Below are 137,039 nucleotides of genomic sequence, written 5' to 3'. Positions count from 1 at the left end.
ATTTGCCTCGACAAAAGAAGAAAGCAGGGTTTTTTCAATAGAGCTAAGGGTCTTGGGAGGAGGAGTTTCAGAGAAACAAAGGGGAAGTCCGTGTTTCTTTCACTCCAGATAAGCCCCTGGGCAACCAGACTTCTGGGTGTCAGTGGCAGCTGGGGGCTGGTTATCTGGTGGTCGTGACTTCCTTAACGACATTCTTTTCTTCTGCAAAACAAGCTCATCAATCGTTGTGACCTTTGAGTCACCCCTCTGGTTAATTAAGAAAATAGCAAATAACAAGCTTATAATGATGCATGAGTTAACTTCTTTTCATCTGTGTGTTGGGAACAAAGTTGAAGGGAAACCATGTTCTTATTGAATATTTATAGTAACTCTCACGTACCCGGTTCAGCATGCTTATGGAGGCTGGGAAGTTCCAAGATCGGCAGTCAGCCAGTTGGTGGCCCAGGAGAGTCAATGGTATACAGTTCCAGTCCAAAGTCTTGAAAAGCAGAACTGATGGCATGAATTCCAGTCTGAGCCAAAATCTGAAGGCAGAAGAAGACCCATGTCCCAGTGAAGACAGTCAGGCAGAAAGAGAATGAGTTCGCCCTTCTTCAGCCTTTCTGTTCTATTCAGGCCTTCAATGGTTGGAAAAGGCCCACTCACATTGGGGATGGCAATCAGCCTTACTGAGTCTACCAATTCAATTGTTAATCTCATCCAGAAATACCCTGATGGCCATACCTGGAATAGTGTTTAAGCAAGCATCTGGGGACCCTGTGGCCTGGCCAAGTGAACACATAAAATTAACCAAACTCATGTAAAATAAATTTGAAGTTCTTTTTAAAGTACACTGAGCTATTTTTTCTCCTCTCTCTCCCAAACATCCTTCAAAATGATAGGAAAAGTATGAGAAAGGTATAAAGCTATAACGACATAGAGAAAGGGAAATAGCGCATCACATTCTGAGTGGTTTCAATCTCCTTATGAAAGGTGAAAGGAGTAGTCAGGAGTGGTAACTAAAGAAGCAAGCTAACACCCCAAAGAGCTATCTATCTGCCTTGCAGGATGCTGCAGGAGTTCAGACTCCAAAATGCTAGTTACTACAGGGGGCAGGAATGAGCTATGGAGCTGGAAGTAGTGGAAGCAATGGAAAGTTTTCATCAGATGAAAGGGTCCCCTGCTCACATAGCTCTCTCCACACTCTCTGACCCCCTACAACTGCTCTGATTCATTTCTTTCTTTCTTTTTTTTTTTAAATTGGCCCTGAGCTAACATCTACCGCTATTTTTTTTTCTTCTTCTTCTTCTCTCCACAGCCCCCCAGTACATAGTTGTATATTCTAGTTGTAAGTCCTTCTAGTTCTGTTATGTGGGATGCCGCCTCAGCATGGCCTGACCAGTGGCGCTAGGTCTGTGCCCAGGATCTGAACCAGTGAAACCCTGGGCTGCTGAAGCAGTGCATATGAACTTAACCACTCAGCCACGGGGGCCGGCCCTTCTCTGATTCATTTCCAATACATTTTCTTAACTAAACCATGTATCAACTTTTTAAACTATTATTAACACCACATTTATTGAGATGCATTTTACAACCAGTGACAGCGCACCATGGGGAGAACCTCCGATCTGGGGACCTCTGGGACTGTGTGGTTCATGGCAAACAGACATCCACCTACTGTTTAATCTCCCTTACTGCTAAAGATTTCCACCCGAAGGCCAGCTAGGAGCACTCAGAATAAACAAGGACATGCCTTCACCTTACATGTTGCTTCATTTCTTTCTTTCTGATAATTTTTTAAAGTTATGTACAAGTTCAATTTATAATTCCACCATCCGGAAGCATAAACTGTCAACAAGTTGTGATATTTGCTTCAAGGCTTTATTTTCTTTAAATAAAGAGGGAATAGACAGAACTAAAATCTTTTAAAATGACCGTTTTCATTTCTATTCTTTTCGCATTTTCAGCACATACAATCCCTATTCAGATTTTGGTATGTGGTTTATTTCCAGATCTTTTTTTAATAGATTCGCATACACTGGATTCATAAAAAGTATATAGTAATTATTCATATATGTTTTGATTTATATATATGGTAATATAATCTCCATCTTACTTTTTTATTCAAAATTAGGAATTTTTTGTTTTTGATTTTAGATTACAGTAACAGCCAGTACTAATAGAATGTTTTCTATGTACTAGGAACTTTTAAAAATACGTTTCATACATTTTCATATTTAATTCTCACAATAAATCTATAAGTGGCATAATTATCAGCATTTTAAAAATGAGGGAACACTCAGATCTTTTAAATGGAGATGAAATTGTTGAGGGTTGAAAAATATCGATACTAACACAGCAAGTGTGGAGCCTACACTCTACTTCTAGCTTATGTTTTTTAATTGCTGGAGAGAATTTATCATAGGCACAGAAAAGTGCATTTCTCTATAGACCAACTGTTCACTATTTAGGTCACTTTCATTTTTTTGCTTCTGGAGCAGTTTCTCTATAATGTGTTTTACAAAGTGAAATTACTAGATCTTGAGATATAATACTACAAAATTATAAAGTGGTCAGACCAATTTAGATCGCTAGCTGAAATGTATGAAAGCGTCATTTTCCTCTCATTTTTCCCAATACATAATGTTTGCCAAGCTTTAATTTTTGCCACTACCAGGCAACAAATATCATGCCACTTAAATTAATTAACTAATTTATTTAGTATCTTTCTGATTACTAGTGAATTTGAGCTTCTATTCACATTTGTGTTGGCGATCACATTTTTTTTCTTCCATTAGTTGTGTATTTTTTTCTTTTAGAGGAAGATTAGCCCTGAGCTAACATCCATGCTCATTTTCCTCTATTGTATATGTGGGACGCCTGTCACAGCATGGCTTGATAAGCGGTGCATGGGTTCACACCTGGGATCTGAACTGGTGAACCCCGGGCCACCAGAGCAAAAGGTACACACTTCACCGCTGTGCCACCGGCCTGACCTCTAGTTGTGTATTTTTAGTTTTTAAACAATCTTACTATTTTGCTGATTGTTTTTTCAATATTGATGTGAGAGAAATATTTATATAAATAAACTGAAAATGAGAGAAGGGAGAAGAAAGAGAAAAGTAGAATTAGATCATTGATTGTTGTATAGGCAATGGGTTACAGTTAAAAGATACCAATAAAATCTGATAAACCAGATATTAACAGGTTAAATAAGAAAGAAGGAGATGAGAAGCACTAAGAACAGTATACATACAAAGGTAACCATTAGGGCAAAACTACAAGCCCTCCTAAATACTAAAATTAAAGAAAAATTATAGATTAAAGAGTGAAAAATACACATTTCGTGGAGAACAAAATACAGGAAATATCACAAAATATACATAATTATACAATATTGTGACAGAGTTGAGACCAAATCTATAAGTCATATCAAAAATTGAATAAGTGTAGGGGCTGGCTCTGTGGTGCAGTGGTCAAGTGCATACTTTCTGCTTCAGCAGCCCAGGGTTCGCTGGTTTGGATCCTGGGTGCAGACCTACACACTGCTTATCAAGCCATACTGTGGCAGGCTTCCCAGGTGTAAAATAGAGGAAGATGAGCACAGATGTTAGCTCAGGGCCAATCTTCCTCAGCAAAAAGAGGAAGATTGGTGGCAGATGTTAGCTCAGGCCTAATCTTCCTCCAAAATAAAAACCTGAATGAGTATAAATCACCTATTAAACGTAAAGTTTTCACTAAGCTCACAAAGTAAGACTCAACTGTATTCATTATACAAGGAATACACCTAAAATGAAGTTATTTAGAAAGGTTAAAAATAAAGAGATGGACTAGGGTACAGTGGACATACAAAAAGAACAAGAAAGTAAGAGAAGTAATTCTTATATAAGACAAAGAATTCAAGCCAGAAAGTATTAAATATGACTTAATGCTTAAAATCCACAATAATTCACAAAGAAAATATTAAGATTATAAATATTTTTCCACCAAATAACACAGCAACTACCTTTCTGACAGATAGAAATGCACTAGTAAGCAGAGACTAACACCCCACTCTTAGTACAAGAGATAGGACAAAAAATAAATGTGGAGATAGAAGTCCAAGAACACAAAAACAAAAATGTAGTTCTTATGGATATCTATCAAACTCCACACACTGATGACAGAGAATATATCTTCTTCTCGAATGCCTACATAATATACTCCAAAGAATACATTATCATCTCAAAAATAGTTTACGAAGAAAATTAGTACATTCTATTAAATAGAAATATTACAATACTCTGTGATTACAATGAAATAAAATTAGAAGTGATTAACAAAACACAAAGGCCCTTCCACCTGGAAATTCAAAAATCTTTAATTAAGACACTTCTGAATGAAAAGAAGAAATACAAATTGAAATTATGGAATGTCTGAAAAGTAATGATTATGATAACACTACATTATTCTAAGAACTATGAGATACATTTAAAGTAGTGGTCAGAAAAAAACCCACAGAACCAAATATTTTCAATGGTTAAAATGAAAATAAATTAATTAAATACCCAGCCCAGAAAACTACCAAAAGGAACAATGAAAGAAACAAAAAGCTCAGAAAAGAAATAATAAAGATAAAGGCAGAAGTTAATGAGGTGGTGAGAGAAAAATAGGACATGATTTACAAACAAATTCCTGCTTTTAAAAAAAATGAACAAAAAAGCCACTAGCAAACTTAATCAAGAAACAGGGAGAAATCCCACACAAATTAAGAACTGACAGGGAGGAAAGAACCGATTAAAGAGGAGAAATTTTTTAATGAGTTTTTTTTCAGACCTCTGTACAAATAACTTAAAAATCCTAGACGAAACGGATAATTTTCAATGGAAACATTATTAAAACGGACCCCATTTAAGGCAGAAATCTTAAACAGCCTAATCTCCATAGGAAAAAGTGGCAAAAGTGGGCACAAGGCCCAGATTATTTCACAGGGGAATTCAAACAAACTTTCAGAAAATCAGATACCCCCAATGCTGGCTATAAATTGTTCCAGCACATTGAAAATGAAGGAAAACTTTCTAATTCCTTTTATGAAGTACGTTTAATATTAATATCTAAATATAACAAAGACAGTGCAAAAAAGGAAATTGCAGACAAGTATCACTCATAACTATAAATACAAAATACTAGATAAAATACTAGCAGAATCAACATTAAGAAAATCATACACTATATCAAAGTGAATTTATTCCAGGAATGCAAGGTTGGTTCCATATTAGTAATCCATTAATATCATATACCATATTAATAAATCTAAATGGCAAAATTCATATGATTACCTCTATGGATGCTGAAAACAACTTTGACAAAATTTAACATTCTTTTTTTCTTTCTTTAATTTTTTTTTGCTTGAGGAAGATTGGCTCTGTGCTAACATCTATGGCAATCTTCCTTGATTTTGTATGCGTAATGCCAGAGGCTAAACCCCAGGCTATTGAAGTTAAGCACACAAACTTAACCAGTATGCCACCAGGCTGGCCCCCAAAATCCAACATTCTTCATAAAAATTAAGAGTTAACTGACATTTCCTTAACAAAGATATATATGTACATTTTTACATATTTTTATACATTTATATAAATTTATACATATATGTATTTGAAAAAGACATACTAAAAAAGGAAATTAGAGATCAAATCTAACTACAGCTCTAGTGTTTCCAATGCGGAAAATAAGGAATAAGGCAAAAGGATGCCCTTTTCAATATTGTACTTGAAGTATTTGATAATGTAATCAAGAGAAATCAATTAGAGGCATAAGAATTGATAAAGAAAAAGAAAAATCATCTCTGTTTGTGGAAGACATGATAGTAGACCTCAAATACACTAGAGAATCAATGATAAAACAAACTCAAGCAATAAAAAATTCAGTAAGTTCTCATAATATACAATTAACAAGAAGTTGATCAGAGGATATAATGGTATAGAGAGAATCCACTTACAATAGGAGCAAAGAAGATTAAATAGTTAGGAACAAACTTAACAAGAAATGTATAAAACCAATACAAGGAAAATTTTACAATGTTCCTGGCAGACCCAAAAGTTGATTCAAACAAGTGGAAAGACATCCCTCTTCTTGAATAGGATGACTCAACACTATAAAGATGTCAGTTCTCCTTAAGTTAAATTCTAAATTTAACACAATCCTCATAAAAATTCCAAAACACTTTTTTAAATGGAGTTAGACAACTTGATACCAATGTTCAGTTTGACAAGAGTAAACATGCATGAATAACAAGACATTAAACGTACTACAGAGCCTATATAATTAACGCAGTTGAGTACTGCCATATGAATAGACAAGTATACTGGCAAAATAGAACAGCTCAGAAAAAGGCTCAAGTACATATGAAATTTCAGCGCATAATAAAGATTTCTCAAAACACTGAAACCAAAATAGACTTATAATAAAAGGCACGGGGACAATTGGCTTGCTATTTGGAAAAAGGTAAAATTAGATCCATACCCGGTATTTAAGAATACACTTAAAAAGGATTAAGGATCTAATAGTACAAAAGGAAACCTGGAATACTAGAAGAAAACATGGGTGGATTTCTCTTTAACCTCATTGTAGGGAAAGGCTTTCCAACTATGGCTCAAAATCAGAAGACAATAAAGGAAAAGATTGGTAAATTTGACTACACACAAAAAAAGTCATGACAAAAATCCCTAAACTTAAATCAAAAGAAAACTGACAAACTGGGAGAAAACTTTAGCACATATCACTGTCATAGGGCTAATAGCCCTAATTTCTAACGATCTTTAAAAATTGAGGTCAAAAGGACCAACATCCAATAGAAGAAATTGGGAAATGACATACTGACCAATGGTTTTCAAAAGGATCAAAGTCATGAAATACAAAGAAAATTGAGATACAGTCATAGATTGGAGGAGGCTAAAGACACGTGACGACTAAAGGCAATGTGGAATTCTGGATTGGATCCTGGATTAGAAAAAGGACATCAGTGGAACAACTGGAAAAATTCAAATAAGATCCATAGATTAGTTAATAGTGTATTACTGATGTTAAATTCCTAGTTTTGATCATTGTACTTTGGTTAGGTAAGTTTAACGTTAAGGGAAGTTGGGTGAAGGGTATATAGGAACTCTACAATTTTGCAACTTTTTCGTAAGTCTGAAAGAATTTCAAAATTAAAATTTTTAAAAAATAATTATTTATATATTCTGATGCTAATCCATTGTTTTACAAATATATTCTCCCATTTCGTAGCTTATCATTTTACCTTCATGGGATGTTTTCATATGGTATACTTTGTTGGTCTTATATAAAAAGCTTTCACTATAACAAACTCATAAAGATATTCTCCTAAATTTTTGTTTAATAATTTGATTTTTGCTGTTTACAATTAGGTCTTTAATCCGCTTGAAGTCAATTTTTCTTTCTAGAATAAGACAGACAAATGATAGTCTATTTTTTCCATATGGAGAATTATTTTCCCAGCCCCATTTATGTTAGACTATTTTTAACCCATTTGATCTGTAATACCAGCTTTATCACAAATCATGTTTCTATATAAACTTGGTCTATTCTTGTCTATTGCACCAATTTAGTTGCTCCTATTCCTATACCAATACCACACAATTTTATTTATTACATATTTGTAATATCTTGAAAATAGTAGGGTAAGTATATCTTTGGATCTTTCTAGGAATTATCCTGACTACTCTTGTACATAATTTACCTTTCATTTTACAAATTTAAGGATCAGCTTTTGAAGTTCTCCTAACAATCTTGTTGAGATTTTGATTAAAATCATATTGACTTAGTAGATTACCTTGTGGAGGATTGATAGTAATAAGTTAAATTGATATATCAAGGTATGTCAATTTCTACGCTGCCAACTCCCAACAGTAAAGTTACAATAACTCTCCGTTATTTCAATCTTCTTTTTGCCCTTCAGTAAAATTCAATAAATTCTCCCTTATAGTCACACGTCCATAATTTTGGTGAGGTTTGTCCCTTGATACAACACATTTTTTTTATTGCTATTTTAAGTAGATCAAAGAAAAAAAACTCTGATGGAAATAAGAAAATATTTTTAAGGGATAAAGTAAGGAGGAACTTTTCCTCTCTTTCTATTCCCTAGTATAGTTTATATAAACGAGAGATTACCTGTTCTGTAAAATTTTAGTAAATAAAACTTGAAAAACTAATTGGGTCTGGTGTTTTTGGAAATAGTATATTTTATACCACCACTTTAGTTCCACTAACAGATACAAATTTAATTTAGTCTTAGACTTCGTCTTGGGCCAATTTGCATTTTTCTGGAAAATTGTCAATTTCTTCTAGGTGTACAAGTTTATTTGTATATCTCTTGAATTTTTAAAAAAATTCTACTTTGTATTTTTATGCCTCTTTACTCCTAGTATTGTTTATTTCTTTTAAATTCTTTTCATCTTGATCAGTCTTTTCGGAAGTTTATTCTACCTTGCTAGCCTTTTCAAAGAACTAATATTTGTTAGTGGTGACCATCTCTTTTGTTTTGTTTTCTACTTTTTACTTTGTGTTTGTATGTTTCTTGTTTCCTACCTTCTATGTTCTTAGTGTTTGTCCTATTGTGATATTTTTTAAATTAGCTTGTAATTTAAACACTTGGATAATTTCTATTCAGTTTTTCTTTGATTTGAAGCCATAAATTGTCCTCTAAATATTATTTTATCTGCTTTATATGTGTTGACATATTACTGTGTAAATATTTTATAATTTTCATTGGAGTATCATTTTAATCTATGATTACTAAGAAATGTGGGTTTTTAGCTTTTTTTTATGGTTGACTTGTAATTTAATTGCATTGTAGTTGAGATAATGTGTTCTGTAGATTTTAAACTCTGTTGAAATTTGTTGTCTACTAGTCAATTTTTGGTAAATAATCCTCAATGCTTGGGAAAATGTATGTTTTCTTTTTGATGGGTACAGGCAAGTTTCTATACATCTCTATTACTGTAATTATTCATTTTATTCAAACCTCCCCATGCTTATTTATTTTGTCTATTTATCTAGCAGTTCTTGATGGAGATATTTTAATACTTCCCAAGATGACACAGATTTTTCAACTTCTTCTAGTAACTGAGACAGCATTTGCTTTGTACATTATGAAGCTAAATTGTTAGATGCCTACAGGGTCGTGATCATTATACCTTTTAATTGAGCAGGGTTTTTTTTTGAAATCTGTAGATAATATCTGTCATTGTCTCCTTCAAAGAAATTCCTCATGATTTTTAATTTCTGCCTGAGATTTCATCTTTGGTGGAATTACCTCCTGTGGGAGTTTTCTCCCAAGACTGTCCTGGGTTTTATAGACTACAAAATGGTCAGAGATCTACATTGTCTGCCAGGCTCCACTGGATGCACTGGTTTTAAACCAGGTCCTGTGTTGGTGTGTTGGCTGGAACCTGGAGGATGGGGTGTGGGAATGAGTAGTTTAAATCTGGATGGTGCATATGGAAGACCCACACTAAACGCACTAGGATTCCTGAATTGAGCCAGGAGGGTATACTTTGTTTCAAGTTTTATCCCAGTTAGTTGACTGGGAGAATAAGTTGAGGATCACAATTTCAGAGAAGTTGTGGGTGTGGTACTCCAATTTTAAGAAATTTGCTTGTGAAGGGGTATTGAGGAAGTTGAAGCAATGAGTAAAGGCTATTCTTTCAAGAAGTTTGGGGGTGACTGGAAGAAGAGACATGATATGATAACTTGAGCAGCAATAAGGTTAAGAATTATTTTTAAAAGGATGAATGAGATGTGAACATGTCTACAGGGTGAATAGAATGGATAAGCTAAGATTTGGAAAGGGGGTAAGTCTATTTTGACACCAAGTGGAAGGAAAATGAAAAGATGATATTTCAAAGAAAATTTATGGTGAAGGGAACAGAAGATGAGGAGGCTGCTTTGGTGGCCTCAGTCCTCTCAACTGAGGAGGTGAAGGCTTAGAAGCCTTGGAAAGATTCTCACGGACTCTTTCCATTCTGTTCATGGAAGAAATGTAACCAGAAACCCCATATTTTATTAAACTATTAAGTATTTTGATAGATGGAATTCTCTTTTAAGGATGGCCTCACTGTATGTAACTCAGCTGCAGAACAAGATGGTTCCCCTGGAAATTCCAGGAGTCTTTCACTACGTATGTTAAATCAGAAGTAGGATGGAGTTGCATCTACACTCCATGTTTTTTGCCTCTAGAAGATGCTGAAAACAAGGAGTCCTACCCTACCTCTAAAGGGAACAGACAGCCAACATAGTTCTGTGAGAGCTGTTTTTCTGGTATAATTACCCTAACGTCGTATTTATCCTCAAGGTCAGTAGTGGCTGTTAAAAGGCTGTCCCTTTCCCTGGAGAACAGCATCCTCCCCTCACAAATAATTTCTGCTGGAAGAACATTCTGTAAGTCCTGTTCTCACTACAAATATTATCCAAGTTAGCACTGGAGGACATTTTAAAAGCAAAGCTTTTCTTGATCTTTCTGAGCCAAAATGCCTTGGACTTCATTCCCTTTCCACGAAATAAGCAGAATCATTTGGATGGAGGATTTGTCTTTCAATGCTTAATCTCCATCTTCTTCACAAGTGTTTTAGTTTTGGTTCTCACATATGAAGGATGGATTTGGATAGACGACCTCCAAGTTCCCTTCTATTTCTAATGTGCTGGGGCTCTTTGAACCTGGGAGATCACAGCAATTTGTGTCTTATGTCCATAGTATAGTCTATGCTTCTTGAGGCTAAATAGGGAACACGCTCCATCCCTGGCTCCCCCGAAGCGTGTAGGATGGCGTGATTGTATCAGTAAATCTCTGTTAGTGAAAATATAAATGAGTTAATTAAATAAATGGCAATACCTCCAAATATCATAGCATTGCCCACGGATACCACCTTCATGAGAATTAGAAAAGACAGGCCATTCCAGGTGGATGAAACATCTAATTGCATGGCTTAATTGGTGGAGCACTGGCTGAGTTTCACCCCCAGCCTCCTCTCTTGGTCACATGCTCTTGTGCAGTGTACAACCTCTACAGCTGTACTGAGCAGCCCTGCTGCTGCCATACATCACCTTACCTCCTGTGAAGCCTGAAGAGCAGACTCCCTCATAGCTCCCCAATAGGTCTACATGTAACCTGAGGGGACTGCTGTCCTGGGAAGCACCATGCCACTAACCCAAGCATCTAGACCACAGCCACAAATAATACACACCCTCCTCTGAGATACTATTAGGGATCAACATCATCATGCCGCATGTCCCTGTTTACCTTAGGCACCTGCAGAAGTAAAGCCTTGCTGTTCATCAACTCTTAACCTCATACTATTCTGACCCAATCCCTTTTCCTCTCACAACCATCACTAGCCCTTCTCTTGCTCTGTCTTTACAAACTAACTTACTTTCCTTATCTTTAGCTTCTTCTCTTATCATTCCCACTGTTTCATGGTCTTAACTGAAATTAAGCTGCTCCTCAAAATTGCAATTTTTTTTTTTTTTTTGCCAATTTTCTTTTGTTTTGTTTCCTTATCTCCGGTGGATTTCAGGATCAAGAGGCAATTTAGTTTTCTTCCCTGCTATACATTGTGACTTCAGGATTCATCAGCCTCCTTGCTCTCACAAAATCAACTTGTCCTCTAGCACTCACATCCCCTGGATATGGACACGGTAGATACGACTAGTTGCCTATGCATTACTCATTCTCTTTTTCTTTTCAAAATAGAAACTTGATTCTGCATGGAGCAGCAATATGCCCAGCATTTTTTTAAAAAATTAAAAATTAAATTTCCCTTGCGGCTAAAATTACCCAATTACATAGTTTTATCTAATGTGGTAGAAGCAGACATCACTGAATGGAATTTGCAGGAACCCATTTGAAAGGGAGGCTGACTCAGCTGACTCAGCTTTGGTCCCTCTCCTTTCCCTTCTCCTGACTATAACGACAACTTGATGATGTATGTAGCATTAGGTTGGCATTATGTCTTGGTAACCACGAGGCAGCGGGCATGAGGGCAAAAGACACAAGCTAAAGATGCTTTAGAGGAAAGAACAAAGGATCTTGTTGGTATAAGCCTGAAAAGCCTACATCCAGACTTCTGGTTATGCCAGAAAAATAGAACTTCTCACTTTTTGTTTTTAATAGTTTTTTTTTTTTTTTTTTTTGAGGAAGATTAGCCCTGAGCTAACATCTGCTGCCAATCTTCCTCTTTTTGCTGAGGAAGACTGGCCCTGAGCTAACATCCGTGCCCATCTTCCTTTACTTTTTCATGTGGGACGTCTACCACAGCATGGCTTGTCAAGCATTGCCATGTCCACACCCGGGATCGGAACTGGTGAACCCTGGGCCGCCAAAGTGGACCGTGTGCCCTTAACCACTGCACCACCGGGCCGGCCCCTGAAGAACTTCTCATTTATTTAAGCCACATTTGAAGCTGCATAAAACATCTAACTTCTCCTTATTCTCCAAGGACTTTGGCTGTGACCTCACAATCTTCCTCCAGCACTCTGTACCTTGATTCCTGTCATCATTCATTGTGATATCAGGATGTGGGCGGTAACCCAATCAACATTTGCACCTATGGATTCTTTTTGAAACTCTTTTCTAACTAGCTTTGTCTCACTCTACCAAGGACTCACTCAGGATTTCATCATAACCAGAAACTGCACCAGCTCCAAAATCTCAAATCCAAACTTTCCATTTTCAGACACCATCTCCTGTTCCTCAAGATTGTTGATCAAGTAACCCCATTAAAATAATCTTTTGACCTTATCAGATGATCAGTCTAGTGAACTCTCCACTTTATGTATAAATACACATCTATATATCTACATCTATACGTATATATGTATAAGCAATCTAAATCTAGTTTTGTACATTTATATATTTAAAACATATATAAAATGGAATGATTTGGAAACTTTCTTTTTTCCTCAACTTTAGACTTTTGAGATCTCTCCATGATGATTCATATTTACCTACGTCATTCATTGTAAATTTTGTATTGTATTCCATAGTGTGTATTCAAAATCATTAATCTGAGAGGCTGCATTGTACGCTGATTAGAAGCAGGGGCTCCGGAGCTAGGCTGCTCGGGTTTAATCCAAGCCCCTGTCATTTACTAGCTGTGTGAATTTAGGCAAGTTATTGAAACTCTCCAACGTCAGTCACTTCATCTATAAAATGTAGTTCATAAATGTAGCTCCATTTTTGGATTAAACGAATTAACCTATGTAAAGCACCCAGAACCTTCCTGGCCTACTGTAAGCACACAGTACTAGTGTGTCAGTAGGAAAACAGATGGCACACTCAAATTAGGATAATTGGAAGAGGGCTTACTTATAAAAGGACTAATTACAAAAGTGTAGGCAGAGAGTAGGGAAACCTCAAAGAATAGTACAGTAACCCATGGCAGCAGGAGAGAAAGGGGGCTCTTAACACTTCCAGGCAAGAACAAAAACAAATATATGATTAGGAAACAATAAGTCATTGCAAATAAATTCACATCTGCTCTGTTTCCCTTCCCAATCTCCTTCCCCTCCTTTTCCCAAGAAAACCATTATTAGGCATTTGGTTTGTATCCAAACTATATTTTAAAACTTTTATACATACACATATGCAGACTCTTAAACCTCTTCAAAGAAACAGGTTACTGGAACCCAGAGTAGAGTCATGCAAGGGAGGCCTCCTCTAAGAGGAGCAGTGTCCTTCCATCGAAGGACACAGCCAGCTTGAGGTGCCTTCAAAGAAAGGGAGCCAGGAGACTATATACTCCCATCTCTTTCTTTTCTCTTCCATCAATCTCCTTCCAGGGCTCTCTATTCGGCAAACCCAACCAGAAGCCAGAGGGCAAGGAACCTCTTCTTACTGGCCAATCTCCCTGGACAGACAGTGTTTGGAAAGAGAGCAGAATAATTGAACAGCTTACTACATTTGTCCTCCCTTCCCTTCTCCCTGCTTATAATGTCCATCTGATGCTGGAAGTAGAGCAGCATTGAGCAACCTTGAAGCAACCAACATGAGTACAAAAGCCACAAGCTAAAGATGGCTTAGTGGAAAGGAAAAGAGTCCCTGTTGCTGTTGGTGTCACACTGCCATTGAAACGGTCCAGAGAGCTTACGTTCAAAACTTCTTGTTATGTAAGAAAGACAAAACTCCTAATTTATCTAAGCCACATTTTGAAATTAAATGGAATAACTTCCTTCACCCTCACCCTCCTGGTTTCTCCTCCTCAATCTCAAAAGTCTTTGTAGGGAAGGAAGGCATATTCCTCTGCCATCTAGGTTCTTCTGATTGGTCTAAGAATTAAGTTGACGTGAGAAAGAATAACAGGAGACAAATCAAACAAATTTAATAATACGTATATACATGGGAGAAACCCAGGAAAACTGAGTAACTTGCCAAAATGGCGAAAGCCTCACCTTAAATACCAACTTCAGTTAAAGACAAAGGAGGATGTTAGGGGTAGTAGTTTTGGAATTCAAAGGGGAGGAAGGCAATTCAGATGGAGAAGAAAAAGCAAGTTTTTGGCAAGTGAATGGTTGCCATAACTTGCAAAGACAGTGAGACCTAGGGAGGACTTTGATTAAAAGGGCCTTGCTAGCTTCCTCCCTGTCTATCATTATACTTATTTATGATGATAGCTCCTTCCTGAAATAGGCTTTTTGTCTTAAATTTTTTTAGGCAGTTAGGGGAAAGGTCAATGTTTCTTTCTGAGTCTTTTCTTCTTAAGAATAATAAAGCCAAAGAGAGACATTTGGGGTGGCAAATTCTGATCCTTCTCACCTTTAACTCCTGGCTCACAATCTTCTGCAAGAATTCTGTAATTGGTTCTTGTCATCATTCACTGTGGCCTCAATATTCATGTGGAGTTCCCAGCCAGCATTCAGACCTATGAATGTTTTTTGAGAAGAGTGGAAAGTGAATCTGGAGGGGAAAATATAAGACATCAAATGCAGTCTGTCCCTCTTACTCTTCTGTGTTCACTCTTGTCCTTTGTCTAGGGGAAAATTTGCAAGCTGAACACAAAGTACAAAGTCCCAGCAGCTAGCGTATTGTGGGGACTGGATTTGGCCACCCCAAGATATGTCTCTTTGGCATGAGGATTATTTGAGGCTGATTGCTTTTGATAAACTGGGACAGGGAAGGAGGCTCTGAGGAGTGGAACTTGCTTGCCCTTTGTTAGGAGACATTTACATTGTAAAGGAAATCTCTATCTGTAAATGTGCCTCCCTCTCTGTACCAGGAAGAAGAAAGGGAATGACCTTCTCTCTAGAAACTCTTAATCAATGCCAAAGGCAAGGACTTAAATCTGTATTTTGTTTACTGTACTTGTGTGGTAATCTCCTATGATCGACTCCCCCTCCCAACGTTTGCATTTCTTCAAGGATTAAGCATCTTTCCTTAGGCTAGGAACTGATTGCTGCACTCACCTGTGACCACCCAGCTCAAGACAATAGACTTGCCTCCTGCTATGTCCATCAATCGCTGTGCTGACAGGGAAATCTTGTGACTGTTGTGGGAGGGACATTTCAATCATATGTGAAATACCCTGTTTGGGGGTATATAACCACTCTGTACACCCCACTTCTTCGGTGCCCTTTCTTCCTTCAGGAAGAAAGGCCCCAGGCCATGGTCCTCATAAAGCTTTGTTTAATTTTCTCTTGCTATTCTGTCTCATGTGAATTTAATTTGTTCTCCAGCCAGACAAACCCACATTATGTAGAGGAAAAGTCTTCCTCCCCACAGTATCATCATGGGGAGAGATCAATTCATTCGTATGGTGACCTAAAACAAAAAATGTTATTTGACACTGATATATTTCAAATGAGGAACCAGAGAGAAAAGGAAGAGAAAAAAATTGTTTAACATAAAACATAGCTGCTACGAACTCTGATCTAAGTTTGCATCATAGCTGCCTTCTACAACATGTTGTATCTCGGGCAAGAGAGTAATAAAGCATGTCCTAATGGATGCCCTGGGTTCCAATTATAGTCCTTTCTGCCACCTTTGTAGCAACTGAATTTTTTGCTGGTTATTAAGATCAATCACTCAGGCCAGTAAAGTAACTCCCTCTCTGCCTATTGGCTTAGCAGCATGAAAACCCCAAATGACCAGAAGGCAGTCTCCACTTCCAATTTCTTGGAGACTTGGAGATATTTCCCAGTGAAACTATTCTTTGGCACTAGGATTTCCAAACCCACTAAGCCTAAGGTCAAAGGGCAGAAAACAAAAATTGATTAACTGAGACGGTAAGTGTAACGGTGAGTGGAGTCATTTCTGCCTTCAATTCTTGGTTCCTGAACCCATGCATTATATTTATGGTGGGGCTGGCCCTATGGATAGTCTGCTGGCTAAGAGATACACTGCATCTACCAGCACAGTATTCCAGCATTCAATGAATCAAGTTCCAGCTGATGCTGTAACTATGCCCTCACCATCCCATTTAGCTGCTCTATCAAGCCAGCTGCTTCTGCGCCTTGTGACCTATAGTAAAAACCAGTGAATTTCATGGGTGTGAGCCATTATCACACTCCTCTTTTGTCATACAATGTAATCTTTGATTGGAGGCAATGCTGAATGGGATGTTATGGTGATAAATAAGGTATTTTGTAAGATTGAAAATGGTAGTGCTGGCAGAAGTTCTGCAGGCAGTGAAAGTAAACTCATATCTGGAATACAGATCTATCTCTGTGAGTCAAAGTGCCCCCCTCTCTCTCACTTTCGCCAGTTGTGGTAATGACCATAACAGGATCTCAGCATTGGCCTCTGCTGTGGGCAGGTTGAATATTTTCACCCTATGTCTGGAGAAGGTAGTATACTTCAAAATGCACACTGAGAAATATCATTTCACCTTCTACATTCCTGTGAACTGTAAACTCTTCATAGACAAATTTTTAAAAAGAAAGAATTGATGGATTATACCATTTGGATCTTCTGACTAGAGTAAGCACATGATCTTTTTAAAAGTCATACGATCCCTTCTCTCTATATGTAGGCCCATCTTTTTCTTCTTTTCTTTAGCTTATCCATCAGTGGAGGGGAAGATACTAATCTGATTGGCAAAATCCCAAGGAATGGATCAGCATGGGTACTAGTGGTCAGGGGACCTCACGTGTGGCCTGCCTTCATGTGGTGACCTGACTTAAGCAAGACATGATCGTTCAGTGTATGCTGGCCTTCATCTCTCATCTCTTCCGCCTCAGGCCTGCATGCAGGGTGTATTGAATCAGGGCCTCTCTTAGGCCTGAGGTTTCTTCCCTTGCCTTCCCTTCCTTTTCCTCTCTTCTCTTTTCTTCTCATCTCTTCTTTCTGCTCTCTCTTCTCTTCTCTCTTCTTTTCTCCTCTTCTCCTCTTATTCCTTCTCGTATCTCCCTCTCTTGATGGGATTCAGTACATACTACCCCCAAATGTGGAACCTTAGCATATTGAGTATTTTCAGCCAAAGAATTTGAGGAAATGACAGAAGCAGGAAGCTCTCTCTGAACTTCCCCCACCCTTCACCCATGAAGCAGATCATAAGATGCTCATGTGAGAGGTGTCCTTCCTACACCTGGAGGAAGGGAACACCCTTATGTCCAAGATGGAGGGACACCAAGAAGAACTCAAAGGAACAGGTCTTGCAAATTTTCCCTCACTTTACTACACTTAGCTTATACTCTTTGTCCTCCCATATTTCTCCACAACTTTCCACTCTTCATCAAACCTAAGGTAAAAACACTCAGGTTTAACCATCTCTTCAGATCTTCATTTCCTTATGAGGGCTCCCATGTCACATAAAACTTATATTAAATAAATTTCTATGCTGCCATCCTGTTAATCTGTTTTTGTCGGTTTAATTTTCAGACCCAGCCAGGGACTGTAAGAGAGTTGAGGAAAACTTTTTCCTCCTCTACACACTTTATTCTCATCCATCTCTTCCTCTCTCCTTCTCCTCTGACCTCAGGATAGATGGTGTCACCTACAATACGTCAAGTCCTCAGGACACCCTGCCGACAGCTCCTCTTCCTGTTCATTCCCCTCCACTATATATCTGTGTGGATAAGATTTTTAAAAATCCAATTCTTTCTTCTTAACTTACTTTCTCTGTATGGCCAGCCAAAGAATGGTAAGATCCCAATATTTAAAATGTTCTTAACCAGACCTTTAACAAAGTTTTCGTTGGGGGACCAAGAGCTAGCAGAGTTATCAACAAAATAATACTCCTGGTTTCCTTTCTGCTGGTGATTCTTCAAAACCTGGCCAGAGTAGGAATATTCACTAGAGTATTTTTCTGGCCATCCTGGGTCTTCTGACTATGATAGTCCTAACTTTCCATTCTAACCCCACATAATTTTCAACAAGCACCAATAGTATAAAATACACTATATCTTTTTTTTTTTAAAGATCTTACTTTTTTCCTTTTACTCCCGAAAGCCCCCCCCCCCCCCGCCCCAGTACATAGTTGTATATTCTTCGTTGTGGGTCCTTCTAGTTGTGGCATGTGGGACGCAGCCTCAGCGTGGTTTGATGAGCAGTCCCATGTCCACTGCCCAGGATTCGGACCAACGAAACACTGGGCCGCCTGCAGCAGAGCGCGCGGACTTAACCACTCGGCCACGGGGCCAGCCCCCGCTATATCTTAATTTAGGTGTAAGTACAGGTTTCCTTTTTCACTGTGTTTCTATTTTAAACCCACTCTCTAATTATTTTGTGAGAGATTTATCTTTCTGATAAATAATTCATACATTAGCAAACACACAAGAAGATTTCTGATAATGACATAATAAATAAATGAGGTAGGGCCACCCATTTCATCCTCGATGGATGTCAGGTATATTCTTCACTGACACTACCTGGAAAATATTTCTCTAACAAAGGCCACTGAATTTTATCTTGATCCTACCTGCAACTCTTCAGCGATACCACCGTCTCCTACCCAATCCACTGGGCTCGGAACATATAACTGTTTTGAGGAAACAACTTAGTTTTACTATAATGCAGGCGCATTTCAAAGTCCAAACTATATATGAGTGAGGGAAATCATAAATTTTACCCGGTTTAGTTCTCTTAAGTCAGTTGGGAACATTGTGCTCTCATCAGATGTCCCAGAAATCATGCCAGGCAGATCTCTGTCCCGTGGCCTGTCGGCCACGCAGCTAATCAATTCTTTAAAAGGCCATACAGAATTCAAGTAAGGAATTAACAGATAATTCAAGCCATTAAGAAAGCTTCATTCTCAGAAAGGCAGGCGGCTTGGATCGAATCCAAGGCAGTTCCTGAAACTACTGTTCTTCCCAGCAGGCCAGGTAGCATGGTGGTTAAGGAACGCAAGATCCACTCCTGGCTCCAGAACTATAAAATTAGAATAATAATACTTCCTACCTCACAGGGTTCTTGTGAGGCTTAAATACAATAATGCATGTTAAATATAACATAATGCCTGGCACATAATAACGGCTCATTAAATGTTCATAATTGTTATTCACAGCTTTGTACAAAATCAGAACCAATTACCTTAGTCTCCAATAAAACTTAAGTATCATAGAAACCCTTCATTTTAATACTTTAGAGGCCTCCATACACACTTACATATACATTCAAAATAACTTGAAACTTTACATGGAGTTTTGAACCCTAACAAGAATTTGGCTCTTGATCGACCTCTGTCTCACTCAGCAGACAAAGTTAAGAAAATCAAAGCGTCATTAAAACAGAAATGCCAGGATGTTTATACCTTTTCTGTTTAGCATTTCAATCCTTTATTTATTTATTTTAACCTGCTTTTTCCACTCCCAAATCTCTTACTCCAGATTTCCACAGAGAGAATTTAGTCCTCTCAATCTTCTGGGAAAATTTCAAAAAAAGTTATCAATATAACTTAAATCTTTTAGAGAAAAAACAGAGTCATGAACAACTAATGATCCAATAAATGCCAGGATTGTCATGGGGGTGAAAGGAAATGAGCATTTATAGTAGTACCGACTCACAGTAAAGGGGACATTGGCCCCTTTTCTCTTCCTGAAAAGATCAAGAATATGGAGGTCAGGTGATCTTTCCTTGTCCTTAGATTCAGTAAAGATTTAATAAGTCCTCAATGCATGCCAAACCTTTCCTCCAAATTGTTTAAAGTTTTTTTTAAAAAACAAGACAATTTAGGTGATACAAACAAACTTTATTTAACACTTCATGAAGCGGGCAGTTTGCATTCTCAAGAGCCCAGAGAACCGTGAGGCAGGGGAGAAAATGATTAAGGCATAAAAAAATAAAAAATGAACAAAGAACAAGGAAAACATTCAAGTTACTCGGCTGTCAGGAATTGGTAGCTTGGATGGCGCGACTTCTGAGCAGATGGAATCCTTACAAAAACATGAAGCTTTAAATGTCGCGTTCTGGTTTGCTGACACAATCTCCCAGAATCAGTTAACACTCAGCTTACGGAGGAAAGGTCATTGTTAGGTTAATTAGAGATTTCAACACAAGGCAGAAAAGACTTGCCCAGCGAGCTGAAGGCAGAGTTTAATATCTGTTTCCACCAGCGTTTCCAAAAGTGTGTTCAGTGGAGCATTGGTTCTGTAGCATGTTAGTGGGTTTCTTGTCAAAGAAGTTTAGGAACAGCATTTAAAACTAAGTTAAGCAACTCTTTTCACCAGGACTTCTTAGAGTTTTAACTGTGCTAACGTGGGAGTCAGGGAAGGGTCCACAAACTCACATGGGGATGGGCTGGTTATATCAAGTGTCAGGGCTAGAGACAACATCTTCAGATTGAAACATTATTCAATGCTCGCATGCCATTTCTTGTAACTGCTTTGACCACTGCACCTATTACCAACCACCTTGACATTACTTGCATGACCAACAGGTGTCTGAGTTCCACATCAAAGACAAGGTCCTTACAGATAAAACCAGGACAGACAGAAATGGGGCTCATCATGTCTGGCTTTATTTTTTTTAATCTCAAAAACCTATGCAAATAAAAACCTCTTAAAACAACAGTAAGAAAACAAACATTGCATTTTAAAAATGGGCAAAAGATGGTGAACAGGCACCTCACCAAAGATTATATATAGATGAGAAATAAGCATATGAAAAGATGATCTACATCGTACAAAAAAATGAGATACCAACACGTCCTTCAGTAGGTAAATGGATAAATACATAAACTGTGGTACACCCAGACAATGGAATATTATTTGGTGCTGAAAAGAAATAAGCTATTGTCGACGAAAATAATCCATAACCAATCTATCAATGAAAATTTGGGTGAGTTTATTCTGAGCTTAAATCTGAGGATTATAACCCGGGCCTTTCTTCCCGAAGGAAGAAAGGGCACCAAAGAAGTGGGGTGCACAGAGTGGTTATATACCCCCAGAGAGGATGTTTCACATAGGATTGAAATGTCCCTTTTACAACAGTCATGAGACTGCTCTCTTGGCACAGCGATTGATGGAAACAGCAGGTAGGTCTTCTGTCTCAGTGAACACAGCAGGGTGGCAGTCTGTTGTCTCCAGCTGAGTGGTCACAGGTGAGCTGGGTGGTCAAAGGTGAGTGCAGCAATCAGTTCCTAGCCTAAGGAAAGATGCTTATCCCTAAGGAAATGCTAACGTGGGGGGAAGTTGCACCTTTATCTCAAGGGCCTTTGTTCTGGCCGTAGGAAATGTCTAAGCAGATATATAATGCGTGCTCAATAGCCACAGTCAGGCCCTTTTGGAAAAAACAAAGTCAGGCCAAATTAGGTTTATACCAAATGGCTTCCTCATATATTCCAATATATCCTATTGCGTACCATTTTTATTTGTCACTATCAAGCCACACAATAGACATGGAAACTTTAAATGTATATTACTAAGTGAAAGAAGCCAATCTGAAAAGGCGACATACTATACCATTCCAACTATATGACATTTGGGAAAAGGCAAACTACAGAGACAGTAAAAGGATCAGCATTTGCCAGAGGGCTGGGGAGAGAAAGAGACAAATAGGCAGAGCACACAGGACTTTTAGGACAGTGAAACTCTTCGCTATGATACTATAATGATGAATACTTGTCTTTATACATTTGGTCAAGACCTATAGAAAGTACAACATGAGAAATAAACCCTAATGTAAACTATGAACTTGAATTGTTAATGTTTCTGTGTAGGTTCATTGATGTAACTAATGTACCACACAGGGGAGAAGTATGTGGGACCTCTCTCTACTTTCCACTCAAATTCTCTAAAAAATAAAGTCTATTAATTAAAAACATTATACACAGCTTTTTAAAAAATGACATTGATCTAGTCAGTCATGTTTGCTGTCATAAAGAAGTCTATGCAATTACAAAATATTTCACATATTGTGTGAACATTATTATAGACCAACATCATCATTAAATATGCATCTGTGTAAGGCTCCCTGCTAAGTACAATGCAAAGGATTTTAATTAAAACAAGTATAATCCCTACACTTTGGGAATCAAGTTCACTCAAATAATACTCTCTTAAAAAGAAAATTCCCTGATACTTTGTTTTAAATATAGAGAATACATTGAACAGCTGGATCCCATTCAATTGACATTTTCATTAACCCTCACGAATTATCAAGTGTACAAGGTGAATCCTAAAGAAAATTGAGTTAATCATCTTATATTTGTCATCTGTTAATTTAAACCAGGTCTGAGTTTTTTGTTTTTTTTCCCCCCCGAGGAAGATTAGCCCTGAGCTAACATCTGCCAATCCTCCTTTTTTTTCCTGAGGAAGACTGGCCCTGAGCTAATATCTGTGCCCATCTTCCTTTACTTATATGTGGGACGCCTACAACAGCATGGCTTGCCATTCGGTGCCATGTCCGCACCCGGGATCTGGTTATTTTTGTTGATAATGATTCTTTTTTTTAAGGATTGGCACCTGAGCTAAGATCTGTTGCCAATCTTTTTTTTCCTTCTTCTTCTCCTCCCCAGCCCCCACCCCACCCCGGTCGCCCGTACAGAGTTGTACATTCTGGTTGTAAATGCCTCTGGTTGTGTTCTAATGATTTTTAGATATTGTTTATATATGATGACTGAACACATTGTCATGGATTTCAATTGTATTTCTACATTTATCATTTGATTTTTAACCTTGTTTATGGGGTCTTTTTCTTCAAATAATTTCGTGAGTCACAGTTTTTTGTCTTTTTATTATAGTTTCTGTCTTGGTGTAATGCTGTATTTTCTTTTAGTTCCTTATATGGTTTACTATTTGAAATTTCTATCTTCAGTTCATCTGGAATTTATTTATTTTTGGATGGTATTTAAAAAGTGTTTTGCCAATTATCTTCACTACACAGCTTTTTTTTGTAAAAAATCTATACATAGTTTTTTTTCTGCAACATTGACAAGGTGCTGCCTCTGTCAGATGATAAGACTCAACTATTCAATACACCTTTCCTGTGGAACAGAAGAAAAAACACTCATGCCTTTACTGTGGGTCTTTTGGCTGAAGGAACGAACACTGGTTGCCATAGAATGTCTCCTGGAAGACATCATCACTTGGCACTTATTTCACTTGAAAGAGGAGAAATTTGGGGCATAAAACAGAGAGCACTATTGGTGTCCTTCCGTATGTTCTTTCCTACTTTGAAATTTTAGTAGACCCACTGCTAGATATTGAATTAATTTTGAGTATTTTAAATATTAATTTTCACAAATTAATAAACATCTATAATATCAGAATTATGTTTTTAATATTTTCACAACTGTATTTCAATCTAATTTTTCCTTCAACCCTATGCATTTTATTTTATGCACTTAAAAACATTATTCTGTGTCTACAAGCTTCACCGAAGTTCCAAGGGGGTTTGTGGCATAAAAAAGATTAAGAACGTTTGTTTATTTCCAGTAAAGTTAGTGAGAGAGGAGATGGGGAGACAGGAGATTTAGGAACGGGATTGTGATAAAAGAGAAACATTGCCTCAGGCCAATCCCTAATAAGTGTTTTCCACCCTACAAAAGGGACAAAGGTTTTTCTTGTGAAGATGCATCTGGGAAACAGCTGGGGACCAACAAGTAGATTATGATGGTGCCTCCGCACTCAGAACTATTGTTTAAAATCGCCTCAAACTGAGGTCATTAATGTGAGGGCCAGAGAGGGATGGGCTGAAGTCAGAAAGCTTGTTGCTGGAAGCCTGGAATTCTCAGACTCAAAGACTATTTCTGGACAGAATTTGTGGCTCTGAGTAGAAATATATAGATTAGCAGCTCACTAAGTTTTTAGAATATTTTTATTTGTTTTACTCTTTATTGAAGTGTAATACGTATACAGAAAAGTATTATAAGACTACAGATCTGTAAGTTTCCACAAACAGAACACACCTTAGAACCAGCACCCAGATTAAGAAACGGAGCATTAAGAGCTCCCCAAAGGATCCCCTTGTGCTCCCTTCCAGTCATACTCTTCTATTCTGACTCCTAACAGCATAGTTTGGTTTTGCCTGTTCCTGGACTTTTTATATAAACGATATCATACGGTGTGTACTCTTTTGCATCAGGCTTCATTAAGTTTTGGAAATTAATCCATTTTTTTGCATCTTTGTTCAATTGCATCATTGTATAAGTAGAAGTTCTCAAAGTAGGACTGAGGGACTCCTGGGGTTCCTGGGATCTTTTCAGTGTCCACAAGGTTTGGACCTTTTTCATAGTAACACTAAGAGGTCGTTTGCCTTTTCACCCTGATTCTGTCATGAGCGTCCAGTGGAGTTTTCTAGAGGCTACATGATATGTGATGATGGATGTATTCCTGTTTTAAAAAATTTCTCAGTTTTAATTTCCAGTAAATGTTAATAGGTATAACCCACATAAACAAAAGCTCCTCGGATTCTGCAATAATTTTTAGAATGTAAAGAGGTCCCGAGACCAAAAAGGTTGAGAATCAGGACTGTAATTGCGGGACTATACCACAACTTATTTTTCCATTCCATTGTTGATGAGCATTTGGGTTGTTTCCAGTTTTTGGCTGTTATGAATACTGCTTCTACAAACATGTCTTTTGGTAAACACATGGACTCATTTCTGTAGGGTATATATACCTAGGAGTGGGGTTGCCGGAACAGAGTATATATTTAGTTTCTAGTAGATACCACCAAATAGTTTTCTAGAATGTCTGTAGCAATTTACACTCCCACCAACAATTTATGAGTTTCAGTTGGTCTACATTCTCACTAACATAAGGTATTGTTTATCTTTATCATTTTAGCTATCCTGGTGGTTGTGTGGTGGTATTATATCAAAGTTTTATTTTACATTTCTCTAGTGACAAATGAAGTTGAGAACCTTTATACATATATATATATATATATATACACACACATACACACACCATTTAAATATTCTTTTGTGAATTATTCAGCTATGCTACATAGTTTTCTACTGGGTTGTGTATCTTTCTTTTTGATTTCTAGGAGTTCTTTTCCCTTTTAAATATTTTTATTGCATCTATTGAAATGATGATGTTTTCTCCCTTTTTTTTTTTGTCAATGTGTATTACATTGATTGATTTTTAAAAATTAAATCACCTTTGGGGCTGGCCCCGTGGCCGAGTGGTTAAGTTCACATGCTCTGCTGCAGGCGGCCCAGTGTTTCGTTGGTTCGAATCCTGGGCGTGGACATGGCACTGCTCATCAAACCACACTGAGGCAGCGTCCCACATGCCACAACTAGAAGGACCCACAACGAAGAATATACAATTATGTACCGGGGGGCTTTGGGGAGAAAAAGGAAAAAAATTTTTAAAAATCAAAAAAATCAAAAATCAAAAAAAAAAATAGCAACCTAAATTTCTCTTTAAAAAACAAAATTAAATCGGGGCTGGCCCTGTGGCCGAGTGGTTAAGTTTGCGCGCTCCACTGCAGGCGGCCCAGTGTTTCGTCGGTTCGAATCCTGGGCGTGGACATGGCACTGCTCCTCAGACCACACTGAGGCAGCGTCCCACATGCCACAACTAGAAGGACCCACAAGGAAGAATATACAACTATGTACTGGGGGGCTTTGGGGAGAAAAAGGAAAAAATAAAAAAATCTTAAAAAAAAAAACAAAATTAAATCACCTTTGAAAATCTGGATTAACCCTACTTGGTCATGATGTGTATCCATTCTTTGTATAGTGCTGAATTTGATTTGCTAATTCTTCAAAGGGCTTTTGCATCTATGTTCATGAGAGAAATTAGTCTATAATTTTCCTTTTCTTGCAAATGTCCTTTGCAACAAGGTTATGCTGGCTTCTTAAAATGAGCTGTAAAATGTTCCTCCTTTTCCTATTCTCAGGAAAATGTTGTGCAACATTGGTATTATATCTTCCTTAAACATCAGAAAGAATTTACCCATTACGTCATCCAGGTTTGGGATTCTCCTTTTTACCCCTAGCTTTACTGAGATACAACTGATGTGTAACATTGTATAAGTTTCAGGAGTACAAGATAGTTATTTGATATATGTACGTATTGTGAAATGATCATGACAAGTTTAGTTAACATTCATCACCTCACATAGTTACAATTTTTTTCTCGCCATGAGAACTTTTAAGATGTACTGTCTTAGCAAGTTTAAAATATACAGTTATCATGCTGTACATTACATCCCTAGAACTTATTTATCTTAGAACCAGAAGTTTTTCCCTTTTATCCATCTTCTTCCATTTTTCCCACCCCTCCCCACCCATTCCCACCTGTGGCAACCATCAGTGTGCTCTCTGTTTTACAAGTTCAGTTTTTTAGATTCCACATATCAGTGAGCTCATACAGTATTTTTCTTTCTCTTACTTAATTCACTTAGCATAATGCCCTCAAGGTCCATCCATATTGTTGCAAAGGACAAGATTTCTTTCTTTTTTATGGCTGAATAATATTCCATTGTATATGTATATCACATTTTCTTTATCTATTCATCTGTCAATGAATACTCAGGTTGTTTCTATGTCTTGGCTATCGTAAATAATGCTGCTATCAACATGGGGGTGCAAATATCCCTTGGAGATAGTGATTTCATTTCCTTTGGATAAATACCCAGAAGTAGAATTGCTAGATCATATGGTAGATCTGTTTTTAATTCTTTAAGGAACATCCATAGTGTTTTTCATAGTGGCTGCACCCATTTACGTTTGTACCAGCTGTGCACAGTGTTTCCTTTTCTCCACATCCTCACCAACACTTGTTTTTTTGATGATAACCATTCTAACAGGTGTGAGATGATATCTCATTGTGGTTTCGATTTGCATTTCCCTGATGATTAGTGATACCGAGCACCTTTTCCTGTATCAGTTGGCTTTCTGTACACCTTCTTTGGAAAAATGTCTATTCAGAGTCTCTGCCTATTTTTTAAATTGGATTGTTTGTTCTTTTTTTGTGTTGCATTGTATGAGTTCTTTATATATTTTGGATATTAACCCCTTATCAGATATATGATTTGCAAATATTTTCTCCCATTCTGTGGTTTTCTTTATAGGAAGATTTTAAATAACAGATTCAACGTGTTGGCAGATGTGAGACTATTATGATTCTACTTCATCTGTCTGTTTTAATCAATTGTCTTTTTGAGGAAATTATGTTATCAAAATTATCAACTGTATAAAGTTCTTATAATATCCTCTTTTAATCTTTTTGCTGTTCATAGGATCTATATGGATGTCTTTTTTAAATTACTGATACTGATAATTTGTATTTTTTTACCTTAATATATTTTTATTTCATAAGTTTCAAGCCTACAAAAAATTACTATAATAATTAAAGAATTTCCATATCTTCTTTACTCAGATTCCCTAATTGTTATTTTTCCACATTTGCTCTCTGCTTCCCTACACACACACACACACACACACACACACACACACACACAATTTCTGAAACGATGCCTCATCAATGTAAATACTTCAGGATGAGACTACACAAAATGAGGACGGTTTCCTACTTTACCACCGTACCATCCTCCCAATCAGGAAGTCAATATTAATATAACACTATTACTCAATCCACAAACCCCTTCAAATTTTACCTACTATCCAAACAACGTCTTTTTTTCTTTCTATTCCAGAATCCTGTGTGTGTGTGTTGCACTTAGTTATCATGTTTATCAACCTCCTTCAATCTTCAACAGTTCCTCTTTCCTCTCTTCATGTCTTTGACAATCTTAAAGAGTTCAGCTCTTTCATTCTGTACGGTGGCTTTCAAACTTAGCCTATCTCACATTTTCACATGGCCAATTCAATGGAAAACCATAGAATTAATGCTGTGGTCTTGTGGTAGTCTGAATAATGCACCCCAAAGACATCTATATCCCAATCCTCAGAATGTGTGAACATGTAACTTGACGTGGGTCTTTGCAGATGTGGAGACACTTGATACCCTGAGGCACTTGCTTCAGTAGGCACATCAATGCAATCAATCACAGGTAATAATTTGATTCAGTGTGACACTACTGCACTCCATAAATTACTAGTATGCCATTGACCACGGTCAGAAGCTTGGCACTGAGTTCAAGCCCAAGGATGCAACCAAACCAATCTCAAATTCCATCTTAGAGGGCTTGTTTCTTGCGATGATCTTGGTTTCAATTTCTGATTCAATCAGGGTCCAGTTAGGAGGTAAATATCACAAGTAATTTTAAAAGTAAAAATATAATATGAATAACTGTTAATTAAGTATAAAAATTGTTCACTAGGTATAGGGCAAAAAATGGGTACAGGAAATTATTACTGAGGTAGAAACTACAGGAAGCAGCTACCACCTCTAGGGATGGGAGAAGTGATAAGGTTGAATGATTAAACTTAAAAGCTTGGATAAGCTGCCCCATGGAGCTGTAACCCACACTTCTGAGGAGCAAACACTGTTCAATTGGTGCTAGCATCTCTGGGTTCCATGGAGGGGCACTTAGGGCTGGGAACAAGACCTCTGAGGAGCAAGGCTGTCCTCACGAATCTATCGCAGTTTCTGAGATGTACCTCCACCCTACTAAATATGCTCAATATGCTGGCCACAGAATGTTCTGTGACTTGAATTTGCCCGTGAAACAAATGCCAATCATGTGTACAAAGAACAGCTAAACTGGGGAATTACTGTCTTCTAGTCAAGAATAGAAAAATGATGACAGATGGGGCTGAGTTTTACGAGATCTGTGAGTCTTTTAAGTGATTGCTGCCACATCTAGCTGAAAATAGGGTTTCAAGCAATTAGGATTTTATTGTTATCTGTGCTTAATTTTCCCAAGAGAGAAACTAAATAAGCTGTTTGCTTACTCCATAACTGCCCTTCAAGGCCAAAAGTTGTTTTGCTTTCTTGTCTACTTTAGTTTTTTTTTAAAGAATCATCTTTATAAACATCGGGCATTTATCTAAGTGATGTGAGTGACAAGACAGCAGGAGTGACAGTCCTAAGGCTTAACCAGAATATACCACTTGCACTCCCTCCACTGCTAGAAGCCTGGTCCAAGCTACCAGCATCTCTGACTCGAATTAATGATTTAGCATCCTAAATGTTCTCCATTTCTACACACTTTGAGTGTACTTAATTTGTTCTTAATATGGTCACCAGAGTGATCACATCATGTTAAAAGCTATGGTCACATCTCTGCTCAAAGCATCCTGATGACTTCCCATCTTACTGAATAAAAGGCAAAGCTGCGGTGATAGTCTTCAAGGCCTCAGAAGACTTACGTATATCCCCTCCATCCTCAGGCCCAATGACTGCTATCTTTCTGACCTCACTTTCAACTTTTTTCCCCTCACTCACCCAGTCACAGCCACACTAAACTTGCTGTACGTCCACCAAGCCAGGCACGCTTGCACCTAGAATAACCGACCACACAGTTCCCTCTTCTGGAATGCTCTCCCTAGATATCTGCATGGCTTCCCCCACCCCCAACCTCCTTCAGAGTGTTACTCAAATATCTTTTCAGTGAGACTTCCTCTGTGATTCTAATTAAAATTTCAACACGTATACAGACACCCTGTCCTTAGCCCCTTGCTGCTTTATTGTCTGATTCCTCCCACTAACATCTGAGTTCCAGAAGGGCGGGGATTTCCATCTCTTTTGTTCATTGCTGACTTCCCAGTATCTTCCAGATACCTGACTCATAGTAGGTCATTAACAAACATTTATCAAATTAATAATTAGATGAATGGATGATATATAATAAACCCGGGCATTTTAGCTACTCATTGGTGGATTGGAAGCAAGCCTCTTCATGTCTTTGGACCTGAATTCATTCCTCTGTAAAATAAAGGTCATGATATTCCCATCTAACTCACTGCCTTTTCACCATTGACAGTGAATTCATGTTTAAAAGGCCTTTGACTTTCTGAATAAAAAGCACTGAAATATGAGATGCTCATATTTATAGGTAAAATTGAAAACAGATTTGGTCTCGGAGTCAGAAGACCTGGTTTAAGGCATGGATGAGTCATCTTGAAAATCGCTCCCTACTTCAGATTAATAGAACAATGACCTCCCTTCCTACCTCACAGGATTGCTGTGAATTTTGACAGTGAACATGAAACATAATAGGTATACAAACATGTTTCCTTTCTCTTTATTTCCCTGTCAGGCCAAAACAAAAGTTACAATAGTTAACTTTTTGTAACTTTAGTTAATGCTAAGAACATCAATAGGAGCTACTATTGCTTTGTCTCTGAGTGGTTAACTTAATTCTAAAATACCAAAGTTTTAGTTCCACATGGGTTAATTAGTTTAACTCAGTTTTGTCACTACTGACTCCAACCACACCTTGGCCATACATGGCTATCAATAAAGGCTGTCTCAACCCAGACCTTTGTTACACTACTTTAAAAGGAGTTTAAAGGTTCAGGTTTTGATGATAATTGGTTCAATGACACTATACTGCCACTAAATTACTTTTGCTATTAATTATCTCTGTAAGTGTTAAAAGACTTATTCGACTTATAAGACCTTATCATTGACTTTCAGGAGCTCATGGTATATTAGACTTATATAAAAAGAAGCGCACAGTACATAGACTAGTTAGAACAAAGTTCTTTTAAAGCAGTTTGTCTGATTATTTGATTCTTTCTAGACGGGGTTCCCTGTGTCACATAGCAGTCTATATGGCATCTATCTGTTCATCAGGAGTCCTCTGGAGAAATCCATACAGACTCACACATCACAAGAAATTCAACCCCATTTATAATCATTTTTCCCATTATTGATTATGAGATGGCACTCTGCACTTTATATAGACTTTATACAAGTTATCGACATTTTTTTCACTGGCAGATCAAGTCAGGAAACATTTTCTGGCAATATAGCAGGGTGGAGGGGTGAGAGAAACTGCATGCATGTCAGGAGCTGCGAATGACCAGAGGGATAGGCCAAAAGTATAAAGATGTCATTTAGAGAAATCTTTCCAATATCTTTCTCTCTCTCTCTCTTTAATATTAAATCATAACAGGTGGTATTGAAGAAATCTAGCTCTTAGGGGGCTCTGATAACCATAATGATCTTATCCATTTGTTCAGTATTTAAAATTTATAAAATGCCTTTACATATATTTATGTAATTAGAGCTGCACAAGACTTGTGCAATAACTAGAGCGGTTATTGTTACTCTTCCCATTTTACAGGTGAGAAGACAGAGGCATGGGGGCGAGAGGTGGCTTGCTGAAGATAGTGTATGGCTAAACGACAGGGCCTATGTTCAGATTATGAGGGGCTGGGAGGGAAGGGTGTGTTGCAGGAGTAAGTCCAGGAAAACCTGAGCTTTTGTGAGCCCCAAATGTGATCTCTTGGGAAAAACGACTTTGCCCAGAGAATTTAACAATAGTAAAGCAAACAATGTTCCAGGAATAAACACTGGGTCTATTTTTAGTCCAGTGGTATGCACAAGGCTACAGTAAGTCTGAAGGAATGTGTTTTGTATGATGAAGAATAAACTGAACTTATTTGGTACTGTTTCCTTTTAGCAGCTCCCTCTCCCTAGAGTCCCTAGGACCATTTGTATGTATTAGGGCTCTGTTACCTTGCGCACCGGGAAGAAACAAATGGTAAAACCAAAGGGTAAACGGGAAATGTCTTCTCTTTGGGGTTAAAATTGGTGCCTTAAAGCTCTTGGAGAATATCAGCCCTTCCACCTTTCCTTGCAGTTGCCACATGTGCAGAAGTAGAACGCTTCCACAGCCACAGTAGCTGCTATAACCTAACAGATGTAGTTTTCACACTGAAGGGCGAAATCTGAGAGGTTGAAATGCAGCGAAAATTTTAAAAAATAAGTTATGAGACCTAGATTCTCGACCCATCTTTCCCGCTAATTGTGTATGCTTGAGTGATTAATTTATTCTCACTATTCCTCCACGTGTTTTGTTTTGTTTTGTTTTCCTACAAAATGAGGTGGAGGACCAGGGGTTGAGGGAGGGAGGACAGTGAACCAAGCAGTTGCTTGATTCGGTTTAAAATGTACCACTATAATTCTGTGATAGGTTGTTTTGTGGAAAAACTATGGGATGGAGACTGGTCCGTTTGTCTAAAATTTAAAGTAGCAACAATTTTCTGAGTTGCCTGTTTGCGATGAGCAGAGATACAGTCTTGATATCTCTTCATTCACTGTTCATACTCAATGAAACTGCCTGTGCCTTCTGAGGAAAAGAATATATGTCTGATATATTTCTGGTATGGTCTTCCCAGATTGTTAAAGATGAGTACAAACTGGTTATGGGAGCCCTAGTTTTATACTTAGTAAGTCTGGGAACAATAATGACTGGCTTGAAATTTGCCATGTATGTTAGTATAGAAATATACTACACTTCTTGAGAGACTGGGGATCAGCTGGCAAAGTCTATCTGAACAAAGAGGAGCATCAGGTAAAAGAGAAAGTCATTAAACAGAAGATGTGCCCAGGCACGGCATCCTGCCTCTTCAGTCTGCTGAGACGCTGTGACCTCTATTTGATCAACTAATCAATCAATACAATAGTGTGTTGCACACCATAAATACACCGGAGTTCTGAGGAAGAGGACATGATTATGGACAGGCATCATTAGAAAAGATTTCAGAGAAGAGGTGGAATTTAAGAAGGAACTTGAAGAATAGGAGAAAATGCATAGATGGAGAAAATGAGAATGCTTCCAAGGTGAAGGACGGCATGAGCCCAGATGTGAAGAACAGAATGTCTCTGTGAGCACTGGGGCAGAGCAGGTTAGCCAGCATCAAAAACTGAGTGGAGAGCAGTGGAAGGCATGTCTGGAAAGACAAATTAGGTTGAGACTGAGGATGGTTGAGGAAAGAAATTTGAACTTGAGATTATACAGTTCAGGAGGTTGCAACCTGGTGACCCATGAGTTGGAAGTGACCTGCTGGTCTTTTTTTTTGGTCCAGAGGATTTTTTTAAAACTGGATTTGAATGCAGTAGGCTGGGCATCTGTTATTCTGTTTATCACAGTTTCCATCACTTTTTTTTAAATTTTATTTTTTTAAGATTGGCACCTGAGCTAACAACTGTTGCCAATCTTCTTTTTTTTTCTTCTTCTTCTCCCCAAAGCCCCCTAGTACACAGCTGTATAACCTAGCTGTAGGTCCCCCTGCTTGTGCTATGTAGGGCACCGCCTCAGCACAGCTTGATGAGTGGTGCCATGTCAGCGCCCTGGATCCTAACCAGAGAAACCCTGGGCTGCCAAAGTGGAGCACACAAACTCAACCACTCTGCCACGGGGCTGGCCCCACCATCACTTTTTAAAAACTTTTTATTTTGAAATTATTTGAAAAGAGTTGCAGGGTCAATAAAGTACTCCTTCATATCCTTCATCTAGACACACATACAGAGACATCTATTTTTTTTATAAATCATTTGAGAGTACATTGCAAATATAATGGCCCTTTACTTCCTAATAATTCAATATATATTTCCTAAAAACAAGGACATCCTCCTACAAAACCATTATACATTGATCAAATTCAGAAAATTTAGCATCAATATAATAATATTTACTATACTGCCTATATTCAAATTTTATGTCCTCTATATCATTTTTTCCTCTACTTCAGGATCCAGTACCAGATCTCTCATTCATTTAGTTGTCTTGACTCTAATTCTTCAGATTTTTATGACCTTGACATTTTTAGGGAGTAAAGGTCAGTTTTTAGAATGTCCCTGACTTTGGATTTTTAAAATAGTTCTTCATGGTTAGATTCAGGCGATGCATCTTGGGCAGGAATACAACATGGGTGATGTTTTGTCTTTTTCAGTGCATCATATCAAGAGGCACATGATTGGTGACATTAACTTTGTCCCATTATTGGTGACATTAACTTTGATCACTTGATTAAAATGCTGTCTGTGAGGTTTTTCCATAGTAAATAACTATTTTTTCTCTTTGTAGTGAATAAGTGATATGTGGAGAGATGTTTTGAAATTCTATAAGGATCCTATTCCTCACTCAAGTTTTGCCAAATAGCTTTACCATCTATTGATAATTCACGAGCAGGCTATTTCTTTGCTTTAAAAATTCCCAATGGCAGCAGGATTCTTTGGAAATCTCTATGTGAATAATCCTACTACTTGAAAATAAATATTTAAATCAATCAATCAATATTTATTTCCAGTCTCTAAATCTTTTATTTATGTTTCTTGACCTACTGCTGGCTAGGACTCAAGTACAATGTTGAATAGAAGGAATAAAAGCAAATATCCTTGCCTTATTTTGGATCTTAGGGAGAAAGCATTCTGTCTGTTCACTGTAGGATTTTAATAGATGTTCTTTGTCAGAGGAAATTTCTTTCTATTCCTACTTTTCAGAGTATTTCATAATCATAAATGGGCATTAAAATTTCAAAATTTTATGCCTCTACTGAGATGACCATATTTTCTCCTTTATTCTATTAAGATAGCAAATTAATGGTTGATTATTAGTAGACCAAACTTGCATTACTGGGATAAAACTCACTTGGCATTGATATGTTTTGCATTTTATATATTGCGTGATTCAATTTTCCAATATTATCTTAGGGATATTTACACCTATGTTCATGAGGAATATTGATCTAACACTTTCTTTCCTTGTAATAAATATACTTGGTTATTTACATCACAGTTTTGCCGACCTCAAAAAACTAGATATGAAATATTACTTCTTCCTTTATTTTAGGAAGTGTTTGTGCAGAATGGCTTTATTTCTTCCAAAAATATTATAGAATTCACTTATGAAGCCATCTGAGTCAGAGGTTTTCTTTGGGAGAAGATTTTTGATAACAAAGTCAATTTCTGCTTCAGTTATCTATTGCTGTGTAATAAAGTACACAAAAATTTAGAGGTTTAAAACAGTAACAATTTATTATTTCTCACATCTCTGTGAATTGGCTGGCTTGGTATGGGCTCACTGATAGGGTTGCGTTTACCAAGAGGGTTCGCTGAGCTGGGAGTCCCAAGATGGCCTCACTCCCAAGTCTGTCAGTTGGTGCTGGTTGATGGATTAGTCTTGCCTTCCATGTTTTCTTTCATCCTGGGAAGTCTCAGAAGAGTGTTGCAAAAGATTAAAGGTGGAAGCTGCAAGGTATCATAATGTCAGGCCTCAGAAGCTGCGCACCATCATTTCTGCCACATTTTATTGATCAAAGCAAGTCACAGGGCCATTCCAGATTCAGGAGAAGGGCAAGAGACTCTGTTTCTAAATGGGAAGAGTAAAGGGACATGCAGAATGTAATGAATTGCTGCAGCCAGCTTTGCAAACAATCTACTGCAGTCAATTCAGGACAGAACAATTCATATCCCTTCCACATGCAAAATATACTCACTCCTCTTTCAGACCCCCAAATTCTCATCCAATCAGAGCATCAGGCTTAAAGTCCATGATCTCCTAATATAAATCTGGTCCAGATATTGGTGAAGTATCTTGGATGTAGTTCTCTTAGCACAGAGAACTGTGACCTAAAATGACATTATCTCTGCCCAAACACACAAGACAAATGTTGAAAATGGGTAGGATATTTGCTATAGGAATTCCTATTCAAAGGCAAAGGACAAGAAACTCATAGAAACACTGGTGTGTAGCAGTTCTCACCTCCAACCATGCGCCTGTTGTTAATTCCATCTTCTACAGGTGTACAGAATGTTCCTTGATTAGGGCCCAGTACTAATCCCTGAGAGGAGTTCCCTAACCTATGGTTCTTCTTATCTCTTGGTCTTTCCCTCTGAGTGTTGATCTTGCCCTCTGAGATACCTTTCTTTATTCATAAGAAATGATGACTGTGTTTGCAGCTGAGTAAGTTTTTCAGTGTACTTTCAGCCTGTAGAAAGTTAGGGGTTCAGAGAGCTCTTGCATTTTGTGTTGTCTTTGACCCTTCTTAATTTAATCTGTGTAGCTCGAATCAGCTCGTTAAGCTGTTGATCAAATTGATGGACACAGCAGGTAGGTCTGCTGTCTCGGTGAACACAGCAGGGTGGTCACAGGTGAGCTTAAAAACTTTGTGGGCTTTCTATGTATCAGGTTATATCAGGACAACGCCTTTACGATTCTTAGAAGGTCTTTTGCCTAGTTAAGAGAGTCTAGCTAGTATCACCTTAAATACTTCAAAGGATTCAAACAAAGAGTTTTACAGTCTTGACCTTAATTTTATCTATAACATGAGGCCATTTCTTACTTTGAGAATCTTATGCTAGTTTGAGACTAGACATGTGAAAAAGTTTCATTTTCCAATCTAATACATCCTGGGTCCTTCATATTTCCTTTAAATTCTGTTTGGAAACTGTTACTGCTTTAGATTGTCTCTCTTCTCACATCTTATGCAGCTTAAAACAAACAAACAAACAAAAAAATCAATTGATACTTTCAAGCTTCTACTTAGAAAACTTCTTACCCTTGCTTTGTTACAGTCAATTCTTCACACAAAAGACAGAACGATCCTCGTAAAAGTTCATGGCGGTGGTCCACCACTAACTCAAACGGTGTTTTGAGAGAGTTAAAAAAAGCTGTCTCTTCCTTAAGACATTTGCTGACATCTAATGGAGAATTATAACAAATATACCTATCTATGATGGCTACAAATGTGAATGGCAGTTCCTAAAGTTGTGCACTGCAAAATTTGCATAACTATACTACTGGCTTTGCGTTATTCCATGCTCAAAATCTTCTGATGGCTTCCCTTCACAGTTAGACAACAATAATATTAGAAGTCCTTACCTTCCTGTATGCAGAATATATAAATAGTTCCTACAAACTAATAATATAATGGGCAAAACACTTGAATAGACCCTCTAAAAAGAAGGATATAAAAATGGACAAGAAGCATGTGAAAAAGTATTCAACATCATCATATGTCAGAAAAATGCACATTAAAACTACAATGAGATCTATGAACCCACTAGAATGGCTAAAATGAAAAAAGACTGGGTTACATGGGTGAATGTATTTATCAAAATTTATCTAATTCTCTACATAAAATCTGTGTATTTCGCTGTATATAAATTTTGCCTCAATTAAAAAAGAATCTGCCTGGGTCCAACATGATCTTTCTCCTGACTGCCTCTCTGATCTCATCTCCTAGCTCACAGTGCCCCAAGCAACATGCCCTTCTTCTTCCTCAAACCCACCATATATACTCGCCCATTCTTTGCATCCGCTCTTTGCCTGAAACACTCTTCCCAAGATAGTTTCATGGCTTGCATCCTAGCTTTTTTCAGGTTTCTGCTCACCCGTCATCAGGTGAGAGATCTCTGACCACTCTCTCAGAAATTATATCTATTCCTCCACTTATCCTTGGATGCTATATGACTTTAACTTCTTTTTCTTCTATAATGTCTGAATTATGTGTTATTTGTTTATTTTCTTCTCAAACTAGATTGTATGTTTAATGATGGCAGGGATTTTTGTTGTTGTTCATCACTGTATCCTCAGTTCTTAAAACAATGTCTGGCATAGAATAGGCCCTCAGTAAATACTTGTTGAATGAATATCTCTAATGTACTTCGAAGTACATTATCTCCTGGTCTAAACATTGCCAGCAGACTCTCTCCCATTGCTTTAAAATCTTTTCCTTGACAAACTGAAATGGCAAGCAATAGGATATATTGGAGTATATGAGGAAGCCATTTGGTGTAAACCTAATTTGGCCTGACTTTGTTTTTTCCAAAAGGGCCTGACTGTGGCCATTGAGCAGGCATTGCATATCTGCTTTAAAACATTTCCTATGGCAAGAACAAATGGCCTTAAGATAAAGGTGCAACTTCCCCCGACACTGGCATTTCCTTAAGGATAAGCATCTTTCCTTAGGCTAGGAACTGACTGCTGCATTCACCTTTGACCACTCAGCTCACCTGTGACCACCCAGCTTGAGACAACAGACCTGCCACCCTGCTGTGTCCACCAACACATCAGACCTACCTGCTGTGTCCATCAATCGCTGTGCCGACAGAGCAGTCTCACGACTATTGTAAAAGGGACATTTCAATCATACGTGAAACATCTTGTTTGGGGGTATATAACCACTTTGTGCACCCCACTTCTTCAGTGCCCTTTCTTCCTTCAGGAAGAAAGGCCCTGGGCCATGATCCTCAGATTTTAGCTCAGAATAAACTCTCCCAAATTTTCATTTATAGATTGGTTATGGATTATTTTCATCGACACCTATAAGACTGCATCTTATCTCTCTCTACAAGTGCCTCCCTTACCTGCAGCACCTAGGAGGAAATTGTTTTCCTGTGATAAAGCTGTTCCTCTAACCCATGTTTCAGACTATAGTTTTGCTGGTTAACTGTGTCCTTCCAGGCAGGTATGGGTCACGCATATGCAACTCAAGACCCGTAGATCATGTCCACTCTCAGTATCTGAATTCCAATTCAGCTGTGTAGCTCGAATCAGCTCGTTAAGCTGTTGATCAAATTCACTTGTTAAATTAAAATGACTGAAATTATCAGGTTGACCAGGCTTTGGTATGGCCACTCAATTCTTATCTGTTCAGTTTAAGATAGAAAAGACGGACAGAAACAGACATTCACATATAAAAATAAGTTAAAATATTTGAAATAGAAAAGGACCCAATATTTTCACTGGAGATGGAGAATTGGCCAGTGGCTATAATTGATGGAGAACTTTGGTTGGCATTCTAGGGGTATGATTAGTCATTATTAGGAAAATGAATGGCTGCATAAGTACAGTACTTGTATTAAGTATTTTATGCTCAAGATTAAACAAGAGGAATTGTCCATAGAGTATTTATCTCAAGCACCTCAGGCTACTTCTCATTTCATAACTGGCCCTGGGATCAAGGAAGTGGGACATCAAATTGAATCTCTTTGTTTTGACCTAAACACCTAAGTTAGTGGCTCCATAAAGACAGATAATGGATCAAACATGGCACATTGTTTAAATAAATCAGAAAAATATTTACATTTGTTCATTTCATGGCATAAGTACATTCTGTGCAGTGCTGAAACGAAGTAGTTATAGTAATGGATAACAGTAGTGAATATTTGATTCAACTTACCAACATTTTCTGAGCATGTGTTAAGCATTAGGCAAGACATTGTAGATACAAAATGAACCAGATGTTGTTCCCAAGCTTGACAGGAACACAGGTGGAAGAGAGCTGTGACGTAAGACAGATACGTACACAAATGAGTATTACACTTGAAGTCAAACTTTGAAATACACCATAATCAAATTTAGTGTACAATTAGAAAATGCAAAGGCAGATTCCGTCTTAAATGTTTTCAGGTGGGAATTTCAGGCAGAAGGGATATCATCATGCAAAAGGGTGTACAGACAGGAACTTGCATGTATATTGGTGGGATGCTGGTGTCCTACTTCAAGAAAAACTTAGAATTGGAAGAAAGATATAACGAGAAGTAAGTTTGGAAAATTAAGCAGAGGGAAAGTTGATGGAGGGCTGAGGAGTTTAGACTTTATCACATTTTCCACAGAGAACTCCAAAAGTTTTCTGAGGGCAGTAATGACATGGTCAAATCTGTATAATAAAAAGTTACCTCCATAAATGCGTGTTGGTTGGACTATGGGTAGGAGAGAATAAAGGCAGTGTCTATAATTAGCTGCAGATCACCTAGAATGGTGATAGATCTATTACGTGTTAGCAAATATTCTATACTCAAAAGAGCAGAGATACGTTTATATGGGTGTCTTTATACACAGGAGGAGGCATTTACACACACACACACACACACACACACGCACACACGTGCACGTGCACGCACACACACACACATACATTGGTTTGGCAGAGAATCAGCGAATCTGAGAGGTAGAATATTACAATGCTTAAGGATATGGGCTTTAGAATCAGATGAAAGAAAAGCCTGGCTCCTTCAATAGCTGTATAAATTTGCCTAAGGTATTTAAACTCTCTAATATAAAATTTAAAAATACTGACTTTACAGTTTTGTTAAGCAATAAATGTAATAACTTACATGAAGGATTGAATATAGTTCTGGCCTATTGTAAGAATAGCTGAGAGCTAACATTACCACTGTTGCCATTTTCACTGTTGTTGCCAGTTTGAGACCTATCCCAAGTCAATGAGTAATTTGGTAAAAGCATTTACCAGAAGCAGCGTGGGGTCTACAGAGTCAGGAAGATAAAGCCCGACTCTCCATGACAATAGTTTTGCCGACACAGAACACAGAATCCTCCAAAGACTGTTCCAAGTTTCATTCCCAGAAATTACTTCGATGAGTAAACACTTGCTGTCTCTCTTGCAGCTTCTCTATGTATCTACTAATTCATTAGGCTGCTCTTGCTCAGGAACGATCCTCAAAGCGCTGAACACACCAAAGTTTATCAAACAGATTGTTCCCAAGTTTATACCGTAACAGCTTCTATGACTCAGAGACAGCAGGCTACAGGGATTACAAGGGATTTTTTTACTTTTTTAAAACAAAATTTTAAAAACAACTTTAGCAGAAACAATAATATTTACAACAAATGAAAAACAAAATAAAGAACTCAGAAAAGATGATGTGGGGACTTTGTCGTCAGCTCTGGTTGTTGACTCACTGCATGCTTGGTTCCAAAGAGAGAGTAAACGAACCAACATATTCCCTGAAAACAGGGATCCATGAGAGCAAGACTGAAGACTGAAGAATCACACACTCAGCACAACACAGCATCATCCGAGGGTTTAATGAGTCAGAAAGCTTTCATTAGAACAGCCAATCTCTCACAAATCCAATGACATGGATATTGAAGAGAGCATTGTCCCGGGCTCCACTGTCACTGGAAAGGCCTGGTTCCATAATGGACATCTAGAGGTCTGCCTCCCAACTATCTCCCTCTTTACATGCCCCATAAAGGTACACAGATCTTGGATTCATTTCCTTCTCCCTGACTCCCATATTATCTAGGTAGACAGAGGTGAGGGGGTACTAGAGAGAGAGGACCTGAGAAATAAAGCCTTAGATTACATTATTGAATGTACTCTGCTGAATAAATTTCCTCAGAATAGCAACAGTGAAATATAGACTTTTATCCACTGATAAATCGTGAAATAAGTGAGAACTTTTGTAGCTTTAAAACTCTTCCAATTATTTTTCTTGGGAAATAGGCTGTGGCCTTGCTCCTTTCACCCGTCTCCACTTTTCGAGCCTCCTGCTCTTCAACAGTCCCTCACGCGTCGGGGAACTCCATTCAGCCATCTATCCACTGACTTCCAAGCATACCCAATATACTTGTTCAAGCACCCTTGCCCGGAATTCTCTTTTTCCTCATGATAACCTGTAGAAATAATTCTTTTGACGTTTCACCAAGTTCCCTTCTCCTCCAAGAAGCCTTCCCAGTTGCCTCTTTTGCCTTTTAAACATTGCTATAAGACTTTGCTTCTAACATATTAGCTTGACATCACTTTGCTTTCCTAAATATCTAATTCCCCAAGCATATTGTAAGACCCCAGGAATCAGAACCATGACTTTTATATTGCTGCATCTTCTGAAATGCCTGGCATAATGGTTATTGCATCAGAGTTGAGAATGCAAAAGCAAATCCTAGCTTTACTATGTACCACCTGTGTAAATTTAGGTATATTATTTTTTATTATTTTACCTCTGATTCCTCGTTCGTAAAAATGGATGTAATATCAATTTCAAAGCGTTGTTATGAGGATCAACTATGACAATATACGTAAAATACTTAAAATGACACTTGACCCATTGTGTGTGTTCAACAAATGGCAGCTTAAACAACTTCTGTGTTCTATACAGTTGAGGTGTAATAATTATCTTCTCCAGATAACTCACTCAGATTATGCCCTCGATTTGGCCTGCAATTAAAAGCAGAATAGCCATTTGAGAGAAAGCACACCTAAGCACTTAATGACAACTCTAATCTACAGGAAGAATAGCTCTTAATGTGACATATTGTTATCAAACCCACTTGTCTCTGTGAGCAATTTATGCTATGCGGCTAGTATTACCTGCTGATTCCTATGGAATTTATTGCGATGAAAAACGTTCCAAAAACTGGAAAGTCTTTCCAAGACACATTAAATAGTCATCTGAATAACTTAAAGAAAATTTTTAAGAGGAATGTGAGTTTTGTTTCAGTCAGGTGAATTAGTGAGCTTTCAGGGTTCTTCCCAGCCTTGCGATATTGGCACCATTCTTAGGTCATGTCTTCCTAACCATATTATCTGTGACCTGGGTGAACTTCTATTTTAGATCACTTTGGTATGTAATCAGTAACTATTAAGATTGACCATCGGGCAAACAAATCCAATTAAAGTGCATTTAACTCCACCAAAACATTTTCAAATTATCCATATACCCCTTTAGTTACAGAAATTATATTGCATATTGCAATTGCATTGACTAAAAGTTGATTATTTTATATATATATATATATACATAAAAAGGATATATATCTTCTTTTCTGAAAAAATGGTCACTCCTTCCTGAGTGATCCCATTGTATATTACACAAAGTTCTTTTACAGCGCCATCAATAGTTTATTGCTCCTGGGGGGCAGGCAACAATTAGTATTTATTCATCTTTTAATCCTACTCTTAGAGCCCAGCACAATGCTGGCCTATGGTAGATGGTCAATGTCTGTTCTTTCAATCAATTAATACATTTTCTTAGTTGTTCCTACTCCATCACTTCCTTGCTCTACGACTTTGAGCAAATCATCAGTCTCTCTGGGCTGCACTTCTGTTTCTTCCATGCAAAAGGAAGGATTTGAATCTCTGAAATTCTATAATTTTATGAAAATAATGAAACAGCATGAAAAGAGACATTAGATACAATGGGTTTGTCCTTAGGGGCACTCCTAGATATGTGTACAGGACAATGCTGGTGCTCAGCTTTCCAGATCTCACTTTCTTCTTGCCCAGATTATCTCCCTCAGTACAGAGAGTGACAGTGTTAGTAAGAGCAGAGATAAAACCACCTTCTTTATTAGATCTGGGTGAGGGCAACAGGCCCCCGAAACATGCAGAAAGTCAGATCTGCCTTGGCTTTAATATGGTTAGAGAGCGTTACTGGACCTCACCCTCTATTTTTTTAATGGACTGATTACCAGGCCCAAGGATCAAAGACAACATCCTGTTGTTTATCTTTACTCTTTTACTTTAATGACTTCTGACACTCCATCAGGGTGTCTTGGAGATCCAGATGGAGTTTTGATTGCCATAAAAGATGAAATGATAGAAAACTCATCAGGCTCTATAATGTCCTACACTATGAATCTAACGGGGGATGGAGAATCGCATTACCCTGGTTTAAAATGAACTCTCCCTAATGCTTATTTTTTCAGATAAGGAACCTAAGACTTAGACAGACAAACTGATTTCCTTGTCCTGGGGACTGGTCAAGCAGAAAAGCAGAGTTTCCTCAAAATATCAGGAATGAGCGTTTCCTCGGAAAAACACTGCTTGGTGAACATGAACCTTTGAATTCCATCCCCAGTGGTGCTCCTCGTGCAATCTCAGGTACTAATAACCCTTCCTTTCCTTAGAATCCTAACAGGTATAGAGGGATAAAAGGTAGAAAGAATCAGCTTTACTAATGGCTGTTCAGTAAAACACGAAATACAGAGCTTCTTGGTAAAGCTAGATTTGAGATTGCAGCCAGGATCTTGGGCCAACCTGGGACCATCTTAACACTTTGCCCTAAATGTGGACATCAGCATCAGTGGGAAGAGTAGGGTCCAATTTATTCGTTCACATGACAAAGAAGAAGCTGGAAAATGGTCCACCTTCACCAAATGGAGGAACATTTGCCTCGGTTCGTCTGCTTCATGCTGGATGCGAGATGTGAGAAAGCCCTGTGCCCTCCTATAAGACAAGGAGCAGAAAGTACAAAAGGGAAGGAGAATAAGAAAAGCACTCATAATGTCATTCAATTTAATAAACACATTGCCAAGTGAAGTTACCCCACAGGGCATGAAGCTCTCAACTTTCAAATCCTCCACTCCTGTTCCCTGAGTTGGAACAAACATGGGTGGAAAGAGACAGGAAGTGTCCACTCCAATACTCTGCTTTAAGGGGAGTAGAGTAAAAATGTCTCTCCCATGATATTGTAAAGAAGGAAGAATCAGCTCCTCCTTCTATAAGCTTTTAGTTTAGGTTTTCATTTCTCACCTGCACTATGGCAACAGGCCTCTTAATTAGTATGTTCATCATCATTCTTCTCATTTGTGTTTTTCACAACGTCAAGGAAGATTTTCCTTTTAGAAGATTAAATCATGCTACCAACATTCTACCAAACCTTCAATATTTCCTTGAAAAAGTCACTAGTTCTTTCTGTGCCTCAGTTTCCTCTTTTATAAAATGGGGAATGATGGTAATTGCTGTGTAAGGTTTTTAAGGAGGTTAAATGAATTTATATCATAAAGCACTAATAGGTGCTAGCTATTATTCTCCTCATTAGATTTATCTTCTTCTGCCTTGGCTCAGCTACTCCTGGTTCAGTACATGGCATTCCTGTCAGTTGGTACTATACTGCCACAGTTCCTAGAGTAATATGGGTTTGAGGCTGGAAGTACTTAGCCCATTCATTTACTTTAACACCACCTAATAGATCTTGTTGACCCAGGACACAAGGGCCCAGAGATGACCATTGGGTTTTCCAGTTGAGCCCTGTCTTTCTGCAAATGTGGCTTAGGCTACAGTGCTGCAGAGCGAACTCCTGATCATCTAAAACTGAGGTGCTAGAGAGAGAGCGTGACTAGAGACACAAGTTGCAGCTTTAACCTTTTAGAAACAATCACAGCAGCCATGAAATTATCATAAATGAGTGCAAAGAAAAAAAGAAAGCCAAAGACAAATATGTAAAGAATATATTACGGGCAGTGGCCTTTAACCACCTATATGTCTTGAACCAATCATGAATATTGTCTTACGTGTTCCCACAGTAAACTGAAGAGGCAGTGAAAGTGAGGTAGTGGTATAGCATTATAATTGAGTCATTGCAGCTTCGAGATTAAAAGACTTGTCCAAGGTCACACAGCTAGTTAGCTGCATAGCTACAAATAGAACCCAGGTTCCCTACACCTTTGCTAAAGAAAACCTGTTGAAGTGAGCTGTGATGGGACTAGAGAAAGCCTTACTGTGGCTGATGCAAGGGTGAAATTTCAAGCTTTGGTCTTTGGGAAGGCAATGCCTTTTTCTGCTCATCTCACCTCACAACTTTTAAGCTCTTGGCAGAGAGACCCTGAAAAAATAGAAAATATTATTAGTGTTAGAAAAGTGCCAATTCCAGCTAAGCTCTGTTGAGCCAGTAATTCAATGTCAGAGGATCGGTAGAAAGGGTAAGAATAAATAGCTTCTAAGGTTCTCTGAGCATTTGAATTTATGATCTATAAAACTCCATCCATAAAAGGGAAAAAAATTTGGCCATGTAAAAATTACAGACAAGTTCTGCCCAGGACTTAGTCATTAGCAAAGGAGTTTCTCATAAATGTAAAGTTAAGGGTATTTCTGGGTTTTTAACAGACCTAAATGTTTTAGGTATTATGGAGCCTTACTAAGTGGAAGTGACCATGTAAAAAAACTAGATTGTTACTATCCCTCACCTTATGAAGCTTAGAATCTAGAGGAAGGGAAATGTAAGTCTGGAAGTCGTCTAGTAATACAATTTAGATTTTTCTTCCCTGAGTTACCTTTATGGAAGACAATAAAATGTATACCAGATGAACTTAATCTTCTATCATGCCTATCAAACACCTTAGCTAATGTGTTCCTTGAATTAACAAAATCTTTCTCTGTGAGGTATGTGGGTTTCTCAGTGGAGCTGGAGTACGTAAAGAGATCCCAGAGCAAGCAATAGAAAATTTGCTTTGTCTTCAAGGAGTTTGCAATCATATCAAAAAAGGTTTGAGCTGGGTTTTTTTTTTCCTTTTTAAAGTAATAAAATTTCAATGGGGAAAATATGAAAAGAAAAACCATCATCCCAAATCCCACCACTCTTACACTCTCTGGCCAAATCTTAGTTTCTTTTGCTTATCCCTCCTTCTCTTGTGGATTCTTAAATATATCCGACCCAGGGCTGGCACTTGGACTTTTCGTCTTTTCTGTCTTCACTTTCTCCAAAGTGCATCTAATCTCCTGGCTTTAAGTGCCATCTGTATGGTGATGGCTCCCAAATTTATAACTCCAGCCTGGATAACTAGCTACCCCTTCAGTGTGACTCATCGCCCTCCTCAGCCTCCAGCAACCACTAATATGTTCTCCAACTCCATAATTGGTCATTTTGAGAATTTTTTGTAAATGGAACCATACACAATATAATCTTTTGAGATTAGCTTTTTTTCATTCAGCATAATTCCCTTGAGATCCGTCCAAGTTGCCGCATGTATCAATTGTCGTTTCCATGCTATGTATATAGCACTATTTATTTAAACATTCACCCATAGAAAGGTATTTGAATTGTTTTCCATTTTTGGCTGTTACAAATAAAGTTTCTATGAACATTCACATATACGTTTTTGTGTGGACATATATTTCCACTTCTCTGGGATAAATGACCAGAAATGTGATTGTTGGGCTGTATGTTAAGTTTCCTAGGAAACTGCCTAATTATTTTCCAGAGTAGCTATACCATTTGACATTCCCATCAGCAATATGTGAGAGACCTAGTTTCTTCCAGTATTTTTCAATTGATTTAACCAAGGTTACTTTTTTGGCCCATATTTAGCATCTTACATCTGTAAGATGAGTTTTCTACAAAACATTGAGTTTTCTACAAAACACAGACTTAGAAATGTCATTCCAGCCATTTCCTTTCTTCCACTCCCAACAGCCAAGTGTGCCTGTCTGATGCACCCAAATCCCTCAGGGTCCTACTTTCTACCAGGGGTCAGGAGCTAATCTGAAAACCAAATTTATAGCAGGAAGTGCTATGAGAATGCACCATGCTCCCCAGTAACATACTGGTATTTTGTCCGGGGATTTCTGGAGACAAACTTAAATAAGAAGAGATTTGAAAGGTGGGAATTTTAGTCTCCAAGGAAGCTAATTGGAAAAAGACTTTCTCTTGCTAAAAGAGAAGCACTAGACATGGACTCTAATTCTAGGTTTGCCACTAATTGTGTGAGTTTGGATAAGCCGCTCCATTCTGTGCCTGAGTTTCCTCACCCGTAAAAATGAAAGAGGCAGAGCAAATTTAATGTTCTATAATTCTAAACCACACCAATGCACCATCTGATTGAAAAATGTGAATCTCATCTATGATGAAATTCTTGCATGACTCTGATTGGAAGCGCTCAAAGATAGGGATAATTTGAGCATTGAGCGTATTTAAATGATGCCTAAGAGCCCTCTGGGGTGAGCCAATTTTCTGAGCACCTTTCTAATAAAGACATAAGGTGTTTTCACTGCTTCTTCCGAGAGCACAGTGTTGAAGAAATCCTCCACTTCTACAGGTTTCCTGTATCAGGATACTCTAAAATCTACACTCTGATTCTCTGATTGTTTTATTTCTAATCTAAATCAACATTGAAAATCAGTGATCAGGAATAAATCAGGACAGAATGAGACCACCTTTTCTAAGGTTAAATGGAGCTTGGGGGTAGGGAGGGAGCAGGAATGAGAGAGGAGGAGGAGGAAGCTGGTGAATAGGCCTGAGATGATTAATTAGCCAGTAGGCAGATACACATCCATCCAATAAGAACAGTATCATTAAGATTGGTTTATAACTAATTGCAAAAGCATCCTTGCTTAAAAGGAACTTCACACAAAAAAGTACATCACCTAAGCAATTTGGAAATCTGTTTCAAAAGATGTTTTTCTCCCAACCTGTCATCCCAAGACAAAGGAGCAAAGAATACTGTGTATACATGGAGGAAAGAGAAGGATGAAAGTAATATTCAGCCTAAGAATGCTGACATTCTGGTGCTGGAGGAGAGACAGGCAGAAATGTAGGTCCAAGAAATAGGTAAGTAGAAGTCTAAGAAAACAAATAGTGAGGAGTGATAAGGAAGAGCATTGTCAGAAAATCATGTTGACATTCAGAAAACTACTTGGTTAATTGGATCAATAAAAGTTTTACAATCTTGGATTTGAAAGGATTTGAAAGGTCATATTGCCAGCCACCTTCCTCTTTTTCCTTTGCTCAAATTTCTTTTTCAAGGCAATCGTTTATTTATTCTCCCATTTACTCAGCACATACTTTTTTGAGGTCTTACTATGGACCAAGTACTGCCATAGATCCTAACACCAAAGTGATTAAGACAGTGCTTTTCATCAAGGAGTTGTCACTCTGGTCCGGTCTAGTCTAGGATGGACATCCAAAGAAATATTTACAAAATAACGAGATGTGTTTTTTTTGAGATACGTACTGGGGGCTATTGAAAACAAAAAGGAAGAACACTTATTTTTGCCTGGGTGAGTGGGAAACCCACAGGAAGGGGATTTATGGTCTGGGTGGGTAAGACTAGAAAAGGCTTCTTAGTTAGAGGATTATTTAAATCCAGCATTCCCCTTGAGAGTCTAACAGCACCAGTTTTGTTGTCTGAGGCACAGAGCTGGGGTGGGGGTTAGGGTGTGTGGATCCTCAAGCTCTTAGACTGTCATCAAATGGCAAAACGTCCCCCTCTTTCTTTTTGTGTTCTTACTTTCCACACATTCAAAATTACTGTTGTTTTATGTTCTGTTTCATGTCTATTTTGCTTTTTAGCCAGGGGATTTACTTGATAGCAGCACCATAGAATTTCAGCGCTAGCAAGTATCTCACAGAATGTAACTGGAAGTGACATTTCCACTGAGGAAACTGAGGCCCAGAAAAAGATGGCAACACACACACTGGAATATTCTAACACGGTTGGGACTAAACTTCTAATTGAGTTTTCTTTCCATTACCCCTCTCTCCCCACCTCACTCCCTTTTTTTTCTTTTTCAGGCTCTGCTTATAACCTCCCAAGGGTGCTACATAATACTTGTACATTCAGGCTATTTTCATTCTCGCATAATTTTCCCATGAAGATTTTGTTGTTTCCTCTTTCAGACGTGACCCGAGGACCCCGGGCTGGCCTCTTTAACTGATCCCTATGGCACCTTAAAAGTCAGTCCTCCCCAGGGAGACACATGGCTCAGGATTGCTTGTCCCAGTTACTGCATTCCCACCAGCCCTGGCCCTCTCAGCAGAGTGAAAATGCAAATGACTTGCAATCCATGTTGAGGAAAATGTTTAACGCATGCAGCTAGTTTGGCTTCCTTCAATGCCATTTACAAACTTTGCGGTTTGAATCTTTTCATTGAAGAATTAATTGATGGTTTTGAATGTTATTGGAGAAGAAACCCAACTAGTTTCTCAGGATATCCTTCTGGGAAATTTTCAGCTTCCGGAAGATTGTACTTCAGACGGTGTCAAAAAAATATAAATTCATGCCCTTGAAAGAATTCAGCTGTGGGTGGGCGGGAGATGGATATAAATTCCAAGTAAACAGAGATGGCTTAATAATGGAAAAGCGGGGCTGGCCCGGTGGCGCAGCGGGTAGGTTCACACGTTCCACATCTCAGCGGCCTGGGGTTCACCGGTTCGGATCCCAGGTGTGGACATGGCACCGCTTGGCACGCCATGCTGTGGTAGGCGTCTCACATATAAAGTAGAGGAAGATGGGCACGGATGTTAGCTCAGGGCCAGGCTTCCTCAGCAAAAAGAGGAGGACGGGCAGTAGTTAGCTCAGGGCTAATCTTCCTCGAAAAAAAAAAAAAAATAATAATGGAAAAGCCCTTTCCCCTTCTGTATCCTTGTCTTTCTCCAGTGACTTATTCAGAATTCTAAAGCCACAGCTGGTATTACACAGAGGCAGGAAAGTGTGGCTACGTTTACATGTGATCTGGGAAAGCCAAAAGTCCTCATCTGCTAAAAGTTTCTCTCTCCGTTGAACTTCCATCTGGTTTGGCCTGGTAAGTGTCTCTTTCAGATGTACATACCCTGAATTATGTAACCAGAACTCACAGGAGGAGAATACTAAAATGTACATTTGAGTACAGGTAAAATCACTAGCACAATGCTAGGCACAGAGCCAAGGTGTTTTGTGTATTTGATGATGATGCTTTATTCATTCATTTGCTGAATTAAATATCTGAACTCCCAGTTTACATCCAGCACTGCAGTTAAAAGATAAAGTAAGACACGGTCTCAGCCTTAAAGAGCTCACAGCCCCAGCGGAGGGAGAGCTTTAAAAACAGATGGTTTCAATACAGTGCAGCGAGCGATTATAATGGAGGGAACCACAAGTATGATGGGAAAACACTGGCACAGCTGGGACAGGAAGGAGCCTGTGATATCTGACTCCTAAATGCCAGTGGGAGTTATTATCATACAATTCCTGGGAGCTGCAGAAGTTCTTCATCACTCAGAGTTATATAATTTTCTAGGAATCTATGGAGAAGCCACACATACCTGATTAGAAAGAGGAATATTTTGGAAAGGAAAGTTCCAGGAGCTGGAAAGGAGGAGAGAACATGGCATCAGCAAATCCAGAGTGGCTAGCAGGGGGCACAGAGGATTGCTTGGGAGGAGTGCAGGTGCTGCAGGAGCTCTGAGCACTGGTACTCAGGTAACAAACTGACTATATCCTCTGCAGTAAGGGAAGACACCTAGACAGATGCTGGGGAATGGAGGTCAAGTGCAAATTCCAAAAGAGAACACTGAAGGCACCCTCTAATTGCTTTAAAATGTCCCATGTTCCATTCTGCTCATAAAGCAGTGATATATTATCACTATACATTATTTCCATTTCCACTCCTGCATGTAATCCATGCATACCTGTGAGGGGTTACGTGGAAGGGAGCTAACATTTTTTAATAATTGCCATTTATTGAGCACTTACATTATCATAATATTTTTATCATAACATTATCATATTTTAAAATTATCACTTGTTAAATATATCTTCTCAACAGCAAACCAGTGAGATTGGAATTACTAATCTCCTTTTATGTATGAGAAGACTGAAGCTCAAAAAAGTTAAGAAAAGTTAAGCAACTTGCCCAAGGTAATATAACTAGAAAGATCTGAAAGAGGAATTCAGATCCAAAGCCTACGGTTTTTTTGTGTGTGTGATGCCATAACACTTTGCAAGTTTTGGAATCAGACATATTTGGATTTAAATTAATAAAAATAAATTTTTTTCTTGTCCTGTGTGATTTCTGTTTTTATCTCTCTTTCTTTACAGTCTATATGAGGTCTTTGGCTCGTTTGTTTTATTTATGAATCCTATATAAATACTTGCGTCTCTCATTTGCTATTTTCGCTTTCTTGAGAAAATGTTAGTGAAATTATTGCCAGTGCTTCAAAGAGCATGAGTTCCAGTCAATTCAGTTCAATGGTTTCACCGAGCAAATATCACGTATTCAAAATTAGTGCACACTCTCAAAATAAGCCAGACAGAGAAAGACGAATTCTGTATGACTCCACTCATAGGTGGTAGTTAACATATAGACAAAGAGAACTGATCGGTGGTTACCAGGGGAATGGGGGGCTGGGGGGAGGGCACAAAGGGTGAAGTGGTACACCTACAACATGACTAATGTACAACTGTAATTTCACAAGGCTGTTAACTATCATAATCTTAATAAAAAAAAATTAGTGCACACTCTTGATAACCCTTAGGCCCTGAGTCATAATTTTCACTGGGCTTGTCACCATCTAACGTGGCATGTATCTGTTCATTGAATATTGTCCATCTCCTGCACTAGACTGTGAGCTCCATGAAACCAGGAAGATCCTCAGTTTTGTTCCAAGACGTATCCTCAGAAACTAAGTAGTCCTGGAGACTCAGAGATGCTCTCCAAGTATCTGTTAAATGACTGAGTGACCATTAAATACTGAAGGAACGTAGGACAAGCTCTGGGGGAGATGCTGTCTGGACTTCATTCGTCTATCCACACTGGTCATCATTGTGATGACCTTTGGTCCCCTCTCTGTGGTTCCTCCAGGACTGACAGTTCTTTCTGCCCCTTCTTTCTTATGCATAAAGGCATGGGAATTCTCGCGCTGCTTTTCAGCCATCACTTAAAGACTGCTTTTGGATCTCTCTGCCTAGATACTGTAAGCATCACACCCTCTCTGAGGTCTTGTCACCTTTCCTAAACTCTGTCTACAAATCTGGGTCTATTTTCTGCCCTTGAGAGCACCACAGACCTTATACCGCCCTCCCAGGACTATATTAGAGAAGAAAGGTACAAGGCCTTTCTCTCTGTCAGGTTCACAGAACTCTGCTCTCATCAACTTCCCTCTATTGCTCTCTCCCTTCCCAAACCTGGAGGAGTATTTTTCTAGTGTGGGATTCGAGACATCTCACTCTTCTCAATCCATATGTCTCCCAAACATTTTGGCTCTCCTCTAATCCTTTCCTGCAAGGCTCTCGGAAAACAAAGCCAGGATTAAGAGACTCACGAGCTTTGTGCCTTTCCCTGGAATGAGGAACACAGCTAATATCTTGTGTAGAAAGAAAGGAAATGGGGAAATATCAGGGAAAAAGGTTAATACTTCAAAAATGTTATTCTACTATATTCTTTTCCTAGTAAATCGTTGCATTTCTATGAAGACAATGTATTTCTCATCCAGTTTTACCTCTACTCCCTCCCTAAAAGGGTCGGACCTAAGTCTATCCTAAATTGGGCTCTCCAGGGCAATAATATCATTGATCAAAGCAATCCACACAAAAAGTAAATGACCTAGTCTGTATAATGGAGCTAACAATCTACAGGTCATGAATCAGTAGCCAAACTGGCTTACATGATTAATACTGGAATAGAGACGCCAGTTCATGTTCTGGGGAAAGAGCTGAGCACTCTGTGATTAATTAGATTTTACTCAAGTCCACTGGCTCCTTCTCACAAGGCATTTACTCAGCACATGCGTGTAATGTCAATATTTCTGTAGTTATTTTAGTAATAGGACACGAGTTCTTGAAGGTCAGCCTGCCTGTCAGTGTCCATTCTTGATCTTACATGGCACATTGCCAGAAAGTCTAAGATGATATCTGTTGAAATGGCTCCACACAGCATCAGTATTCTCGGATTCTTTCTTTGTTATCAAGCAGTTTTCTCTGCTGCAGACACCATGGAGATGGCTTGGTAAGAAATGGACCTCTGATGGTTACCACACTACTCTATGCTGCCATCACCATCATTTTCTACATCCTCTGCTGTGTGGGAGGTATCCCTACTCCACGCCTCATCGTTTAGAGTGTCCCCTGCCTCTTCATTCAGTCCTCCAGCGATTGCTCCCCCTGCAGCTAGAAGCCCTCTCTCTGAGTCACACAGATTGAGACTTTTTCTATCACTGCCACTGACATCACATTCTTTCTCACTGTAAGTATCTCCACGGGCTGACTCCTGTGTCTCTGAGTAGTGGTAAATTCCCTACTGGGCAGGGAGAACTTGATCCCACAAACTGATCTAGGTGGCATCTAACTGCAGCTCGCCTCTCTCAACTCGTCCCCACCCCAACCCAAACCGACACTTGATGTAATAAACAACCTCAGGAACTTCACTACCTGAATTTTACATCCTAAGCCCTTGTCATAAAGTCTCAACAGGAAAGAGCTTGCTTAGCATTTTTGCATCTTACTATTTTCAGTAATTCTAATTTGCTTCTGTCTTGCCATCTGTAGGCTCACTCCATTCAAATTCATGGCAATCTGCCCATTCAGTATTTCCCTAAAAGAGGGCCCTTTCTCCAATATTCACCTGTATCTGTATTCAGGAAGGAGATTGCTTCCTCAGATTCTTGAAGTCACTTCTTTTCCCTTTTTAACCTCTCTAAAAATGGTTTTGGGTACCTGCATCTCCCACTGTCAGGCTGTTACCGTTTCTTGACGGCCTGCCATATTCCAGGCACTACTGTTGGGTAGGGAAGGAGCCCAAGACTCACAAAGACCTCATTCCTTTGTGGGTAAACTCTGCAAAAATTAGAGGAAAGTGGGAAAGAAGAATTAATTCTCCTTTTCTTTTTTAGTTTCCTGCCTTAATAGTTACAGTGAGTCAAATAGAAGAAATAAATGACTATAAAGTCTAATAGTAGGGATTGTGCTACTCAGGTTAGCGTTTCAGAAACATTTTGTTTAAATAATTATCAGTCCTCTTATCTTTAAAAGGAAATGAGAGTCCTTAGAAAGAGGTGAACAATAAGAGCTGAAGCATCCAGTTCTTTATAGGTTGTTGCTTTTAAGTAGAAATACTTGAAGTAGCATACTAAATCTTCCATCCCTTAGTTCCTGACTCCTTCACCTGACATTTTATCCAGGTGTAACAGAGTTAAACTGAAAGTCAAGAAGCATCGATGGTGTGGTGGAGGGTCAGTTCTGCTCTTTATTTTGAGGCAGCTGAGGAGGGGTTATTATTGAGGCATTGTACATAAGCCTTTCATTTTCTTTGGCACAAACTCGGAGAAACACTTTTTCTTCAACCAGCGGCTTCTGGGAAAGCACCGCTTACCTACTAATGGGTCTTAATTTTATATTTTTATTTTCTTTTGTTTGGAATAAGACATTACATGTTTAGAGAACCTCTGTGAAAAGTGCGACCTAAGGGGTAAAATTTTATCTCCACAACAACGGCGTGTTATCCTGGAAAGAAGAAGAGAGCTACAGTCAGAAAATGTGGGCTTGAATTCCAGCTTTGTCACTTACTGGCTGAGTGATTTTTGTTTGGCAAATCCCAACTTAACTGTTTCTTTATCTGTAAAATGAGACTAATAGTCATGTCTACGTCATAGGTTGTGAAGATTAAGTAAATTAATATCTGTGAATAACACTTTGTAAGCTCTGAGTTGAATAAAAGCTCATCTGTTCATTATTTACCCGATAATGCATCCCACACTTCTTATTATTAAGCATTCTGGTATGACTCAGTTTTCATATTTGCCCCAACTCCTGCCAAGATCACCTATGATTGCATCATGCATATGGATGCCCATTCAACAACCTGATCTTAAGCTCCTTGACCCCAGAGTACTTCTATTTCAATAACCCAATCACACGGCTGAACCCTGACCTTGGAATATCCTCATATCTGGAATGTTAAATTCCAACATTTCAAACTCTGACTATCATCTCCTATCCTATAGCCATTATATTCCCCTATGTCCACCTATTCCTCCACCTCCTTGAGACTTTGTTCCTTTTTTCCCTTTTATCTCAATTTATCACTTTCCTGATGGTTTGCCTTCTTTTCCTATTCAATCTAAATCTATAGTGAATCTCTCAAATTACTCTCACCAGCAATTCAACGTCTACAGATCCTTACCCCTCTGTATGCACCCTGTCAATTACAACCATTGATAAACAAGGACATGTGCCTTTTCTGCTCATACATATGGAATGCTGAGCATCGCAAAAGGATATTACATACCTGTGTGTATTGTTGCCACTAGAAATTTGTGGACTCTAACTCAGTGGTACCCCCTGTACTGTCTGACAAACCTTCTACCTGTCCCTGCACAGCTCTCTTTTCTGTCCCTCACAGGGGCTAGTTCATTCTTTCTCCGTACTTCACAGATCCTTATTCCATCTCTCCAGCAATTTTAGCAGATGATCATATCCCTTAAGTTTATAGGAAAAAAAATTTAAGTTATCAGACATGAACTCCCTTACCATCTTATCTCTGACGCTACAACTTACGACTTCTTTAAATGTATATTCATCCTCACTATTTCTGCTTCTATATCAAAGGAAGAGGTTTCTTTTCTCAAGTTTAATGCTAATTTCTTCACGTGCTTTCTCCATCAGATCTCCTATTCCTACAAGGGAGCTTATGTCTTCACTATCCTCTTCTAACCTGTATTTACTGTCTTTTCCTTTTCTAACTCCTTTCAAGTAGGCTAAAAATATGGTTAAGACCCTTTAATAATAATTTTAAAACATCTTCTCCTTCAAACTTGCACCCTATATTTCTCCTTCCTTTTACAATTAAACTTATGGCAAGGCTCAGTCATCAAAATCAGAAAACTGGGAGTCATTCTAGTCTTCTCCCTTTCACTTATCCCCTCACATTTATTCATCCATTGAATCATCTACATATTCCCTAGTTAATATTTCTCGTATTCATCTCCACATCCATCTCGCTGCTATCTACTTAGTTTGGGCTTTCATCTTCTCTTTTTTCATTGCTGTAGCTTTCACCTAACTTGCCTCTATTACGCTGGACTCACATCTCTCAAATCACCACCAGAATTATGTTTCTAAAGCATAGTATTTTTCTTTAATGGCTCTCTACTTTTTATAGGCTAAAGTTCAAATCCTTTAGAAGGTCATAGAGAGCTTCCAATGACCTATTTGCATGCCTGCCTCAATGTTTTAATGTCCATACCCCTCAAATCTGCGTACCAAATGCTTATTCATTCTTCAAGATTCAATTCAAAACTTACTTTTCTCTGTGAATTCTTACTCTACTCCCTCCACCTCAAAACCTCTCTCAGCTCCTTCTGGTAGAACGATTCATTTTCTTTTTTGTACTACTAATTTCCTCATTTGTACTTATACCACTGCATCTTTTATACTTTATTACATTTAGCATTTATCTCCTCCTCTGGATTGCAGGGAAAGAGAAAGCAGGGGCATATCTTACTCATTCTCCCAATACCTACATCAATGCCTGGAAAATACCTAGTTCTTAATAAATATTTTTAAAGAAATAAGTAGATGAGTTGGAACCCTAAGTGGGCCTTAGAAGAGAGTGGAATAAAATGATATAGTAAAAAACAAAGTTGAAGGATGCTCCAGAAAGAAAGAGACAATAGCTGTGAAAATTGTGTGCTTTATATTTCTAGGAAGTGCCATTCACATGGTATTATGGAATGAAGTTTTGTGTTCCCACAAAATGCGTATGTTGAAGTCCTATCCTCCAGTGTCGTGGTATTGGAAAGTGAGGGCTTTGGGAGACACTTACGGTTAAATGAGGTCATAGGGTGGAGCTCTCATGATGGGAATAGTGTCCTTATAGGAAGAGACACCAGAAAGAGCTTCTTCTCACTCTCCCTTTCTCTCTCCTATGTGAGAACATAGACAGAAGTCAGCCATCTGAAAGCCAGGGAGGAAACTCTCAATAGGAACTGAATCAGCCAGCACCTTGATGTTAGACTTCTCAGCCTCCAGAACCGTGAGAAAATAAATTTCTGTTGTTTAGGCCATCCAGTCTAGGATATTTTGTTATGGCAGCTTGAGCAGACTAAGACACACGGTGCTTATTGTTAGAACCTAGAGCTTCTTTGGTTATCCTAACCAGAAGGTATTTATCTATTCTACGCAACCCAGAATGCCTCTCCCTTGACACTATTCTTACATTTACATATTGCAGGGTGTATGTCTTATCTAAATTGAAAGCATCTGGAGGACCGGGATTGAGTCTGATTATGAATCACGCCCCCTAGGGTTGTACAGTCTATCTGCATGAGCACACATGGCACTCCTATTCTAAATCTGTTTAAAAGTTATAATATATGCAGCCAGGTTAGCATCATTGGGAGGTCATTTGAGTTACATAAGGGTTAGAGAGGGAGAATGAAGATTTAAGAGCATGATCTCTTTTTCTATGAGTTCAGTTTTTTTTTAGATTCCACTTATAAGTGAGATCATATAACATTTGTCTTTCTCTGTCTGACATTTCACTTAGCATTAACACCCTCAAGGTCCATCCATTTTGTCATTTTGTCCCAAATGGCAGGATTTCCTTCTTTTTTAAGGCTAAATAGTATTCCACATTTTCTTTATCCATTCATCTATCAACAGACACTTATTTTCTCTATTTTTGATACTCTGGAAAATGAGGCCTTGATCCTGGAGAGACTGCCCCTCCTAGGGTTAGCTAATTCCTAGAGACAGCAAATGACTCCCCTGTGCATCCACCTTTGATATGCAAACCTACCAATCTAGAGCCCCCAAACCCCAATTGTCTCTTCTATGAAACTCTCACACACCAAGACAAAATACCCCTTGCCCTAAATCATCCCATGGCACTGGACAACTAGGAACCACTCCTATAGCCTGAAGCTCTCTGAAATTATTCAAACTACCCAATCCTAAATTTACCTAATGTACCTATGCTGCCACACTAACTCTTTCCCACAAGAACCCCAATAAAGGCTCTGAGCCGTGCTCTCCCCTCTCTCTCTTCTGCCTCCTGACCAACCTGGCTGTTTCCCCACATGGCCCTGCATAGCATGCTGTGCCTCCTGTTTCTAGGAATCTGTGAGTATAAACTTCTTCCTTCATAACAATCCTTTCCATATCTCCTGTTTTATCATACCTGAGTAAAACAAATCCCAGTACATTTCTAGGAAAAGGTCACATAGATTAGTAGTAAAAGATTTGTGACTAAGACCTGAGTCTCCAGACTGTCAGACCTCTGGGTTTTGCTCTAACCTGCTAGAGCATCTTCTCTTGGAGTTCTGAAAGGGATGAAGACCAGAGATGTATCTCTGGAGAGGATCAAAAGAGATCACAAAGATAATGTCCTTCTAGAAAATAAAAAAATTTTAAAAAGTTTTACACAAATGCACTGTATTACTAGTTTCTGGGAATAACCAAAGAAATCTAGGAACTACTTATGTCCACGCATATCTTCGCTTACATGTGGAAAGGGTTACTATGAAATTGGGCTGGTGCTAGAGAAGTGTACCTAAGTTTGCAGATCTGTGTTTATTCCTTAGCTAATGGGTATCTGTGCAAGGCACAGTGCTAAGCATGGTGGCAGCTTAGAGGATCAATGGGCCAAATCCTTGCCTCCAGTTGCTTTTAGTCTGGATAATACATATACATCCCTTCAACTCATCAGGGCTGGAGGGATGCAAGAGAAAAGGCATGCCAGGATTGCACAGGAAGGAGAAATCAATTCTGGTTGGGATAATCAAAGGTCTAAACAATAAATTCACCTATTTCATATAAACATTTTGTTTATCATGTGACAGGATCACATCTGAACTAGAAATCACTTTGGTTGTTTTATATACATATGGGAATGAAGATACCCAAGTATCCAACTGCATGTGGAGATATGCAGGGGGTAAGAGAACCTTGAAGCGAAGTTTCTGCTCACCACATCTGAGGAAATTAAGAGATGGTGTCTATTTCATAACCAGGTCCAGGAAGATCTGACACCCTTTAGAGATAAAGGACTAGGAAAAGCACCAACAAGCCATCTTCATGAGAAACACTGTGGAATTCGAGGCCCATAAAGTGCTGCTCTAGGGCCCAGATAGCCATGTGATGCAGAGATGGGAAAAGAAGTTCTCCTCATCGCTCTGAAAAAGTCAGCATGTTTCTAGGAAGACCAAGAAAACTAAAGAGAACAGAGCTTTCAAGCACTTGAAGGATTTGCATTGTTGAAACCAGTAGTCAAGGAAATAATGAGGGTCCCTCTCAAGTGACAGACAAGAAGGAGGTGAGAACAGAAAAAGGTGAATAAATTTATTCCTGAGCATTCATGAGACCAAGATTCCTTGACAGGGGTTGGAAGATTATGGTCCTGAATTATTTTAGGACTTTAAGGCAGGGAAATTTGGGTCATTAATATTAATATCACTTCATTTGTACATATCCTAGGGTTATATAGGACCTGGAAACATGTTGGTTAAGATTACCAATTAATCTTAAAATTATAACCAAAATAACCAAAAAATTAGTTTTCTCATTTTATCATCACAGCAGCACCATGCACCTAATGTTATTAACAACTCCATTTAATATATGGAGAAAAAAGAGAATTGAGGATTGTAAATGTCTATAATTGTAGTTATTAGTAACAAAACAGAAAGTAACCTCAGTTTTCTGACTTCTGCTCTACCACTGCCCCTGTTTTGTGTTGTTTCTGCACCACTGTTTGGAAGATGAAAATGCTATTTAATCACTAATCTGCATGTGTACAAAACTGACTTGACTGTCTTACTTCCCTAGAATGATCTTTTTCCCTTAATTGAATCATTTATTTTGACATTATATGGACTCTGTCAAATCCACTTGGAAAAGGAGACACAAACTCAAATATAGCAATTAAATAGGAGATCTATATTATTAAACTCTAAAGAGTAAATATTTACCAGTATTTAACTACTTACAATTCTGTGAATGCATAAAGTCCGCACATATATCCTGGGGGTCACTCCCTTTAATTATTCAGAGATCTCTGAATTCTTGACACAGTTCTTTTTCTTCATCTCAAGAGCTCACAAGGATATTATACCCTGCTATGGACTGAATGTTTGTGTCCACCTCAAATTCATATGCTGACTTCTTAAGCCCTGATGTGATGGTATTTGGAGATGTGGCCTTTGGGAGTTAAGTAGGTCATGAAGGAGCCCTCATGAATGGGATTAGTGTCCTTATCAGAAGAGATACCAGAAAGCTGATCTCTCTCTTCCCTGTGATGATACAGCAAGAAGATGGCCATCTGCAAACCAGGAAGGAGACTCTCACCAGGAACCAAATCGGCCAGCACCCCGACCTTGGACTCAGCCTCCAGAACAGTGAGAAACAAATGTTTGTTGTTTAAGTCCCCCAGTCTATGGTGTTTCCTATAGCAGCCCAGATCAGCTAAGACAGAGCCCTATAGTTGATTTAGTCTGTGGGGGCTTCACAAAGTGAATTTACCTGTTGAGAAGAGAGATTATTGGGCAAATAAACAGGACTACTGGCAATCTGTCTTGAAAAAACATTTAAAAAAAATCTTAGAGTCCTTATCATTAATGAAATTCAAGCATCTGTTATTTGGATGTTTCTCCTCTGAGGACAAGAGAAAAGTCAAAAGTCCTCTAGGGAATCAAGCATTTAACGTTCCCATAAACTTTTACTACTGAAAGCACAGTTAATCAAGTCAAACAATGCGAAAGAGAAACAATCACTGCTCAACTTAGTCTTTGTCTAAATACACAAGCCATACTTGACCAGAAACCTTGGTCTTTTCCATTCCTTGTGGCTTTTTAAGCCTCATTAAAAAAGGATTTATTGAGGTTTAATTTAAATACTATAAAATTCACTGACTGTATGTATACAATTCAATGATCTTTAGTAAATTTATAAAGTTTTGCAACCATCACCACTAATCAGCTTTTGGACTTTTTTAATCACCCCCCAAATTTTCCCTCAAGCCCATTTGCAGTCAATCTACTCTCTCATTACCATTCTCACTAGCCCCAGATAACCACTGCTTTCTCTCTCTGTAAATTTGCCTTTTCTGGCCACTTCATATAAAAAGAACCATAAAATATGTAGTTTTTTGTCTGTGGCTTCTTTTAAATTTAATCCATGTGGTAGCATGTATTATTATCAGTCTAAGGCTTGTCTTCATGTTGTCTTAATGGTGTCTTTTGAAGCACAAAACCGTTTAATTTTAATGAAATCAAACATCATTTTTTTAATTTTATGACTAGGCCTTTATTACCTTATCTAAGAACTTTTTGGCTAACTCAAAGGCACAAAGATGTTCTCCTATGTTTTCGTCTAGAATGTTATAGATTTAGCTTCCATATTTAGGTCTATGATCGATTTTGAGGTAATTTTTGCGTAGGCTCTGAAGTCTGAGTCTATGCCTTTTTTTTGCACATGGATATCCAATTATTCCATTACCATTTGTTGAAAAGACTGTCTTTTTCCTTTGAGTTGTCTTGGCACTATTGTTGAAAATCAACTGACCATAGATATGTAGGTTTATTTCTGGGTTCTCAATTCTGTTCACTCATCTCAATTCTTTTCCATCAATCTACATACCTATCCTCATGCCAGCACCACATTATCTGGATTACTGTAGCTTTTTGATAAATTTTGGAATTGGGTAGTTTAGTTCCCAGCTTTTTTAGTTTTTAAAATGGTTGTGGCTTTTCTAGGTGTTTTGTATTTCCATATAAATTTTAGAATCAGCCAGAAATTTACTACAAAATGTCTTCTGGTATTTTCTAAGGGATTGTGTTAAATCTGTAGATCAGTCTAGGGAGAATGGCCATTTTAACAATATTGAGTTTTCAATCCTTAAGGCAGAATGTCTCTCCACTTATATAGATCTCCTTTAATTTCTCTCACTAATGTTTTGTAGCTTTTAGTGCACAAATATTGCACTTTTTTTGTTAAATTTGTTCCTAAGTATTTTATTGTTTCTGATGCAATTGTAAATAGATTTGTTTTTTTAAAATTAATTTGCAGATTTATTTTGCTAGTACATAGAAATGCAACTGATTTTTCAAATAAACCTTGTATCCCGCAACCTTGCTAAACTTGTTAATTAGTTCTAGTAGTTTGTGTGTGTGTGTGTGTGTGTGTGTATTCCTTAGGACTTTGTACATGCGGTATCATGTCATCATTGAGGACAGCAGTTTCTACCTCTTCCTTTCCATTCTGATGTTCTGGACACCCCTCCTTGCCTCTCTTTTTGGCACCTTATTGCACTGGCTAGAACCTACAGTACACCTGTGAAAAGAAGTGGTGATGCTTGACACCTTATCTTGTTCTCTATCTTGGGGGAAAGCACTAAGTTCAAACTAACACAGAACAGTACAGATAAGATAGCAAAAAATCATCCCGTATCCCACAACCTAGAAATCATCAAAGTTAACATTAGTCGAACATCATTCCATAAATAGCTTCAGTGAAAACAGACCAATAGTTACACAGAAAGATAGATCATTCAGCTGATCAACTGCTATATAGCAAATAAATTGATAGACCAAGGGACCCTAGTATTCGTGTTATTTTAAAATAAAAAAAAATTAAAGTGCATTTCATTTGAATAAAAAAATAGAAAAGAGACAAGTAAACCAAGAAATTGTTAAACCTATGATAAATATTTCTTTAACAAACAAGTTATTAATTCTTAAAAATCCCCATCAGTTTAAGAAAAAAGATCATGATCAATATTAAGAAGGTGAGTTCAATTTTTGTTTAACAATCTCATGTATCAATTTTAGATTATTATATATTATATATTACTGCTATAAAGAAACGTTATTTTATTGAAAAGCATCTCCAGCAAAATTATGATTGATTGTGATAACAGAGTACATCCTTGTCTTGCTCCTTACTTTGTTGGGAATCCTTCGAAGTTTTATTATAAAGTGAGTCATATATTTGTGGTACAAGAAAGTTTCTTTATATTCCTAGTAGCTAGAGATATTATCATAAAGAGGATATGAATTTTATGAAAAGCATTCTCTGGATCTAATGGGATAATAATGTGAGTTTTCTCTTTTAACCTTTTTAATATGATTGACTATATAAAAAGATTTTCTGACGTTGAAGTATCTATGCATTCCTAGAATACCAATTTTTAGTAAGCTCTTGAATTTCATTTACTATTTTTTTTGTATGATTGAATAGTGTGTTTGAATTTCTGCTTTAAGAGAGTCTGAATTACAATTCTCTTGTTTTGTTGCTGCTACATATTGGATAAAATCCTTGGTCCAATCTTTCACTTACTAGTTTGCTCTTCAACTGAGTCCATTAGATTATTTAGTCCACTATTAAGTTTATTATTCAACAATTGTATACTCATTCACAAGATCTCTTTGATTCTTTCATAACCATCTATTAATGCCTCATGACTGCAATATCTCCTATCCTAACTCTTAAACCACTGTTCAATCACTACTGTTTACGGAGATGTACATTTTCAATGTTTGTTGTTTCTGTTTCATGGTGCTGACACTACACAAATATCTTTTGCGGGCCAGCCCCAGTGGCCTAGTAGTTAAGTTCAGCATGCTCCGCTTTGGCAGCCTGGGTTCAGTTCCTGGGTGTGGACCTATACCACTCGTCTGTCAGTGGCCATGCTGTGACGGCAGCTCATATAGAAAACAGAGGAAGATTGGAAACAGATGTTAGCTCAGGGTGAGTCTTCCTTAGCAAAAAAAAAAAAAAAAAAAAGTGTTTTGATTTTCATTCTACGTATATGTTTGCCATTGAGAGTACCTGGACACAAAATTCTAGTCATAGTTTCTTGCTCTCAGACCTTTACAGACTGCTATATTAAGTTCTGGTAATGACTGTAGTTTAGAGAAGCCTGGGGCCAACACCATTTTTCTGCTTTGCAGGTAACTTTTGCTTTCCTGCTTAGATGCAAATAGGATTCATCATCCCTACATCCTGAAGAAGAACTACACCATGTCAACACAGACAATGAAGACACCAAAATTCTTAAAGATTGTGTTTACCTTGGTTCAGTCATCACATTAAATGAAGCCTGAAGCCAAGAAATCAAGAGAAGATGAGACTTGGAACAGCAGCAAGGAAAGAATTAGGAAAGATCATCAAGTGTAAGAAAGTGTCCTTAGAGACTAAGGCCAAGATTCTCCACAAACTCATTTTTCCAATTATTATGCACAGGTGTTAAAGCTGGACAGTAAAGGCGGCTGACAGGAAAAATAATTGATTTATTTGAAATATGGTGCTGGAGGAGAGCTCTACGGATGTCCTGGACTGTCAGAAAGATGGACAAATGGGTCCTAGAGCAAATTAAACCTGAACTATCAAGGGAGGCAAAAATGTTAAAACTGAGGCTGTCCTACTTTGGGCACATCATGAGAAGGCAGGATTCTTTGGAAAAGACAATAATGCTGGGAAAAGTAGAAGGCTGCAGGAAAAGAGGAAGACCAAACACGAGATGGATAGAATCCACAAAGGAAGCCACAGACGTGAGTCTACAGAAGCTGAGTAGGGCTGTTGTGGACAGGACGTTGTGCACAGCACCCATTCATAGGGCTGCCAGAGTCAGTCGACTTGATGGCACATAACAACCTTCCTTCCCTCTCTCTTCCTCTTCCCATCCCTCTATCTCCGTTCCCCTCTCTTCCCCTCTTTGTTTCTCTTTCCTCTCTTTCGTTCTTTCCTTCAAGTTCAGTTATTTCACTAGGCTATGTCCCATTGTTGAATATTCTGTATTAGCTTCTCTTTGGACATTGTACACCCTTTTAAACTATTTATTTCTCTCTATATAAATTCTCCCACTATATTTTTCCTTGTTTTCTCTTTTCGTCTTATTATTTGTATTGGATATCATTTATCTGTTCTCCAAAATTATCATCTCCCTGATCACACTTCCCTTTTATTCTTTCCTATTTTATGGTATTTTATCAAGGATGCCCTCTCTATCACTTATCGTATTTTCAAAAATGACTCCAATACATTTTGATGCTTCTTATTTGACTTTCTTTTCAGTAGTGTTTTATTTTTATCCTTCATTTTTTCTCTAATCTCTGCAAGCTCAACTTTTATTGTCTTTAATCTCTTGTTTTTATTTTTAGCTCATATTCAGAGTTATACGAAAATTTCTTTGAACAATTGGAAAAGATTTCTTGTGAAGTTTCTGTTTCTTTGAGCAGGGAGTTTCTTACTCTACCTTTTACTTTCATTCCTCTTGGTAGTAAATATAAGTATCCCCTGCACTGTTTATAACTTATCTTTGAAGAGGAAATCCAATATGCGTGGAAGCAGAGTGTGGGGAGTGAGGTTAATCTGGGGAAGGTAAAAATTTAACTTTAGGTATTATCTCAGAACACTTTTTCACAAAATCTTTGTTTTTCCTCTACTCTTGGGATAGATCTCTCAGTTTTCATTTTTTTTTGTCTGAGATAAGTAAAAAATTGACGTGGTTCATAGTGAAACCATGTATGCCACAGGTTCCCTGGGGAGAGATTTACTGATTTTGGTCAACCACCACAAAGTTGTTTGCTGTTTCTCTTCTCACCTTTTCTCTGCCTCACCTCCAGGCAGTTTCTCTGTGTAGAAGGCTATGTCAAAGAAAATATAAGGATGGTAGCCCTTTCAGCCTTATTCTCCCTATAGTCTTTATCTGGACCCTGATCTTTATAGAGACATTCCCAACCTCCACCTATCTCTCCATCCCCACTTTCATAGCACCCATACTTCTGGATCTCATTAGTTCAATTAAAGAATCAGGATGAGCTTTCAGGACCATGCCATTTACTTTTTAAGTAGATTTATACTCCAGCAGATATCTACAATAAGGTTATCCACTCCTGGCCTCTGAAATGGACCTGTTTGGTCCATGCCATTGAATTACGTGTTATATCTGGTGGCTACAAGCATGAGGTTTTTGAGAAGTCCTTACGGACCAAAGATCCACCCATGAAATTCCTTCCATATTGCCTTCTGGAAGGCAAGACATCATGTGTTTCTTTAATAGGCCTCTCCAATATATTCTCAAGTTTGTGAACCTCTTTACATTCCACCATAGCTTTCTCATTAATTTGTCCAAATGTTAGCCCAAAAGCAGATTGCCTTCATATTTTAACGCTTCCTTATATGCTTTTCTTCAGTTTATTGAAAGTGGAGTTTTATTCTAAATTTTTGGTTGTTTGCTACATTCACTGCATTTCCTGAAGGGAAACCTTCAGTGTGTCACTGTAACTGAAAGTCCCAAAACTGATTTTTAATTCTTCCTGATCATTCTGATAATTGAGAATATTGTAAATCACAAAGCCAGAAAATAGATTAAAATTTTTCTTTAAAAATTAGACACATTTAAAGGCACAGATAGTTTCTATAAGCCCTTCTCTGGCCCTAATACTTTTCAGTTTCTTTTCAAGTAATAGACACATTAGAACCTATGCGTTTAGATCCAAGAAAGGACTAACTGAACCCACAGCTCTGAAGTTACATTCAACAGTTCTCTACTACTTAGACAAACAAAAAAATAATAATCTGCAAATGGACGTTGAATACTGGGGAGAGAGTAGAGATGAGAGAGAGTTTAAAGTTTTATGACAGTGTGGTACAGTGAGAAGAGCTCCAGACTGGGAGTCACCTCAGCCATTTATCGTTCCACTGTGCAGTATGATTTCCAGCATGTGGTTTTGCCAAAGATTACCAAACATGACCCTATGACCAAATCCAGTGAAGCTTTTCAAAGCTTGTCTTTCTAGACCTCAATGTAGCATTTGAGATTGTTGAACTCACTTCCTGAGATGGAACTCTCCTTAGCATCTCTAACAATTGATTCTCCTTGTTTCTTCTCTGATTATTTCTTGATAGTTGTGTTGTGTGTGTCTTAACAGGTTTTTAATCAGCGTCCAAAAGTCTTCATTATTTATGCAGTCTCTTTAGTTGTCTCATTCCTTCTCATCATTTAAACTAAGACCTATATGTTGATGACTTTTCCATATATCACCCTAATCTGACTCCATCCTGAACTGGAGATTCACATATCCTTTTGGACATATCCACTTGGATGTCCCACAGTCATCTCAAACTCACTGTGTTCAAAACTGAATTCACTTATTATTCCAAACTCAAATTTCTTAGTACTTAGGCACCAGTACAGAGGCACCATCATCTCTACAGCCACTCAAATAAACAACCTGAAAGCTACTCCTCACCCACGACAATCCCACCTCCTCATATTTCTTGAACCTGTAGCTCCTTGGCATTCCTATGTTGGCATATTCCAGTTTGATCCCTGTTCTAGATCACAGCCTCCTTACTTCTTGCTTGGGTTGCTCTAACCACTTCTGAACTGGTCACTTTTCCTCCACATCACAACAAGAACTGCAAGTAAATTCATGTTCAGAATATTCTTAGGCTTAAAGCTCTTTGAATACCCCGTAATTATTGTTCTAAAGGATGAACTCCACGTGTCTGCCATTGTCGCCCTACAAGACGTTGCCCCTATGCAGCAAAGCTCTCGCCACCTGCTGCCTGCACACTTTTCTGTTCATCAGTTCCTACACGTACAATCCTCTTATGCTTGTCCTCCTGCAGTCACCTTTCCCTGAAATGTCCTTCCTACCTTTCTTAGCTTGGCTAACTCATGTGTCATGTTCTCCAGAAAGGCTTTCAGAAACTCTAAGTCAGGCACTTTGTACACCTCTGTGATAGTACTTACGATACTATACTCAATCTTTAAATTTAGGGAACGCGTGGCTCTTCAAGCAGATATTAAGTAATTAGATCAAAGGTAGGCTTTGGGTTTTTTTAAATCTTTGTTCCCTGAGCTTCTAAGTACTTGACACACAGTAAGTACTTAATATAATTCTGCTGTATTAAACTTAATTGTGATATTGACTCTGACCTTGGAAAAGTCCACCTTTCTGAACCATATTTTTCATACTTTAAAATGCTAGGGCTGGGTTCATTGATCTTTTAGGTCCCTTCCTGATCCAAAATTATGATGATATAATTCCATTACCTTCTGGCTTAGTATAACTATAGCCCATCTCACATTTAATCTCACAAACAACATCTAACCATTATCTAATTCTGTATAACACTTGTGAGAACAACTGCATAAAATTTCTTCATTGTTTACTAAGCCATCCCAATGTATTTACAGAGATGTCTCTTTAGAATAATCTAATTATGCCTTTATTTTTCACCAGCAGAGGTTTTTTTATTCTCTTGTAATAAATACCATATTAATTTTATATTCTTCTTTCTCATGGCAATAAATCCATATTCACATATCTTGTCTAGAAGACACCTGCAGCTCATATAGTGAAAAATAAATGAAGCTTTCAAAGATCTCAGAATTCAGGGCTTCCATAGTTGGAAGAGAAAAAGATAGGCTTTCAAATATCAGAAAAGGTGCTTCTCTTGATTCTTCTTTCATATCTTCACTAAATAAAGGGGACATTTGACATTCTGTGAGATCAACCCAATCTAAAACCTTCAATTTACAATTAAATACACTCCTAAAAACGGCTGTTATAATAAGAAGTATCACCTGAATAGAATTCTTTAGGTTTAGGATTAGGGAAGAAACAGGTCACAGTTATGCTGGTAAGTGGCAATCACAGGAATTTAACAATTTAAAATAAAAGAAGAATTCAGTCAAATTGTTCACCCACCCCACAGATTTTCCTGGCTTAGCCAACTGAATCACAAGATTCTTTCAATACCATATTGATCCCCAGTGCTGCAGAGAGTTTCAGGGCATCCATTCTGAGAAAGAAACCAGGCCATTTAAAAAAATAGGGTCCTCTGTTGAATCAAAAAACTGTCTGCTACCTCATGTCGAATTTCTAGTGTATCTTCATTATTTTATGTGCTATGAATTCCAAGGATAAAAGGCATAGATGTACCAATAAAATTATTTTTCAAACCCAAACAGAAATTATTTTCATGTTATATGACATTTCAGATTGGACTCATTTCTACTTCCTCCTCCCTCATTATTCTGAAAAATCTGGAATTTTCAGTAGGCCCAGTGTGAAATAACCATCTTATTTGTAGGACTGATATATAGATTCTTTGTGATGTGGACTAAATGGTATTATGGAAAGAGAAAATACTATGTATTCAGGTTCCATTGGCCAGGTTATTCTGACAAAGCAACATTCGAAATATATTGGTATCATCTATTTTTACTATTTAATCCAAGGTTGGCAGTAAAATCATTGGCATTAGTAATCTGGAGAATATATTCTGAGGGAAATTAGGCACTTCTTTTTAGTTTCATTTCTCCGTTTATAATTTACTCTGGATAATTTTCCTCTGTTTCAAATAACATTTTGAAGGGAACACAAACATTTTAAATAATGTTTTAACTATTTGTCAAAGTAATCTAAGCATATTAAGGTAATTTACAAAATATACAAGAGTGTAAAGTATACAAATATTGCCCATAATATTATGTCTGGAGGCATCCACAATAAACAACTGGGGTTAACCTGTGCATATAGTGCTATGTTCTGCCTTTTAAAAAATTTAATAGTATATTGTTAGCATTTGCTTTAATGGCACTTTGAATAAAAAATGAAACATAAATTCATGTAAAAAATGACTAAATACTAAAAACAGGAAAATAACCTGTTCCACTAGTGAATCTATTTCAAGAAATAAACAAATTACACAGGTTTGAAAAAAAGGGGAGAGCTTGAGCCATTTCCTTAAAAAGAACCATAGAATCAACAGAGACGGTGATAATCTCCTGGTAGTGGAAAAACCAAAGGCATTACTGTGCTATGTAGGGAATTTGGAAACCAAATGAAAAGGATTGTCACTTAGGACCATTATAACTGAAATTTTTGTTAGTTGACCCAATATACACATGTAGTCCAGGAGAGGGGTCAAAATATTTGCACACTTTGCCCATCAAAACACCCACCAATTCTACAGACTGACTCAGAAAATAATGGCTAACATTTATAATTACTACTTCTCAGACACTGTTTTAAGCAATTTATATGGATCGACTCATTTTATGCTTAAAATAATTCTTTAAAGTCAGAATTGTTACCCTCCTCACTACCAAGGTTACAGACTGAACCTTGGCCATCCGGTTCCAGAGAATCTGACATTAACCGCCATACTAGACTGCTTCCCAGATCGGGATACACAAGTTGCTCCCTCTCTCCCTCTGGTCTTCCTCCCCATTTTTCTCTTTCTTTTCTGTCCATCCCCATCTCCATCCAGGTACTCAAATCCATTCTGGAGGAGCACCTTCTAGGCATCAAGGTCTTAAGCAAATATCCGGGCTCTATCCTTGATGGATGACATCAGATTGATACTATAAATCTTCAGAGGAGGTTTTTGGTCCTTAAATTCTTCAAAGCATGACACTTACAAGACAAAAAAATTCTTTCTCTTGATAATGTTGACTGCCACTTGTTATTATGCTAGCCAAGTCTTAATTTTTTTTTTTTTTAAGCAGATCTCCCTTTTCACAAAAATGGGCAGAGTAGAGAACAAGGAATAAGAGAGAAAGAGAACTCTATCCTGCTACAAGTGTAATTGAGAACAAGGAGCAATATGAAATATATTTCGAATAGTTTCATAAAAACACAATTCAATCATAACTGAATTTATGATGAACAAATTACTCTGAAGACAAATGTAACAACAAAAGTAATGTTTGTTTTATCTTATTTTACTTTTTGAGCTGGGAATTGTTGATCGTCAAGTCATTACGGAACATCTCCAAGATTGCTTTTGCTTGGGAACTGTTGATTTGTTTCTCTGAGAGAAAAATACTGCCACTACTGTTTACTATTGATAGGTTTGTAGATAGGCCTTTTATTTCTTTCATTTCATTTCATTTCTGATTTACTTGACAAATATTTTATTGAGCACTAACAATATACAAGGCCCAATGCAAGGGATGAAGGAAAAACAGGACATAGAAACATGAAATATATATTATATATATCTGTATATCACTTCATTTGCAGTGACAGAACATTTATCTGCATATATGTTTTATATATATATATATATATGCATATATGTGTACATATACATATAACAATTAGTCAAATTCCAAATTACCTGTCCTTTCCAAACTTGGAGGGCTCTGCAATACCCTGACAGAGTGACACTGAAGAACTCGGAGAGGCCACTGAATGTACATGGAGGAGGTCTGTGGCAGGGATTTTTGGTTTTGCCTCATTCTGCCAGTACAAGGTAAGTATGTTATGGAGGTCCCTTAACCTCTCTGTGTCTCAGTTGCCTCATTTGTAGCATGAGGACAGTAATACTGGCACAGGGTTATTACTGTAATACACAATTAAGGAGCACGTGTGAAAATGCTGAGAAAAGCTAGAAGCACATTATATGCACAAGGTACTGTTCCTTCTTGATGGAGACTCTAAAACACACACTGGGGTATCTTCTCATGGACGGAAACTACATGGATCATGGGGATGAAAATATTGAGAAATAACAGTTTGGACTGTGTTTTCTAGTGGACAGTACCATGACTTCTGAGTAAACATCATTACACTATCATTTTGATCTACTGGTGTTATTCTTTCCTAACTGAAAGACAAGAAAAGAGTTTTCTTCCATCAATCGTGTCTTTAGTGCTTTAAGTTACAATTTTACTATGTCATTGTTCTTGGAATATTTTGGAGAGGTGGCAGAAATTTACCTTTCTAAGATGACTCATGTGTTTTCTTTTAAAAAAGAGCACATATTACTCTAGAGTATTAGGTCCCACTTTCAACTACATAACATCCAATGCTGGCTTCACCTACCATTTATATCTATTATGTTTAACTTTCATGTTTCCCAAGGCAAGCAATAAAACTGTCCCTTTTCTAGAGAGGCAGGAAGACAAGTAGAAAGGAGGGGATCACAAGGATATCTCATTTCCAAAGTGTGACTGACATTAGAGAATCCTACAGGGATTAAGGCTTGGTGAATAGACGAGATGGAGGGCAGTGGTTTTGTAATCTCACCTCAGCCTTAGCTGGATGGGAGAGTGTTCTCTTGTATGTGGAGAGCACCCAGACAAATGAGACCCAAGTTCTAAAGCAGTCTAATCTGCTCAGTGTTCCCAGACACTGAGCCCAAGATGCGTCAATCCCGAATCTGACTGATCCGAATTCCATGCTCAGTGATTTCGCTTCCTTCAGGTTCTCCAACTGACGTTAAATTCAAAATGTCTCTCAATGCTCCAGCAGTAACCAGGTTTTCAAGTCCTAAACCAAATAACTTAATACAAATGTTGTGTGTGCTTGACCATTCTGTTCTTCCTTCCTGTTGCAGTCTTATTTTTATGTCAGCTATTTTAAGACTGAAGGTGCTCTAATAGTTAATGAATGACAGCTGTGAAAGGCCTCAAGTGGGTTCACGAGTCTCAACGGAGATTCAGCTTGGACTAGGGGAAGGTCACCTTTATCTAATTGGAAATAAATTTGAATGTCTCACAAACACGACCCCAGAACATTATTAAAAACAAAGGAAGATGCACTGCCAAAAACATTACCCAAGCAAACTACTCAGGGGCTAGTCTTCTGGGACTGCTAAAATCACGTACATTTGCTTGAAGTCTGTAGGAATCCTACTGTGTCACAGCTGCATACTTACCAAGTTTATCAACCCCGAATACAAAGTATGAGAATAAACCTAAGACACAGCTCACATTGTGCTGTGCATAGGAATAAACTTGAAAGCAAACTGTAGGCCTGGCGGACAAAGACAAGGGAATGGGCAGTTGTTCTTCAGCTGCAAATCTATTTTAGATACTCAGCGATGGGGACAGGAATGAGGTTGAGGAGAAAAGATATAAATAAAGGTAGCTACTGGTGATAACTCATTTTTGAAAGAAAAATGCCAAAATGGGAAGGCATTATCCGTAAACACACAATTTCCGCAGTGGTGGCTATTTCAGACTTTGACGGGGCACTTGGGATAACTGTTCCTCTAGGTGCTATTCTCAGAGAACAAATCATCAATCTTTGGGGCCCATTTTACATAAACAACTAAGATAGACTTCAGGGGAAAAAAACAGACACCAGAGGAATTATCCAGGCTGAGTCTTTACAAGGAACAAACTATCCTGTTACTGCTCAAGTCTCCCCTTCACTCTGGCTTTCATGGGCCACGAGCACAAGTGCTCTGTTATTCCATCAAGCACAGAGCATCCGTGAGACTCCCTGGTTCACCAGCTGAGCTGTAACTCCCACATTGTTTGGTCAGGCCATAGATAATTAAGTAGAAATGCCTGCATTCACTTAATAATTACCCAAAGACACTCAAGATCTTCCCAGGATACTGTTCTAACCATGTGATATTTCAGTTTAGAAGGAAATCTAGCTTTACTTTGATATTGAGGGAATCAATTTAAAACAAGTATCTCACCCAAATATTCCAAATATTGGCTTCTTGGTTCTTCCTGTTTTTTTCAGTTCAGATAGATAAGGCTGTTTATTTAAAAAGATTTATTTCTTTATAAAGGGGAAAAAAATGAATATTTTGAAAGTTTTCTATCTGTTGATAGCACCTTCATCTGTTACAATGAAATAAAATACTCTGGAGGCTAGAGGGGAATAAATAATAAGTAAAATAATAACTTACTGAGTAATTAGCATCTAGTGAGCTCCTACTGTGTTCCAGGTATATGTTGGTACTTACTCATAACCTCCAAGCATAACAAGAGCATTGTTTGTCCCTTTTATAGATAAGGAAACCATGCTTCAGAGATAGGAAACAACTTAAGATCATACAGAGGGAGAATGTGGATTTGAATTCAGAATGTTTTCACACCAAAGCTTGTGATTTTCCCACTTTACCATGTTTCTTCTCCACTTAATACATTTGTTAAGATATGAGTTTTCCTTTGTGAATAAAGACAACATTAATGGGCACATTTTCTTGAAGGTGATTGGTTTGGGATGATCCTTCACTCTGTCCTTTGTCTCTTTGGTATGCAGAGTCCCCTGGATCAAAAACCTTCAACCATCAACTCAAACTTCTTAACCTATTCAGACTTCTAGCCTCCATCCCTCACATCTCCAGCCAGGTTCCCATAGGATAGCCTGAGCTTACCTCTCCAACCTTTTCTGCCATTATTTCCCTTCACACACCCAGGGCATAGTCCAACTGCATGACTGGCTATCCTCTCTTACTCCGTGCTCTCCCACCTCCAAAACTTTACTCAGGCCATTAATGCCCTTAACGCCCAGGAATGCCCTTCTCCCCCTCCCCTACCACATTCACGTGCCTTAGTCCTACTATCTCGCTCAGTCTAGCTCAGATCCTTCCCTTGCTTCTCATGACTGGAAGTAATTTCTTCCTCTTGTGAACTTTTATGGTATTCTCTCGGTATATTTCTTATAAATACCATTTTCCACCTTGTAACACGGTTATTTATATTTGACTCTCCTTTGACTCGAGGGCAGGATCTATACTTGATTCACTGTTTACCTTCCACAGAGCCTAGCTTCCAATAGTAAGGATGCCAGAGTTAGAAAAAAAACTTTTAAAGGCCATTTAATTAAATTTGAATTTCAAATAAAGAATAATTTTTAAGTATAATATTTGAGTATTTTGCATATTCAAATATTACATGGAACATACTTACATTTTAAAAAGTCTTCCTTCCTTATCTGAAATTCAAATTTAACTAGGTGTCCTGCATTTTAAGTGTCAAACTTACTAATAGATACTCACCAAATAGTTTTTAAATGAGTTTCATCTAAGTGCTGCAAATTTGACTATGGTATCACTAGCGCTGATTGAAATATCCTCAAATAGTCATATACTATCGACAGCTTCAGAAAGGATCATAGTGGTAATTTAGTCCAACCTTCTAGTTTTAGGATTATTTTAAAAAGTGGGATCTCTCCAAGACTTGCTCCAAATCACACATTTAGCTGGTGTTCTAGAATACACTTCACCGAAACTGGAACTGGTAAAAATATAAAGTAGATCATTAGAGCTTTACAGGGCTTTAAGGCTGAAGGGAATGCGAACTGCACTTCTGTACGTGCTCATTCACTCATTTGAGGCTGGCATTTGCAGCTATTTCAGCCTTTGTTTTATTGCTCTCTCTATCTCTCTCCACATTGCCCACACTGTTTCAAACTATAAAGTCTTGGAGTCAGCAACTGTCCTATTTGGTCACTGATCATTCCTGCATGCTAAATTAAATATAATTATAGAAAGAACACCCGAAATACATCTATCAATAGACTCAGGACAGACCTAAGTAAAATGACCTAGGCCACAATGTTTTTTCCCCCCAGTTCTGGGAGCGCTTTTCTTCCCTATGGCCCTGCTACTGCCGTTAGAAGACAGAGTGAACCCTGCCCACCAGGCTTCTTGCCTTGCAGAGCCTTCTCTCTCTGGCCCTTCTCTTTCCTCGCATGAGAGCTTTCCTGCCCTGCTTGCATCTAACTGCCAGGTGGGAAAACAACCTGATAACTATCTGAGCAAGGCGATAAAGGCTGACATGTTTAATAGGCTTAATGTGCACCTCCTCCAAGAGCCAGCTGCAATGTCCTACTTTTTGTAAAGACTCTATTGATTTCCCCAGGAGGTTAACTGCTTCCTCCTGGGAGCTACCACCACACTTCTATCAACTCTCTAGTACAGCACTTCTCTGGCTGAGGTGTAATTAGCTGTTTATAAACATACACAGACACACACAACAACCTCTTCAAGGACAGGGACTATACCTTCTTCATATTTATACTGCCAACACCTAATATAGTTTCTGCCTAATACTAGGCAATCAATATATATTTGTTAAATAAATGATTTTGTTAAAAGTATTTACACAGGGGATTCCTAGATATATAACAGCCAATACAGTGACTTCTTAATGATTAGAGGGTCAAACACTGAGAATAGCCAAAAAAGAAAGATTTTTTTTTTAAGTCTTGCGGTCTAACAAGTAGTCTTTAAACATGTCAGCCCTGAAGATCCCTTCTTAAGAATAGGATTATTACTGATTCAGAAGTGTTTACAATGCAGAGCATCATAAACTTTAAACCATTTTGTCTCCTCTAATTGTTACCTCTAATTATAACTATGCTATCTTGAATCTTTCTTTCGTTTCTTTAATAGTATCTTTGATAGATTCCCTAACTCTCTGGTCACTTTTAATTATTAAAACATAGACTTGCCAGTTGAAAACAGGAGGAGAGAGGGTGAAGCCTAGCCTGCTCTTCCACTGCTCCCTCTCCTCTTTCTATGTCTGTGTTCCCAAAAGTTGGGGGCAGAGGAAAGGGTCAGGAGAATCAGGGCTCATCTTATAAAAGCATTAATATACCAGACCAAGGTGTAAGGCATTTCTGGAATCTCTCTGACTTGGAAGGGCTCTGTCCTTTGCTGGTGGCTTCAGCTGATGTGGTGGTCTCTGTAGGATGGAGTGTGTATTTTCTTGGAGGTGTTCAGTTGTCCTAAGGTGAGTCTCCCTCCAGCCCTGCTGCAGTATTTCTTGCAGGTGGAGGCTCCCTTCCTTGGCTCTGCAGCGGCCAAAGCTCCTCTAGAGCCTGGCCTCCCCCTACCAACCATTGTATCCTTTCACATGGAGCCTCGGAAACATGGGTTGCCTTCCCAAGCACTCTTGCCTTTGGTACCCTAAGCCCTACAGGCTACACTAGTATTCTTTCTGCTTTCAGGAAATCTAAGTAAGAGATAGGCACTTTCCTCTACGTTTACAAACATGCTCTTCCTTTGAATTCTTTGTCAAGCTTTCCCTACCTTACTACCTTTTCCTTACCACACTCCACACCGCGTTCCAACGGGAGCTCTAAAGCAGGCTCACAGGTTCTACAGATCAGCAAGGAAGAGGAGTTCTCCCCTTTGTTGGCATCTCTGTCTCTACCCGTAACTCTCTTGCAGCATGTCCCCCTGACTTAACTCTCCTGTCAGCTGGCTTTTCTTCAGTAGGGTCACTGCTCCTCAGCTGGACAGCTGTAAGTAACACTACAACACTGTTGCACCGGGGTGCCCCCCTTGATGCTGGTATATAACTACCTTCGGAACCGATAGGGACTCTGTAACATGGGTCACTGAAAGCTGACTAGTCATCTTAAGACAAACTTTTTTACTGTTAGCAAACTAGTATGTTATTAGCAGTTACGGGCTTGGGCACATTTTTAAAGTTGTTTCTAAAGTGATATTCTGTCATGCTCCTTTCAATTTTATCTTGGTGTATTCACTAAGTGGACAGCTTTAGAATTCAGACACTCTCAGTCCTGGGTAAATCAGGATAATCCTCTATGCTCTGTTGAATAAAATGTTACTTTTCTCTATGACATAGACTCAAAGTGTCACCAATTCAATTAACTTTCCATTTGTTCCCTCAGAAAATATCCAGGCAGGGCTTTTTAAGAGTTCTGTTTCTAAGAAAAAGAAAATATACTGAGCATGTTGCCCTCAAAGTGCATTAGTAATATAAAAATAATAAGTAATTAGTACTCAATCTAAAAAGGAGGTACAAATTCAGGGATTGTATTCTACTCTGAGTGGAGCTGGCAAATTTATCCTGGCTTGAGCCTTCAGGCTATTTATAGATCCTGTTTAGTGAGGCTTTTAGTCCAGGATATTGTACACCATGTTTTATAGGTTGAATTGTGTCCTCTGAAAGAGATATGTTGAAGTCCTAATCTCTAAAACCTGAGAATGTGACTTTATTTGGAAACAGGGTCTTTATAGAGGTCATTAAGTTAAAATGAGGTCATTACGGGGGACTTGAATCCAGTATGACTTGTGTCCTTTTAAGAATGAGAAATTTGGACCCAGACACACACACAGGGAGAATGTCACGTGAAGATGAAGGCACAGATCGGGGCGGTACATGGACAAGCCAAAGAACACCAAAGATTGCCAGCAAACCACCAGAAGCTAGGGGAAGGGCACGGAACAGATTCTTCTTCACAGTCCTTAGAAGGAACCAGCCCTGCTGACACCTTGCTCTTGTACTTCTAGCCTCCAGAACCATGAGACAATGAATTTCTATTGTTGAAACCAGCCAGTCTGTGGAACTTGTTATGGCAGCCTCGGCAGACTAATACAATGCCTTTTTTCTAATCTCTTCATTTCTGAATTCCTATACAAAAGCCTCATCTCACACTTGGGAGCAACTCCTCTACGGGATGAGACTAAAACAGAGGGAAGAGCAACTGGGATTCTGATATGACCAGGCTACTCAACGTGTGGTTTTCTCTCTCTTACCTCTCCAGCCCCTGCGAGCTCTCTTTACTTCATCCCCTTCCTGAGCCAGAGATGTCACCATCCAGGAAAAATCAATTCTACTATATCCTTTACTTGCACTTTTCTCTAAAATGAAATAGTTTTCTCCAATGTAAGATTCTACATTAGCAAAGTGGTAAATAGTTGGAGAACTTAAGTCTTCTCAATTTTTATTTGTGAAATAAAAATGAGAACCTTTTTGTCCTTTTTCTTTTTTTTTTTAAACAGGAAGGACCTATCAAACCATCTAGAAAAAGCCTCTATTTTACTAAGCAGGACACTGAAATAACAGAAACAATATATTGGTCTCTGCCTTTGGTTCCTGGAACAGAACTCGTAAAACACTTGTAATTTAAGGGTTTCCCAAGTGACAGAAGCACTACGAGCATCTTTTGTTCTAACACTCAGTCTTTGACCCTGGTTCCTGACACAGAGCTCCTAAATCCCTTGGAACTTCCTGAGTGATAGGAGTGTCTTTTGTTCCAATGAGGTGACTCCGACTGGGCTCCTGGAAAGCTTCAGGATGGAGGCTGGATGGCAGAGAGACCAAGGCATGACTAGAAGCTTGGAATTTTCAGTCCCGACCCCCCTCCTCTGGAGAGAGGAGAGGTGTTGGAAATTGTCTTAATAAGCAATCATGCTGTGGGGGCCTGGAATTGGCCACCCCAAGATATGTCTCTTTGGCATGATGATTATTTGAGGCTGGTTCCTTTGCAGACAGGAAAGCAATTGAAAAGGAGAATTTACTTACCCTTTGTAAGAGACATTTACATTGTAAAGGAACTCTCCATCTGTAAAGATATCTCCCTCAACCAGGAAGAAAGGGGGATGACCTTATCTCTAGAAACTCTTAATCAATGGGGAAGGCAAGGACTTAAATCTGCATTTGTTTATTGTGGTTGTGTGGTAACCTCCTGTAACCGACTCCCCCCACCTCCAACATCCTCCTTTGTCTTCAGCTGGATATGGTATTTCAGCTGTGGTGGTTTCGGCCATTTTGGCGAGTTGCTCGGCTTGCCTGAGCCAATGTATAGATATACATTGACAGATAGAAATGGCAATCAATGGGATGTGTTGGAGTACATGAAGAAGCCATTTGGTGTAAACCTAATTTGGCCTGACCTTGTCTTTCCAAAACGGCCTGACTGAGGCCGTTGAGCATGCGTTGTATATCTGCTTTAGATATTCCCTATGGCAAGAACAAAGGCCCTTGAGATAAAGGTGCAAGTTCCCTCCCCCTCCCAACGTTGGCATTTCTTAAGGATTAAGCATCTTTCCTTAGGCTAGGTACTGATTGCTGTGCTGACCTGTGACCATCCAGCTTGAGACAATAGACTTGCCTCCGGCTACGCCCTCTGAGACAGCAGACCACCACCTGCTGTGTCCATCAAGCGCTGTGCCGACAGGGTAATCTTGTGACTATTGTGGGAGGGACATTTCAATCATATGTGAAACATCCTGTTTGGGGGTATATAACCACTCTGAGCACCCCACTTCTTCGGTGCCCTTTCTTCCTTCAGGAAGAAAGGCCCCGGGCCATGGTCCTCATAAAGCTTTGTTTAATTTTCTCCTGCTATTCTGTCTCATGTGAATTTAATTTGTTCTCCGGCCAGATGAACCCAGAGAGGGTAGAGGAAATGTCTTCCTCCCCTACAACGCCTACCTGACAAAATTTCCATAAAAATCTCTGAAGTACCCGTTTTGAAGGTTTCTGGGGTGGTCAACACATCCATGTGCCAGGAGAGTGAGGCATCCCAACTCCACGGGGACAGAAGCTCCTATGCTAGGGACCCTTCCAGATCTTACCCTATGTATCTCACATCTAGCTGTTCACTGGTATCTTCTACTATATAATAAACTGGTACATACAAGGGATTCCCTGAGTTCTGTCCGCCATTCTGGCAAATTACTGAACCCAAGGGGGAGGGGTGGGAACTCCAATTTACAGGTGGTCAGTCAGAAGTACAGGTGACAACTTGAGACTTATAATTGGCCTCTGAAGTGGGGGCAGTCTTGTGGAACTGAGACCTTAACTTGTGGGATCTGACACTAACTTCGGGCAGTGTCAGAAATGAATTGAATTGTAGGACACCCAGCTGGTGTTGGAGAATTGTTCACTGTGGGAAAAACCCCACACATTTGGTGACCAGAGGTGAAATAAAGTTTTGAGAGGAGAAACAGAGTTTTTCCTTTTCACTCCTCTAGAGAAGAATACAAAGTTAAAACATTATTTTGCACTGATAGGTAATCTGTCCTAATTTTAAGTATTGAAAATATAGTGTCTGACACATACAAGTATTCAATGAGTTGCTGTTGACAGCATGATGGCCATTATGTTTGTAACCTATACAAAATCTCTGCAATTTTGTCAAGTCTGATTTATCTTAGAATCTTAGCTCAAATTTCTATCCCCCAGTTTGTCACCCCCCTGCATGGTTTGCCACTCTGCTTTCTATCTTCAAGGCTAAAAGGAAAACATAACAGGAGTGAAATAAAATGTCCTCACCCCCCCCCCCCCACCCCAACAAAACTACAGCTCTGCTGTGGTTAGAGGAGAAATAAAGTGATTTTGAGATAAATAATTCACTGTCGTGCAGGGTAGGAATGATCTCTTAGCATAATTATAGTCTGGTTCATTCCTAAGAAATAAGGTCAAAATTATGTTAATACTATGATTATGAATTTCTCATTTAGAGCAAATAGTGGTTTTCTTAAAGAAATTAATCCTCGGGGTGGAGTAAATGTGTTTTGTTTTAGTTAATATTAACTCCAGGAAAAACCCTTTAGAGGAGCCTGAGTCACTGAGCAGAACCAGAAGCAACTGACAATCAACAGATGGCCAAAGCTGTGAAATTTCTCTTTAAGACAAAGGAAGAAATGGAAAGAGCCTAGGACTTTATTCTTTCTCTTTGGAGTGATGGTAGGCCTTAGCGAAACAGGAGCTGGGAGGAACCCTGGAAGCTGCCAAATTGTGGGAAAAGAGGGTTACAACTGAGAGAATACCTACATAAGATATCCCAGAAGGCCTAGAACATCCTTGTGAGACTGTCAGCCCACCCAAAGCCTGCAGAGGGACACACTTCCTTGAATAACACAGAGAGCAAAGCAGTTACGACAAAGAATCCAATCAACTAAATCCTTCCCAAAAGAACTGCTTAATGCTCCAGAGGTCTCTTTTCATGGGTATTCTGTGTGTGCGTGTTGTAGGGAGGCGGTAGAAGTGGAGAGATCCAATCCTTCTTAGAAGAAGCCAGGGATACAACCTGCGGAACTTAAAGAGAAGGCGTCTACTGCACAGGTTACAAAAATCAACACTGCCCCCACCAGTATGCCATAAGGGTTCAAGATTAGGTAGCACAGTAGAGTAGCTAAGGATAGGGTTTCTCCTCGTAGATTACTTGGGTTCAAATTTTGGCTCCCTGGTTTTCTAGATGCATGACTATGAGCAAATCATTAAAGTTTTCTCATGTGATTTATGTTTTGATTTTTCATCTGAAAAATGGAAATAGAAACTATTCATGCAGTTGTGGTGAGACTTAACGAGGCAATACATGGAGAGGACCTAGAACCTAGTATATCTTCCATGAATGTGAGTAGTTATTAAGTATCACATGCAAAAAGTACAGGAATGGAAATTACCTTAACGGGTTATCCTAGGAACAATAGTCATGTATCAATTTTGAATTTATATAATCAACCTGTTTACCAGGTTTAATCTATTTAATAGATACTGGGTGAAAATTGACAGGTGATTGTTTTTCAAATACTAAGGATGAAATTAGATACTATTACTTGATACTTCTACAGAAATATTTTGATAAAACACTCAGATACAGTCTCCTTTTTGAGAGAGAACAGGATTAGGGACTACAAGAAGAAGACACTGAGAACCTAGAAGTGATTTCCTTCTAAGGGATCACTAAATAGAGTCCATACTAGATATACTCCAGATAACAGAAATCATTAGCATAAAAGAATCCATAGGAATGATGACACTAGAACTGTGACAAAAAAAGCTAGTTATCCTGCGTTTTCTGATTTGTGATACTCTGTCATTACTGGTTTCCTTTTTTTAAACTTCCTTTTCCAAAATTTACATTACAAATAATTAATTTTAACATTAGTGTTCATTAATATTAATATTTTTTCCTGAGAATCTCGTTAACTCCCTTGAAATAATTGGAAACACCACAGGATAATACCAACATTGGAAATATTTAGTGTATAAAAATGTATTTAAAATGTCATATGGGACAAATAATTTTTATCAATATCCAATTTGTTTGGGCTATCAATTCCTAAGGTTTTCTATACTAACTATGTTAAAACAAAAAGAGGCTGGTATGAAAGTTGGGGAGAGGATAATAAGGGAGTAGAGTATAACATATCAAATTTTGCTTCTGTGGATCTGGTTCAGAGTTCATCACAAATTAGCAAAGGACATGTATTTTACAGTTTCAAACTAAAAATTCCATTTGAGTCCATAAGAAAGATACTGTTTAAAATATTGCAAATGTATAGCTCAGTTTCCAAATTCACTAATAAAGAGGCACACAGCTGAAGAATGAAGTAGAATAACAGGTCTGGAATGATTAAAAGGTAATAAAAAGCAGATACCTACTTTGAATTCAATGCTTTTCTCTTAAGCCTGAACTCTAAACATGTATTTGAAAGCCAATAAATTTAGAATCTAATTTTTTCCATCTAGAACATTGTGTTTGATGTCTATCACTGTAATTCTGTTTACTTATGTAAAAGAAAATGAAATCAAACTTTCAAAGTGTGTAAGATTAACATTAATACAACAGCGCCACCCAGTGAACATGCTGTGAATATAAAAATTTTACTAGAATTTACCATTTTCTTTAAATAGGAGTGCATTTTCAGTACATTTATAGGCCCAACCTTTTATATGAAATTATACACTAAAATACTAATTCAAAAATATACAAAAGCATTATACATTTTTACCTATTCATTCATAATTAACCACAGTTAAGATGTGCGAAGGGTATTCCAAAATTTGTGAAGAAAGGGGTTTGCATATTAGATGTTACCTGTAAGGTCAGCAAGCAATAAACGTTAGCTGATATGTGAAAGAGACAGTTTTCCTCATATGAAAAGTCAGGCAAGTATAAAACTATGACACTCCTTTGCTTTGAGAGGTTTTACCCATACCTCACAATACACAGTTTCAAAGATTTTCTGTCTGATGTCCTCAGTATAAGTACGTGTTCATAACTTCACTTCAGCCTGCTATTCGTGGCTGTCATTTCTAAGACATGAATAAATTATTCACGATTTGTATAAGTGAAATGAATAATGGCATCAATCATACAACTATAGAATTTGTAAGTCAATCAAAAATATGATGTGGTCAAAAATGCTAGTATGAGCTCAGATAGCATTAATAGCCTAGTGTATACCAAACAGACAACAGTTGGAGTGTTGTTTTCAGTTTTAAGTTCATACAAATTGAATCAAACACTTTTTGCCATCTTTTTATTTTTCATAGGAACAATAAGCACATGGGGGGGAAGCATAAAGAATCAAAGTACATACAATAAAAAGTAAATTTTCTTTTCTCTCTGACACTCAATTTCCCTCCTCAGAGCCTACTATTATTACTAATTTCTCCTGTTAGATGCACCATGTTTAAAAAGGAGTGTTTCAGTTCAACAACAAACACTGACTGGGTGCCCAGTTTGTGCCACATCAGTGTTAGGTGCTAGGGAATCAAGTCACTAAGAATCAGCCCTGTGTAGCAATGGAGACAGTCACAGAACAGATCATTTCAATATAAGATAAACTTTTATTTCATTTTTTTTGGTGAGGAAGATTGGCCCTGAGTGAACAACTATTGCCAGGGCCCTGAGCTAACATCTATTGCCAATCTTCCTCTTTTTGCTTACTCTGGGCTGCCAAAGCAGAGGGTACGAACTTCACTACTACACCACTGGGCCAGCCCCTAAACTTTTATTTTTTTTAAGTACACAAAGAATCCACTTCAGACCTCTCTTCCCACTGCCATGTATCCGTACATTTTCACATGTATGTCTCACAGGCATTTTGAGCTAGAGATGTCCAAAACTCAATAACCAGTCACCTCCCAAAAGGAGTTTGCCTCTATGTTACCTAAATCAGAGAATGACACCCCATTTATCTAGATGCTCAAGCCAGAAAACTCTCATTCATTCAACAGATGTTTACCAAGCATCTACAATGTCTAAGGACTTGTGTTGGGCTGTAGATATACGATAGCAAATTGAGTAGTCCCTGTCTTCACCAAAACTTGTTTATGGAACTCCATTTCCTTGATTTCTCTCACTTCTGCCCTCCCAGTTCCATCAGCCATCAAGTCCTGCCACTTCTACCTCCTAAAATCCTTGGGGATGTATTTCTATCCACACTGGCAATACCCTAGTATAGGCTGCCATCTTCTTCTCCCTGGATTACCACAGTGATGTCCTAACTGGTCCCCTCCCTCTAGTCTTGCGGCTCTTCAATTCCATTTTCTCACGTAGCCACATTCATCATCTAAAATATAAACTCAAGGGTTAGCCCAGTGGTGTAGTGGCTAAGTTCTTGCACTCTGCTTCGGTGGCCTGGGGTTCGCAGGTTCAGATCCTGGCCGCCGGCTTAGCACAGCTCATCAAGCCATGCTGTGGAGGCATCCCACATAAAACAGAGGAAGACTGGCACAGACGTTAGCTCAGCGACAATCTTCCTCACAAAAATAAAAATAATATAAAATAAAATACAAACCTAAATATGTTGAAACCCTTCAAACTTACAATTACCTTTAGGAGGAAGTCCCAACTCCTTAACACGACTAGTAATGCTCTTCATGATCTGGTCCCTATTTACCTCTCTCGCCCTCTGTCCAGAATCTCTCTTCCTAGACTGTGCTCTCCTCTCATGTCTGAGCCTTCTAAGAGTCATTACCTCTCTCTGGAACACATGCCTGTCACCCTTTAACCTAGCCAATTCCTAGCTGTTCTCACACATCAAGACAATCAGACTGAACTAATTTTTTTTTTTAAGGAAGATTAGCCCTGAGCTAACATCTGCTGCCAATACTCCTCTTTTGCTGAGGAAGACTGTCCCTGAGCTAACATCCGTGCCCATCTTCCTCTACTTTATATGTGAGACACCTGCCACAGCATGGCTTGACAAGTGGTGTGTAGGTCTGCACCTGGGATCCGAACCAGTGAACCCCAGGCCGGTGAAGCTGCCGCACCACCAGGCCGGTCCCTGACCCAGTTTTTTAAAACATTACTTGTTTCCCTTCCCTATGAGAATATAAGCTCTGTCAGGTCAATTATCAGATTGGTTATTACCACATCTGCTTGTTCACAATTGTATTTCCAGTATCTAGCTCAGTGTCTGGCAGAAAATGAGGGGCTCAATAAATATTTTTTGAATGAATGCCAAGAAAGCCAGGAGGAAAGTCAGCTAATTTAGATTATGGCACAGGGAAAGACTTCTTGGAAGACCTCTGAATAAGAATAAGACCTCTGAAGAATAAGGAAAATCAAAACAGTCTAGAGAAAAGGTCATGAGAAAAGGTCTCAAAGTATAAAACAGCCTCATAAATGGGAAGTGGGTGTGATGGGAAACGAGATTGTTAGCATAAACTATGGCAAGATCATGGAGGTCCCAGCATGCCAGGCTATGGAGGTGGACTTCATCTTAAGAGATGCTGGGAGGAGGGGTTGTAGAAATTTAAGCAGACAAGTGAAATGGTCAGATTTACATTTGAGATTGATCATTCTGGCTGCTACTTCTTACAAGATGAATTTAGGGGTGTAGGTGGGAGTGGTAATGCTGGACAGCAGCAGTGAGATAGACTGGTAGCTGAAATGAAAGGAAGAGACAAATCAGAGCTGGAAGGGCTCATGAGTCCTCCCACACGGATCTATCCTGAAGGCAAGAAAATAAGTCTGAATCTCAAGGGAGAAGTCAGATACAGCAGTAGTTTTAGGATCCACGTAAAACAAGTGGAGGATATTCCCAAGGGGAAGATACAGACAAAAAAACAAGGTTGGAAGTTACACTATTTAAAGGGCGGGCAGAGAAAAAGCCCCCTAAGAAGTGTGAGGCAGGTAGAAGAAAAAGGAGAGAAGCGAAGGGAGTTAGGCTGCCAGGAGGGTCTAATCAATGGTATCAAATGCAGCTGAGAGGTCTAGAAAGAGAAGCACTCATCGATAGCATATGTGGAAGAGTCATATTTCATCTTCTGAGACAGCTAAGAGAGAGGTAGATAAATGTGGCAGTGAGGGAAATGGGGAGGCGGGAAGTTAAGGTATATGTTGCATGATGGCTTGAATTTTCTCAATTAACTGGGAACAAGGTTACTGGAAATGTCTGTGGCCCCTAGAGAATCTGTACTCAAATGAGTGGGTGCTTGATGGCAAGTCAGGAGTAGGACTCTGTCTTGGTATTTCACACCACACCAGACCAAGTGAATCAACTTTTTGCCCTAATTTATCTGCTAGAAACAAAGCGGAAACAACAATTTGGAACCCCTATCACTTAAAAAAAGACATTTGTTTTTTTTAACCAAAAGTACTAGCTACGGCAGGAAAACCACTTGCATTAAAGATAAAGTCCCAGTTGCATGCTGGCATGGTCTCACTGAGCACCCCCATCTTGTCACTCAAAGGTCTGCTCAGTCCTTACAGCTCTGTCATCCAGCCTCTAAAGTGCAATCTAGAAAGGGAACATGGAATGAAAATTAGAAAAGGAACAGGCATAAAAATTGCAGATGTGTGTGAATGTCTTAAGTGCTTGAAAAATAATTTTTAGACTACTCTGGCCACCTTCTAATAAAGACAGGAGTTGAGGCTAGAAAGGGGGTTGAGCAAAGTGGTAGTTGGTGAGAAATTACTGAAAATTATTTGACTGGGAATTGATGAATGATAAAGGATTGTCAAGAATCAGGGGGTGAGCTGAAGCTGAAGAGCAAGAATCTGTTGTATGTCACTTTGTGTTATTTTCTCCAGGGTAACCAGTTGGGGACTTATGGGATGGGTTCAGGGTTAAGGTTTTGACAGGCCCCTAGGTCAGAGGCGTCAGACACAGGGACTTCAGATGCCGATAAACTGCACAGTCTAGGTTGGAAAGGGAGGTAACGGCAGGAGGGCTGACAAGGAAGATGAAATAGAAGAGTATATGGAGCAGGTGAGGGTATATAGGTGTAGGAAAAAAAAACACTAAAGTCATAAAGAATACTGGAGTCTCATTTTCTGCTGTAGTTAGTGTCTTTATGGATGAGGACAAAGCTCTAGAAAGTCTAGATAGAGATTTCTGATGCTCTGCCCTCCACTTCACACTGACCAGTAACACGCAAGTGAATTCTGAAAAAGTCAGATTTACCCTCGTAACTGAGATAATTTGAATAAATATCCATTCATTTTTTCATAAATAATTTTAATTCTAATATAACTATCAGCTTGCCATTTCTATAGCAAAATTATCCCTCCTATAAACAAGCATTATTTTGTAGATACAGTTGTCCTGCTCTTCTTTCACTTCCTTTTTCTCTCTCCACATGGTTCATCCTATTCTTGGCTTACATAAAGCTCTCTTTTCTTGTCTGGACTCGCAACAACAGTTCAGACATTTGTTGAGCACTTACCATTTGCAAGATATTTTACTAGGGACAATGTATAAATAATAGCCAAAATAATGGCTTGTACTCAGCGAGTGCTCACAATTCTGCCAAGCATGGTACCTGAACCAATCCATTTAACGTGTATGACACCCTATAAGTCCGATAAGATTATCATTGTTATTTTAAAGATGCGGAAACCAGTTTAGTTAGATTAAATGACTTGCCTAAGTCCACACAGATAGTAAATAGTGTGATGAGGGATTTAAACCCAGCTCTTGCCGACTTCAGAGCTGTGCTCTCAGCCACTATGCCATACTCCTTTGCTCCACCTCTAAGGACACACGGCCTAGAGGACGATGGGCAGGCACAAGTAATCAACTTGATTTTAAGAGCCAACAAGAAGGGTCTTTTTTCTCTCCTTTACTGACTCTCTGATATTTTTTAAAGTCTATTTCCTAGCCTACGTTTTAATTTTATTAGATTTTAACCTTAAGAATTACATCAGTAAATGGACATAGAAAGGGAAAAAGCCCTAAACTACCAAATATGAAACGTACTTTTATTTAGAATAGGTATAAAATTCTATATCAATAGGCAGTCTTTCGTCTCCCACAACAAAGCACCAGAATTTGCCTTTACTTTCAACACGATCTTTCTAGCATTATTTTCACTTCATTCAGTCCAGACTCCCCATCCAAAATACGACCCTCACCTCACCGGATAATACTGTACCCTGCAATCAGAAGCAAGTCCTACTGTGTCCTCTAGGGCCACAAACCGCAATAAAACTAAATGGCTTTCCCCCCTGACAACTAGCCCAGTCACGTCTCCGCTGCAAGAACCTGACTGGACATCATGTATGAAGTGCCCTTCCTTCACGCTCCCTATCTGAAGAATCCAACTCACGCAGGGACGGGCGAGTCTGGGGACTAGCTCAGTGCTGGGAAGCATTGGAGTGCCTGCTGGCTCCCGGGGAGGGATGAATGGAGGGAGGGTGAAGCTAAGATCAGGAGACCTGGGTTCTACTCTAGACAGTGCCACTTACTGTAGAGATTGGAACAAAGCACTTCTGAGCTCCAATTTTTCTGTCTGTAAAAGTGCTTACCAACGCAGAATCAGAGGATCTGTGTCCAAATACTGGTTACGCTACTTGTGAGAGCTACCTGCGCATCGCTTCAGGCCACGTGCATAACCTCCCTGGTTTAGATCCCTTATTTGATCACAGTATCTATTTGCCGCCTCCCCCCTCCCCTCTTTTAACGATGCCTAAGTGAGATAATGCCTCTAATACAGAGCCCAGTGGCTCATAATCAATGCTCAGAAAATATCAGTATTATTATTACTCTGGGCCTCCATAACTTACCCGGCCCCATTGAGAGCCCCATGTCCTCTCCCTCGTCACCTTGAGCTTAGTTCAAGTTTCCAGAAACCCTCCATTCGCTTTCGCTCTTCACCTGGGACCCTGAACGTGCTCGACTGTCTGGAAGAGCTAGGCGGCCACGCGGCTGACGGTGCAGCCCCAAACTCCTCCTCCAAACCCGGCGCTCCGACTTCCTGCGGAATGCCGGTCCGTCTCGACCCCAACTCCGCGAAAAATGGTTCCACGTGGAGCCCGGCGCGCTCCCTTGCAGCTCGAATCTTTTGAGCACTCACCCGCCTTGAGTCTTTTGAGCCCTACCGGCACCCGCCGCAGCCGGAGCGCAGGAAGTGGGCGGGGCGGAACGGGGCGGGACTTCCAGTAGGAGGCGGCAGGTTTGAAAAGGCACAACGGCTGATTGCTGATTTTTGCCTTTGCTTGTGGCTGCTCCACGAACTCGCCGCCTTCCTGTGGGCTGCTGGTGCGGTAGGTGACCGCGAACGGACACGGGAGGACGGAGGAAGGGAGACTGAGGGCGCCCTCTCACCCCTGGGAGGCGCGGGCAGGAGCCAGGACGCGGGGCGCGGCCGTGTTGTTGCGCGCAGCGCTGGGGAGGAGGCTGGAGAAGCCAGCCCCTGGGAGGTGGGGCGAGCGCACAGGTCCTTTTTATGTGGTTTTAGTCCCAGAAACAACCTGAGCTCAGTTCATACACGAGTGAATGAATTGGAACCAAAGGTGTACTATCAAGGAAAGAGAAAATTGGATATGGGAGGTGATTCCAAAAGGAAGCGTTGGAAGTTTGGGAATCCTGGAGGAGACAACCTTGGAACAGAAAATCCTTAGGTTATTAAATTGCGGAAGGTTTTAGAAACCAAGCAGAAAAATTTGAATTTGATGTGGTGTGTAGGATAAGTAATTGAAGTATTTTTGTAAAGATGTTACATGATGCATTAAGTGTTTTGTAAGGATTAGTCTGAAAGCAGAGTGTGCAAAACATATTAAAGAGAAGAGAGCGATGTGCCATAATAATTATGAAGATATTTTACACCTGCTCTTTCTCTCTTGTGATAATCTCCAAACCAGATATAGCTTGTTTCAGAAAAGTGACTTTTTATGTGGTCTTTCTTTGATCAAGTCTTTTTTATCATCCATTTTTAAATAGGACTTAGATGAAAATGTAGAATGTATACTTATGCTGAAAAGGGCATCTAATATGTGAGGTGTCAGAATCTGGATTCAAAAAGATGCTGGCTATAGAATGAAAGCTTGAAATTATGAAATTCAATAATAGGAAATGCAAATGCTTGCTGAAGGTTCAAATAATCAATTATGTAAGAAGAACATGGCGAAGTCCTGGCTTAATATAAGTGTGTTACATGAAGAAGTTCTGGGAGTTTCAGTGGACCTCATATATATATATATGTATTTGTCAGCAAGTGTCACAGTTGCCAGACTAGACTAGATGAGAGTCACTATTGCCAGTTGTATTAATACTCTGCGCTAGGCAGACCATGTCTGGAGTACCGTGTTAAGTTTGAGCGTTGCATTTTAATAAGACATTGACAAAATAGTTTTAGAGGAAAGTGAGTAGAATGGTAAAGTTTCTAAAACAATGTCATATAAGGGGTGGCTATACTTAAAATATACTTACTTTAGACAAGAGAGGGCTAAGCAGAGACATGATAGCATTCTTTACATTTTTGAAAGTGGAGTCATAAACGGATTAATATATTCTGTGTAGTTGCAGTGACTAGAAATAGGACCAGTAGGTAAAAGTTAACGAACAGATTTCTACACAGTTGGAGGAAGAGTTATCTAATTGTTAGAGCCATACTAAGGTGGAAAAAAGTTGAGAATTCACAGTGAATTCTGTGATGTTCGCAGGTGTTGAAGTGGAACTGGGAATTTGTCAGTCATCTTTTAGAATGGCTTCCTACATTTATCAGAGGTTAGGCAAGTTGCCAAAGCTTCTTTTTAAACCTAAGAAACATTAGGAGTCTAAGGAAATAGATTTCCAGAATTGTGGGTCATTTCAGTTTGTTTGCAAAGTTGAACATTTTCACATTGGATCTCTGGGATCATGCTGCTTCCTTTGAGAGTAGGGGATCTGTAGGTCGCCCCTTACTCCCCCATTAGGAAAGTAGAGCATTCCTATGAAACATTTTGTGAGCCAAAATGATGGGAAGCAAAGAAGCAATTACCATTGATTTATATGGGAAAATTTTTTGAGCATCCTCAGACCCAAAAAATAGCGTACCAAAATAAATCGAGATGAAGCACAGATGTTCACTGACACAGTTCAAAGCCGTGGCAGCTTGATGCTGAGATGCTGAGTGTAGTTCCCAGGGAAGCAGCTTGGCGGCGCTACTATAGCTGCTCAGGGCGCGTGCTGCCTCTAAACAAAACAAACGCTGACCCATATTTTCGCCTTCTTTCCTAAAAGCAAAAGCTTCTTTTCGGATTTCTTGTGGTTATCCATACCTGTAGGTCTTTCGTCAAAGTGAAGTGGTGTAAAGCAAACTGTCGGATAGCGGGGGAAAGCTATATTGTTAACTTGGGTGCCTGGGACAGTGGCTTCTGTTGCTGCTGCTCCTCCTGCTATTGCTATTCTGCTAGGCACAGCTAGAGATTTGAAGAAAATGAAAGAGTCTTAGCTTACTGGGAGGTCACAATGCAGTGCCAGAGTTCTATAAATATTATGATGTAGTGCCAGAGTTCTATAAATATAATCACAATACACCTTGGCAAGTATTGTAACAGGGTTCAATGCGAGGCTCCAGGGCAGGATTTCTTAACTTCAGCATTACTGCCATTTTAGATTGAATACTTCCATGCTGTGGGACTGTCTTATGCATAGTAGGATGTTTAGTAGCATGCTAGGCCTCTTCCCTCTAGATTCCAGTAGCACGACCACTCCAGTCTTGACAACCAAAAATGTTTCCAAACATTGCGAGATGTCTCTTGGGGTGCAAAATTGTGAGAACTACTGCTCTAGGTGGGAATGTCTCATTATCAGAGGACATTAGGGGAAGAGGGCTTTTTGTGTTGTTAAAGTTTTCACCCTGGTGATTTGAATTCCTGCCAATTATACCATTGTATTCTTATTCTTTTTTCTCTTTTCCTACTTGGATCTTAAACTTTATTATCCATCTCACTATGTGTCCATTGCATAGCATGTCAAATCAGAGCACAGTTTTATTATCTACCCTATGTTGCTATTGTTTATATATAGATTCTGCCAATAATGTTGCCTATATATCTTGCTTTGCGGATTAATTCTCAGGTTTGGTCTTGTTAAACCCTGTACCCCCCAAAATTTGAAAAAGGAAAACATAGTTTCTCACCTGTCTCTTCAACTAAATTCCTCTTTCCCATATAAAAAAGAACAACATTAGGAACATTAGAAAATGACTACATCACTTTAGAATAAAAATTATTTTGGGAGATAGGTATATAGTTTGTGTTACCTTACTAGATGATTGATGATAGTTAATACCATTATGAAATGTTCAACCTTGACTTGTTAATTTTGTCCTTATGTTTATCAGCTTCTGGATACTGAGAACTGCTGGTTGTGTCATGTTTCTGATCTTTGCTTTTATTTCCTTCAGGCTAGCAGGAGACTCCCAAGATGGAAACTTTGTCTTTCCCCAGATACAATGTGGCTGAGATTGTGATTCATATTCGAAACAAAATCTTAACAGGAACTGATGGTAAAAACCTCTCCAAGAATGATCTTTATCCAAATCCGAAGGTAAAATGTGGTTGTGTTTGTGTTTGGCTAATGGTATTTGAAAACAAATTAAACTACCAGATCTATAGTGGGTGGAGAAGGGCCTGTACCCAACTATTTGATGTAGGTTAGTCATTTTAATCCAGAAAAAAATTTCTCACCTAGTGTAATTTTAAAATAACATTTAGTTTATATGGGGGACAACTTCTACATTCCCATCAGGAACTCAGTTCTTTAATATAGTTGTTTTCTTCAAAAAAAAAAAAAGCTTCTAAGCCATAGATATATTAAAGTATATTAAATTTTTTATTATTATTGTGTTGGAGTGGTAGTCTGAGGGTATCATTTATTGGTAGGCTTGAAGGAACTTGGCTCCAAGTGGTTTCCAACCACAAAAGTACTTAGAAACAATCCTCTTTGGGAGCTTACAAATTAATTTTCTTGCATTATGCCCTAAAGGGGAATTGACTTGTTTTGACAGACATTGTTTTTAGTTATTGAATGCAAAAATGAACTATTTGTGTATGTGTCACAGAAAATCCCACAGTCTTCTTCCAGTTTCCTGTGTTGGTCTTGAAGGGATAATATAATAAAACCTAGTTAATGATGTGGAACTCAAACTTTTTGATCGCAGTGCCCCTTTAATTTTTTAAAATGGATGAAGTAATGTCAGAATAAATGAACATGTGTATAGAGTGGAACAGGTTCTGCAGGCCAGCACTGGGGAGCTGCTGATTTAGAGGATAAAACTTTTAAAAATCCCATACTATCCTATTAGATTTATACCCCCTGGACCAAAGTGTTCGCTTAAATGTCAACATCTAAGGGATCCTTAACACCTAAGGCATTAAACAAAGTTTCTCGTGACCTTTTTAAAAAGAAATACAGCCTCAATGTGTCATTTTTGCCACATGCCTAATAACCTGTTTTGAAATACTAACCCTTCTTCCATTCCCTAATGTGGTGGATTGCTCTAATTGGATTTGGATATACTTGTTCTCATTCTGTAAATAAGCTTAAACAACTGATCTTACTGATCACTTATTACATGAGGAAACTGATGAGTATATAAGGTGTTTTAAAACTTGGAAAAATTAAGAAATATTTCAAGGGAAATAGAATAATTTTGTCATTCTTTTCTTCTTTGTATGCATTACCTACAATTTTGGGCAGTAATGATAGTGATACAGCTTTAGAGTCTGGCATCAGAGTATTAAAAGTTGTTTTTCTATTGTAGCCTGAAGTCTTGCACATGATCTACATGAGAGCCTTACAAATAGTATATGGAATTCGACTGGAGCATTTTTACATGGTGGGTTTAGGATGAGTCAAAATTATGTTCTGTTGCTGCATTTCTCCTCACATTACATATAGGTTTTCAGGATGGAGAGTTCTTGACTTTATTTTTAATAAATTAAAAAAGGCTTATATAAAATTATTGCCACTTACAAAGAAATCTTAGGCATAATAATGGTTTATATCGGTAGCTTTAGTAAGATGAAAACTATAGTAAAAGACTTAATGACACAAATTATTGAAGCTACGCAGTTTTTCACAGATGTATGGATTTGTGTTCAGAGACTATGATAAACAACAGCAAAGTCTTCACAGATACTGTTCTCTCCTCAGGAAGGACTCCCAAATTAGAGTAGAAGATATGCCCTAAGACTGAAAACATTGAAATAAGACAACTGAGCTTTTATCAAATTGAGTATTTCTAGTAGGAAGATCATTTTCCTTAATCTTTTATTGTCCTTGTTAAACCATCAGGGCATCATCTGAAGGTGCACTAAAAACTGTAATATCTGTAGAATCTCACCAGTATTATTGCATTTTGTTTAAAAATCAAAGGCTTTGCCACTTATTTGCTTTGAAACCTTGCTAAGGCTTAGTTTCTTTGTCTATAAAATACAGATAGCACTCTGTCCTAGGGTTGTTATAAAAATTAAGAGAGAATATATGTACAATGCTTAGCATAGTACCTGATATTTAGTAAATGTTAATCATTACCCCTTCATTTTTTCATTCATTTAAAAAATCTTTATTGAGCACCCACTGTGAATCTAGTATTATTAGCATTAATGCAGCTATAATTTTGTGCTAGGATCTGTATTATCTAAGTTCTTTTTAAATTTAATGAAAATAAGTTAATATATTTTGATCTATGATTAAGCTTTCTCGAGGCTGAAGATTTTTCTCCTTTTGTCTAATCAATGTGTAACTTAGATTTTGTGATTTCTTACATTTAGATGCCAGTGAACTCTGAAGTCATGTATCCACATATAATGGAAGGCTTCTTACCAGTCAGCAATTTGTTTATTCATCTGTGAGTAGAGTCATTTTATTTTCATTTCCATTCATATTTGCATTACATTAAGCTTTCTTAATGACATGATTTTCTTTGGGAAGGCCTTTCTGCCATCCTCCTCTCTGCTCCATCCCATATATATTCGAAATTGTGGACTTTCAGCAAACAAACTGCCTCCACCTGTGACACTTTCTACTGAAGTTTTAAGATGTTGTGAATCTAAAGTTGTTGGAGGATTTTGCATTCTTAGAGTTCTAGTACCCCCAAGAGTGTGTGTTGTTTATTAGAATCTGTAACTATATCTTGGTATTGCATGCATACTTATGCCGTGTACAGAAAAAGTAGATTTCAGTGCTATGGGATTATGCATTGTAGTAGACTTCAGACTTGGTTCTTTGACATTGAGATATATATCCAGAAATTCTTTTTTGAAAATAAGATGTCTATATCCTCTTGCTTAGTATATAATTTACATTATAATTTTTAATTTTCTTTCTCCACTTCATCTTCAAGGGACTCATTTATGCCCATCTGTCGGGTGAATGACTTTGAAATTGCTGATATTCTGTATCCAAGTAAGTGAGAATTGAAAACAATTTTTAATGTCTAGCTTCAATCTAACATTGTCCTTTCCATCAATAAATGTTAAAAAAAAGAAAAAGAAAAGGAAATTGGCTTTAAAAAGTATATCCCCTTCTTAAGGATGAATTTTTTTATATCCTTTATGGGAATTTTTTCCTTTGTAGGGCCACAGAAAAGCTCTTTTTCTGATTAGCTTTTCCTAACTCTTTACGTTTGAAAAATGTTCTGTAAATTTGAGAATGTGAATACAATAATATGCAAGCTATGATGTTGCATAGTGGGTCCATCATACCAATTTTATCCAATGTAACAATTACTTTTTACCATGAATAAAATCCTTTTTAGCATTGATGAGAATAGTCATATTATATTAGAATGTAAAATTCTCCTATTCATGTCCCTTAATTCATTTGACTCTTTGATATTTATACATCATTATTTTATGTTGCAAGAGATTCAGTATGCTATTTAAAAATTTGTTTTCTATCCTCTTTCTTGAGTGAGCTTTGGTACTTTTCCTTTTTCAGGGAATTTATCCATTTCACTTAAGCTGGCAAATTTATTAACAAAAGTTGTTCATAGTTTTTCTGTATCGTTTTTACGGTCTTTGGGGTCAACAGTGATCTCCCCTCCCTCGTTCTGACATTACTCATTTGTTTCTTCACTCTTTTATATTTCCCTGACCAGTCTGACTAGAGGTGTATCAATTTTGTTGATCTTTTCAAGGCACTAGCTTTTGGTTTCATTGATTTCTCTGTATTTTATTTCTGTTTTCTGTTTTCTTGGTTTCTGTGCTTATTGTTATTCCTTCTTTCCTCATGCTTATTTTGGGTTTGCTCTTTTTTTCCCCCTAGTTTCTTTAAGATAGAAGCTTGGGCCGTTAATTTGAGACCTTTCTTTTTTCCTAATATAGGTGTTTAGTGCTATAAATTTCCCTTTAGCCCTGCTTAGCTGCATCCCACAAACCAATGATGGATTGTTTCTTCTATATGTGTGTGTGCACACATGAATTTTGGATTATAAATTTGAGCCTGTGTCCAGCAGGGTAGTCCTGTGGTCATCTTATGCTTCTGGACATGAGACCACATCCCTCCTGAGATATTTTTTGCTTTGGCAGTTATTTCAGGGTTGTCATTGGCTAAAGACCACTTTTTATCTTGATTCCTAATTTTGACAGTTCTTGGACCACATGTATAATTTAAGTCAAACTAAAAACCTACGTGGGGGAAGGCCCAAGGTTTAGAATTCTCAGAGGAGATTATTTTCTCACCAGAGACAAGGCTAAGACAAACTAAGTAACTGTCATTTCTCTGCACTGGTATGAGAGATTTTTGGTTTCTTAATCTGCCTTTTCACTAATGAAGTAGCCTTTCTAATATCCTACATCTTGTAGGAATCTCAGCTCCAATTGCTTGTGTCATGTGGGTCCAGAGCATCATCATCTGTTCCTACCTGAAAGTTAGTGATCCAGGCCTCTTGCATACTCATCCTGGAGTTATTCTCTCTTGGTTCTCCTCCTGTCTCTGGCTGCTTTTAAGATTTTCTTTATATTACGAGTTTTCAACAATTTCATTATAATGTGCCTTTTTGGGGTTTTCTTTCCGTTTCTTGTTTTCCCTACTTAGATTTGCTGACTTCCTTGGATGTTTATAGTTTCTATTAAATTTGTAAAATATTCAGCTTATTTTATGTTTTTTCTGCCACTCCTTTTTGTGTGACTCCAATTACACATTTGTTATGCTGTTTAAGATTGTCCCTCAGCTCATAGGTCCCCTTTTCCCTTTTTTCTCTCTGGCCTTCATTTTAGATAATTGTTATTGTTGTGTCTTCAGTTTCATTAATCCTTTCATCTGTAGGTTTGATCTGCTGTCAGTCCTATCTAGTGTATTTTTCATTTCAGATATTTATATTTTTCAAGTATAAAAGTTTGATTTAAGTCTTTAAAAAATGTTCCCTTTTTTCCCTTATGATACTTACGCTTTTCCCTACCTTCTTGAACAAATGGAATATATTTATAGGACATATTTATAAAGGCTGAGTCATGAAGATGAGTTTAGTTTGGAGAGGCCAAGGCAACTAGAATTCATGAATTCATAAATTCTAGTTGTCTTTGCTTCTCTGAACTCTAAAAATTCTCCAAACTCTGAACTCTATCTTCATGACTCAGCACAGCCCAAGAGTTCTGTTTGTTCTCTCTCCCTGGGGTACAACCTGAAAACTCTCTTAGGAGTGGGCTGGTGCATTAACAGGGTTCACCTCATTTGTTTCTTTTTGGGCTTGCTGTCCTCTATTGCCTGTTGTCTGGTATCTAAAATTTGTTGCTTTGCATATTTTGTCTAGTTTGCTAGTTGTTTAAGATGGGAGAGTAAATCTGGTCTCTGTTATTCTCTCCTGGCCAAAAATGGTGTGCCTTTTTTTTTTTTAGTTATCAATGCAAAGATCATTCTGGTCTTGAAGTTAGAGCAGATTTTCTGCATTTTGGTTAATTATAGCATACACACAGCTTTATTCTATATGCTATGAGCAGCATAGATGGTGGGGAAGGATGAATTTTCATTTTTACATTATGTTGTTTCCAAGATTTACTTAAGGACTCTTGCTTTCTATTTTAGAAGCAAAACGGACAAGTCGGTTTTTAAGTGGCATTATCAACTTTATCCACTTCAGAGAAGCATGCCGTGAGACCTATATGGAGTTTCTTTGGCAATATGTAAGATTTAAATGTATTTTGGGGTCACATATCAAATCAGTAACATCATTTATGAACTAATGATCTGTTTTGAAATGTTTGTCACAGATATCTAATTGTTGTATGGCCGTTAGAATCAAATTTATTTTTATATTTACGTGAAGTTGCAGATTTTAGTTATTGGAAAGCATATCTCAGAGTGAGATTTTTCTTTGATGTTTGTTAACAGTAGGGAGAGGCTGGGTGTTTTTTGTTTGTTTTAATCTTGTAACTGAGGCCCCTTTTCCTATATTAGGAAATGTAAAGGAAGAGAATAGTGATAAATTTACACTTTTTCCTTTAAAATTTAGTAGATAGCGTAGTGTTTTTTAAAAATAATTGAGATATTTGAGATTTATATTTTCTTTCTAAATAATGGCCTAATTGGGTGTTGTGTTTATCATGGTTGCCCAGCACTGCATCATAAGATGCATTCCAAGCTAAACACTTTGACAGATAGAAACTCATTTCATCAACAATTTAGAGAATTTGGAAAGATTATGGGTCATCTGTGTGATTTATTTTGGGGTACCGGACACTTAGAAAAGCACCAGAGTAACACTAGACAATTGGAACTTAAGCTCCAGCTACGCTGAGCTATATAGATGCACAAATCATGCTAAGCTTATACCTCCTAATCATCACACACTCTCCATAGCTTACACATGTATGTGCCAACACTCCCAGACACCAATTTTGCTTGACTAATTTCTCACTTTTAGGACACAACTCAAACATCTTCTGTCATTGCCACAAATCCCTCTGTGACCTTCCTCCTCAGCCATTTACCCACGTTGGGTTGGATGTCACTCTTCTTGGTTCTCATTATATTCAGTACTGTAACAAGTTGTTTTGTAGTTGTATATTCATGTGTCTGACTCTTCGAGGAGACTGAGCTCCATCAGTCCGGGAGCTATAAGTTAGTCTTCTTGGGTATTCCCAGCACCTAGCACAGTGCTTAACTATGGTAAGAACTCAACATTTATGTGTTGAATAAAGAAATTTCTAACTCCTTTGTAAAGAATGCCTAATTCTATCTTAAATTTCTTATTTCTGATGGTGAAAGCTGTAGAGCGACTAAGCATTTGCAGTCTGTACTGGTAGATATTGTTTTAACCACATCACTGACTATTTGGAAAGCACTAATATGAAATTATTAAAATTGCTTTAATAGAAATCTTCTCTGGACAAAATGCAGCAGTTAAATATCGCACACCAGGAGGCATTAATGAAATTAGAGCGACTTGAGTAAGTCGTAGATTTCAAGTAAAATAAAGGCAATTTCAAAATGCAAAATGAACTGTAAGTAGTATTTTACAACCCTACAGTCCACATGAAGTCTCGTCTCTTCTTTACTAAATAGCAGAGTTTTTAAGTTTACCTTTTCTAAAAAAGAAAAACTAGTTTTTCTTCTTTCTAACTCTTAGTACCTAATATATTCTTTTCCTTCTTTCTTCTTGTTAGTGCATTAGCCTGCCTTGTGTAAAGCCATTAACTTACTGTCCTGAATTCTTTCTGGGAGTCTTTGTCTCATGCAGATGAGCAATAACTAACTGGACTCCTTTCTTCCTTCACAACAGTCCGCTCTGTTAAAATTTTTACTCCTTCAATAGAGGTTTGTGTTGTTTTGACTCATAGGTCAGGAGAATCATTCAAGAGTTATGATTTCTTGGCCTTATATATATTGATTTTGAACAGAAAGATTTTTTATCTCTTTTAATTTGTTAATATATTGAGTTTAGGGTAGTTGTGGTTGCCTATGAGTCCACACATAGATTTGGAGGTAGAAAGTTGGAGGCCATTTGATTTTTGTTTTCTCTCTGTAGCAGAGGCCAGGTCCTCTATTTTAAATTGTTGTCATATGGAAGGAGGATAATTCAGAAACATGAAAGCAGATCGTTTTTTCACTTAAGTTATTAGAAGGCAGAGATTTCATTTTGGCTTTTCAAAGGTAAGAACTCAATATGTACTATTTTAATCTATTTTGCTGTGTTTAGTTCTGTTCCAGTTGAAGAGCAAGCAGAGTTCAAGCAACTTTCAGATGATATTCAGGAGCTGCAGCAATCACTGAATCAGGAGTTTCGTCAAAAAACGGTATCTGTTGTTAGACACCTTAAAATTAAAAAAAAAAAAAATTGTTTTGTAGATGTAGAGGGAGTAAGAGCATGTTACATCCCATTAACTAAAGAAATAGGCTGTCCTGCTGTGCCCATTTGTGCCCCTTGTAGTGGATGTATACTTCTGTTAACCATGCCAAACCATGCTTCTTTATTTGTGTTGTCAAAGTTATATGCTGTCTTGCTGATAGAATTTTTTAGGATTTTCCTATGTCTAATTCTGCTGTTCTCAAACTTGTGCACTGAGGCACCCTGGAAACTGCAGCAAATTCTCAAAGTTGCTTCAGCGTATTTTAAGTTTTCAAGGGAAAACGGTATTCAGCATCTGTCATACACTGCTTGCACTACTAGCTTAAGGTAGTTCACAGTTTCAATATTAACTCACATTACCTTCCTTTCACATCTTTGAGAACCTGGGCTTTTCGCATTTGCTGTGATAAAAAACAAATACCACATGAAAATCATCATGGAACAGGAAATGAGAATAGCTGTGTCCAATCTGATTCGAAGGTGTGTGAATTTGTGCAATGTCCAACAGGTACACATGTCCAACTTGGAAGCAGTTGTGGTTATTTAAGACTAAAATAAAAATACTATTTTTCTTTCAATTTGTATGCTTACCTTTTCAAGGGGCTGCTTAGTTGTTAGGGCGTAAATACTCAGGCAGTTATGGAGTTAACTGCTTCAGAAAGGAACTGTCAGAAATTTCTTTTGGCTTAGGGTCATTGTGAACAGAGAAAGTTTGAAAATATCAGGTCTAATCTATTTAACTTTTCTCCTTTCTTGCCTTTTTTTTAAAATAAAGCTTTGAGTGGCTAAATTTAAATCTGTTTTGAATCATTATAAAACAGTTGTTTTCTTTTTTCTTTAGATAGTCCTGCAAGAGGGAAATTCCCAAAAGAAGTCAGATATTTCAGAGAAAACCAAGCGTTTGGTAAGCATCCTTTCATTTAACCAGCATTTCAGGTTTAAATATGTGTGGAGGAGTATTTTAACTGTGTATGTTATTTATTTTTTTTTAAAGATTGTCCCTGAGCTAACATCTGTTGCCAATCTTCCTTTTTTTTTCTTTTTCTTCTTTTCCCCAAAGCCCCCCAGTACATAGTTTTATAGTCTAGTTGTAGGTCCCTCTGGTTCTGCTATGTGGGATGCTGCGCCAGCATAGCTTGATGTGTATTGCTAGGTCTGTGCCCAGGATCCGAACCGGCGAAACCCTGGGCCACCAAAGTGGTGTGGGTGAACTTAACCACTCGGCCATGGGGCCAGCCTCTGGGTGTATTATTAAAGTCATATGTTTCTCCCTTATCTTGGTTCCCCTAAAATGAAACTAACTTTTTAAAATTTAAATATAATAGATGACTATTGTTTTAAAAAATATGGAAGCATGGAAGTGTATGACAAAAGTGAAAATCACCTGAAAACTCACCACAGAATCTGATATATATCATACATTACATTTCTCTCTGCAAATATATATGTATAATTGTACATAAATGATATTACACTGATGTCTCAAATTTGCTTTTTTTTGACTTAACAGTATAAGTAGTTATCACATCAATAAAGATGCTCATTATTTTAACAGCTGCATATTGTTATGCATTCTGTGTATGTACCATAATATAGATCCTTTTAGTGTCCTATTGATAGACATTCACATTACTTCTAATTTTTTTATTTTATTGAACAATAGCATATGTGTGCTACACTCCTACACGTATGTATATGTTTGTGCACCAGCCTGCTTTTTATCTTAGAATAAATTCCTAAATATAGGATTTCTGGGTTAAAGGAATATACATTTAAATTTGGCCCACATTGCCAAACTGACCTCTAAAAAGATATAAATTTACATTCCTACCAATAGAATGTGAAAGTATTCCTTTCCCTACATTCTTAGCAAAGTTGGATGTTTTTAGTTAGTTTGTTTTTAATCTTTGTCATATAAAGATATTTTATATCTTTTTATAAAGGGAAGAAAAGTGACCCAAGTGCTAATGTTAGGGAAATGATCTCTAATTTTATAGGACATTAAAAGAGTAGATAATGTGGTGGCTTGCTAAATTCTAAGAATTATATAACAGAAATATATTGTTTCAGACATTCACTTTTGGCCTCTGAGTTAGTTGATCAAAAGGTAAGAACTTCTGTTTTTTAGTTAAAAAAAATTTAGGCAAATTACGTAAGTCACATGGTAATACCTTTCTGTTGTAAAATATTCAAATGATATATATGTGTGTACATACATTATTATATGTGTTATTGTATGTATATATAATTATTAAATATGTGTGTGTGTGTGTGTGTGTGTGTGTGTATATACACACATATGAGAGAGAGTGTCAAATGTGAAAGGCCCTCCTCTCAGCCCACTTTACCTAGAGGTTACACCCTTCTAGTCCTTTCTCTGTACTATTGCGTGCACATTTATAGATGCAGATAGTCATTTATCAGTATGTTGTTGGTTTTCATAGAAATTGGTTTATGTTATATGTTTGTTGATCTGTGAATTGATTCTTTCACTTAATATTTCTTGGAAATCTTTCTATGTTAGTACCTAGAGTCATAGAGTATCCCAAAACAATGTAAACGTAATTTATCAATTTTTAATTGGGAAAGAAGTTCATATAAATCTTTTGTTTTAATGTAATTTTAGACTTGCAGAAAAGTTTTAAGAGAATTCTCAGATACTTTCACTGCAATTCCCCAAATGGTTTGGGATTCAGGAGAGAAGGAAATTTGTTTTAACTCCACAAGCATGTATAGAGCACCTTCTCACTGCTGTTACTATGTTTGGGTTCTGGGAGAACAAAGATAACTGTTCACAGCCCTAGGTTGTTCAGGCCTTTTAGAAACACGTATTAAATGCATACGTATAGTTTTGCATGTACAATATTGTACTGTTTATAGAAGGAACATAGAGGAAGTGGGAGCAGGATTTTCAGTGATTAATAGAAACTCCCAGGCAGTACAGGAGTGAGATGATAATATTCAGAAGGACCATACTGATCAAAGAGAGATCACTTATAATTGTCCAAACATAAGACTGGTATTACCAGGTTGTACAGGATAGTAGGAAGCTGGTGGAAGATGAGGCTGGAAAGGAGGGTAAGAGCTACAGAATGAAAGACCTTGAATGTCATGCCAAGGAGCCTTAGCTATGGCTTGTAGACACCTGTGAGCAATTAAGAAGGGGAGTGATATGGTCATAATTTAGTTTTAACCCCACTACAACGAACAGGGACCCAGTTTCTTTGTTCTTTTCCATTACTGTAATGGGAAATCACCAATTTCATTATTATATCTAATATATAAAAATGTTTTGTCAACAGAATGAACTAAAATTGTCAGTGGTTTCTTTGAAAGAAGTACAAGAGAGTTTGAAAACAAAAATTGTGGATTCTCCAGAGAAGGTTAAGAATTATAAAGAAAAAATGAAAGATACAGTCCAGAAGCTTAAAAATTCCAGGGTGAGTTTCCTTTTTATTTCAATGCTTTTCTTTCTTTTTTCTTTTTACCAACTCTTATTTAATCGTGTGTTAATTTTTTGATTTCCAGGTTATCTATATTCTCTTCCTCTTAAGCTTTTTGCCCTTGTCTCTCATTTATAGTCCTTCCCTAAAGTGGATATAGGGAAAAGAAGTATAATTTCAGGACATTTGTTCAATTATGCAACAGGGGCTGGCCTGGTGGCACAGTGGTTAGGTTTGCACATTCCGCTTTGGCGGCCTGGGGTTCGCCAGTTCGGATCCCGGCTGTAGACCTGCACACCGCTTGTCAAGCCATGCTGTGGCAGGTGTCCCACATATAAAGTAGAGGAAGATGGGCACGAATGTTAGCTCAGGGCCAGTCTTCCTCAGCAAAAAGAGGATTGGTGGCAGATGTTAGCTCAGGGCTAATCTTCCTCAAAAAAGAAAAAAAGAAAGCACCAAAAAGAGAAACAAAAAATACCATAGGGTGCTTTGAAATAATACCGTGAGAGCAGCCCAATTTAGTATCGTGGAAATCAGGGTTGGAGACAGGAAGGAGGTGAAAATTTATGCTGACATTGGAAGGCTGAACAGAGGTTATTCTAGTAATTTGTGCCTAGATGAGTATTCAAGGCAGAGGGAACAGCATATGCAAAATCTTAGAGGTAGTAGGGAGCAAGGTATGTTGAAGGAACAAAGCATGATAAGGATAAGAAGGAGAGTGGCATGAGGCGATGATGGGAAAATCGGCAACAAGCAGATTTTTCAGGGTGCTCGATTTTACCTTGAGAGCAAGGGCATACCACTGACTAATTTAAAAGGGGTGTATTGGAATATGGCATGATTTATGTTTACTAAGATTACGGGTTATTGTGGGAGATGGATTGAGGTAGAGCGGGACAAAAGTAGAAGTGGGTAGACGATTTAGCATCCTTTATGATGCAAGGTTTTTAAACTGTCAATTAAAAAAATTTTTCTGGTTTATCTCTGAGTTTCTTATTCACGTCATTCCTGATAATTAAGACTTAGCACACAGGAATGGACAAAGATTACCTGAACAGAAATGGGAGCCCAGAAATAGATCTGAGTATTTACGATAAAAGAGTGGTTTATTTAGTAAATAATTCTGGTTCAATTGGCTATTCATCTAGAAGAAAAGGGTGTTGGGTCTACACCTTGCACCATTTACAAAAACAAATTCTATGTGAATGAAAGAATTTAAATTTAACAATTTAACAATTTTAGGAATTTTAGGAGAACGTTTGTATCATCTTGGACTGAGATGGATTTTTTAAATTAAGATTGGAAACCTAAAATCTACAGAGGAAAGTAGACCTATGGAACATATTTATAGTGCCTATAACAGGTAAAGGGATTATGTCCATGATATGCAAAGATGCAAAGGGTGTTTACAAATTAGTAGTAAAAAGACAACAGAAAAATAAACACTATGTGATTAAGCATTTCCCTGAAGATAGAATCCAGCTGGTTAATAAGGTGGGAGGAGGGGTAGGCTAGCGGGGAGAAGGAGAGAAGTCTTTGCATTGTGACAGTGGTTGTGGTAAACATATGTTCATTTTCCAATTCTGCAAAAGGAATTAATCTTTTTAAAAGAATTAGCTGTAGTAATACATAGCTGTGGTAATTATACAAATGAATGGAAGATTATAATTGGTAATACAATTGCCCAGGACTAATCAGGAATAGTTTGAGTATTAGCGGAAATCAACTCTTTTAAAATCATCATGAATAACCTTTGGAAGGTACTTCAATGAGTGATTTAGTAAAATTATGGCAGTTTTCCTTTGTTTGCGGATATTTGGCAATTAAGAGGCATAATTATATGTGCTTAGACACATGTCAGTAATAGTGCTGCGTGACTCACCTAGAAACTTAATTGTTCTCTGCTCCTAAGCTTTCAGTATTAAGTGCAGAAATTATTTAAGAGCAAACAAATTGACGTTGCTGCACTGTCATGAAGGACAATATCAAACTGATTTCTGTGATTTTTTTCTTTCAAAGCAAGAAGTGATGGAAAAGTATGAAATCTATCGAGACTCGGTTGACTCCCTGCCTTCATGTCAGCTGGAGGTGCAGTTATATCAAAAGAAAATACAGGAACTTGCAGATAATAGGGAAAAATTAACCAATATCTTAAAGGAGGTTTGTATTGTGGGCAAATTGTATGTCTTTGTTATGTCATTGTTTACTATATTTCCTTGGATTTGCTTTTACTTTTTGTTACTAATTCCCTAAGGAAAAGCAGGATCATTCTACAGTATAATAAATATGGCAAGGTATGCTGAGAAATAAAACTTTTCTTTTTCAGCATAGCAGTAGTAAGACCCATTTTAACCTTCAGATGAAATGAATAATAAATTCACTAACACAGCATATTGCCATGTATATTTTGGGAAAAAAGTAATGGAATTTTAAATTTGCTCAGACAGTGGAAGTGATCTCATCAGTAAGCATAAAGTTCCAACTTACCGTCTGACAGTGTACGTGGGATCTGTGAAGAGATTTAAAGCTTGTGACATAGTCCCTGCCCTGAAGATGGAGACCTAATGCCGACGTTATTTAAGATTCTCAGGCTAGAAACTTGAAGATTTTTGTCACTTAACTTTATCATCCAATCCAGACTGTCCCCAGGATTACTAACACTGCATTGGATAAAAGATTTCTTTTTTGTGGGAGGAAGGGGCTAGAAGGTGAGATTGCCTGAGGTCTTCTTTCCCAACTACGTGCTCTCCTTATCTGCCATCGAGTCAGCAAAAAAGATTGAGATTCACGACTTTTAATTGTTTCTAGAGTCTACCCTTTTCTTCAGCCTCAACTTAGCCTCTTGGCTGATCTTATTAATTGATGCCTCTTTTCTGATCCTTGCTGATAAAATGAAATGATAAAAAGACCTCTCTCAGCATCATGTCTTTCTCAGTATTTCTAGGACCTTCCTGTTCTCTTTGTTTAGTCTGCATTCTTTTGCTGGGCTTTCAGGGTTTAAACAATTTTATCTCATTTTAAAGTTGTATTTTATTATAGCTCATGCTGGAAAATAGTCATTTGTTTTGTTTATAAAAATCCTAATTGGTTGTATTGACTTTAAATGCTTCTTGTAAAATACAGAGCCTGAACTTGGAGGACCAAATTGAGAGTGATGAGTCAGAATTGAAGAAATCGAAGACTGAAGAAAATTCTTTCAAAAGACTGATAATTGTGAAGAAGGAAAAACTTGCCACAGCACAATTCAGAATAAATAAGAAGCATGAGGACGTCAAACAGTACAAACGCACAGTGATTGAGTATGAAGTTATTTTCCTTTTAATGTATTAGAAAGTAATTAGGAAAAGCTGATACAGTCATGCGTCGCTTAATGATGGGATGGCTTCTGAGAAATGGGTCGTTAGGTGATTTCATCATTGTGCGAACACCCTAGAGTGTACTTAGACACACCTGGATGGTATAGCCTACTGCACACAGAGGCTACATGGTCCTAATCTTATGGGACCACTGCCATAAATGTAGTCCGTCATTCACCAAAATGTTATGCAGTGCATGACTGTACATTTTTTCTCTAAGTTTCCAAAACTCCTATAATTTCAAAAAGGTATCCTAAATGTAGATGACTAAAACAGATGAGTTAATTATGAATCTTATAATGCTTTGTCTAGATTTAGAGATGTTTTGGGTGGTAGTTTTTTTCTTTTCTGGATATTACACTTCCAGTTCCTTTGCATAATTCTTCAAAAGGGGTCTGGTGCCACTGCCTATTTCAGTGCACTTTAGACACAGTGGTCTAGAGTTGCAGTAGGATGAATCAGCTGTTCACCTTGTAGTCTAACTGGTCTGGAGCATTATAGCATCCATGTTTTGAGAAAAATTCTTATTTTTTTATTCAGGTAAGAATGCCTCGCTAAGCATTTTTGTTCTTATTTTCTTGTTAGCCAGTATGTTCAGGTATTTTCTTGGTAGACTCTTCTTCCCATCAGTTCTAAGAATGTGTTTTTAGAATAAATGCCCCAGATATGTCTATGAGATATCACTGTTTCAGCCTCTAAAAGGTGCATTAGAGATCGGTTGAAGATTTCCTCTGCTCTTCTCATGCAGGTGAAGGAAAAGGGCAGAACCTGTGGATTTTCTATTTGTTGCTGTACTGCCTTGCAGAAAACGTGTACTGATTTACATTCCCACCAGCAGTACATGAGTGAGCACAACCAGGGAAATGTAACTTAAAATCTCCATTTTAAAGAATAGCTTTCGTGGGAAAGAGCTTGCTGTGCCGTGCCGTGAGCACAGCGCCACATGGGGGTTTTCATCTGTTTGCTCTCACATCTTGAGAAGAGTTTTAAGTTCATCAGACATATAAATGGACACTTTTGAATCATAATTAGAGTTAAATGTTTGCCTTTTTAGATACTTAAGAGGAATTATAATTTAGCCATCTCTATTTTCCTTTAGAGATTGCAATAAAGTTCAAGAAAAAAGAGGTGCTGTCTATGAGCGAGTAACCACGATTAATCAAGAAATCCAAAAAATTAAATTTGGAATTCAGCAACTAAAAGATGCCACTGAAAGGGAGAAACTGAAGTCCCAGGTGAGTATGTGTTCATAAGGAATTAATTTCAGACAATCTCACAAGTTTAAAATGTAAATTATGTCGTCTTCATTTTGAAGATTTTGTTGGTTCTCTGGAGTAGAAATTGACCTCCCAGGTCCTTTGCTTTTACTTCCATTTATAGCACCTTTTCCATTAAGTTTGCATGTCTGTCTTGTTCATACCTTTTTTCTTACTTGCCTTTTTCCCCTGACAACACCTGGCAGGATATTGTGCTTTGCAGTAAGAGTAGATGCTGCATAAAGGTTCTGAATTTTTTTGATAAATGAACTTGGATATCAATTTTAGATAATTCCCTCCAAAAAGTTTCTGCAGTTTTTTTCCTGAAAAAAGGATCTCAGGTGGGGCCAGCCCTCTGACCTACTGGTTAAGTTCAGTGTGCTCTGCTTCAGCTGCTCGGGCTCGTTCCTGGGTGCAGACCTACACCACTCATCTATCAGGGGCCATGCTGTGGTGATGACCAACATACAAAATAGAGGAGGATTGGCAACAGATGTTAGCTCAGAGCGAATCTTCCTCAGGGGGAAAAAAACAATGGAACTCAGGAGTATTTCTTAGCATTAAATGTTTGAGTTGTTACCTGCAACAAAGTGGCTTAGATTAGTCCCTGTGTGTTATGAGACTTTTAATATCTTTATGATTACTTAAAATTACTTAGTACTTTTATGCTTTGCTTGTTTTTAGCATATTTATTTCATCCTTTCATAAACAGTGCTAAGTCTAATGAGAACAGGCATCTTGTCTTCTCCGTTTTTATCTTCCAGAATGTCAGCACATTGCCAGATTTAAAATGTTTACCTGTTTCTATCCTTCTCTTAAGTGCCGGTGTCTCAGACAGGCACCCTGTTCCTGATGCACTGATTATGTCTCCTTCTCTCCTTGACTTGAGAAGTGTGACCTGTGTCCTCGACGTTCTTCCCAGCTGCTCTACCAGAAGTCACTGAAAGCAGCCCTTTGTTATGTAAAATCCCTTGGCCTCTTTTTTATTTTCTCCTTCTTCTTCACCTTGCCTACACTGACATCTTAGATCAAGGTTTCCTAAACCCTGATACCTGAAAAATATTTAAACACTTGCTGTTACTACCTTCCACCGCCCACATCCAATTTGCAAAGATTCCTAATAATAAAAGAGCCACGGGAGACAGTCCCCTCACCAGTTCTCAGGAGCTTTTTCTCCTCTGAAAGACGAGATAGCGAGCATGTGCCCATGTCAGTATGTATATATATATATATATATACATAGTGAGGATTGTCTCACGGCTACTTCAAAAGGAAGAAAAGAAGAAAGGAACAGAAGAAAGAAAAAGAAAAGAAAATGATTGTTTGTCCCTTTCCGTGGACTACCCAGTACACTGTCCTGATTTTTTTTCTGTTCTTCCTTTTCTTTCTACATTCCAACTACTTTTTTTTTCTGCCTCTTCACTGGATAGTCACCAAGACTCAGCCTTTGGCCCTCTGTTTATCTCCAGAATGGGGGTTAGAAAGACCTTGGGAGATAGTTAATCCTACTTCTTAACCAAGTCAAATGAACAAATATTTATTTGTTATCACGTGGTCAGGTGCAGTTAATGGACCAGTTAGTAGTGTCATCACCCTTTGCCTGTCAGTCATGAAAGGTGCCCATGCCTGCCTTCAGTTAACTGTTAGTTTTGTGCATCCCACTGATAACATTTTAATTTTCTCAACAATAGCATTCATGTATTTTTTGTCTTAGTATGTCATGTCAAATCATGCCTAGAATGGTACCTTGTATATAGCATGCTTTCCACAGATATTTGTAAAATAGGAAGGTCATCTAGCCTGGGGTTTCTTAAAATTGGCTGTGTATTAGAATTCAATGAGGAATTAAAAAATGAACAAACCCTCACCCAAATACATAGATTTAGAATCACCAGCAACGGGGCCCATGAGCCTGAACTTTTTAGGATGGCTTTTGGGAACCACTGACATGTCCTGCCTCATTGTTTTCAGTATTATGGAGCTCATAACTACCTAGGCTGTCTGCTAGGACAGCTTTACTTGTTAAATTGTTACTTCTTATTTGGGGTTTAAAATATTTCTGTACTCTGATGAACCAGGATCTCTCTGGAACAAATCTATACCCTCTTCTACTTAACTTCAGATATTTGAGGATAATGATCGTGGGTTCTTTTAACCTTCTCATATGGGTTAATTAGCCCCAGTTTTCCAGCCATTGTTTATATAGCTTAATTTTCAGATTCATTACTATCTTGTTTACTGTCCTCTCTACTGTCTCCTGCTTGTCATTATTCTATTTGAAATATAGAACCCAGTAGTAAACATAGTCTTCCAAATACTGATGTGACCAGCCCCAGAGCACAATGCTTCTGCTAATGAAGCATCATATTGGGTTGGATTTTTAGCAGCAGCATCTTGCCCTTGTCTCATATTGAGCTTGTGATCAGTTAAAGGACCCCTATCTTTTTCACATGCAGTTCTGCCAAGTTAAAATTTTTTCACAGTACTTTAAAGCAACTGTTGTTTTGAACTTTTAATTTAGGGTTTTACTATTATTTCTTTTAGGTTTCATTTTATTTCAACCTAGATTTCCAAAATATCAAGATCAGTTTAAATCCATGTATCATTCACATTAACTATTTCTCATGGCTTAGTGTCACTTGCAAATTTGCTCAGCATGCCTTTTTCTCCAAAATAAAAATGTTGAGTAGACCCAGGCCCTTTGCTGCATTGTATTTCTTCCTTCAGAGTGGCATAGAACTGTTCATCAAAACCTCAGATACAGTTGTTCAACTTGCTAAGTTGTTCTGACCATTCTTTCATCAGTCTACATTGTAATATGTGTTTTCTCCAAAGCAGCCCGGGGAGTCTCTAAACCCAAGGTGAAACCAGGACAGGTTTTGTCAGAGAACTCCCTTTAGCATACTTTATGATCATCTTCCGTGAAAAGGAAAGAAGGATGTGTTAAGATTGCCAAATTGTTCTTTATGCGATTTTCTTGGCTCCTAGTGATCATCATATCCCTTTTTTCATTAAATATCCTTTCCCATAGATATTACATCTCTTCTAGTTTCAATTATCGCCTTTATTTAGTAGATAGCTTTCAAAAATCTGTGTTTCCTGTTCTGTCCATTCACCTCAACTTTACTTATTCTAACTGCCTGATGGATATTTCCAATGGGCTAGCTTATCACAACAAAAATAACATTTATAAAATTACGCTCAACATCTTCCAGCATCTTTCCTCTCTCTCACTTTCTCCTTCCCCACTCTAGCTCTTTCTCTCTTTTCCTTTCCCTCTCTTTCACTCAGTTTCTTCATATGCCTCAATGGCCTTATCATTTTCAAAATATCTCAAGGAGTGAAAATTTTGGATTTTCTTTAGATAATCCTGACATCCAGACAATCACCAAGTTAATGCCATGATTTTTTTAAAACTCATCAGTACTGTTCATAACAACCCTTTCTATTCATACTATCATGTAATTTTGTAATAATACTCATGGATTGCAGCAAAAACTTACTAAATTTCTTTCTTGACTTAAGATTGTCCATCAGATCTGTCCTGAGTACTAAGCACTGCCAGATTTATCCTGCTGAATCATCACTCTTATTACTACACTTCCTTGTTTAAGACAGGAGCTCCCTGTTTTCCTGCAACTTGTTCATTCATTGAGTTAGTCATTCAACAAATGACCTCTGCACCGACTGGGTGCTGGGCATTAAACTTGGTTCAGGGAATACGTTGTGAACAAGGAAGGCATGATCCCTGCCTGCTGGAATTTTTAAAGTTTCATATCTGAACTATTCATTTCTCTTATTTAAGGGTTAATAGAAAGTGTATCCTCCATATAACTTTCTCTGGCTCCTTTCAGATAGCTTTGATTTCTCTCCTCTCTCAAATACCGTAGGATTTTTACCCTGTTCTGATCTGTGCTGTCCAATGAGGTAGTTACTAGCAACACGTGGCTATTTACATTTAAGTTTAAATTAATTAAAATGAAGTAAAGTTAAAAGTTTCGTTCCTCATTTGTACTAGCCATATTTCAAGTGCTCAGTATCTAGTCTGGTCTGGGTTGTATGTTCCTTTAGGGTGGAAAGCATAACTGCACCTTTCATCATACTGTTGTACTATTTACAGTGCTACTTGTGGAAGGTACCCAGTAATATATTTGGTCGATGAATTAAAACATACTTTGTGGATACCTGGCTACACTGGCTATAAAACTTTATGGATACTATATAATCTTAAATTTCTCTGATTTGAAAAGTGAAATAATTACCTAGACCAATGCTATCCAATAGAACTTTCTGCAATAATGGGGATGTTCTCCTGTACTGTTAGGTACAGTAGCCATTAGATACATGTGGCTATTGAGCACTTGAAGTGTGGCTAGTGCGACTGAGGAACTTGTAGCTATTTAAAAGTAAATTTAAATAATCACATGTGGCTGGTGGTTGTCATATTAGACACTGTAGAACTAGAGTTTGAGTTTAAAAATATTTAACTTCAGTGAAGCCATCACAGTACGATTTACTTATTATGTGAATTACATCTGACTCAATATTATAAAGTTCCACTTGGATACAGGATTTAATTGGAAACTAAAATATATAGCTTTTGTGAGGACTGTGATCCATTGCTGTTAACATCCTGTGAGGGTTGGCTTTGAACTTCCCATGTTTGTTTCCCTCTGTGGACGTGCCACTGGAATTGGGCTGTAATGCTCCGTCCATTTCTTGTGGCTCTACCTGCAGGATTTGTTCCTCCTTCAGAGTATAGTTGTTCTCAGAAGAAAATTCCTCCTCTGGGTGTATTGAAATGGTTGGTTCAGATATTTACAGATTATATATCTTTAGCCACACTTAGTTTTACTAGTTTCTCATGAGTAGTATCTTTCCACCAAATTTATTCAGCTTTCTTTTTAGTATGAATAAGTACATACCCCTATAGAACTAGGAAGTTAAATTGATCTGTAGCTGCTGAATGTGCTGATTTTTTTTTTTATTAAGGTTATGAAAGTTAACATCCTTGTGAAATTACAGTTGTACATTATTATTAGTCATGTTGTAGGTACACCACTTCACCCCTAGTGCCATCCCCCCACCCCCCTTTCCCCTGGCAACCACCAATCAGTTCTCTTTGTCCATACGTTAACTACCACCTATGAGTGGAGTCATGCCGAGTTCATCTTTCTCTGTCTGGCTTATTTCACTTAACATAATACTCTCAAGGTCTATCCATGTTGTTGTGAATGGGACAACTTTGTCCTTTTTTATGGCTGAGTAGTATTCCATTGTATAAATATACCACAACTTCTTTATCCAATCATCAGTTGCTGGGCACTTAGGTTGGTTCCATGACTTGGCTATTGTGAATAATGCTGCAATGAAGATAGGGGTGCATAGAGCTTCTGAAATTGCTGATTTCAGGTTCTTAGGATATATACCCAGTAGTGGGATGGCTGGGTCATAAGGTATTTCTATTCTTAACTTTTTGAGGAATCTCCATACTGTTTTCCATAGTGGCTGCACCAGTTTGCATTCCCACCAACCGTGTATGAGGGTTCCCTTTTCTCCACAGCCTCTCCAACATTTGTCACTCTTGGTTTTGGATATTTTTGCCATTCTAACAGGTGTAAGGTGATATCTTAGTGTAGTTTTGATTTTCATTTCCCTGATGATTAGTGATGATGAGCACCTTTTCATGTGTCTATTGGCCATCCGTATATCTTCTTTGGAGAAATGTCTGTTCATGTCCCCTGCCCATTTCGTAATTGAGTTGTTTGATTTTTTATTGTTGAGTTGTGTGAGTTCTTTGTATATTATGGAGATTAACCCTTTGTCGGATAAATAACTTGTGAATATCTTTTCCCACTTAGTGGGCTGTTTTTTTGTTTCAATCCTGTTTTCCCTTGCCTTGAAGAAGCTCTTTAGCCTGATGAAGTCCCATTTGTTTATCCTTTCTATTGTTTCCCTCATGTGAGGGGTTATGGTGTCCGAAATGTGCTGATTTTTTTTTAAATGTTGTTTACATGCGTTAGCAACTAATTCACTGTACTTCTCCTACAAGATTTAAGAAATAGAGCTTTCAAAATTTTTTATTTTCCCAATGATTCATATTCCATGATAATTGTAGTACAAATTTGATGCCTGATTAGATCTTGGAAATCTCAATGCACTTTTCTATTTTTGTGTTAGGATTTAGTAACTGTCTATGTTTGAATTTTTGGAAAGTGTTTAGCCTTAAGCATCTGTTTATATTCACTTAATCTAGAACAGTCGCTTTCAGACCTGCAGAGGTAGCCGTCTCTGGAAACAGTGTTCTTCTTTTTCTGAACACTATGAATTCATACTATATTAAATTATAATCTAGATAATCTGTTCACAATTAAATAGTATCTACACTAGAATTTAAACTAAGTGGTAGCCAAACTATAGGTTTAAGAAAAATTAAATGGGAGCAACACTTAAAATTGAGAACATTATATCCATTATACTCATTTACTGCGTTTTCTTCCCACTGGAAAAGGTCTGCTGTTTTATCTCAGTGGTGAAACACCTCTCATAACTATTCAGAGTACTGCTTTTTCTTGTATCATGGTTTGAGAATTGTTTAAGAAAAATGAATACTAAAAGAGAATCAACATTGCATTTGATCAGTATGAGATAGAAGAAAATGTATGTAGGCTTATCTGCTTTTATTATTTTATTCAATCTATAAAAATTATTCTGTACTCATTTTTTCTTCATTCTTAGCACATCCACATAGGTTTATGTGAAAACTCATCATTGCTTATAGTAGAACTGTCTGATCAGTTTATTAAAATGACTCTGAAAGGTATCAATATATTTTTCAGTCCTATAGATGACTTATTAAATCCATTCATATATCTTTTAAATGATGATCAGGGTCAAATGCAGAAGTTATAACTGTTTACAGTAATCTAGGTATTTGTCTACATGGAAAGCTCCAGAGTAATAAATTTTTCCTTGATAATTAGAAATATGTCCTTAATGTCTTGGAGTCCAAGCCATTGTTACATGTCTCTGCTTTGTTCTTTCCAAGTAGCAGTCTTTTTTGATGTGTCTGTACTGCTTGCAGAATGAACTTTTAAAAAGAGTAGGCACATGTGTGTATGTGTATGTGCCTAGGGTAGTTTAGGCTTTAAAATATTAATAAATATGAAGAAGATTGTTGGAATTCTTGTAACATTTTAATTTAGGTTGTTGTGTGGAATAATTCTTATTCTATTTCATTTTCCACATAGGAAATATTTCTAAACTTGAAAGCTGCTTTGGAGAAATACCATGAAGGCATTGAAAAGGCCGCAGAGGACTGTTATGCTAAAATAGATGGGAAAACAGCTGAACTGAAGAAGAAGATGTTCAGAATGTCAACCTGATTAATACAGTCACATGGCTTTTTGTAAATAGCTTTCCCTCGTTTAATTTTATGTTTGGAAAGGGAATAGTTAAGTTGAAGTTAATGAAAGTATCAGAAGTACCAAATAATATTGGCTCAATCATTTTTTATATACTCTTAGAGCATATTATTCTGTAAGACAATGCATTCACTGTAGACTTTTATTAACTTACAGTTAACATAACTTGTGCAGCTATTCACATCTCTGCCCCTTGTTATAAGTAGTTGGAATAAAACAAAAATAGTTGCATTTGAAATAAATAATTTTTCTGTTGTTATCAGGCTGTTGTTGCTTTGTTTGTTGACATATAGAGGTGTAGCATTAGTGAGCCTCGACTGTGCACTAAACACTGTGGTAGGGATCTCATTTGATCCTCCCTCAAGCAACTCTAGAGATAGATGTTTATTAGTACTTCATAGGTGAAGTAACTATGAAGGTCCCGAATGATGAAATACCTGGATCCAAGTCTAAACTGTGCTCTTTTGATACTGAAGTCTGGAAAGCTTCTACTGTACCACACTTTCTAATGTAATTGTTCGAAAGAGAAAGTCTGAGTGTGGTAATCCAGTTGCTCACTGGCGCCGTGACATTTTTATGAGGAAAATGTGCAAAGTGCTTCAAACAGTGCCATGGTAGACATTCGGTGCAGATTAAATCTTAGTATTGAAAGTCATGGGCATTCCAGGTACTTTTCTCTTTGTCCGAGATGATAAAATGTTGTTGTAGGTAGAGACCAGGCTTTCAGTGAGAGGAAAAGTCCTGGAATAGGAGGAGCAGAAAAATCGAGGTGTCCAGGGAACGATAGTCAGGGAACAAAATGGAGCTATTGCCCTGTCCCTTCCTTGCTTCTCTGTAAACAGTCAGAATTTTAATCCATAGAAAGCTTCTGTTTATGAGGCTAGGTGACAGGTATAAACTTGACCATATCTCTCTTATATTTAAAAATTGTAATCTCCCTGGACCTATCTCCACTTTTAGCTACTACTCCGTTTTTCACAACCAGATTTCTAGGAAACCTAGTCTATACCTGTGAATCTATTTCATTCTCTGTCCATCGTGACAATGTTACTTCTATCTATACTAATTCACTGAACTTTCTAAGATCACCAATTCATTACCAGTTAGCAAAAGTCCCTGGACACTTTTTAATCTTTATTTTCCTTACATTCTACCCATCCGATACTTTTTTCCCTTTGTCTCAGTAACACCACTCCCTTAGTTCTCTTAATTCTCTGTCTGCTCCTTTGAAATGTTTTCCCACAAGGGCCTCATCTCTGAAGTGTTGTGTTCTTTAGGCATCTGCTCTTGACCTTCCTTCTCTTCTCAACCTCTGTCCTCCTCGAAAATATCTATATCCATGCTTCAATCACGAATTAAACAGCCACACAACTTTTACTACATTATGTATATTTGGCTACATTTTTCATATTTCTCCTGAATTTCAGACTTGCATATCCAATAGCCAGTAGATGTTTTTAACTTCTTGGCATTCTGGTGAAGCCAAATGGACCCTTCCAGAATAAGGTTTTTCATGCATGAAATAAAATAGTCTTGCAAGGGAAACCAATGAGATTCAAGTATGATTATTAAAATACTTAAAAACATATTATGCTAAATATATAGTATCACTAACTATACTTTTGCTCATGTTGGAAAAGGAACTCATCCATTTTCCTTCTTCTGCCACTGCAGATCACCTCTTTATATCCGTTCAGTTAGTAAGAACTATGGATTGATTTAGCCAAATCTTCCTTCTCCCACATCTTTGCCCATGTTGCAATTTGAATCGTCATCATTTCTCACCTGGTGTACTTGCAATATCTCTCTACCAGCTCCCAGTCTCTAACCCACTTCTACGGAGGCATTAGAATATTCTAAACGCGCAAAGTAGATTATGTCAGTGATTTGAACAAAGGGTTTTGGATTTTCAAACTGTGCTGCCAGGGTGCCACAGTGAACTCAGGAGAACCAAAGACTATTTTAAATTTGCAAAGGAAGCATAGTGATAGTTGCTATCTATTGGACATCACTGCCAACCACTAGCGCAAGGCAGTTCACAGTTTCAATGTTGGATCACACTACATTCCTCTCAACGGTATCTCTAGGAAGCTAGGTTCTTGGTGTTTGCTGTGATAATAAGCAAGAATCACATGAAAATCATGGAATAAGAAATGAGGGTGGCAATGTCCAATTTGATTCCAAGGTTTGAGAATTTGTATGGTGCCCAATAGGCACACATATCCAGTGAACAACTGGTTATTTAAGAGCAGAATAAAAATTTCAGTTTACATTTTACTCTTTTTAAATAGTTTACATTCTTAAAATGTTTAGACATAAATGCCTATTAAGTTGTTTGAGCCTAACTATTTAATAATGGAACTGTCAAGTATTCATTTTTTTGGCCAAGGGGCACAGTTTTCACTGAATTTCTCATACACCAAGGGCTTCGTGAACTGAGAACTGAGAAAGTCTTGGGACTTAGAGGATAAAGTAAATTTGAGTGGGTTTCAAGACCCTTCATAATCTACATTCTCTTGCCACTTCTCCTTCAAACTTTATCCCCAAGCAATACTGAACTATTTCAGTTGCCTGTGTGCCTCACACTTCCATGTGTTTGCACGTTTCTTCTTTTATGGTTTTCCTTTGTGTGTTCAACTGGAAAATAGTCATTTTTCAAGTCTTAATCCCAACTTGAGCTGTGATACCCTTTTTTGTATGTGTGAGGAAGATTCGCCCTGAGTTATAACATCCGTTGCCAATCTTCCTCTTTTTTTGCTTGAGGAAGATTAACCCTGAGCTAGCATTTGCGCCAATCTTCCTCTACTTTGTATGTGGGATGCCTCCACAGCATAGCTGATGAGTGCCTGGGATGCCAACCTGCAAACCCTGGGCCACCAAAGTGGAGCTCATGGAACTTTAACTACTCACCCACAGGGCCAGCCTCTAAACTAGAGCTGTGATACCTTTTAAAACTTTGTTAGGTATTCCTTTTGTTATGTTATTATTTTCACTATAATTTGTATCATTATATCATAATTTTTTATATGTCTTCTACTTGGCTAGCCTCAATGTTTCATAAGACCAGGGCCCTGGTCTCCCTTTTTTACTACTTCCAGTATAGCACAGACCCAGGCACCTAGTATTCACTTGTTGTGTTAACTTAAGGACTATTTTTCTCTCCTGTGACCAAATAATATAGCCATTGAGGCCAGGGTTGTCTTAATCCATCAGGAAACACTTATCTTTCATGTATTTTTTTCATGCCAAACATCAACATACATTCCAGTAGTTCGATATCTTCACTGTCATCTTTTTTTGCCCCCAAACAGATAAAAAGCCTTATTCAAGAAGCCCTTAGTATACTGTTTTGATTGAAGAATAAATTACAAAATTTAGAATTTTTTTCCTAAGCCTTCTTGAAAATGACTATTTGGGCTATGTAAGCTTTTAAAGTGAATTAATATAAGGAAATTAATGCTCTGAAAGAAGGAAATGGCCTCATGTATATGTGACATATGCTGAGGCCTGATCTAGAAGGAAATTCTGTGCATATATAGACTTTAGTTATCTTTTATGAGTCCAGCTACTTAGCTATATGTAGAGCAAATATTTAATTTCAAGTTCAACTGACATATTTCAAGAAGCTAATCCATTTTATGACAAAGCAAGGGAAATTGAAATATGCACCTTGCAGGCTGAAGTTAATACATGTGATTTTAGTTTAACGGGACGTTTCCTATTTTTAGTAAGACCAGAAAAGTTTTATATGAAATTCCATTTCAAATTCAGGGCCTGCCACCTATTTCAATTAAGCTGGCTCTCTCCCTTTGATTGAAATGCACTTTTCATCTTCCTATCCATATTGCCACCAGGGGGCATAACACAGCTTGCATAACCAATGCTGGAATAACTCGATTTTAAGATTTCAAACATCAAAGCTGAAAAATTTAAAGTGATACTAACAATTCAAAAAAAGTGTCAGAGAGAACTTAGAGGCAATCTATTTAGAGTCAAAATAGGTTTTAAATAGTATCTTAAAATTATTTTAAAATTTTGCTAAAAAGATGAATTATGCCAAAGCTCCATGTTTTGATGGAGGCAGTATAGAGTAAGTACTACAGTAGTTCTCAAACTGTAGAGTGTGTGTAATTTGCCTGGGGTACTTGTTAAACATGCCTTGATTTGGTGGTCTCTGGGAATCTACACTTGAAACAAGCACAGTAAGTGACTCTAATAGCAATGATCCTTGGGGATCACTTTAAGAAGTGCTGCTGTGTGATTAAGAGCATGAACTTTAGAATCAGTACTTACATTACTCTTCTTTTTATAAAATGAGAATAATAAATAACATCTTTAGCTCATAAGGATTGAGTTTTTGAAAACAATTAGTACAGTGCCTGCCACATGGCAAACATTCAAATGGTGGCTGGTGGTGTTAGAAATATAACTGTGAGTAGATTACTCCGGGGACCAATCTGCTATGCTTTGTATCTTCTGCGCTACCTCTACTGCAAGCCTTTACACCTACTTAGTGATGAGTGCATAAATGTTTGCTAAATTAAAGAATCTAGTCTGCTTGCTTGACCAAAATGGACACAGGATTCTAAAGCAAATAGTTTATACGGAAAGAAGCCAACTTTGTATTTGTAGCGCAAAGATCATGACAGTTGTATCTTACCAGGGGAAGAAAAGCAGGTATTTTCATAGAAAAGGTGCAAACTTCCCTTGGCTCCACAGGGTGTCACTGCTGACTCCACTTTCCAGGTTGAGCATAGGCGTAAGCAGTGCATGGCCTTAGGAGGGTTCTCAAACCTCAGGGTTCATCAGAATCACCTGCAGAGCTAAAACAGGTTACTGCCCCAGAGTTTCTGATTCAGTAGGTCTGAGGGGCTGCTCTAGAATGTACATTTCAATCAAGTTCCCAGGTGAAGCTGATGCTGTTTGTTTGGGGATCCCACTTAGAGAACCACCGCATTAGAGAAATCCCCGCAGAGCTGGGGGTAGGTTTTTTTCACGGGTCTTCTATAGCAGTGCTTCTCAAACACTGATGTGCTTGCAAGTCACCTAGAGATTGTGCTAAGATAAAGATTCTCGTTCAGTTGGTTTGAGTGGGACCTGCGATCCCGCATTTCTAAAAAGCTCCTAGGTGATACTGATGCTGCTGGACCACAGACCACACTTTGAATACCAAAGTCGATAGCCCTACATGCCTCCCGTCATTGATTCTACCTTCATATCTCCAAGTTCTTTGCCCTTCAAGGCTGGGATGATATATGTAAAATGCTTGGTGCAGCACCCAGCACATAGCCAAGGACTTTATATGTGTTGGCAATTATGATGATGAAGTATTTAGTGCACTGGTTAAGAATGTGGGTTTTGGAGAGAGCTTTGAATTCCGTGTTTGCAATTTACCAGCTGTGTGAACTGGGGCGTGCTACCAAATGGCATCGAGCCTTGGGTTCCTCACTTGTAAATTAGGGATTATAGTGATCTTTACTTTACAAAGTTGCTGTAAGGATTAAATCCGATAATAAATGTGAACTACTTAGTACTACTGGTATATGGTGATTATTACTAGTAAAACCCAAGAAATAAAGGCTACAGGTGGTGCTTGGTGAGCTTTTACAGTTGAAAAGAAATAGAATCTAATCAGAAAAAAAAACGGTACTCACAGTTATGACCTACCTGCTACTAATGTTTATTTCTTGTTATCAGATATATTACCAGGCAAAGGAGAAAGGATTCAGAAAATACTGAGATCCTGAAAGCCATCTTTTAAACTGGATTTGAAGAAAAAAAAATTATAGAAACATTAATAGCTTTTAAAAAGTTCTCAGAAATCAATTGCATTTTATCTGGGAGGGCAAATTTGTCCTTACGTAATGAGGGCAACTTTATATCAGTGCTCTTTCAAGCCAGACATTGAGTGATTGATTTTTTTCTATAGAACTTAGCACATAATAGAAGCAAAATAATATTTGGTGAACAAATGAGTGAAGAAACCGTACTGTATTCAAAGGTGTAATAGAATAAGCTGTCTCTTACTAGGTTCTCCTATTAATTTTCTGTTTTTCTTAGAAGCATTCCTTTAGTTCTCTCATTGTCCCAGTTTTTGCACTGAATGTTCCACATTCCAGGAAATCTTTCAGTTCTGGGCAAACCAGGGTAGTTAGTCTCCCTGAATATATATTCTCCATGAAGCCCTGTTTGCCCCCGTCTTCTAATACCCATCACTGATCTTCCTTTATTTTCACAGAATTTAGGTCCCCACCTCTTTTTGTTGTTGTTGAGGAAGATTGGCCCTGAGCTAACATCCACTGCCAGTCTTTCTCTTTTTGTTTGAGGAAGATTGTCCCTGAGCTAACATCTGTGCCAATCTTGCTCTATTTTGTATGTGGGAGCCCCAATAGCATGGCTTGATGAGTAGGGTGTAGGTCGGTGCCCAGATCTGCCCGTGAACCCTGGCCTCCAAAGCAGAGCAGGAACTTAAGCACTATGCCACCAGGCCAGCTCCAGGGTCCCCTTTTCTTCACTCAATAACTCAACAGACATTTACTCAGAGTCCACTATATACCAGGTCTAATCTGAGTACGTTGGAGGAAGTCAAGGTGAAAAAGATAATTTCTGCTCTCAACAAGTATCCGTGGACATTGTCAACTCTTAAAGACTTTCTCTCCACCCAATGTTATTAGTTTTCCTTTTTGACCAAATCCTTGTATTAGTTGTCTATTGCTGTGTAACATGTTGGATCATCAAACCCCAAATTCTGCAGGAGAAAGCGCTCACCCTCCTCTGCCAGCACAGAGAAGCCTGCGTTTCTTTTGCTTAGCTTTCATGTTCAGGATGAAGGAAACTGCCTAACTTCTTATAAGTAAAAACTATTTTCCAACTGCTCAGAAAGGCTGGTGGGGAACAAAGGTCAGAACTCCACATGCCCTCCTCAGCCCCGGGAGCATCTGCCCGGAGGCACCCCTCTCTCCCTCACACCCCGTCCATCTGCAGAAACCAGACATCCCAGGGGAAAAGCTACTCTCTACACCCTCAGCCGCAAAGTTACCCCCAATCCCGCACTGCATCCCAGCCCCCCCTTTTGTAAGTACAGTCGTCCCTCAGTATCCACGGGGGATTGGTTCCAGGATCCTCCGCGGATACCAAAATCTGTGGAAGTTCAAGTCCCTTAGTCAGCCCTCTGTTTTCGCGCGTTCCGCATGCACAGATTGAGTCAAGATTGGGGCTGCTTGAATCCGCGGAGCCCGCGGCTGCGGAGAAGGCCAGCTGTGTACAAAATGGAAAAAAATACGAACCTTGGGGATTTGTCTGGAGCTCTTCCCTCCAGTTGTGACTTTCAACTATGTAATAATGTACCAAGAAAGTTGTTGGTGTTCTAAGACTTGTGTGACTATAATATCTCTGCATTTGCAATTAGAAATACGAAAGATTTATTCAGATATTTAAAAAAAAATTTTTCTTCCAAATAGCATCTGACTTTCTTTTAACTTTTAAGAAAAGCAATCAGATCTTTATTAGCCATATTTCCAGGATTTAGGAACCCATAGCCTGAACTCTACATGCCCGGTGCAATTCCAGAGCTTTAGAGCTGAAAACTTTGGAAGCCCAGTTTGGCACCTCAGCTGGGGCTCCTACATAAGAAACACAGAGAGGAATCTTTTCTGTTGTGGCAGTCTGGGATGACCACCCACCCCTTGCCCCATATATGTCTTGGTTCACTGAGATTTTTTTTGAGGACTCAAGATCAGCCTCTTCTACGCTAATCCCAGTGATTTGACAGCTACACAGCGTGCCTAAAACAGTTGGCTTTCTTTCCAAAGGTGGGTGCAGAGTAAAGCAGGCCTTTCAAGGTAGTCTTGCTTCTATCAACTCCAGGAGACGTGTCCCTTCAAAGTCTTTTAAATAGATCATTCATTGGCACGCGAGTTTATGCGGCACTGCTGTAGTCGTCGAAGTCTAGGAATCCGGGTCAGACTTGTAAATACCCACTGAGAAGTTCTCTCTAACTCTCCCAGATAAAATGACTCCTCGTTTTCTATTTTCCCTAGGGCCACCATCTTTTTTTTTTTCTTTGCTGGTTAAAGTGAATTTCTGCTAAGGAATTATAAAGATCTGACATGGGGTACTAGACCAGAAACCCTGAAACAACAGGCTGTGTTTTGATATTCTACCAAATCACAGTAACCAGCACTGTTTTCAATGTAATGAAAACTCTATAACGTGCTTAATTTGTCATGAGCTACTTGAATCTATTCTGGGTATTCAGAATGTCAAGCAGACTCTTCAGTTTTCTTTTTTTAATTTGGTTGTAACATTTAATAGTAAAAATCTTTACATAATGATTGAACATGAAGACGTTTCTGTTCTCCTTTAAGAAAGGTATTATATTTCAGAAAGATACAGGGCTACTCCATTATGAATAATAATGAACCTCCATGTACTATCATCTAACTTAGAAAAGAAAATATTAGCAATACAATCGAAGCCCTTTCTGTAGCCCTCCGTGACGACAAGCCCCCTTGGTGCTCTCAGGTAACCATTATCCTGAAATGGAAGTTTACTATTTCCATGAATTTCTTTATATTTTTACTGCTGATGTGAAGCATCCCTAACGATATGTAGGAACAACGTCAAATGGGATACTTTAGATATTTTTCTGCCGCTTGACTTTTCACTTAATGGAAACAGTTTACTATGACTATTTTGTTCACTGTTGTGTCAGTTACATCTAGAACAGTGCCTGACACATAGGAGGCACTCAAATATTCCTTAAGAATAACCATTATATTTCTGAATTATTTCCATATTTATATGTGTAGCTCTTTTTACTTCATTTTTGCTTCTGTATAGTATTTCATTGCTGTACCGTTGAAAGACATTTAGATTTCTCCCTTTTTTTTTTATTGTTTGCTATTGTAACTGTGCTTTGCACTCTGAAAATTTGTTTATATATATCTTTATGCACACTCAGAGGAATTTTTCTGGAATGTAGACCAAAGGGTAGAATTATGGAATCTCCAAAGTGGCTTGCCATTTTACATCAGCACCAGTGGCATTTGTGGGTTCCAGAGATTTCCTATCTTCTCATCCTTGGGTATCATCAGACTGCTTCATGTTTGCCAGTGTGATAAGTGTGAAATGACATTTCACTGTGGTTTTCACCTTTTATTTTCCTGTTTCCCAGTGGGGATAAACATCTTTTCATATGTTTATTGACTGTTCATGTTTCCTCTTTGGTGAATTACCTGTTCCTATATTTTGGTCATTTTTCTATTTGGTTACCTATTTTTTCCCTTATTGCTTTCAAGGATACATTTTTTAAAATTCTGGATACTATCTTTTATTCAGTTGTAGACTTTGCAAATGTCTTCTTCCATCTGTGGTTTGTCTTTTTACTTTTTTCTCCCCAGAGCACTTTTTAAAAACTTTCATTGTCATACTCATTCCCCTGAATTGTAATTTTTAAATCTAAAGCATCCACTAAATCCATTAAAAAGTTTAATCCACTAGATTATGAGGTCTTTGAAGGCAAACTACTTATCATTTATGTTGAGGGCCTAGCACCATGCCTTGTACTTATTGGGGCTCAATAAATGGGTTTTGATTTTGATTTTTTGGGGGAGGGGGTGAAGAAGATTGGCCCTGAGCTAACATCTGTTGCCAATCTTCCTCTTTTTGCTTGAGGAAGATTGTCACTGAACTGACACGTGCACCAATCTTCCTTTACTTTGTACGTGGGACACTGCCACAGCATGGCTTGATGAGCAGTGCGTAGATCTGTACCTAGGATCTGAACCTGCAAACCCCATCTGCCAAAGCAGAGCACGCCAACTTAACCACTATGCCACTGGGCCAGCCCCTTGATTTTGATTTTTGATTTTTGAAATGGATGGGCTCTTTTTCCTCAGACAAGGTGAAAAGTGCTAGTGGGAAGTGGTGCAGGAGTTGGTAAAGCATAGCTCCCCAGCCAAACCAGCCTCATTCCCTGCTTTTGTAAATAAAGTATTATTAATAAAATAATAAAGTACAGTCATGTTCATTTGCTTACATCTGTCCATGTATCATGCAACAATAGCAGAGTTCGGTAGTTGTGACAAAGACCTTATGACCCACAGGTCCAAAAATATTTACTATCTGGCCTTTTACAGAGGAAGGTTGAGACCCCTGATCTAGTAGATAAAGGTGAATGACCAGGAAACACACTACTATCACGTATTTATGGCTTTAAAAGAAAGAGTGCACCTAATCTCTTTTCTGTCATTTTCTCAACATTGCCAGCCTATGTATTTTGCAACTCATCACCTCATCTTAATAGAATGAATAATAAAATATATAGGCTATTTTAAAATAATCTTTATTAATGTAGGCTCCAAATAATGGCATCATTCTATCTTTAATCCACCGATACAGAAATGGATCTTATTTCATAAGAGTTTCTACCAAAAGTTGCCTCCTGGATCATCAACTACTTAAGGACAGAGGGAATGTGTTTGAATTCCTTTGTAATCCACCCTCCCATGGCCCCCTCCTCCAGCACCTCATTCAGTGTTCTGCTCACTGAGGTCACTCCATAAATGTTGACTTATGGCTGGTGATATTTTAGTGCATTATTTACCTGGTTGCACTTTGTAGGAAATAATTGGGGCCTGGGATGGGTAGGGGGAAGGCAAAGGGACAGAGGGAAACAATGGAGAAAGATGGTCTTAAAAGCATTTGCTAATTTACAACTTCTGGGGCTGCTGAAACTGCTTTCAAATTTTGCAGCCTTTGACATTTTTGTAATTTTTCCATGTCTTTGCTGCTGCTCCAGTACCACAGATAAGAAACCCTCAGACCTTGCTCTGTTCTGGAATAATGAGATTGGAAAGAAAAGATCTTTTTCATCTTTTTAACATTAAAAAAAAAAGAGAAACTAGTCAAAGCCCAGCAGTTCAACAAATATTACTCATGTCGTTGGCAAAAAGAAAAGGGAACTTTTGAATATAAAAAAAAAGTGGAAAAGACGGACACAAGAGGCATTGTTTGCATATCAGAAAAATTAATCTACATAGGAAAGTGTAAGAGCCTGCAATTCAGGAAACTAAGAATTAGGACAGCCCAGCTGAGAATAATTTTCTAGCCAGTTAATTTAATTGCATAAATCATTCCTTTGTTAGCAATAAAGAGATATAATTAAAATGAGATTGCCTCTAGTTTCTATTCTCTAGAAACTAAAGGAATTGATTTTGGGCAAAGTGTTCTTCCAAATACCAGATCGGCAAATTACATTTACCTTTTTAGAAAAGCTAAATTATTTTGCCGTAATATCATGGTGGGTTTAATTAATTATAGATCTGCCATATGATCTTAAAGAAATAGTTTATTTAATGTCCTTAGAACAGAAGTTTGCAATCACATGTGTATCCCTTTGGTAGATGATGTGCAGAGTTTTACAAACAGGTCAGAAGTTTAACAGGCAGCTGTCAGGAGGAATTGGAGGCAGTGTAACAATTGTTTGGGGTTTTGGTTTGCTGTCCTCGTTTAAAATAAAAAACGCCACCACTCAGTATTGCATAATTTAACTGAACTCATTTAGATTGGCTTTATTCTAAAATTGCTACTGGTAATTATTTGCTGTCTCTGAACCTTTGGGATTTAAAGAGCCTATAATTGTCTATTAAATAGGGGGAAATCAGATCAAAGAGGAATGCAAAAAGGCTCTTACTATAAAGCACAGGTCTGCTGATCAGTCAGTTGAATGTCAGGGAGAATTGCATGCCGTGGCAGAGAGGAGGCTCATTTTTATGGTAATGAATTTGAATTTTTTAAAATGTACTCAACTACCCTTGCTTGCTCCAGATTTTTGAAGTTCATTGGCATTACTTGGCAACAGGGATTTGCTCCGTGGTGGGAGGGAATCCCACCAGCTTTCAGAAGGCCTTGGGCTCAGGGAAAACCATGCCCCTGCACCATGGCTGCCACCAAAGTTTTCACACCATGTCAGAGCCTCCCAGGGGCCCGTGACTCTCCTTTCATTTTAAACTTCAATTTCAGAATAATGGTTACCTGAGAGCAGTGAGGGGTCTTGTCATCATGGAGGCCTATGGAAAGGGGTTGATTGTATCCCTAATGTTCTCTTTTTTAAGTTAGGTGATGGAACATGAATGTTCATTATTATTCACAAAGTAGTAGCCTTGCATATTTCTGAAACATAATACCTTTCTTAAAGGAAAACAGATTCATGTTTGGTTTTGCTGTTGAAGGTTTACATTACTGACTTGTTAGAACAAGAAGTACATGCTACCATTCACCCAAATCCTTATAGCTCATGAGAAGGCTTCCAGAGGAGAAAATTAGCCCAGTACTTAGGAGAACTGAGATCTTCCCGCACGATTTCCGCTGCTTAGTGAAGATCTCCTGCCAAAGGAGCTGGACAGTGCGGAAGGCTGTTCAGACCCTTCTTAACTCCACATTCACTCTGTGGGACAGAACAGATGGATCTGAGCTCCCTCCGCTTAAAAAGTTGCAGCAGATGCCTGTCTCTGCTGGGGTGATTTCTGCCATGGGCGTCTTCTAGGTAGGTACTGCTAGAGCAGGGTCCAGCCCTTAGATCCCAAATGCTTTGTAGACTTTTCACCTAATGCCACGACTTTGAGTCTCACATTCCTTCTCTTGGCTCACTGCCTGACACCAAGGCTGACTGACTGGTCCTTTGTCAGAGCTGGCATTATCTTCTTCCCTATGCCTTATCCTTTGTGACTAAGACCATTGACTTGAACGGGCTATTAATGCAACTAAAATAACTTAAAATTAATATTGAGGTTAATTAACAAATGTTACAATTCATTTGTAAAATCTGGACTGGAATATTAATGTGGAGGGCATATTTAGAGTTAAAATGATGGCTTCACCAAGAATCATTATGGACTCTAAATAATATTATATTGTTAGGATTGGAAACAGCTATTTACCCTCAAGTAGTGTTACCGGCACATGGGTTCTTGTTATCCCCCAAGATGGAAATCAAGAGAGACAACAAACGGGAGTAGAAAAGTAAAAGTTGATTGGCTTGTGCACATGAGAGGCACAAGGGAGCGGGTGCTGGAAGGAAAGGAGCAAGTGACTTGGTCATTATGGAGCGGGATTGTGGGGCTTTTACTAGGCAAAGGCTGGGGAGGAGGACCTTGTCATGGCGTGTAGAAGTGGGGTTGTGCTTGCACCTGCGCTGTCACGTAGCATGCTACTGATACATGCAACGCATGCAACACATGTATCAGTAGCATGCTGGCTGTCCGCTCCTGGGTGTGATTTTTACTATGCTAATGGGATTAGGGTCCCCTTCAGTGGACTCCTGGGTGCTAGGGCGCATGTGTAAGTCCAGGAAAGTCCAGAAACTGCAGAATGTTGATGTTGGTGGTCTCTGTCTGATTCTCCTAGCTTGCCAATGGGTTAGGGACCTTATTTTGTTAGGCCAGGGTCCTTGCTGACGGCCCTGTCTGGTTAGGCTGGTTCCTGTCTCAGTTTCAACCTTATCACCTCATTCTGGATAATCTCTGCTAATTAATCCCAACTTTAGCCTATTTAGATCTTGCTTTTATATATTGTTTTTCTTAATCCACACCAATCAGATAGGGATTCTGACTTGCTCCACCAATAATGTGGTTTTGTTCATAATAAACTTTCTGTTCAGTAAGTTTATTATGGGTGGTACAGATAATATTGCTAATTGACTGGGTATATCATGGGACATCCCCAAATGCAAAGCCCAGTCCCATTTACTTCGAATGTAATGCCTGTCCTGCTGATACATCTAAAACCACGTATTAGTGTCACCAGGTGTAACAAGAATACTTAGGATATCCTGGGCTGTCTCCTGAAAGCCTGGTCTGCTTCTGGGACATCATGACATTCATCCTCATAACATGGAGAGGGTCATATGCCATTAACCTAGATTATAGCCCAGGGAAATGAGGCTCAGAGAAGTTTAATGTTACATGTTTCAGATAAAAGGAGCAAGTTATCAGCAGTTCCTGGCTTTCCTGCCTTAAAGCTTAGACTCTGTTCAGTTACCTGGTCTGGACCAGGTAATAGTGAGTTGATATTTAAACAAATTATTTTGCATCAGTATCATATAGAGCCTTCTTTATTAAAGTGTTTGAAAATACATTCAAAATAGCCACAATTTTATGAACCATAACCAGTTATAAGGTCTTTATCTTAGTGAGTACTGATAAGAGTTAGTACAGTTACTTGATAGGACCTGTCTCTGTCCTAGATTGAGGCGTTTGGCCTGCAACCTCGGATCAAGCACATTATCTCCTTTCTGTAGGGGTCCAGACCATTACTACCTCCTCTCTCTTCTATGTCCCCACAGTATCTTCTACCTATCTCTTCATGTATCACAGGAGTTTATTATTATTTCTCTATTTGAATAACTCCTCCACCATCTGTGAGGTTTTGGGCTTATTCGATATTTGATCTTCAACATCCAGCACAGTGCATGGCATAGAGACACCAGTTACTATTTATTGTTGTTATTAACCAATATGGAGGAGGGGGAGGAACTCCACATTCTTGGCCTCCGTGGCATCCTATTCACGTCCTTTGCGTCCTAGACACGATTCTTATCGAAGGTATGTTTAATGTGTTATTCCACACCTAACACCAGCCCTTTCTCATGCTAGGTATTTAATACATTTTGTAGAATGAAAGTCATCCTTTGCTGTGACAGGCCTTTTAACAACTGCCGGGAAATGTATTCAGAGGACGTTGAGCATGCATAATGTTGGACATGGAAAGCCATCATGCTCCTGAGCAGCTGCAGCCTGACATGCCTCAGGGCTGGTCTGAGGCCCCCTTTTCATGCTCCACACTTTCCCTAGGCTTTATCTGCTCTTCTGATAACTCCCAATTCCACACGTGCAACCCAGACTTTCCTCTGAGCCTAGACCCATGTATGCAACTTCCTTCTGGACACCCCCACTTGGATGTACCATAGTGACCTCAATTCAATACATCCAAAATATAGCATCATTTTCATCTTCCCTTCTTAGCAAATGGTACCACCAGCCACCAAGCTGGATAAGACAAAAAAGAAAAAAGTCTCCTCTTATTCTTCTCTCTCCCTCATCCCCCACAACAACCCAATCAACAAGCTAACCAACTCTATTTTTCTAAATGTTTCTGGACCCAGTCATTTTTTCCTGTTGCTTGGACCCACCTGCTACATTCTACCTTGCTCCTCTTCAATAAAGTAAAGCCAAAGTATTATTTTTTTTAAATATTACTCATCTGCTTCAAAGGCTCAAGTATTTTCCCATTGCCCTTGGGATAAAGCCTAAACTCCTGAACGTGGCTTTCAGGGCCCTTGATGATCTTCTTTGTCCCATGACATTCTTGCCTCTCCAAACCTTAACACGACTGCTTCCTCTCAAGATGAGGACCTCAATGCAAATGTCACCTCCTCAAATACATGCTCCCTGACCACCTGAGCTAAAGCATTCCTACCGCTAACCCACTCAAACTCTATCTCATTACTGTATTTTTTTCCTTTGATTAACTTATCAATATATGAGGTTATCTTATTAATGTTTCCCTATTTGTTGTCTGTCTTCCTTTACTAGGATTTAAGCTCCTCTCAATATCTGTCATGTTCAAAGCTGTAGTTTCAGATTCTGGAACAGCGCCTGGCACATAGTAGACACTCCATAAATATCTGTGTATCTACTGAAGCTGCCTTTATATTTTGGTCATTTATACAATACATCGTTCTCTCTTCCTCGCTTTAGCGGACTTTACACATGGTGTTGCACACACACACTTTATTTTTTTTTTTGGTGAGGAAGATTGGCCCTGAGCTAACATCTGTTGCCATCTTCCTCTTTTTACCTGAGGAAGATTGTCACTGAGCTAACATCTGTGCCAATCTTCCTCTAATTTTGCATGTGGGATGCTGCCACAGCATGGCGTGATGCATAGGTCCGTGCCTGGGATCTGAACTCCTGAACACCAGGCCACTGAAGCAGAGCATGCGAACTCAACAACTGCACCACCACCACCAGGCCAGCCTCTTCACATACACACACTTTTAAGTTTGCTAACTACTACTCAGCTCAAACATCATTTCCTCCAGGAAGTCTCTCCTAAGCTAGGTTAATCCTCTACTGTGGCATCCTCACATTATACACTTTTCCTATCAAAGACGTTCAACACTCTTGAAATTATTCAATCAATAGCTGCCTTCCACACCAGACCATAGGGAGCGTATTTCTTTTGCTCACCATTATATTCCCAGGACCTAGTATAGTGCCTGGCACATAATTAGTGCTCAGTAATAATTTGTGGAAGAATGTATGAATGAAATCAATGTTTCTGCTCAGTGGGGAATTTATTTTCAGATCAGACCCCAAACTGAAAACAGCACTTCCTCCCAAGAGGGTAGATAAACATCCTCTTTTCACCCCAGCATGCAGACAATCCAGTGGGACAGAATGCTGATGGCATATGGACCTCAGATTAGAAAACTGAGCTGCGGCACCAAGCAGACAGAGAAGCTATTCCTAGGGTAGTAAGCAATTAGTGCACATTTGGCAGCGTGCATTGGAAGGAGCAAACATCCTTAGCGGTACTGTTGGAAAACACTCAGGACTTATAGCTGCAAACAAACAATGATCAATTGCAGACAGCTCCTAAGAAAAATCTTCACATGGTAACAAGGGCCTTGCTATCTGGAGGCGTCATCCTAGAGACCAATGAACAGAGTATAATATATGGTAGAATCTCCAAAATTAGGAGTGGACAGAAGAGGAATCTGGTTATCTCTAGAACAGAGATTTTTTTTCTCTTGGCCACACCAAGCTAAGGAATTTTTTTTCTAATTTCTTAATGAGGATGGAATTGAAGAGGAGAGTCCAAATCCGATTTTATGGTTGCTCTAGTTGATGTATAGGATGTTCTTGCTAAGTTAGTCATATTCCTTCAAGTGAATATTTTCATTTGCGGTTCATACTTTTGTGGTTTCATAAAGTCTTAGTATTTTTTTAAACTCCAGTATCATTCTACATTTGGACCAGTGCGACTGTGACTCTAGCAGTTGGCTCTCAAATTAGCAAATAAAGTAATTTGTAATTTTCCTTAAACAAGCTTATTTTTCTCTGGGTTAGCTACCTAAAATTCAATGAGATCATTTGGAGATAATGAAATCCATCAAATGACTTGCCCAACCAAAGCGTAGTAGGGTGTTCTGATGAAAGATAAGCTAGCCGGGGCTCAGGAGAAGGAGTTATTCATAATTGTGCATGATTCAGACACATCACCTCAACTCTGCATTCTCCCGTGCCCATTACTAGTCTTGTAGTTTCTCTAAAGAATGGCCTTTGCCATCCCAGTAAAGCCTTAAAATTAGGGTTGGCGGATTTGACTTTCAGATAAACAATGAGTAATTTTTTAGCATCAGTATGTCCCATATTTATATTTGTTGTTTATCTGAAATTCAAATTCAACTGGGCATCCTGTATTTTTTATTTGCTAAATCTAGCAATCCTAATTAAAATTCATTCATCATTAAAAGAAAAATACTGTTTCTCTCAATTCTCTCTACTCATCATCACATAAAATCATGGAAATTTAGAGAAGGAAGGAAATGAATATTCCTTGAGTTCTTGCTAAGGGCTAGTTGCTTTCACATGCAATATGTATGTTACATTACTTGGACTTCTTAAGAAGGGAAAGGAGTTAAGAGTCTGCTGAGGGAGGTGGCACTTGTGAAAGTGGCGATTGGATTTCCACGCATGATCTTGTGTTGTTCACATCTCGGTTAGCATAGCAATTTGCTGTGTTTGCTGCATTGATCTCCTTTGATAAAAGTCAGGGACCGATGAGGCTGTGAACTCAATTTTCAGAGTATACATTAACTCTCTTAGTTTAGGGACCACAGTCGACATTACGTTAGGAACAAGAGGGACTCTTTGATAAATCATAAACAACCAGCTGATTGATTAGTTCCAGAAATTTAAATATCTAGGCATTCATTTTAATTAAGCACTTCATTGGAAAACACATAACATAGACTACTGTCACCAGAATTGTGACAGCTATATTGCAATTTTATAGTCCCGAATTTAATCAGCAGGTGCTGATTAATCCTGCTCTAAAAATCGTCCATAGCAAGGCAGTCGCCCAGATTCTCTGTGCTTCAAAGTGGGGGGGGGGGGGGGGGGGCGCCTGGCGCTGCTGAGAAAATAGATCATCAGCCTTTTACTTTTGCTCCCTAGTTTTGATCTCAGCTGAAAGCGAACATATCTCATCTCATTCTATTTTTATTTTTTATAAGTGAACTTGGATTGGTGTTCTTTTTTATTAGCTATTTGTATTTAGTTTTTTGTGAGTGATCTCTTCATGCCCGTTGTTCAGTTTTCTTTCTCTTTTTTTAAACTAGTTGTGCATTGAGTTGTATGTTTCATATATTAATAGCATATATTACTAATGGCTACTACTTATTTAATGACTACTAAGAAGCTAGCACCTTACATAAAGTATCTGGTCTAAATCCTCACAAAATGTTTTCAAGGTAAATTGTAGTATTCTCCCTTTACAGATGGGACAACTGAGGCCTGGAGAAATTCAGCATCTTGCCCAAGGTTATAGACGGAAGGCCCAGGTTCTACAGTCTGGTTTTAACCTTTATATACTGCTATTTTATATTGCTCATCACAATTTTTCGCAATGATTTTTTTTGTCCTACCTTCTAAGTTACTACATTACAGAGAGATGATCTCTTTACAAGTTGATATGTCTTTCCCACTGGACTTTGAACTTCTTACGGTTTGGAATCATATCCTTATGCCTCCTGCACCTAATGTGGTCCCTGGACATAATATACATTTCATAAATATGTGTTAAACTGAATTCTTTACTCTCACATTGGCACTGATATCTTGACAGCCAAAGTCTTTGTCTGATGGACTGTTACATATATTATGAGTCCCCCTTCCCCAACCAGATGTTATAAAATAAGCAGGCTAAATACATTAGATCATTTTACTTTGTCGATTTATTTTTCCCAGAATCAGGTAGTGATTGATGCCAGATCCATGGTCCGTAATTATGATTGAAAACAAACATCGTTGCGTTCCCCCATCCCCCAAAAACCTATGATCCTGGATGACCTGAGGTAGAAAATCATTCACAATACTGTGCAATCCTTTTCCATAGGACTGGAATTTGGCTGAAAGTACTTTGGTGGCCCCTTCCTCCCTCCCCTCAGAAACTGTTAGTAGTCAGTCCAACCATTTCTTGAAAAACAGTTCTGGAAAAAACTAAATTTAGTAACTGAAGACAAGACCTGCGTACAACTTTTATGATCTTTCTTATATATTGGTCACTTTGAAAATAAGATCCAAAGCTGTGTTTAGGAGAGAATAACATAACGATACTTTGAACTAGTGATTCATTTTATCGTACCAACTTAAAATCTGTACATGATCCCCCTGCTTTTAAATTCACTCTAACTTGGTCCAATTTTGAACTTTGTATCTTCTAAGTGCCAGATTATACCTGTTATTTCTAGGTAAAGTTTTCAAAATCCTCGGTCAAAATAGAAAAAGTTCTGCTCAGATTCATAAAAGGAAGCTTTTCCAATCTGCATGTATCTTGTTTGTGGGCACAGTTAAATCTTGGAAACAGGAAGGATGATGCCCATATGTATTTACAAGATGAAGGAGTTACTAGGTTAACAAATGAGTTCTCATAGGCGCTTACTAAAATTTGTGTGGATGTGCTTTCGAAAGCAAATCAAAATTAAATAAGCAAGACTCTTTCCTTTCCTGGGGGGACCTCTAGCTACCTCGGGGACAGACTGACAGAACTGCTGGCTTCAGCTTAGGAAAGTGTTGGAATAGCCTGGAAACGCTGAGCCATGCCTTTGTAGGAATGTGCAGCACCTGGCACTAGTGTTTTAAAACTCCCTGGAGAGAGTCACCAGTTTTTTAAAAGCTGAGCAACAACTTGCTGGCCTCCAAACTAGGTCAGTGAACGTAGAAGGTGGGAACTTTCTGTTAAGATCAACTTCTCATTATACTATTTAATAACAGTTTCAAAAACAAGGTAGGGGGAGCATGCTGACAGTGAAGGAAATGACCTTCTTAGAAGCATGCACATAGGATTTCTCAAATGGAAAAGACCACCTGGCTCCAAAATTCTAAAGTCTGTTTAATGATAGTCCAATAATTTTTCTTTTATGTTTTACAGTAGGGCTTATCAACCAGTAGATTGGAATCCTCTAGCGAATATGTTTTTCTCTTAAAAATGAGTATAATATCAGGTCAGAAATATGCAAATAGATCAGCTGAGTGGCATAGCATAAATAGTCTAGAAAAAAAATTCAACT

The 137,039-nt window shown here is 38.2% G+C and overlaps 1 protein-coding gene and 1 long non-coding RNA gene across 5 annotated transcripts; one reads left to right on the top strand and one right to left on the bottom strand.

The window, feature by feature from the left end:
• Positions 1-35,232: 35,232 nt before the first annotated feature.
• Positions 35,233-90,009, bottom strand: LOC102150677 (uncharacterized). 4 transcript variants are annotated; one of them, XR_011438601.1, is made up of 6 exons: positions 89,713-89,945; positions 45,473-45,576; positions 44,120-44,198; positions 41,972-42,188; positions 39,408-39,509; positions 35,233-35,593 (listed from the first exon to the last, which is right to left on the bottom strand). It is a non-coding gene; the product is annotated as an uncharacterized lncRNA (long non-coding RNA). The 4 variants fall into 4 exon arrangements; XR_002807968.2 differs by having other exon boundaries at positions 42,076-42,188; positions 89,713-89,931; XR_001380768.3 differs by lacking the exon at positions 41,972-42,188 and having other exon boundaries at positions 89,713-90,009.
• Positions 90,010-90,113: 104 nt separating this feature from the next.
• Positions 90,114-116,925, top strand: NUF2 (NUF2 component of NDC80 kinetochore complex). The gene is made up of 14 exons (NM_001309320.1): positions 90,114-90,192; positions 93,318-93,460; positions 94,677-94,751; positions 95,689-95,765; positions 96,261-96,322; positions 98,942-99,039; positions 100,232-100,305; positions 101,055-101,151; positions 102,046-102,108; positions 104,507-104,644; positions 106,667-106,807; positions 107,771-107,946; positions 109,103-109,238; positions 116,510-116,925. Exons 2-14 carry the CDS (start codon positions 93,338-93,340, stop codon positions 116,642-116,644), a joined length of 1,395 nt encoding a protein of 464 aa, NP_001296249.1. The 5' UTR covers positions 90,114-90,192; positions 93,318-93,337; the 3' UTR covers positions 116,645-116,925.
• The last annotated feature ends 20,114 nt before the right edge of the window (positions 116,926-137,039 follow it).

The sequence above is a fragment of the Equus caballus genome, chromosome 5 (assembly GCF_041296265.1).
Source record: "Equus caballus isolate H_3958 breed thoroughbred chromosome 5, TB-T2T, whole genome shotgun sequence".
In the NCBI taxonomy this organism is placed as follows: Eukaryota; Metazoa; Chordata; class Mammalia; order Perissodactyla; family Equidae; genus Equus; species Equus caballus.
This window is presented reverse-complemented; position numbering and strand designations above follow the sequence as displayed.

Coding starts and splice junctions, on each gene's coding strand:
- NUF2 (NM_001309320.1), top strand. CDS start 93,338: ATGGAAACTTTGTCTTTCCCCAGATACAATGTGGCTGAGATTGTGATT. Junction 93,461..94,676: donor ATCTTTATCCAAATCCGAAG/GTAAAATGTGGT, acceptor TTTCTATTGTAG/CCTGAAGTCTTGCACATGAT. Junction 99,040..100,231: donor TGGAGTTTCTTTGGCAATAT/GTAAGATTTAAA, acceptor TTGCTTTAATAG/AAATCTTCTCTGGACAAAAT.